Source organism: Dipodomys spectabilis, unplaced genomic scaffold, assembly GCF_019054845.1.
Source record: "Dipodomys spectabilis isolate Male_0828 unplaced genomic scaffold, ASM1905484v1 ptg000006l, whole genome shotgun sequence".
Lineage (NCBI taxonomy): Eukaryota > Metazoa > Chordata > Mammalia > Rodentia > Heteromyidae > Dipodomys > Dipodomys spectabilis.
Window position 1 is genome coordinate 1,694,665 of NW_024870683.1, and position 114,812 is coordinate 1,809,476.

General features: G+C 39.6%; 1 protein-coding gene across 2 annotated transcripts; it reads left to right on the forward strand.

The window, feature by feature from the left end:
* Positions 1-10,512: 10,512 nt before the first annotated feature.
* Positions 10,513-113,311, forward strand: Tek (TEK receptor tyrosine kinase). Of its 2 annotated transcripts, none has more exons than XM_042695452.1 (23): positions 10,513-10,900; positions 49,538-49,849; positions 59,243-59,353; positions 59,704-59,856; positions 61,867-61,998; positions 62,590-62,730; positions 69,154-69,282; positions 73,516-73,667; positions 75,605-75,749; positions 80,039-80,200; positions 81,834-81,968; positions 89,120-89,407; positions 93,688-93,987; positions 95,767-95,921; positions 97,584-97,794; positions 99,060-99,170; positions 103,882-104,072; positions 105,180-105,293; positions 107,674-107,744; positions 108,696-108,736; positions 109,558-109,654; positions 111,341-111,440; positions 112,307-113,311. In XM_042695452.1, exons 1-23 carry the CDS (start codon positions 10,849-10,851, stop codon positions 112,379-112,381), a joined length of 3,378 nt encoding a protein of 1,125 aa, XP_042551386.1. In that variant the 5' UTR covers positions 10,513-10,848; the 3' UTR covers positions 112,382-113,311. The 2 variants fall into 2 exon arrangements, with proteins under 2 accessions (XP_042551386.1, XP_042551392.1); XM_042695458.1 differs by having other exon boundaries at positions 95,767-95,918.
* The last annotated feature ends 1,501 nt before the right edge of the window (positions 113,312-114,812 follow it).

The window sequence follows — 114,812 nt, forward strand, 5'->3', positions numbered from 1 at the left end:
ATTACTCTCATCATGTCTGCCAGCTTGACTCCAAACCTTCCTCTTCTTTTGATCCAAACTCTGACTTTAAAAGTAGCTTCAAGTTAAGGAAAGGTCATTTTCCCATGGTTCAGTTCTCTGGAAGACTTCATCCACCACTGAAAGACATAGCTGGTAGTGAAACAATCATGTACTAGAACTTCAGATCCGATTGGAATATCATTGTGAACACTTGCATCAGTTGATCTTATTTAAAATACACAGTCCTAATAAAAAGGTGGCCTCCCTGTGCACAAACAGAATTTTCTAGGTATTGAACTGTTTTCTTTTTCTTTTTGCTAAAGGATGGTGTTCTATTACTTGAGCCACAGATCCACTTCTAGCTTTTTGTTGGTTAATTGGAGGTAGGAATTTCATGGACCTTTCTGCCCACACAGGCTTCAAACTGTGATCTTTACATCTTGGACTTCTGAATAGTTGGGATTACAGGCATGAGCGACCAGTGCCAACCTCACATATGGAATTCTTAAAAAGGAGAAGGCAAAGGCAGGGGCTGGGACTTGCTCACCAAAAATCAGCTTGATGAAAACAAATAATAGTGTATAATGAGCACTAGAATTCAATTTTCCAGATACTTTAAAGAGGAGGAGTGCCAGAGTTCAATTTCATTTTGAACACATTAGAGGAAAAAAAATTACTTTTTTGGAGGGGTTGGTCATGGGGCTTGAACTCTGGCCCTGGGCGCTGTCCCTCAGCTCGTCAGCTCAAGGTGAGCACTCTACCACTTGAGCCACACCATCACTTCCAGTTTTCTGGTGGTTTATTGGAGATAAGAGTCTCATGGAACCTATGTTTCTTTAGGTCTGGCTTACTTCACTTAATATAATTTTTTCCAAGTCTTTCCATTTCCTAACAAATGGGGCGATGTTATTCTTTCTGATGGAGGCATAGAATTCCATTGTGTACATATGCCACATTTTCTTGATCCATTCATCTACTGAGGGGCATCTGGGTTGGTTCCATATCTTAGCTATGGTAAATAATGCTGCAATTAACATTGTTGTGCTGGTAGCTTTAGTATGGTCTTGTTTGTGATCATTTGGATAAATGCCCAAAAATGGGATTGCTGGGTCACGGGGTAGCTCTATGTGGGGTTTTTCACTTTATTATTTATTTATTTATTTGCTGGTTGTGGGGCTTGAACTTTGTCCCTCAGCTCTTCAGCTAAAGGTGAAAGCTTTACCACTTGAGCTACAGCGCCACTTCCTTTTTTTTTTTTTGCCAGTCATGATGCCTGAACTCTGGGCCTGGGCGCTGTCCCTCAGCTCTTCAGCTCAAGGCTAGTGCTCTACCACTTGAGCCACAGTGCCACTTCCAGCTTTTTCTGCTTATGTGGTGCTGAGGAATCGAACCCAGGGCCTCAGAAGCATGCAAGGCAAGCGCTCTACCACTGAGCCATCTTCCCAGCCCCTCACCACTTCCTTTCTATGTGGAGTCTTTTGAGGAACCTCCATACTATTTTCCAAAGTGTTTGAACAAGTTTACACTCCCACCAACAATGCAGTAGGGTTCCCTTCTGTCCACATCCCCTCCAGCATCTGTTGTTGTTAGAGTTCTTGATGATAGCCATTCTAACTGGGGTAAGGTGGTATACCAGTGTTGTTTTGATTTGCATTTCTTTTATGGCTAGAGAGGTTGAGCATTTCTTTATGTGTCTATTAGCCATCCTTCTTTCCTCTTCAGAGAAGTTTCTCTGTAAGTCTTTAGCCCACTTATTTATTGGGCAGTTGTTTCTTTGAGGATTTGTTGTTGGGGGATTTAATTTTTTGAGTTCCAAGTATATTTTAGATATGAGACCCTTGTCTGTTATATGGCTAGTGAGTGAAGTAAGCCAGGCCCAAAAACATATAGTGTCTCTTATTTGCAATAACTAGTATACGTCTGAGACAAGCAGAAATGGTCAGATAAGATGATGCTAGGCAAAATGAACCCAAAGATAAGGACACAAGTGTTTTTTTCTTTCTTGCTATTGTTTCTAACATATTTATAAGGTGATTGTTTTGTTGCTTTGTATGTCTCTCCCCCACAGTATAACCCTTGTTTTCATGGTATTTGATATTGGTATAAGTTGGGGAGGAGAAGGGAAAAAATTGTTTAAATCGGGATACAGGCGGACCCATTGCAACAATGAGATGTACAAGATGTTATGTCAAAAAATGAACTTTACAACTTTGGCAGGTGGCAGGGGGAGGGGAAGGAGTGTAGTTGTGGAGATGGGAAGGGAGGGATGGTAGGGGAAAAACAAAGGAGGAGGCAACAATGCTTGATAAGAAATGTACTTATTAGCTTGCTCATGTAATTGTAACTCCTCTGTATGGTATTTTCACAATAAAAAAAACTTATTAAAATTTTTTTTAAAAAAGAAGAGTCTCATGGACTTTCCTGCCTGGGGTGGCTTTGAACATTGATTCGCAGATCTCAGCCTCCTGAGTAACTATGATCACAGGTGTGAGCCACTGGTGCCTGGCTAAGAAAATTATTTTTAAATATAAAAAAGGATGGAGGGAGAAGAAAAAAAAGAATACTTAAACCACTAAATGATCACCTCTCCCCCAGTGTTTCTAATAAAGATCCATCATTCCCAGTTCATTAGAAGTATGATTATCAGCAATTCTCTGACTTTTAAAGAGTGATCTGGGTAAACATTGCAATTCCCTGTCTTGGACAGGCTGATTTTTTGATGTGTTGTCATATTCACTTTGAATTGAATCTGACTGCTGTCCAATGACTTTGGCTTTAATGGTTTTTTTTTGTTTGTTTTTTGTTGTTGTTTGTCAGTTGTGGGGCTTGAACTCTGGGTCTGGGTGCTGTCCCTCAGCTCTTCAGCTCAAGGCCAGTGCCCTACCACTTGAGCCATAGCGCCACTTCCTGCTTATGTGGTGCTGAGGAATCAAACCCAGGGCCTCATTCCTGCGAGGCAAACACTCTACCACTGAGACACCTTCCCAGCCCAACCTTAATGTATTTTTCTTATTATCCCCTAAGTCCTCAGGTAAAGGTTTTGCCTCTTGGTTAGACATGGTAACAGTGGCTTTACCCAGAGATCTTTCCAGAATAATGGCCTTAGGTAGGTGGAACCTACCTCTCCCTCCCTTCCTCAGATGCAAGGACATTATAAGACACCGGATTTCAGAAAAGGTCAGATAAGTTGGTGTTAGGGGAATTAACCCCAAGATAAGTATTAAAATGTTTTTTTTCTTTCATGCAATTGTTTCTAACATATTTATAAGATGATTTCTATGTTGCTTTGTATGTCCCTCCTCCACGGTATAAGCCCTGTTTTCACTGTATTTGATGTCGGTATAATTTGTGGAGGGGAAGAAAAAACAAATTGTTTAAATAGGGATACAGGTGAACCCATTGTAACAATCAGATGTACAAGTCTTTATGTCGAAAAACGAACTTTACAACTTTGGTGGGGTGGGGGGAGGATCGGGTGGGGGGATGTGGGGGGAATATGGGAAGGAATGGGAAGGGAAACAATGAGGAGGCAACAATGCTTGATAAGAAATGTACTCGTTATCTTGCCCATGTAATTGCAACTCCTCTGTATGGTATTTTCACACACACACACAAAAAGACATTGAATTTCATTTGTTTGTTTGCTTGCTTAATTTACTGCAGTGTTAGAGATCACACCTAGGCCCTTGTGCATGCTCAGTAAGCACTCTACCAGGAAGTTACATCCCTTGCATCACCTCATCTACTTCAATATTTGTGTTTAAGAGTTAGAAAGTTGTTAACCGGGCATTGGTGGCTCATGCCTGCAGTACTACTACTATAGCAAAGTTACTCAGGAGGCTGAAATCTAAGGATTGTGGTTTGAAGCTAGCTCAGGCAGGCAAGTCCATGAGACTCATCTTCACCAAACTACCAAAAGAGCCAGAAGTGGAGCTGTGGCTCAAGTGGTAGAGAGCTAGCCTTGAGCAAAAAAAAAGCTCAGGGATGGAGTCTAGGCCCTGAGTTCAAGCCCTAGGACTGGCACACAACAAAACAAAACAAAACAACACCACCAAAAAATATATTACTAATATTTAGGGTAAGTGATTGAATTTACTAAGATGACAAATGTGAATTCTTAAATATGAATAAACCTAAGAAGTTGTTTTCATTTAAAAAAAATTAGTGTTATTGTAGAGTTGACATACAGAGGAGTTATAGTTATGTGAATCAGATAATGAGTAATGAGTACAATTCTTTTTTAATCATGTCTCCTCTTCCATTGCTCTCTCCTTGTTTTTCCCTCTCATCCCCTCCCATAAGATGTACAGCTCATTTTCCAGGTAGTGTCTAGTGAATAGCACTGTTATATTTATTCATCCTTGTTTCACTTTTTACGTGCCCTCTCTTCTCCTCCCAAATACAAACTGAAAAGCAAAACAAAAGGAAAAGAAAACAAAAACAGCAACAATGGCAACTAAAAAATGTCTCTTTTTTCCTTTTCTTGGATCTTATATGATCCCCTGTACATAGCTAGTGAACCTTTGTCTACCACTCGTATGCATATCCTCCTTTGGCCTCAATATATGAATGACTAGAGTCCTACAAAATTTATCATGTCCCCGTGTGGGTGCATACACACACACACACACACATACACACACACACACTTTTTTTGAAATCATTCAGTGTGTTTACTTGTAGATTTATAAGTACATTCTAGCTTCCACAAATGAGGGAAACCATGAAGCCTCGTTCTTTGACTCTGGCTAACTTCTCTCAATAGACACATGAAGAAGTGTTCAACATCTCTGGCCATAAAAGAAATGCAAGTCAAAACAACATTGACATTCTATCTCAATACAGTTAGAATGGCCATTATCAGGAAAACTAACAGTAACAAATACTGGTGGGGACGTAACCAAAAGGGAACACTACTACACTGTTGGTGGGAATGTAAACTAGTTCAACCACTCTGGAAAGTAGTAAGAAGGTGGTATCTTAAAAGACTAAACATAGAGCTTCCCTATGACCCAGCAATTTTACCCTTGAGCATTTATCCAATGGACCACAAACAAGGCTACACTAAAGCCACCAGCACAACCATGTTCATTGAAGCATTGTTTTATTCATTTTTGATTTTTGTTCTTTGTTTTTCTGTTTTTACCATAGCCAAGATATGGAATCAGCCTAGATGTCCCTCAGTGGTTGAATGGATCAGGAAAATATGGTGTATATACACAATGGAAGTCTACTTCCAGCAGAAAGAATGATATTGTGCCATTTACAAGGAAATAGAAAGACTTGGAAGAATTTTATTAAGAAGTTGTTTTCAGAATTGATTATTATAGGCCAATTGTGAGTATTTTGCTCCTCAGGAACTGATATAAAATTATAGAAGTCAGTAAGGATAAAAAGACAAAATTATGACTGAATTGAACATAATTGAAAATTGTAGAACATCCCACCCAATAATAGTAGAATTCACAAAGGCAAAAGGAACATTTACCAAGTTTGGTCACAGTTTGGGACATAAGGAAACTTCAACAAATTTAAAATAACTAAAATCATGCAAAACATGTTCTCTGATCCCAACAGTATTATACTAGAAATCATTTACAGAAAGAGACCTGGAAAATCCCCTAAATTTTTGAAAACGAAGTAACACAACATAAGTGACTCATGGGATAAAGGGAAACTACATGAAATTTTGAACTAAAAGAAAATAAAATTGCACACTAAAATTTATAGGGTGAAATGAATGTAATCCTTATAGGAAAATTTACAGTATTACATTAAAAAAAAGAAAAATCTCAAATTAATGGTAAAACTTTCTATAAAAACTAGGAAACAGAGAAAATTAAGTTCAGTATTTTCACAATAAAAAAAGAAAATTAAGTTCAAAGAATGCAAAAAGATTCAAGGGAAATAGAAAAAATAAATTTTGAAAAAGTAACAAATTCTATGAGGATGTAGATAAAAGGGAAAACCTTTTCAGATAGGAACCCACTGTTGGTGGAAATATGAATTAGTCTAGCCACTGTGGGAATCAGTGAGATAGCTTCTCAAAAACCTAAAAACAGAGCCCCAGTATGATGCAGCTAGAAATGAAGCTAGCACACAAATGACACTTGCATGTCCATGATTATGTTGTGGCACTTTTCAGTGTGGCTAAGATAATAAATCAATGTAGGTGCCTATCAACAGATGAATAAAGAAAAGTGGTGTAAACTGAGCACTGTAGCCCATGCCTGTAATCCTACCTTCTTTAGGCGATCTGAGAATCATGGTTTAAAGCCAGCTGGGGTAGACAAATCTGTGAAACTCTTATCTCAAATTGGCCAGGAAAAATTCAAAAGTAGAGAGAGCTGTGACTCCAGTAGTAGAGTGCTAGCTTCGAGGTAAAAAGCTGGCGTATTATTTAAGCTTTAAGTATAGCTTCAAGCCCCAATACTGGTACAAAAAAAAAAAAGAAGGAAGGAAGAAGAAACAGAAATAAAGTAGAAAGCTCCTTCCATAGGAGCTTCTAGGAGAATAAAAATTAGTATGAGAATTGGTGCTTCATGGCCTGAAGGGCGCCAACACAAAGAACTTGTAAACCTTTTACTGGCTGTTCACTCTTTGGTATTTGAGCACACAATGCTGGTTTTGTTAGTTAACTTTTCCTGTTTTGATGCATTGTTGCTGGGTTTGAGTAAATGTGAGCTTCAAAAGCAGAGACCACACTTTCTATTTTTGTGTCTTTTCCAAGGACTCAGGGAGCATGTGCCATTTCCATGCTTCAAAAGAAAAAGGAAGAAGAGGAAAAGTGAAAGAGAAAAGGAAAGGAGGAGTACAAAAATAGCTGGATGCATTTACAGTAAATGGGCTGGAGTGGGTCTGGTATTTTCCACCTCCAGACCCGAGTGGGTGTTGCCACTTTTAACCATGGTGTCCAGGCTGAAGGCCAAGACTTAGTTGTTAATGACCCTTCCTTTTCTCTTAGCCACAGAAAAGTTCATGGAAATGCTTAGAGGCCAGCTGTGATGATTGGAGGCTCAGAGGCACAGGGCGCCCAAGCAAGATGCCCAGGCTAAGGTACCTGCCTTGGTGAACATCTGGGCTGTTCGCTCAGATCCTGGAAGGGACTGTTTCCTCACATTTGATTTCTTTCTTTCTTTTTATTTTTTCCTTTGGCCTGTGAGTGTTTTAAAGTAAATCCTGCTGCCCTGGGTCAACTGTCAAGGATATACCCTCTATCTCTTTTGTTTAGATATGCTCATTATTTTAAATGATCTTGGAACTACAGTATAAAGAAGAAGGTATAAGGAAACTCATGGAAAGTACTAAGTGATGGGTGGGGGGGTTGTTAGGGGAATGGGGAAAGAATGAGTAATAAATGAGATTAACCTGACCAAACGATAATAGATGCGTGTGTGAATTATCATGGCAAAAACACAAAGTAGTATAAGACTAAAAATGATACCAGGCAACTATGGTACACATGTGCAATACTAGTTACTCTGGAGGCTGAAATCTGAGGATCCACGGTTCAAATCTAACCTGAGCAGGAAAATCCATGAGACTCTTATCTCTAATAAACTACTCAGAAAAAGCTGAATATAGTGCTTAAGTGGTAGAACGCTAGCCTTGAAAGAAAAAGCTCTGGGACAGTGATCAGGCACTGACTTCAAGCCCCAGGACTCACAGAAAAAAATTAAAATTATTTTAAATTTTAAGTAGTTGTACTAGGGAGTTTCAATTCAACAAGTCAGATTATGAATATATTGATTGGACTGTTTTTTTTTTTAAGTAGTTCAGTGGTGGTGTTGTGGTTGTGAGTTGACTAGGAACACATAAAATGTCTTTATTCAATATATATTTGTGCTATATCTCTGTCTATCTATATCCTCATCTATATATCTATATCTCATCTATATAAATGAGGATGCTGAATTAGCATCCTCATTTTTTTTTTCAAGTGCTGGCCTCATGATTTTTCTGCTTGTTTGGTAGAACTTGATGTTCTACCACTTGAGCAATGACTCCAACCAGGATTTTTGCTGTTATATTGGAGATGGAATCTTGCAGTCTTTTCTTCCCAGGGCCAAACCACAGTCCTCCAGATTGTTGCTTGGCTAATACCTCCCAATTTTATTAACTATGATAAAGGTAAGATTCAGAGATTTGAATTCAATTGTCTTGGTCATGCAGAGAGTAAATTACAAATACATCCCAAGTCTGCCTGACTTCAAAACTCTTTCCTTGACATAAGCATTAATTAGCTATCAATGGCAAATCTTATGAAAAATGGGGCAATCATGAAACTAAGCTGCTTTTCTGAATTACAGAGGAAGTCACCTCTGAAAAGGCAGCAGGTAGCACTTTCAGCCCACAATATCTAGTCAAAGGCAAGGCTGTAAGCATAGTTTCCTCATGGGACCATCAAGCATAAACAAAGGAAGTTTGTGCCTAGAAGGTAGGTACCCTTGAGTTTGTTCCAAGGCCTTGCATTAACATTTGTTTGGCTTGGGGCCAGTGTCCTCAAGTGTAGAATGAAGTATTTAGACTTGGTGTGAGTAATTTCTTTTCCGGTTCTATCATTAAGTCTAAAATGATGAAATAAACTGTCCTCCTCTTAGCATCCTCAAGTTGATTTCTCATCTTGGCATTGCAAAGATGATGGTGGCTTTGTGACTGTGCCACTATGAAAGTCTGGGAGAGCTGGAAATGTGCGCTGTTTTAATAACATGGCAGCTAGGCTTTGAAAGGACACAAGACTAGAGATGGAAAGTGACTTGCCTAAGGCCTCACAGGCAGATCACCGCAGAACAGGTACTAGAACTCCGAATGTCTGACCCTTAGGATGGCCCTTTATAATGTCAAACTTAAATCCATCACCCAGGACTAGAAATGGCTTTTATGCAGAAGCTCTTTAGACCTAAAGTAAAATCAGAATGGAAGGATGACAAGACATGAACTTGTTAACATCCACCAAAAGTCTTCAAGAAATTAAGCCACAGTGCCAAACATATTTCTCAATTTTATTTAATTCTGAGCTGGACATACATATATATGTATATGTGTGTGTGTGTGTATATGTGTGTGTGTGTGTGTGTGTGTGTGTGTGTGTGTGTGTGTGTATGTACCATTTTTGGTCAGTTGTGGGTCTTGAACTCTGGCCCTAGGAGCTGTCCCTGAGCTTTTCAGCTCGAGGCTAGCACTCTACCACGTAAGCCACAGCACCACTTCTGGTTTTCTGGTGGTTTATTGGAGATTAGAGGCTCATGGACTTTCCTACCCAGGTTGTGGCTTTAAACCACAATCCTCAGATCTCAGCTGTCTGAGTAGCTAGGATTACAGGTGTGAGCCACCAGCACCTGGCTTATGGAATCTTTTTTTTTTTTTTGTCAGTCATGGGGCTTGCTTATGGAATCTTAATATTTGAGAGACTGATGGCAAAGACCACATCAGCCTGGCCTACGTACTATGACCCTCTCATTAAAAATAAAATAAAACAAGCAAGAACCTATGAAAGAGGTATTATGATCATTTTAAATATATATGTTGTGGAGTCAGTATTTGACATTAAGTGTGCTTAAAAAGAGTGTCTGGAGTGAGAGGATCATCCCTTTCATGATAAACCCTGAACCAGAAATTAGTCTAGATCAAAAGCATCTGCCTCTTCCTGTGGGGTTGGGGAAAAGAGTGGACAATTTTTTCCTCCTCTGTGAAGGCCGGTGATGAAGAATACAGACTTTTCTGAAGTCAGTTCACACAATGAAGAAATAATCATGTGGATAGGTTTAAGGTTTTTGAGCTCATTGTACCTAACATCACTACAGTGGCCTTTGTTTCTTTTGGCCACAGACTCCCTGTATGTATGGTCACTCCTTTTTATTTCCACATAATCATCTTTGTTTGTTTCTTACACCATTTATTTTTAAGATTGTGAACCTAATTTGCTTCTGAAACACTGATGTAACCAATAACTATGAAATTCTTTCTATTACAAAATCTTCCTGTGCCAAGTTCTTCAAGAACTTAGATCACCCTCCGATGAAATGTTAATAAAAATTAAAGCTGTAGCCAGTAGCATGCGTGTGTTTAGGCTCATGGCCAATCAACCGGCCATGTGCGTGAGGGAAGCCAGGCTTGCAGTTTTGGATTGTAGTCCCTTGTGGCTATGTTGAGGGTTGAGCTAGCTGGTGTGCCCTGAAATGAATTGCTTTCCAGGTTGTGTTTTCCCATGACAGGAATCTTCTTTTCCCAATTCAACCCATGTGGGTTACATGAAAAAACAAACAAACAAAAAAATCAAAGCAATAACTGTCTCCCCATTCCCCAAAGCCCCTTCTATCGGGATCTCAAGTGGACCCCAGAGAATTGTTAGAGGTCTGAGAAGGGTTGGACCTCATTGCATACCACACATAGGTGGAGGGCTTGTTATTCACAGTTCCCCCGCCTAGAGAGGACACCCCTATTGTTTCTGAAAAATGCTGACCAGGACTATACTTCCAACAAAAATTCCTCTACCCCTCCAACAGCAGCGAAGGCAGGAGCAGAGGCAACAGATAAGTGTTTTGATGAATTGCAAGATGGATAGGATTTGCAGTGGCCTCAGCCCTGCTGATACCAAATGCCTTTAAGATGCAGCCTTTCCCATCCTAATCTACAAAGGAAACAGGAAAAAGGAACTTAAAACTCCCTGTGCTCAGTCAGAAATGAGACTGTTACAGCCTGCTTCTGTGCTGTTCTTTCTTGCCTCTAACTTGTAAACAAGAGCTAGGAGAACATGCAAGTGGAAAGTAACAAAGCTCTGGGCTTGTGAAAGGATCTTGAGGACCTCATGCACATCTGTGGCTGCTGGATGGGGAGATTTGGGGAAGCATGGACTCTTTAGCTGGCTTAATTCTCTATGGACTCAGCTTTCTCCTTTCTGGTAAGATTTGGCTTTATTTGTGAATTTCATAGTTTTAAAGAGTGTTTGTGACTATTAGGCTGTCTCAACCAAATCTTAGAGTTTCTTCTCCAGGGGTGACTGTAATGATATCGGCACTGTTTCTTGGTGACTCTCAGTTAGCAAATGCAAAGTCCCTGTGGTATGAATTTGATTTTTCTAGGGTTCTCTTCTTGGACCATTGCCTCCTGTGCTGTCTGTCACAGGTTCTCTGAGGGCTGGTTAATTCATCAGTCTGCTTGGTGATTTGAAGAAATCTCATTACTAGTGTGCATTATTTTCTTGTTCCTCTTGTTCTGGAGTGTTTTTTTTTTCTTATTAAGAATAGAAAAAAAACTGGAATTAAACCTGGTTTTACTTGCTTCAAAGAAAACCTCTGTAATTAAAAAAATAAAGTAAAATTCAGTTTATTATGCCACTTAAGACAATATATAGATTCTCATTGTTAAATGAGATCCAAAATACTTTTCTAGAAAGATTTCATTAACTGTCTAATCAAAGCAGTCATATTCTGGGTCTAATCAAAGCAGTCATATTCTGGGCTTTTTGTTTTATCTGATAGTTAGGATCAGAGACATTTAGGTTATATACTTTTCCTTTAAAGATGTTTGGCATACAGAAATTCAGTGTTTATTGACCCAAAGAAGCTAAAGCTTTGCCAGGTTACCCCAATTACTGGGCACAAATTATGAAAGGTAGAAGAGGCATTACTGGAGGAATGGTTGACCAGAAGAGCTGGGCTTGGTGTATATTACACAGAGTTTAGGCGGCTGTGGGTCCTAAAGACCAGGCAGTCTATGTGACCCAAGGTAAAAGTGGCTTTACAACCTGAGCTTCAAATCAAATTACATGGCTACCACTGATCTCTCTTCTTTGGTTTGAGAACAATCTAACAAGAATTGCAGTGATGATGTTGGAAAAGCATTTGGGAAAATGAGCTTAATTACAGGTTTCCTTATAATATATGACTGTAACTATAGTATAGTATAGTGTGCTATATATAGTTTAGTTACAGTATATTTTAAGGTTATCCTATAGTACCTGAAGTTGATCCAAATATATGTAAGTAACTGCTATATTATTTTTGTTTTTCTGGGCCTAACATGTTCTATTAAATGTTCAAAACTTAAATTAATCCGATAAGGCAATGCCATTTCATCTGATTCATTTGATAGGTTTTCAGTTTGCTCTCAACCACAAGTGTTTTAAGATTTTAAATAATATTCTTAAGGGGAAGAAGGCATTCATAAATTACTGGAAATGAGAGATTAGACTCAGAAGGGCTTCAATATTTGTGTAGAAGTTGTTTTGTAGCAATGAACAAATTATATTTCTCTAGTAATGCTCTTTTTTAAGTGTTCAGATTCTGTGTTTTGGTGTGCTTTCAAGTGCTCTATTTACCAATGACATGAAGTCTGGAACTGATTCTGCCTAGGGATTAGAGCAATGCAGAGCCCTGGGGTCTGCAGTTGCTCTATATTTCTTTTACATTAAATAATACACATGCTTTCACCCACATCACGATGTTTTACTTCAGTATTTCCTCTAAAATATTTATGTTAGGGCGCTTTACAATATAAGCTTAGAAAAGCTGTCATAAAATAAAACAAAAAGATTTTCTGGTCCAAACAATCCCTCTGGTTCGACTTTAGGTCTCTGAAACAAAACACGGCAAAGCAAAGCACAACAAAACAAAACAAGGCCAGTCCCAGGGCCGACTTGAGGAGAGAAAGGACAGGAGGGGAAGAATGCTTACGCTTTTGTTAGAAGTCAAGGGTGATGCTCACAGGGCTAGTGGTCGGGTGGGTAGGTAGTGTCAAATGGAAACTTTCACATTTCTAATCTAAACCCCTATGACCATGAATATTCCCAGAATGTGGCACACTGCAGCAGCATGAGTCCAGCTTGCTTAAGTCGCCACCATAGGAGCCCATTCTTCAAGCCCAACTCCTCTGATAGACTACAGTAATAAAAGAGGGGCTTGTGGCTTCTAGGTTGCTCCTCTAGTCCGATAGTCCCCCCCTTTTTTTTTCCTAAACAAGCAGAGTTAAAAAAAACAACAAACAAGCCACATTTGCCTTAATGAAGGTGCCTCTGGGTGGTAGAGCTACAGGCTTATAGGAGATTGGAAGAGGGAAGTAATTTTTAGGACTCCTGCTCCCCAGCCTCTCCTAGATTTGCCCCCTGATTGAGAATCATCCCCGTTTCAGCTTACGAACAAGTTCAAGTACACATATTACCCTTTCTCTGCTTCCTCACTCATCCTCACCAGACCAAAACGCTTGCCCTAAAGAGTTGTAAACACAAAGCTGACTTTCTGCATCACGATGGCGGGTCTGTTATGATCAGTGCTGATGCAATGAGAAGTCTCTCCCTGCGCTCCTTCCTATCACTTCCCTGTATCCTTTGACATCTTACACATCTAGATTTAGAGACAGCAAAAATCTCCCCTGAGATGTTAGAGGAGATGTTATTTGGTCAAGACAATGGTTTCAGATGGAATTTCTTCATTAGAATTGGGCTTGGAAGGTTAAAGTCAAGTCTGCGTAGTGTAGAAGCTGGGATCAGGGACAGCCTTGGAATTATTCTCAAACAGAAGAGCTTGGCTTCCTTTATGGGTGCTCCTTTCTCAACATTGTCTTTTTTGGGAGATCTTAGTACTTCCCCTTCTGTTCTGCTTGAGAGAGATTCTTGGAAGTCTATTTATTTATTTTATTTATTTTTTGTCGGTTGTGGGGCTTTAACTCAGGGCTTGGGCACTGTCCCTGAGCCTTTTTGTGCTCAAGGGTAGTGCTCTACCACTTGAGCCACAGCAACACTTCTGGCAGCTTTTGAGTGGTTAATTGGAGATGAGAGTCTAATGAGGATTTTTCTGTCCACGCTGGCTTTGACCCACCATCCTCAGATCTCAGCCTCCTGAGAAGCTAGGATTACAGGTATGAGCCACCAGTGCATGGCAAGTCTATTTCTTCTAAGCTATGTCCCCAGGAGGGAAAGTATCTTCCAAGTCCATCCAAGACACTGGTATATGCTCTGGGGGACTTACATGGGTGGGTTCTGAATTTCCCTTAAATGATCATTTATCTCCTGAGGCTCCATCCATCAGAAAACATGTGTGGGCCAGGCATCAATGGCTCACACCTATAATCCTAGCTACTCAGGAAGATGGGATCTGAGGATTGTGGTTCAAAACCAGCTGTGGTAGGAAAATTGTGAGACTCTTATCTCCTATTAACCACTAAAAAGCCAGAAGTGGAGTTATTCGATTTGTAGAGCAGTAGCCTTGAACAAATAGCTAAAGGACAATGTTCAGACTCAGAGTTCAAGTCCAGGACTGGCACCCTCCTCCCCCCAAAAAACAAGTGACATTATGACATCTGCTTATTCCCTCTCAGCTGATTGATCTCTGGTTAACATAAAGAATCAGGATCATGATTCTGGTAGATTTCTCTAGACAAGAAAGGCAGTCCAGACTCCAATCAGATAAATTTTAAGTTCTGTGTTTGGATTCACATGACAGATTATGTGTGTTAGTGTAGAAGAGAACTGGTGTACTGAAAAGTCTTGTGACTCACATCTAAGTGATACAGAAAAAAAATTGTGAGAGCCAGCATATGCTATGTTCGCTGAAAAGATAATGTACAACCTGGAATAATGTTGCATTAATAGAAATATAAGGTGCAAATCAGAAATAGTAATTAATTCAATCTGCTTAGAGCATAGCCACTAGACACTGAAGATCCTGAGAAATTTGACAGCAAACATAATAGACAAGCTAAAGGAGTTAAAGCATAAATAAGATAACCATTACAATTTACTAAACTTCTTGAAGCCTGTGTTTCCACACTTTTTCTGTATGAAATTCTCATTGCTCAAGATTGTATAATGATTGTTGATGTGCTTAGCAAGGAAGAACTCTCTTAATAAAAATGACAACAATGTAATTAAAGAAATATTGTTACTAGGACCACTGGGTTAATTTAACTGATCTAATCTTTTCTAGGAGGTAGGCAAGTCTTTTCTTACTCATAGACTGTCTCCTACAGGGCCTGAACATAATCCAGTCCCTCAATTTTTGTGTTATTTATCCCTCATCAATCGACATACCTCACCTAATATTCAGTACCTTCAATGATCCATTTGTCCCTGGTCAGGGCCTGTCTACTTCAACAAGATCCATCTCTGTGCTCAGCAGATTCACTCCTCATGCTATCCATCTATTTAGAAATGGCCTTTTTTTTTTTTTTTTTTTTGAGTCTCCATTTGACTAACGCCATTCAGCTCATCCTGCCTGAGCCAACATTTCCTCTTTATGTTCTTCTAATTCTGTGCAGGCCATGTGGACTGTGTCTTTGAGATTTGGGCATGTATATTTAACCCAATTAGCCTCTAAAATCTTGGACAACAGATCTTATTAAATGAAGTTTATTAAATGAAGTTTTAATAGTTGTCGTAACAAGTTGTTGATACTCCGCAGCTGACCAAAGGAAAAAGGAAATGTTGTAGGAAGAATTTTAGCCCTGTTGAAATAATAATATGAATTATACCACATCAACTTCATATTGCAAGTAATATTCACTCATAAAAGGGTAGTATGTGGTCAGTACTTCATGTAAAAAGTCAAAAGAAAATTTCTTTCTTACTTTCAGTGTGAAACATAAAGAATACCCTCATAAAAAGGTATTTAACCAGACCTTTATTTAAGAATAGGTATTGAACAATTGTTGGATATTACTAATAACAGGCATACCTTTTATTCAGTAGATATCTATCAGTCTTGTTTATTCCAGTCTTCATTCATTCATTTATTCATTCAGCTGTCTATTTTGTCAAAGGTGACTCACTGAGGGCTTACTTGAGGCCATGTTTTACTGTACAGCAACTCAGAATATAAACAAGGATAGCTAATTTCCTCTTTCAATTTGTGTGTGTGTGTGTGTGTGTGTGTGTGTGTGTGTGTGTGTTGGTCCTGGGTCTTAAACTCAGGGCCTGGGAGGTCCCTAAACTTTTTTGCACAAGGCCAGTGCTCTACCATTTTTGGCACAGCTCTACTTCTGGTTTATTGGTAGTTAATTGAAGATAAAAGTCTCACAGACTTTCCAGACCAATCTGGCTTCAAACTGTGATCCTGAGATCTCAGCCTCCTGAGAAGCTAGGATTACAGATGTGAACTATAGGGCCTGGCTTCTAAGCTTACATTTAGTGGAAATAAATGGGCAATGACAGGTGAGTTGTATAGTTTTATAATTAAATGATATAACAAGGTATTACACAAAATAGAAACAATTTAGAAAAATCTAAGCTTTTCAAAGACTACAAAAATCCTTATTAGATCTTGTGCTATAAAATACAACTGCAAATCTAAAAATTAGGTATGTGTGTATGTGTGTGTGTGTGTGTGTGTGTGTGTGTGTGTGTGTATCTATCTATCTATCTATCCATATATATATGTATACATATATACATTTTTTGCAGTGCTGGGAGTCGACCCTAGGGCATTATACATGCTAGGCAAATGCTGTCACAATTCTCTAGTTTTGTTTTGTTTTTTGGTAGTTTAGTGGAGATGAGTCTCATAGACTTTTCTGCCTAGACTGGCTTTGAATCATGATCCTCAGATCTCAGCCTCCTGAGAAGCAAGGATTGTAGGAATGAGCTACCAATGCCTGGCTAACAATTCTCTAATTCTTAAACACAGTATTTTAGGAGGAGTAGTGATGCATAGAATATGCATGCTCCCTGGCAGAGTGCTTATCTAGCATGTACATGGCCTTGGTTTGATCTCTGCAGTAAATAAATAAACTGCAATAAATAAATATTAATGTCATATAATGCCAATCTCCTTAATTGCTAAGTTTAATATAAATAAAATGAATTACATTTGAAAATTATTTTTAGTTCAGATTTTTCATTCTGTTCAGGAGCTCCTAAACAGTTGTGAATATTGCCAAAAATCACAGCCAATTATAGTCATGTGTTATATGTGATTTCAAAACCAAGATTAAAACAGAGAAACAAGAACTCACCTTAGATTAGGGAAGCAATTTAAAAAGGGGGTCGTAAAGTAGTAGGGCAGGCTGGAAGATTTGTTGAGTGAAGTTGGAATCTTAGGATGAAAGTGTTGAATTGATGTTGAGGTCAGATCAAGAAGCGCCTTGGGGCTCTTTAAATAGCGTGTACTCACTGTGTCTATGTTGAAAATTATCAGAGTGTATGTCTATCATATTTGTGTTGTGTGTTTGGAAAATTAATAGTGTGGAGGATAGATAACAGTGACAGAAATTGTTAACCAGGGCCAATTCAGCTTTTTCAACATTCCAGGCAAAAAGGATATGGGGTCGAACAGAGGACTTTCTCAGGAGCAATATAGTTTCTCCTCCTTGCTCAGGAGAAGAAAATGCAGTGTTCATTGTTTGTTGCATTCGGAGGTTAGTAGGGAGGAACATTCAGTTTGGATAATGGTAGCACCATTTCATGTGTCAAAAAAAAAAAGACAGAAGGAAATGGTCAGAGATGAGCTTGATATTGATTTTAATGTTACATGTAAAGAGATATTTAGTTAATTTGTTTCTCCAATAGGAAGATTAAAAGAAGGGAACTGAGTGAGTGGGATTAAGACATAGATATAAACCAAGAGCTAAATGAAGAGAAGAGAAAGAGGAGATGGCCAGAGGAGAAGCAAAACCAATCAGATTTCTGTCCTGGGAGTTAGAGATTTTGGTGTTATGGTACCCACAAGAAGAGAGAGGTTTTTTTTAAAAAAAAAATAATTGTATTATTATTATTGAGGGGCACAGAGGGGTTACTGTTTCAGAACTCAGGTAGTGAGCACATTTCTTTTTGGACAATGTCACTCTTTCCTCCACTTAACCCATCTGCCCTTCCTTTCATTGCCCACAAAGGAGGAGAGAGTTTGAAGGAGACAGTAGGATACAGGCATCAGGGTGCGAGCCTCCAGACCTGGCATGGAGGACCAGTTTACAGATATGTTATTTTAAGAGCCAGCTTCCCCTGGCGGCATTATGGAACCAGAACTGGGAGGGGTGTCAGCAGATCAGCTGGCGTCACTCCCAGCCTTCAGGAAAGGGAACGTCCACAGTTACCTCCCTTATTTCTGGAATATTTAAACTGATAACCCAATTCCCACCAGTCTGGCCAGACTCTTCCTTAACTCACATCACACGGGAAGAACACATTTTACATCTAGGACCCTTCCCGTGTTTCTCCCCCCTGTTCCTTCCCCAAAGCTATAGGAGCAGGTATGAAGACCAGAACCTGCCAGATGGGTAGAGTCCTGAGTCTTCAGCACATCTGTCAGCGATGGGGAATGCATTTCTATGGTCTGGCAGCTTCACCTCCTGCACGGTGTGAAGAATGACAAAACAGGGTAGGAATTTAAAGACCAGCTCACAGAGGCTAGTTAGGCATCTGAGTGAGGGTGTTGTGGGCCACTGTTCTTTGCCTGCTGCTTCTTACAAAACCCCTCATCCAGGACTTGACCAGTGAGGTGTGTGTGGTGGGCACACCCAGCCCAGCAGATCTGTCAGCTTTCCCGCTTTTGTTACAGGGTGATATCATGCTTCCTGGGGGGAGCGTTGGAAGACAATGCTTGCCACTTTCCTCCAGATACAATAGGCGGAGTCAGGAAGGCAATATTGACATTGCTGGGGCCAGGGAGGCACTCACTGCTCTGTGGCCGTCAGATGGTGAACCAGCTTAACCTTGGCACACCAGGGCCTGAGTTGTGCAAGGCGTCTGGCTACAGAGCCAAAGGAGACTCCACCCTAGGGACAAGAGTACTTGAGACATCTGGGAATCTGGGATGGGTTTCAAGTATTGATCCCTGTGCTTTAAACAGCCACAAAACAACAACAATGATGAAAACAACTACCATCAAGTGAATGGTGTTTCATATGAGCTTTAATCTGAGCATTCATATGTCACAACAGCCATGCCCATTAAGCATTATTACTCATTGTCTGAAAAGCTAAGATAATCAAGGCTCACAAAAGTTACATGACTTGCCCCACGTTAAAATGTAGTGGGAATCCATTGCTTGGAACTGTCTATCCTTCTTCCTTTTCCAAGCCTGCCATGTGATTCTGATATGACTGCCAGTCATAGATCATGGAGTGTCCCGTTCATCTAATGATAGCAATTGGTTCATGTAGAAAAGGTAAGAGGCTCCGGCCATTTAGACTCTTTCCTTGAGGATTCTTGAGGACTTCGAAAGCAACGTCTTCTCTTTCTCAGACACTGTCTGCCTGGAGCTACAGCTTCTCTAGCCACTTGAAGGAAGCTGGTGTTTGGTAGAAAACAATGAGTCCCAAACATAGAACAGAGCGATAACAAGCATTTTCATCATATTTGATCTTTGGGTGAACAGGTTGGAATCAGAGACCTATCCTCACCACTTCCAGTTATATGAGACAGTTTTTTTTCTCTACTTGGACTATTTTGTGTTGGTTTCTGCTTCTAGAAGGGGTATCAAGCGGAAAGACCACATACCTCAGTGGAATATGGTTTGACTTGAACCCAAATCTTGAGCACTCTGAAAAACATCACTGTGCTGTCTTCTAACTAGTGTTAGAACCCTCAAGCTAGGTCCTTAAAAAAAAAAAAGGCTAACAGCACTGATTCATATGGTTTGAGAAAAGATTTTAAAGGAGAAACTATTTTGTCTTTTTTTTTTTCAATTAGTCGTGAGGCTTGAACTCAGGGCCTGAGCATTGTCCCTGAGTCTTATCACTCAAGGCTAGAGCTCTACCACTTTGAGCCACAGTGCCACTTCCAATTTTCTTGGGGTTAATTGGAGATAAGAGCCTCATGGACTTTGCTGCCCAGGCTGGCTTTGAACTGTAATCCTCAGATCTCAGCCTCCTGAGTAGCTAGGATTATAGGTGTGAGCCACTGGCATCCAGCAGGAGAAAGTATTTTTAACATAGTTACTATGCTACAGCACTCATGCATAGTAAGCAGTCACTAAAAACCAGATGGTCTCAATTGTTTGCTTTATACACAAAGCTGGACCCTCTTGTCTTGTGCTAATCCTTTCAATGAATGTCTCTATTTCCAATGGCAAGAAACTCATCTAGGTAGAGGAGCCTCTGGATTTTTTTTAATCTTATAAAGTTGGGCTTTACAGCAGGAACAAGGACAGAGAATTGCAGAGATGTCAATTCTTGGGCTTCTGCTAAAAATCTGGATTGTCAGATAGGAGGAATTCCTTTGCATAGCTTAACCAGCTCCAATTTCATTTCTCTGGGTCTTGAATGACCGGGGCTCTGGGATTGTTTATTATCTGTAGGTCATCACCTCATTTATTCCAAACCTATTGCTTTCTAGTTATTGACAATTAATTGAATCTAAGTGGAATCTGCCTCATTTATGATTAAACTTCTTACTGGATTTTTGGATCCATCCTGGAAAGAGAGAGACTGTGTGGGTTTGGAGAGAGAGGGAACAAAGGAAAGAGGGAGAAAAAGGAGGGTGTCTCTGCTACCGTTTCAATACTTTTTTTCTTCTAATCCCTCCTTTTAGTTTGAATTCTTCTTTGTGTCCATAGCCCTTGCATCTGGAAATCACTCATCTTTTGGGGCTGATATAAATATCTATTATTTCACTCTTTGTGGCTCCCACTTTGGAATCAAAGAGAATGGTGGAGGTAGTTGATTGTCGTCAGCAGCTGTTCAGGAGCCAGTCTTTTCCTACTGACGATTGCACTGGGACCTTGTGACTCAGTTCCTTGTGCTACATTGGGAGGAATTCTAGTCATACTAAATATTTACTTTCAAACCTTTATGATTTTGCGTATGCCATCTTCTCTTCACTTGCCTGCAATATATTTTGGATGTTTAAGTCAGATATCATTTCTTCCAAGAAGGCATTCTTGACCTCCTTGTGTGGGTTAAAGGCAGGTGTGTGTCCTGAGGGCAAAGGCATGTGTGCAGATAGGTTCCCTGGGAAGTGACCCCAGAGCCTGAGTGTGATGCATTTGGAGAATGGACTTATAAAAGGATGCATGATCAAGGCTGTCAGAACTGTTATCCTGGAACCAGAGGAAAGGCAGGCATCCACTGCATGCCTTTGTTCAAGGGTTAATGGATATGAGATCTTGACAATTTCTGAGGTGAGGAGATGAAAAATCTTTGAGTGGCTCTAGGAGAGCTACTATGAGATTGCATGTGTTCGAAGCTCAGAACTGGCCTCTGCAGAAACAATTTCTGGGTTCACATTGGGGCCCCAGAGGTGTCAGTCATGGGCAACCTTGTGTTTGCTTTTGATGTACGACTTAGAACATTGAATTGCAATTCACACTTTATTTGTTGGATTTGCCCACTGGGCTCTGAGTGGTGTTTGGTATGTCACTATTCTTAGCACCAGGAATACCCAGTACCCCAATGCAAGCAGAGAAATGTTTTAATAAGTTCTCTGGTTAAATGAAATGTGCTTTTCTAGATGCATTATGTGGACTACTGCTGGCCTGAGAGATGAGATTATGGTGTTTAGAAGAATATTTTAGTTGTAGTATTTACCTGCATAAACTACACTAAATATCTACTAATTTATAGGTAGATTTATAGGTATATATGTAATATAGCTTCCATGTGAAGGCAATTTCTTTTTTTCTTTCTTTTTTTTTGGTCCAGTCTTGGGGCCTGAACTCTGGGCCTGGGAGCTGTCCCTCAGCTCTTCAGCTCAAGGCTAGTGCTCTACCACTTGAGCCACAGCACCACTTCTGGTTTTTTTCTTTTTGCTTATGTGGTGCTGAGGAATCGAACCCAGGGCCTCAGGCATGCAAGGCAAGCGCTCTACCACTGAGCCACCTTCCCAGCCCGTGAAGGTAATTTCTAAAGAGGCTAAGGAAAAAGTTTAGTTAACGAATAATAGGGCTGTTAGAATAAATTGTGTAGGTAGCATATTGGCTTAGGGTGCTATTGATGGACAAAGCAGAGATCTGTCCCCGATATTCTATTTTCTCTGGATATGGTCTCCAAAGTACCTGAATTAAGGAATTATTTTAGGTTCCTAAATACACTGTAATAGACTGGATATATTATATATGTATATATAATATATATGATACATATTATATATCATATATATATATATATACATATATATATATATATATATATATATTGACTGGGCCATATACTGTTACCTAGAACAGCAGAAGAGTAGGATACTCAACTTCAAAGATTATAATGTCTTCGAAGAATACCAATTCAAAGACAATCATAAATTCTTTTTGACATTTTTTATTACTTACTATTTTTTTTAAAGATAGGGTCTTCTTATGTTTCAGGCTGGTCCTAACCTCCTGTGCCAAGCGATCCTCCTTGAAGGATCCTCAGCCTCCTGAGCAGCTGTGATGATGGTGTGACCCCCCCCCCCAGAGAATCTTTTTCTTTTGAAATGAGGTGTCACATGGAACTGTTTCACATTAATGCCAAACCTGCTCCTTTCACAGATGCGGACAGTGAGAGTTCGGCACTTTGCTGAAATACATGCAGCTCCTGAAAGGCTAAGTGTCCTCACTATAATGGAATGTGGAAAGTAATGTAAAGCCGGTGTGTGCAGTCACAGTACCGGAGTTTGCAGCTTAGCCTCCTCATTCTTGCATTCGTTAGTTATCACTGTGAAACAAATGACTTCCAGAAATCAGTGCCTAAATCACTAGTAATGATTTATACACTCTGCATCATTCAAAGTCTGGGGCCAGTCATTATGGCGCAGATGTATGGATATCCTTCTAGCTTCACAAGCTGGGGTGGCCATGTTTCTTGCTTCAGGTTATGTGGGCTGTCTGGATGGCTTTGTTTTCACTTCCTCCTTGAATCAGTAGATTATTTTAGGCATTTGTTATCGTGGTGATGTTAGAAACACGAGAGGGCTAAGTGAACACAGGGAAATGAGTGAGGTTTGTTAAGGCCTAAGCTCAGAACGAACATACTGTTAAACCCAAACTCAAAGGCTAGAAAGTACACTTGGACCCAAAGAGGACAAAGCAAGTATGTGGATGCAAGGAGGGTTGATGGGAGGAGGGCAACATTTAGCCTACAGCAACACTACTGGCTTTTATGGTGAGACAAGCCATTTGGCTTCCTCATGAAATGTGGAGGGAAGAATAAGTTAATCCACTAAACCATTAGGAAAATGCTTAAATTTAGAAAACACTAAGTAGATCTTACTATTGTCACTGATTTAGCCATCTAACCATCACATACCCATGCATGAAGGAGGCTTCACTATCAGAGGAACTGAGAAAAGGATTGGCTTCACAAAGTGGCCTAGTATCTATACAATTTCCACCCACAGAAGGACTCCAAGGAGTGACCTCCTGCAGCATCCCAAGGCATTCAAATGTATAGATTCCTATCCTGTCTCTCTTAAGTGCTTCACTGCCAGAGACTCAAGCCTCTGGTGGCCTGAGCTTGCTGTATACTGCCTGGCCCCTCCCAGGCCTCTGTGGCCTGTGCATCTCACACCCAGCATCAGCACTGCTTCCACACAAACCACCTGCCAAGAGGTGTGGAACTGGAGCCAAAAACACACAACAGCTGCAGAAGCTTAGCCTCATTCAGAGGCCTGTAGTAATCTCCTACCAGGCCTGGACACAGCCCTGACCACTGAGTGACTCTAGAGAGCATAAGCCATCGGCAAAGTATGATTCCAACATGAGTAATGCATGAGTCCTGCCAGCTGCAGGCCTGGGATCAAACAAAAGGCAGTGTTGTTGCCAGCCAGGAGGAGACTCACCATTAAGTGCATCACTGATTTCCCACTGAGGCCAAGGAGAGCCAGTGACTTGGACTAGCTTCTATTAGAAGAGCCTTTTCCCTTTTCCTATAGATCACTTTCTCCTGAAACTCATGGATTATAAGTGTTACCAAGTACACCTTTGCACCTTCTGGCCAACTGGGTAAGAGGATAGATGCCATGGACAGATAATCTGGGCTGGAGCCCTGTTTGACAATGTGATATCTGTGTCATTTTGTGTTTATGAAGCATGGGGACAATGATGTTACTTGCTCTAAAGCATTGTGACAATTACTTTACATGAACTATGTTGAATGTTGAGCAAAACACAGGCTCCTAACAGTTGCTCAGTGAATATTAGCTGGAATTATTTCCCACGTCTTCCTGTGTGATGGGGGAAATTGGTCCCAAGGGAACTCTGTCTCCAAGACTCTGCATGTAGTAGTCCCCTCTTATCTGTCGCTTTGCTTTCCACAGTTTTACTTATCTCTAGTAAACCTCAGGCTAGAGATACTACATGGAGAAGTCCAGAAATAAATAATTCATAAGTTTTAAATTGCCCACAAATCTGACATTAAATCATCTGCTCTGCTCTTCTGTTTACCCAGGATGGGAATTATCCCTTTGGCACATCCAATATTATATATTCTACACGCCCATCATCAAGTTAAGTACTCATCTTGGGAGTCAGTTCGATGCCACAGCATAACAGTTCTTATGTTCAATGTCTGTCCCTGAATAATGGCCCTAAGTACTAGGGCAGTGGTACTGGCCATTTGGAGATGTCAGAAAGAAGTCATATGTGAAAAAAAAGTGTAAAATCTTGGCCTAATAAGGAGAGAAAAGTATGTACTAAGGTTACTAAGAATCTACAATAAGAATGAATTGTTAGGTGCTGGTGGCTCATTCCAATAATCCTAACTACTCAGAATCCTCAGATCTGATGATTCTGATTTGAAGCCAGACAGATAGGAGGGGCACTTATCTCCAGTAAACCAGAAGAAAATCTGGAAGGGGAGAGTGGTAGAGTGCCAGCCTTCAAGGAAAAAGCTAAGGGAGTAGAAGACCCTGAGTTCAAGCCCCAGTAAACACACACACACACACACACACACACACACACACACACACACACACACACACACACACACACACACACACACACACACACACAGAGTCCTGCCTGGGGCTTGAACTCAGGGCCTAGGCACTGTCCTTGAGCTTCTTTTGCTCAAGGCTAGCACTCTACCACTTGAACCACAGCCCCACATCCAGCCTTTTCTGTTTATGTGGTATTAAGAAATTGAACCCAAGGTTCATGCAAGTGGTAGCATGCTAGGCAAGCACGCTACCCTAAGCCACATTCCCAGCCCTAATTATGTTCTTTTTTTTTAAATTGTGCACAAGGAAAAAAATTCATGCTAGTTTGGCTCTTGTGTGTCCAATGGCAAAAATTATGTCCTTGAAATGTACTAAGGGGTAATTAAGATGGAAATGGCATTAAATTTGTGTACGCATAGGAAAGAAATAGCATATATATAGGGTCTGATACTGCATCCCTCATGGATAAAAGGACTGTTGTGAATGTCATTCCAGCTCCCCAGACCCTCTTTCAAAACATCTCATTGGTTCCCAACCCTTTCTAGTCTATTGTGCCTAACATTGGGTCATATTACTGTACACACGTACACACAAATAAAGCACAGTTTGCAGCTAAGGATGTTGCTGCTTAGATGTGATTTGCAGCTAGACATGTAGTCAATTCTGGCTATTCCTGTGAGTTATATTCTATACATCATAAGCACAAGGCCAGATTCCCGCAAGCCGCTGGTTATAACATTTCCACTAACAGGTAAATATATAACCTCTTCGTGTGTGTTTTGGTTTAAAGACCAATCATTTAATATATGTGGCTGAGTCATTAACACTGAATTCTTGGGTAGCACTGCTGCCTGGGCAAAGCTTATCTAACTCACATTTTTCTCCTACATTACCCAACAGGCATCTTGTGCTTTGGAATGCTAGATACCATTTTAGCATTACTCTTGGGGACCAATGAAAATGGTGAAATTGTCGTCAAAAAGCACAAAAATGCAAAAAAATGTGGCATCACACGTATCATAGAGAGGTTGCTCATTTATAGTATGAGAGATGAGCAGAAAGGTATTTGGTGCACCTCAGCTGATAACCTGTGTATCGGCAGATTCTGTATGTGTTCAGATGCCTGGGAAAAACTCACTGCCCATACGGATTTTGAAGTCACAAACAAATTTTACTGAGTGGGAAAATCCATAGATATAAGACTTGTGAATAATGAACATAGACTCTGTCTACAAACGACTAGGTGAGTCCAGACTACAGTCAAGTTTCCACCAAGGTCCAGAAAAAACAGTTCAAGGCTGCATAGGTAGGAGAGACATTGCCTCAGCCAGGGACAATCAGGTTCCACTAGCAGACACCAGCGTTTCTAGACCTAGAAAGGCATTTCTAGTAAGGGAGACACAAGTGATCGAAGCATGGGGCATGAAACTGTGTCAGGTGCAATCAGAAATCCAAGATTGGGTGAGGATGGTAGGGTTTCTTGCTTTGGTCACAGAAGTGAACCCATAGTACCGGTTTGACCAGAAACGTAGCTCTTCTTACTCACATCCATTCTAAACATGATCCAATACTTTATTTTTTTTCCAAGTTTTTAATTTTCTAAACTTCAAACGCTTGTACAAGGGGGTTAAAATTTAACATGCCCATAGCTTCTTAATCAAAAGAGTGGCAAGTTTTAAGCAGAACTGAGAGGCTGTATTATTTCTTTCATCCTCTTCATGAAGATAATAAAGCAATCAGAAATGATGATAAATCTCCTATTTATAAAAAAGAATATACTAGTGCTACTATTTGTTAATAACTTATTCATTCCTTTATTGATCTAGTAACTCATTTAATCTGCTCAATGGTTTTCTTTCTTTAAAATATCATTTCTATTGTCATTGTAAGGGTCATGTACAGAAGGGTTACAGTTATATGTCAGGTATTGAGTTCATTTTTTTAACAGTGTCACCTCTATCCTCATTTTCTCTGTTTTTCCCTCCCAAACCCCTTCCCCAACAAGTCATATAGTTCATTTTTAACATAGTGTCTAGTGAGTATCACTGCTGCATTTGTTCACCCTTTGTACCACCATTTATTTATTTAGTTAGTTAGTTATTTTTATTGTGAAAATACCATATAGAGGGGTTACAATTACATGGGCAAGAGAACTAGTACATTTCTCATCAAGCATTGTTGCCTCCTCCTTTGTTTCCCCTTCCCATCCCTTCCCATCTCTCCCCCGCTGCTTCTGTTTTTTTTTTGACATAACAACTTGTTCATCTCATTGTTGCAATGGGTCACCTGTATCCCTATTTAAACAATTTGTTTTTTCCCTTCCCCTCCACAAATTATACCAACATCAAGTACAGTGAAAGCAGGGGTTATATCGTGGGGGAGGGACATACAAAGCAATATAGAGATCATCTTATAAATACGTTAGAAACATGCATGAAAGGAAAAAAAAATTTGAATACTTATCTTGGGGTTCATTTCACCTAATATCAACTTATCTGACCTTTTCTGCTTGTCTCAGACATATACTAGTTATTGCAAATAAGGGAAACCATGGGACCTATGTTTCTTTGGGCCTGGCTTACTTCACTTAATATTTTTTTTTTCCAAGTCTTTCCATTTCCTAACAAATGAGGCAGTGTCATTCTTTCTGATGGAGGCATAGTATTCCATTGTGTATATATACCACATTTTCTTGATCCATTCATCTACTGAGGGGCATCTGGGTTGGTTCCATATCTTAGCTATGGTAAATAATGCTGCAATAATCATAGCTGTGTTGGTAGCTTTAGTATGGTCTTGTTTGTGATCATTTCGGTAAATGCTCAAAAGTGGGATTGCTGGGTCATAGGGGAGCTCTATGTGGAGTCTTTTGAGGAACCTCCATACTGCTTTCCAAAGTGGTTGAACGAGTTTACACTCCCACCAACAATGCAGTACCACCATTTCTGTGCTCCCCAAAACAGATAAACTTACATAGAAGACAAAATGTGCAGAATTTAAAAACAGCAACAAAGGAAAAAACAAACAAAGATAACAAAAAATCTCTTGTTTCTATTTCTTGGAGTTCATTCCAATAAACATCATTTTATATGATGGTCCAACACTTTAATTCAATGCAATCTGACTTCACAGAGTTGGTAGCATGGCGTTTTTGATTGGTCAGAGAGGAAGGTGACTGTGCAGGGCAGTGTGTGAAACAGTACGTTCACTATACCATATCTCTCCCTTCCACCCTGCTCCTTTGTCCTCTCTCTTCCACTGCCTCTGCTGTTCCAGGCAATGCCACTTTTACAGTCCCCACTGTCCACCCCCCCTCCCCGTTTATACACTCTCTGAAACCACAGCCAATATGAGCAGGACATTGTATTGTTAAACATGCAATACATGGCTTTCAGCTTTTGCTCCATTTTCAGCTCCAAGTGGCTCATCCAAAGATCCACCCCTGTAAAAGATTTTCTCCATAACTTAGGATAAGCAATGAAGAAGTGCAAGGTCCCAGAGGACTTGCCATTCCCTCCCTGCCTTGCCAGCGAGCCCTCCCAGCCCAAGTCTTTTCTCATCTTAGAAGCATGATCTCCGGATTCTGTAGTTTCTGATGTGCCTAGCCCTAGCTACACCAGAGATTCAACACATGATTGAATTTCCATGAAACTGATGACTTGGGGAAAAGAGACCTCTTTGTAATGCTTACTTTCACAAAACTGACATGCACTTTGGTTAGTATTTTCTTACCTATTTCCCAGCAAGGTTTGATCATTTTCATCCCATCTGTTCTAACCATTGCTTCCTAATACTTCTCACTGACCCCTCTCTGCCCCCTGGTATATCAGTTTTGAAACTTAACAGAATAATTATAAGTTCACTATCAAGAAATAAGGATGTCAGCAGTGGTATTCACAAGACACTATGTTGGAAATGAACTATAGAGATGCAAGCCTAACGTGGTCCAATCCAACACAGTCCAAGAAAGATAGGACTCATGGAGTAGAAACTGTCCCCAAAAGATGCCTTCAATGAACTTTACCTTACTTATCAAGCCAGTAACAGAGAGCTCTTTGATTCTTCTTTTGGTGTTTCAAAACACTAGTAAGTATAATTTGCTCAACAAAAATGATTCAGAACAACTGTAATTTTTCCACCTCCCCCCCCCCAGAAAAAGAAGATGAACTATATAACTTGTGAGTGAGGATTGGGGGAAACTGGGAGAGAGCGAAGGGAAGAGTGACATGTCCAAAAAGAAGTGTACTTATGAAATAGTAATCCCTCTGCATATCATCTCTATAAGAAGAACATATTAATATATAATATACTCATATATAATATATATTTAAAACAAAGCTGTAATCTTCAGCAGAAAATTCTGGAAAAGCCCAACAGTATATTAGGAATAGCTCTACAAGGTCTTAAGGCAAAATATAATGTTCTAATAAGAGTGGAGGGTAGGGGCTGGGAAGATGGCTCAGTGGTAGAGCACTTGCCTTGCATACATGAGGCCCTGGGTTTGATTCCTCAGCACCACATGAAACAGAAAAAGTTGGAAGTGGCGCTGTGGCTCAAGTGGTAGAGTGCTAGCCTTGAGCTGAAGAGCAGAGGGACAGCACCCAGGCCCAGAGTTCAAGCCCCACGACTGACAAAAAAAAAAGAGTGAGGGTAGCCCCAAGACTTTGTAAACACAAATCAACAGATAGGAAGGCCAGAAGCATACCTGATCTCACAGAACTCTCATTGAATATCTTATAAAGGACCCAAGTCATTGGAGAAAGGAATAGTAATTCTAGAAAAACTGGCCTTCTGTTTGGAAAAAGCATTGTTTAAAAAACAAAAAACACGAAGAGAAAAATACTTGTAAAAGATATGGCAGACAAGGATTAACGTAACATTAAAAATTTAAAAACGCAACAACATTGAGTTGAAGCTGAGCATTGGCAGCTTATGCCTATAATCCTAACTACTCAGAGGGCTGAGATCTGAAGATCATTGTTCCAAGCCAGCCCAGGTAGACTCTTATTTCCAATTCACCACTACAAAGCCAGAAGTGACATTATGGCACAAGTGGTAGAATGCTAGCCTTGAGCAAAAAGAAAAAGAAAGGCCCAGAGACAGAACCAGGTCCTTAGTTCAAGTCCCAGGACTGGCACAAGAAACACCACTACCACTACCAACAACAACAAAAACCTGGTTGAACTGATAGAAATAAAGGAGAAAAAGACTTGGGGCTGTAAAACACTTGCCTAGCCAGTGTGAGGCCCTTAGTTTAAAAGACTCTCTCTCTCTCTTTCTCTCTCTCTCTCTCTCTCTCTCTCTTTCTCTCTCTCTCTCTCACACACAGAGGGGGTGGGGAGGGAGAAAGAAAGAGAAAACAAAAGAAATAGGGACTAATTCACAAAAGGAGGAATACAAATTTCTAATAAGCAAATTAAAAGCTTGCTCTGTAAGAAAAAATTAAAATTTAATCAAAATGAGATAACTTTTTTTTAATGTCAGACCACAAAGATTAAAAACAAGTGAGAAAGCTCACTATTATGTGCCAGGGCTGGTGAGAGGTCACTCTCCTGCGCTATAGCTTTTTAGAGGAAAAACTTGGCAGACTAGAGCAAGAGCTTTTAAAATGTTACGATAAGATTAAGTAAGCATTCAGGATATGAAAATGTATTCTATTTCAACCTAGGAAAAACTAAATTGGGCTCTGTAGTTTCTCCCTTACATATATTCTGTGGAAAAATAATGAAAGTTCTGTATCAGAATGTTAAGTTCCTAAACTTCTCTTCTCTTTGTGTTTGGATAAAGCTGAAGTGATGTTTTACAATAAGGATAGATAGGTTTTTATATAATGTTTATTCAGAATGCTCTGAAATAGCATTAAATATTTTTGTGATTTTTAAAGATACCTTGATTATTTGTAATCATATTAATATCACCTAATAGTCTACAAATGATTTCACATTCATGAAGATTGTTCTTTATTTTGAGTCTATAAAACATTTATATCTATGTGATACTCATTAATGCAGTGTTACTATAGAAATAAACAGATTTCAGAGACAACCTCTCACTTGAACATTTTTACTGGGGTATTTAGATGGCCAACTGAAATAAAAAGAGGCAATGGGAAGTGTTTGTTTAGTTGGCTTAGAAGTTGAGAAAAAAACTGAAAATCAGAACTCTGGGTAATTATTTCAAACTATATAGCATCTGTGTGCTTTAGGTTCATAAAATAGGAATTTTTCTGTTACAAAATAATTCCTGTATGCAGAAAAACTTGGACATAGAAAAAAGCATTTAAGAAACTTAGCCAATAGAGTTTAACCAATGTATTCTGCCCCCCTCTCTCTACAACTGGTCCATGCATTTATTTAAATTTCTTTTTAATCTTTAAGTAGTTGTACAAATGAGTTTCCATTCACCCAAAGAGTTTATGAATATAATGAGTCACGATCAACATCATGCTTTCAACATTCTCACCCATCCCTCCCAGTCCAATCAATGTGTTTCTTAGTAATTTAAGAAAATATCTATATCTATTTGTAGAAAGAGGATGAAAGAATAGAAAATTACAGAGACAGATTCTGTTGTTTGGACTAAACATTTGTTATCTTTTATCTTTAAATAACCTGCAAACATACTTGTACATGCTGTTTTGTATAATAATACCTTAGAGAGAAAAAAAAAACGTAGTGGTGTTGATTTACCATGGAATTGTTGGCTCTAAACTGGAAGGACCCCCACGAAAAGCAAAATCACTGAGCTAATGCCTGGGGCTCATGCTATTGCAATGAAACTGAGTAAACACTGAAACAAAAGCTTTCCTCCTATTTCTGATCATCCTATCATCTCTTAGACTCTAACCTGAGGAAGAGTAATGGAGTGTGATGGTAAATTCTAGAAATGAGATTATAATGTCATATATATATTAATTTTTTAGGAAAAGTTGGACAAAACATGATTTGCCTTGAATGGCAACTCCTTTGTACAGTTACTTAAAGTTTAAAAAGAAATTTAAATAACTGCATCAACCAGTGTCAGAGAGAGAGAGACAGAGAGACAGAGAGACAGAGAGAGAGACAGAGAGAGAATACATTTGGTTAAACTCTATTGGCTGAATTTCTTAAATGCTTTTCTCCATGTCCAAGTTTTTCCACAGTCAGGAATTATTTTCTAAACAGAAAGATTCATGTTTTTATGAACCTAAAGCACACAGATGCTATATAATTTGAAATAATTGAAATAGCTGGAAATGTCCAAGAATTGCTAGCATCAAAGGAAGAACACCATGTTCTTGCTCTTTGCTTCTCTATCTGCCTTATAAGCTTAGAAGTCACAGTCAGTTGAGTTTGGGTTAGGTGAGGACTGTATATGGTCACTGTCCTTCACCATTTCCCACTGTACCACTTTGTCATTACAGTGGCCATGTGACACATCCAACATTGAAAGATAATGTCCTCATTTCATTGCTGCCTATTCATGATTAGACCCAAATCAATTACCAAAGCATGTTTCATCTTTCCACAACTCTTCCATTCTAAAGCCTTTCACACTGGCTTTAGAAAGCTCTAATAGCTCCAAGAACATACCTGAGGAGCTGGTGAGGGCAAGGTCTGTCCAGCTTGGAATCTGTCTTTCAGTGATCATGTTTCACTTCAATCAGAACTCACTGGGGAAATGCTGATTGCAGTTGGAAGATTTGTTTAGAAAAAGACTCCCCTCCTCCCCGCCCAGCCATCCCTCGAGCTGAAAGTTACAGATGGGTATTCTGCATGTGAGATTATTGCCAAGGCAATGATAGAATACAAGTTTGAAACTGAAATATGAACCATGGAAAGTAGATTTGCATCTTCCATTTGCTATAGGCTGGATGGAAACAAAGTAATCATGGCCTATGTGTAAAAGTGAGTAGTATAATGCCGTGATTGAAAGTTTGACTCTTTTAGAAGGAATGCATTCTAAATAATAGACCTCATGCCACTGATTTTTGTCAGTGGTGTTGTGAAGTATTCTTTCTATTAAACTGAGTTTAGGTGGATAAACTGGAAGTAAATTACTATCAATATGTGTACTCAGTATTAAGCATTATCATCATCTTGTTTACTCTGTGAGATTTGTTGGCCACAAGCTTGAAGTTTTTAAGGAGTTTGAGGACTTCAGTGCTTGAGCATTGTAATTTCCTTCTAAGTTGACATGTCAGCACTGCTCCCTTTAAACAGTAAAAAATTGAAATTAGCCACACAGACTTCAGCCAAGTTTAAATTTCAATCACTTGCAATAGAGCAAACTTTTGGCTTTCCTTGAACACATTCAGCATTACACAATCTAAGTACTAAAATCAACTTAAGCTGGTTTATAATACCTTGAGGGTCCAAATTGGGAGAATCACAAGGTGTATTTGAAACCTAGGGTTCTGGCTAATTAAATTGTGGAATCCAGAGATTTTTAGATTTCAGTTCCTACAGTAGATGGTAAATCATGTTTGCCAGTTGTAATCTGAGACTATTACAGATGTGTTCACCTTTGAGTCAACTAATCATCTTTAAATAGTCCTCCAAGCTTGTTTCTGGGATCTGTAACTAGAAAGTTAGGTCCAGTTAATAAAGAAATACATAAAGAGAATAGAAACTTGAGCTCAGCATGCCAAGACTTAGGAGGAACACAACTGAGTTTTCAGGAACAGTTATGATGACTGTGTCCCTATAATTTATATTGCTTCTTGCCCATGTTTATAGCATGCCTCTGCACTATTATTACATGAAAATAGGAATGAAATGAGTATAAAATAAAAATCTCAAAGAATTCTTGTTGTGGCATGCCATTATTAATCTGGGGAGAATTGATAATTGAGCTAGGCAGTATTTATTAGCTTGCTCTTTGGATCTCTTCTCTGTAGATTTTTTTTTTTAAATGCTGCCTCAAACATTAGCTTTTCCTGCAGGCAGACTGCCTCACCATGAGGATCTAGTTGTGGTTAATAAAAATAATTTTATTGTTATTATTAAGGGGTTGTACAGAGGGGTAGTTGTGGCTATTTTGCAGACTTCCCCCCTTTTCTCTTTAATGGCCTTCCAACTTTAGGGAATTATAAATCATCATTCCGGTTATCATCAGTCATGATCATAACCATGTATTTTTCTTAAAAAAGAACATGTATACATATAAGTACGTATATAAAATTGTACATACTTAGGGAGTATTTTGATGTTTTGATACATGAACTCATTGTATACTGTTCAAAATCAGGGTAAATCTCTCTCTTAATCATTTCTCATCTTTTATGATGAAAAGATTAAAATCCTTTTCTCTGCTTTCTTAAAGTCTCCAGTATATTATCAGTAGTCACCTCACTATGTCCAAGCGCTTGTTTCTCCTATCACTCAGTACTCATTTATCAACCTTTTCCCACCCCTCCCTCCCACTACTCTCCTTGCCCATCCTTCCCACACACTTCACGCAGCATTCATGAAATTTACTAAACCATTTTTGTAAGTATGTGTACATCTTTCCATCCTCAGGAAAATGCTTAAGAGGTAAACATTATCTCCATTTTACAGATAGCCTGAAGAACTTGTTTATGGCCTTGGGTTAAGCAATAGGTGGCAGGTATAGAATTCAATCTTAAGGATGCTGACCTTTGACCAGAGTGCACTGCTGTCAAGAACAGCCATGCTAGGCTTCCTGTGACCTATCCTGACGCATCTGGAGGCAGTGGAGACATCTTGAGGGCAGTTTCACAATGAAGGTGCTAACATAAATCTAAAGCTTAGTGTGCAGAATACCAAGTATCTTGCTTTCTAGCTGGGGAATTCAAATTTTAAAATGTTTATCTTTCAATTTTGTGTATACAATACCACCATCCAGATATAGCCACTGTTAACATTTTCCAGATAAGATTAAGTTTTATATCTCTAGCAGAGGAATTCAAATGCCTTCTGTGAAGTTTCCCTTGTGAATTTCCAGGGCACTTACATTCTCATGGAATCTCTGAAGTTGATCTCTGGCTTCAGTTTTTATTTAGTTTCACTCATATACTCTGTGCTCATGCTTACCTATACCTCTCAACTTGGTGATCAAGTTGGTGTAAATGCAGTATTAAATTACCATATTGAGTTGATTAAACAAAGATGTGGTTTATACTGAGGCAAGTTAGCTACTTCATAATCAGTATTAGATAGTGGCTGTATTTGTATGGTATATTACATTGTTTGGCTTTTCTCTTTTCTTCTTTTTTCCTTTCTCATGTTGTTGAATTTTAATTACTGTTATATTATGGTTATCATTAATTTAGAAAGAGTTCTTTTTCCTTTCCTTTTTCCTTTCCTTTGCTTTTTCCTTTCCTTTCTTTTTTGTTAATCATGGCAGTCCCTGAGCTTTTTTTGCTCAAGACTAGCACTTTACCACTTGGAGTCAAGTTCCACTTCCAATTTTCAGGTGATTAAATGGAGATGAGAATCTCACTACTCGGGACTGGCTTTGAAGCATGATCCTCAGATCTCAGCCCCCTGAGTAGCTAGGATTGCAGGCGTGAACCACCAGTGCCCAGCAAAAGAGTTTGTTTTTTATTTTCCAGCATTCTGCCTTTCTAGTTAAGAACACAAAACACTTTTTGTGTATTTAAATTTTACCTTTTGGTAAAACTTCATGGATTATTTCATATTGACCACATGTATTTCATATTTGGTTGTCATTTACAAATATAATTGCAATATGCTCCTGTATTCTTGCCTCTGGATAAATCCCTAGTATCTGTGGAAGACAACTCATTTACTCAGTTGCTGAACTTATTTGCCAATAATCAGGATTTTTGCTTTTTTTAAAAAAATAAGTGAAGTAAAGAGCAGTTTTTATTTTTCTAGCTATTCATTTGAAGGTAAGTAACAGGACCATTCTGGCTTAAAAGAATTTATACATTTCAGCCAGGCACCTGTAACTCACACCTGTAATCTAGCTTCTCAGCAGACTGAGATTTGAAGATTATAACTCAAAACCAGCCCAGACAGGAAGTCTATGAGACTTTTATCTCTGATTAACCACCCAAAAGCTGGAAGTAGAGCTGTGGCTCAAGTGTTAGAGCACTAGCCTTGAGCACAAAAGCTCAAGGATAGTGCCCTGAGTTCAAGCCCCAGAACACAAAATTTTTGATAAGATTACTACTTTTTAAGAATGGTGTCATATTATATAAATTCATTAGCAAAACTGAATTTAAGTAATACAATTTATACATTTTACATTTTTTGACTTTAGGAACATAATTCCTAATAAAAAAATTTAACATGTATTATAAATTTTATTAGCTGACATTTTTGCATAGGATTTTCATTTGATTGATTTTACTCCTTGTTTTTCTCTAAACATTAAAATAGATGTTAGCTGCTGGCTACTAGGAATTCTATCTTATAAATTAAGCCTATCTCATAATTTTTTTCCTTTATGTAGTTATATTTTTTCTCTGTCTCTTTTGAGTCTAAAGTTTTTTAAAAAATGGTTTTCTAGGAAGAGTTTTTTCTTCTCTTTTCTTTTTATTTTTTTATTGTGAAAATACTATACAGAGGGGTTACAATTACATGGGCAAGATAATGAGTACATTTCTTATCAAGCATTGTAGCCTCCTCCTTTGTTCCCACACCCCCCCACCCCCAACAAAGTTGTAAAGTTTGTTTTCAACATAATGACTTGTACATCTCATTGTTGCAATGGGTCCACCTGTATCCCTATTTAAACGATTTTTTCTCCTTCCCCTCCACAAATTATACTGACATCACATACAGTGAAAGCAGGTGTTATACCGTGGGGGAGGGACATACAAAGCAACAAAGAAATAATCTTATAAATGTGTTAGAAAAAATCAACTGAAAGAAAAAAAAATTGAATACATATCTTAGGGTTCATTTCCCTAACATCAACTAATCTGACCTTTTCTGCTTGACTCAGACATATGCTAGATATTGCAAGTAAGGGAAACCATGGGACCTATGTTTCTTTGGGCCTGGCTTACTTCACTTAATATAATTTTTTCCAAGTCTTTCCATTTCCTAACAAATGGGGCAATGTCATTCTTTCTGATGGAGGCATAGAATTCTATTGTGTATATATACCACATTTTCTTGATCTATTCATTTACTGAGGGGCATCTGGGTTGGTTCCATATCTTAGCTATAGTAAATAATGCTGCAACAAACATAGTTGTGCTGGTAGCTTTAGTGTGGTCTTGTTTGTGAACATTTGGGTAAATGCCCAAAAGTGGGATTTCTGGGTCATAGGGGAGCTCTATGTGGAGTCTTTTGAGGAACCTCCATACTACTTTCCAAAGTGGTTGAACAAGTTTACATTCCCACCAACAATGCAGTAAGGTTCCCTTCTGTCCACATCCCCTCTAGCATCTGTTGTTATTAGAGTTCTTGATTTTAGCTATTCTAACTGGGGTGAGTGGTATCTTAATGTTGTTTTGATTTGCATTTCTTTTATGGCTAGGGAGGTTGAGCATTTCTTCATGTGTCTATTGGCCATCCTTCTTTCCTCTTAGGAAGAGTTTTTTCATAATAATTAATAAAATATTAAAATGATAACTTTGTCTCTAGACTAGTTTAAATGAGAGAATGGGGTATAGAAAGGAGAAATGGGGGAGAAATAGCACAAAGCTAGAATGGATGTGCTGTGGAGACTTAATGCTAACTGTGAAGGAGAGTGAGAGAGAATTGCTGGGAATTCAATTTTCAACCACCTGTGACTGAATGGGGACTTTCAGAAAGGAGCAAGAGAAGGGAAGGTTAAAAGGAAAAAAACAGAGGCTGAGTTCACTCTGAGCATATGGTATTTAAGATGCCTATTCAGATATCCATTGGCTTTTTCATAACCTGTGTTTATAGTTGGGAAGAGTTTAGAATGAGAGATCCATATTTGTAATGCCTAGGTGATAACTGAGATTCTTGGAGTTGGTGAGTTTATTAAGAAAACAGAAATGAATTCGTCCACACTGGTTAGGCCATAATCTCTGGGCTAAGGCCATAGCCATTCACTGAGTTTTGGCATGGAGGGTGAATGGGAAATGAGATGCAAAGGAAAATCTGCTATTCTTTTAGAGCCATAGTCTCACACAAATGCATGGATTGCTTGTGTCCTACTGTGCTGATCAAAGAACAGAGGCAAATGGACACTCTATCAAACAATGCATATGGTGAACCCTCTGTGCCAAACTGTCAGGAAACAGGAAAGGCTGTGAATTCTGGACCTTTTAGATCTGACCTTTCATTTAGATGTCACTGCTCCTATTATGTCTAAGTGAGTTTCTTCATTGTATGAAGATAGAAAATCCAAATCACATTAACGGTTGTGAGACTTAGAAAAATAATACACCTAGGTTATTAAGTACTGTGGTCGGTACTTCATAACTTGTATTATGCTATTTGCAATAATTATAGTAATTGTTCCTGTGCAAGTGAAATACTGCTCTTGACAGTGATGATTTGTGAATGGTGTTCCTTAGGGAAATAGCAGAACTTGGGAAGGTGCCCAAGGGACTTCTTTAAGGTTGGATGCTAAGGGATAGGTACAAAACCATGTTCCTCCACGTCCCTGCCAATCCACTATTTTGTCTGTTACTGAGTGTTGCTTCAGAAAAGTATGGGCTTGGAGAACTGGGGCTTCTGCAGACTGCTCAGTGGAGAGGGAGTTAGAGGAACAGTTACACAGGCCACACTCTGTTTTACCTTACTCCTTGCATGAGCTACCCTTTGTCTAAAACCAGCAGGACACAGGCAGCCTCCACAGGCTCAGAGTAGATAGCAAAGGGTTAAGAATAATAGGTGGACCATTTTGTCATATCATTGCAAAATGACTCCATGTTCTTAACCATATATATGGTAGATATATGCACACAACAGAGGGAAGCTAGGAGGAGGAACAGAATAAATGGGAACAGCTCACACTAAGCAAAAGGAAAGAAATGTAAACATCACCTGTGTGGAAAAATAACTTGTATTGTCAAAGCTCATAGAATTCCAAGCTGTATAAACCATGGTAATGACAATTTGCCTTGTGAAGGTTAAAATGTGCTTGTGACTTTAACTAAGTTTCACTATTCCACAATACTGTGAAATTTATGTAATCACCTAATCTCAATTAAAGAAAAAAGTTAGAAAGGGATGGGTTAGGAGAGATGGGTGACAATGTTGTCAGACACTTTGTACTCATACACTGTTTTGTAGAATGGGAACATCTTTGCACAACTACTTAAAGATAATAAAAAATGATAGGATTAGTAAAGCAAAAAAAAAAAAAAGAATAATAGGTGGAGAAGGGAATACCTTGGTAAAATGAAGAGAAGAATCCAGGAGGAGCCTGGATTTTCAAATGAGACTGTTTACAATATGATGTTTAAGTCTGTGTACAAGCTGGGCATAAGTGGTTGCATACTTGTGTGACTGGCTCTCTAGGAGGCTAAAGGGGTGGTTGGTAAGGTGGAAATTGTTTGAGCTCAAGAGTTTAGGGCTAGCCTGAGCAACATTAAAATCTTGTCTAAAAAAAAAACCCCACAGAAATAAAACTAACAACCATAGCAACAACAACAAAATCCAGTAACCAAGTTGTGTATTCAATGTGACTGTAAAGTGGTTCCAGCCTATGGCTAGAATAGCTTAGTTATAACATATGATGAAATTGCCTGTCTGGCTTTTCATGTTTGTAGGCAGCTTTCCTTCAAGAGACTGCACAGATAGGCCCTGTCTCTTTGCTGCCAGAAAAATCTATACAGATCTTACATCATTTTCTTAAGGAGATAAGGAGGAGCTGGCCTCTAGAGACGTTAGCGTGATGAGATGCATGGCAGCTGCTAGGCTTAATTAAGATCATAAGCTGTCACACTGTTGGAACTAGTAGGTATCAAGTCTCTGCGGTTCATAAGACATGGCCTCTGCTCTGTGCTGTCTGTCTGTCTCCAGGATGTGTAGGCAAATGAATCATGTCTTGGGCAAGCAGTTGTGAGCCAGAGAGGAGAAATGTTAGAGGGCAGTGCAGGCAGCGCATATTAAAGGTTCTAGTTATGATCTCTAGAGCTTCCAGCCTCTTTGAAATGGTGGTGTTTGCTGTTGGAGTAAAAGTGGGCCTGGAGAAGGCCCAAGAGGATTACCCTAAATATAGTCACCCTTGATACTCAACTCATCTCTTAGTCTCTGGAGACATTTAGGCTTGTGTTTGATGGGAAAAAACTAACATCTAGTTCAATTTTCACCTGACTAAGGTGCCAGCTTTGGAAGTGCACAGACTTTTTTTTTTTTTAATGGAGACAAGCTTCTTCACCAATAGATAGCTCCTGATCACAGAAATAGCTTGTGTAAGGCTTAAAGGACAATAGATTCTTATAACAGGAATCTAGAAAGAAACTGTCTGCAAGACCTGAGGCTTCTGCAGATGACTCAGTGGGGAGGGAGTTGGAGGAACAGTCACACAGGCCACACAGAGCCAGATATTACGAATTCAGCGCTCCGCATCCTCTTCCACTATTTAACAAAGGTCATGATCTTCATGCTGAGCCAGAAGGTTTGATGATTCAGACGACTGTGCTAGTATCTTGTTCCCTAGGGAAGAGAAGCACAGTACACTCTGGGGAAGAGAAGGGAGGATACATTCAGTAATACTTGCAATGTACATTTTATCATTAGGTCTATATTTAACTAATGGAAGATTCTTTTGGTGGGGGGGGGAGGGGGAGGGGGGGGCAAGAATTAGGGCTTAAAAGAGCAGTAGGGTTTCTATTGTTACAAAATGGCAAGAAAGTTATTTATCTTTCCCCCAGGAAATGCTTTTGTGATAACAGACATTTTTCATGTAAAAGATCTGTTTAATCTTTTTTTTTTTTATCAGTCGTGGGACTCAGGGCTTAGGTACTGTCCCTGAGTTTTTTCCCTCAAGGCTAATGTGCTACCACTTTGAGCCACAGCTCCACTTCTAGTTTTCTGGTGGCTAATTAGAGATAAGAGTCTCACAGACTTTCCTGCCCAGCCTGGATTTGAAATAGGATTCTTAGATCTCAGCCTCCTGAGTAGCTAAGATTACAGGCACGAGCCACCGGTACCCAGCTGTTTATAACATTCTTACTAGAAAGATATTTTGACCACAATTTTAATGTTAAAATATGAATATAGAAGACTGGGGTCAGTAGGATTTTAAATTAAAAAGCATTCCACAGAACTCTTTACTGGATTCGAATATTAACTGTCCATCAATTTACTTTTCAAGACAAAGAAGAAAGCTGGATATGGAGGTATATATATGCCTGTAATCCCAGCAATTGTGAATCTGAGGCAAGAGGATAATAAATTCAAGGCTGGCCTGTGCCACATAGTGAGACTGTCTAAAAGAAAAAAACAAAACCAACAGGACAAATAAGACTATGAAAGGAAGGGTGCTCAAGCCCAGAGACCTATACCTTTGAGTTAGGTCACGTGGATGGGCTCTATGATATTCAGTTCAAAGTTCCATGGGAAAACCCAGGTTCATTGCTGGGAGCTTTCTTGCCCTGTCTCTCCAAGGCACCACTGTATGTGGTATTGCTTTTTAAGAATCACTTAAAATGATTGGTCTCCTATTAAGATCAGTCTTGGAAGAAGGGGACAGGAATCAAAAGGCTTGGGAGGAAACACAGGAGCTCATCTTCCTTATTTCCTTACTCTTGAGGGTTTAAAGTGTGAAGGAGGGTGAGGGAGGGTTAGGTACACACAGGACACAAAACCATTACTACCAGACTTTCTTCCTAAGGGTGTTTTAGCTTTGAACTTCAAGCAACAACATGGCTTTCTTTCTCATGGGGCTGATACAGCCCTTGATTCCATGCAGATTCACTTGGTTAAACTGGCTTTGTGACATGAGAATTAAATGGCCCCTTATTTAGAAAAATGATTTAGAAGCTGTTATCTTATTTTTGCAGATGAAGAAAACGAGGCAGAACTCCAATACCAAAGCTCTTAATAATTACTTTATAGTCCCAGGAGTAGTTGCTTGTGCTAGGCACAAAAGAGTCACCTGGATTTGAGATGAATTGCTTTCAAATGTTAAATTCTGTGAACAGCTGATGACATAGTTGGAACTGTACATATGTGCAGGCTTACGCGCATATCTGCAGTTTGGTCTACTGGACTCAAGTGGAATGATTCTTGTCTTCATGTGGTCCCTCGCTCTGCAGCGGGTTAGTATGAGCTCTCTTTAGGGTGGTCTGAGGCTTTCATAGAGCAACGAGAGAGTGCAAACCAGCTAACATCGTTTAAGGCTCAGCTTCAGTCACATTTTCTAATGCTTCATTGATCAAGTCCCACGACCAAGATTTGACTCTTGGGTTTGAGAAACAGACACTACATTTCCATGCACAGAAATGTAAAATATTTGACCACTTTTTCTAGCTTACTGTGATTGGCTACTTTTTTGTTCCTCTGTAGATGACCATTGTCTCAGTGATTTATAAATTTTCTTCATATATTACATATATTCAAACTAAGTTTTCAATATGAAATATTTTCCCATTTGATGATTTAGCCTCTTTTATGTAATACTCTAAAGTTGTAAAGAAGTTTTGGGTATTTTCTGTAATCAAATATGCCAGTGTTTTCTTTTGGGACCTTGAGCATATACATGCTTTTGAGTGAGCTGACTATACAGAAGCCTGATCGTGTTTAATTTTTATTTTCACTCACAGAATGCAGTAGAGAGCCCAGCACTTACTGTCTGCTGAATGAGCTAATCTACCAAAGAACGGCCTTACTTATTTTTAACCTTTTGTTACTGCATCAGTGTTGCACATAGCTATTATGTACTACGCATTGTGCTAATTGTTAGAGATGAGCAAAATAGAGTTCTCTGCTGGTGTTTAGAATGGAGCATAATTTTCATTAGTAGAACCAATTAGATCAGTTCAGATTTCATCTTTTTATTGTGCGAGAATATTCTAATGACCAGGTTCAATGTTTAGTGTTTTTAATTTTTTTGTAATTTGTTTTAGCCTAGAAAGCAGAATATAAATACCTTTCTTTGATACTTAAAGTACATAAGACAGCACTTATATAATAATAATAATAAAGTCAGCTTTTTCCTCCACATGCTGTAATTGTATACCTGCAGGGAAAGTTAGATTTCTTTTGTCAACCTCATTTTAGCAAATACCTCAGTCCTGAGTTTCTTTCATTGTAGGTTCAGTCTGTTGGTTTGTTCCTCTTATAGTTCTCAGAAGGTTATTACTTTGAGTGATTCTTGGTTATTTTCTTTTTTGTGCAAGCAAGTCAATCAAATTGCCTTCTCTATGGGACCTAGACTGATACTGGATAAGCATGGCTCAATTAGAGAGTATCCTGCATTAGTTCTATCATTGCTGAGAAGATGCCTGAGAAAACGCAGGGATAATAGGTATATTTTAGCTCATGATTTCAGAGTTGTTGTTTTTTTAAATCTCTAATCCCTGGCTCTATTGATTCTGGCTCTATGGTGAGGCAGAATATCATGGCATCAGGAGCATCTGGCAGAGGCTACTCACCTCCTGATGGACAGGACACAGAGAAAGTGGACAGGACCTGGGACCAGTTATAACCTTCAAAAGTGCTTCTTCTCTTCCCTGTGGCCTATTCCAGCATTGTCCGACTTCTTAAGGTCCCTCATGTTCTAGCTGAAGTCCAAGCACATACACATGGGCCTTTGGGCACATTTCTTACCCAAACCATTATACCTTCTCTTGGGAGAAAGTAGATGGGAGAGTTTATTAACCTCAGGTTTAGGGCTACCTATGAGATAGGCAGAACCCATTTCTGAGTAATTCTCCTTGTCTTGTATCCTTGCCCTAGTTTCTTCAAGGCTCCAGGATTCTCCAAGTGCCACCTCCCGGGTTTATAAATGTCCCAAATTCTTTCACAGTACATATTGGCCATTTATTTAACACCACTCTACAAGGAGATCAGAACTCATGTATTGGCTTTACCACTAAGCTTTGTGTGACTTCTGAGCAATGTCTTTTCTCTTAGCCTTTATAAAGTGACACTCATACTAGAAAACCTCTGAAGTCCCTTCCAATGTAGACAGTTCTTAATTGGATGGTATTCCTCCTCCTTTAAATTCAGCCCCTCCCAAAATGGGGTTTGAATGTAAATATATTCAATAAACTTTCACTGCATGGCTGCTCTGTCTAATTCTAGGTCACAACAACAACCAAGAATTCCCATCAGTTGGCCAAGCTTAATTCTAAGTAGAACGATTATTTAGTCTGAATGGAAATTTTCTGGCATTTGAAGATAGGGAGAAGATGTTATTCTCTTTAGTAGACAGACCAGGGCCCCCTCTGTCTGGGAAGTAAGGGTGAAGAAGTGAACAAGCCCTTGGGGGGAACTGGGCTGGCACAAGTCCTAGGTGAAAACAGCTTGTTCTTGGAGATGCAACTCAGTCACATCCAGAATGCCCTTTCCTAAGCTCTCACCTCCCAGCTATTCATCACAAAAGTTAATAATTTCCTTTGTTCTTCCAAGTTTTGTGTACTTTGCTATCTTCTTGTTAATTGGCCTGTACTTTCTTGTAATGAGCTTGGAGAATGAAGCTATTGTTCAGAGACTTAATTATATACCTTAAAGCACCATAGAGGACAATTTTTTTTTTTAAAAGATCAAAATGTTGGAAACAAGTCTGGGAACTAGATTTCTTCAAGGGAGACAAAAAAAAGCAGAAAAGAGACCAAAAATACTTTACCATAGGATTGGCAAAGAGAAACAATGCCAAGAGGTCTTAGGACTCCAAAATACAAATTAATGTCAACTCTAGGATGGATTTTTAAAAATTCCAGAAATGATTCCTAGTAAGTATTTATTCATTTTTTTAAAACTTGCACCCAAAAACCTATTCTTTCAGACAGGGTTCTATTGTAGCTTTCTTGCTTTGCCTCAGTAACTACAATAATCATTTTAGATTAAATATCCATAGACCTTCTTCCCACTACATTAGTAAAGTCTGATGGAATTTACATTCTTTATTCCATAGTGTCTTGTAGTTTTCTTTCATAGTACCTATCAGTTTTATTTATCAGTGTGATTGATTTCCCACTACTGTCTTTCATATTTGCTTATAAGCTATGGAAAGGTTGAATCACATCTGTTTTATTCATTTCTCTGTCTCTAGGGCCTATTGCTATATCTAGCACATGGAAGGTACTCAATAAATTTGTTTAGTAAATGGATGAATGGACATAAAAATGGCACAATGTTCTTCGGAGAAATTTCCTTTTCTAGGCAGCTGTTTCAAATAACTAAAGTAAAGGTCAAACCCACAAACTATGCTGCATAGCTTTTGGATTGTCTATATTTTTCTGGCTCATTGCCAGGGCCTTGATTCCACAAATGCTTTTGACGAGTACCCATTCAATTCATTGTTAGGACCCGGATTGCTAAAGTGCTTTCTTTTCTTCTCCTTTTTTAAAATACTTTTTTATTGTAAAAATAGAGGATAGAGGGGTTACAGTTACATGAGTAAGGTAATAAGTACATTTCCTATTGAGCATTGTTACCTCCTCCTTTTTTATCCCCTACCATCCCTTCCCTCCCAACCTCCCCAACTCCTTTCTCCCCTTCCCCCACAAGTTGTAAAGTTTATTTTCAACATAGTGTCTGTACATCTCATTGTTGCAGTGTGTTGACCTGTATCTTTGTTTCAGCATTTTGTTATTTCCCTTCCCCTCCCAGAATCAAATACAGTGAAAACAAGGGTTATACCATGGGGGAGGAACATACAAAGCAACAAAAAAAAATCACATGGTACATTATAAATTGTTAGAAACAATAGCAAGAAAGAAAAAAATATATGTATCCCTATCTTGGGGTTCATTTTGCTTAACATCATCTTATATGGTCATATGTACATAGCTTTTGGCCTAGACATATACTAGTTATTGCAAATAAGGGAAACCATGGCTTACTTCACTTAATATAATTTTTTCCAAGTCTTTCCATAAAGTGCTTTTTGTCAAGTAAAAACAAATTGCCATTCTAGATATTGAAAACTTTACGATATCTACTTCTGTCATCAGAATGAACACCTTCCAAAAATGTAAATGATTTCCCAAGCACCATGAACACAGTTATTCAAAAGATATGATGTATTACTGCAAACACATAATAGTGAAACTCCACCAAGTACAATTATGAGGTAACAAAAAGCACATGGGAATCGACTCACTATGTAATGTTTTAACCTGATTTTTCTTCCTGGCTTGCCAGTGTTTCAAGATCAGGGAGCTAGGTTAATTAGAACTTGAGTATCTGCAGCTGTGCTGAACTTGGATATGGAAAAAAGAGGATTAATTGGAACAAGCCAGTTGTGCTTCAGTGAATGTATTTTAATTGATATGCATGTTTAAACTTTCATTTTTTTATCTGCTAAAAAATGAGTAAAAATGGAAGATCTTTGAGGTTTTATAAGTTTTCAATTAAGCTAAATCTTTTTCTTTCTAAATGAATCTAATGTGGAGCTTAAACGTGTGTGTGTGTGTGTGTGTGTGTGTGTGTGTGTGTGTGTGTGTGTGTGTGTGTGTAAGAGAGAGAGAGAGAGAGAAAGAGAACCAAAAAGAAAGAAAGATGAAAGTTGAGTGACTCTGCAAGAGTATGTATGTATGTGAGTTAATCTCACCTCTTTTACTCTCAGAAACTTCTAGAATGCTGCTGTGGTTTAATGTTTCCCACAGACTCCTATGAGGACTTGGTCTCCAGCTGGTAGAGCCATTTTGGGAGGTTCTAGAAACCTTGTCCCTGGCCTCTTGCAGCTTCTCCCTGTGCTTCCTGCCTGCCATGAGGTGAAGAAGTGCTTTGGTCACACATCTCACCACTATAACGTTCTTACCAAGCACATTGGGCCAAGTAACTATGGACTGAACCCTCTGAAACTGTGTGCCAATAGGTCCTTCCTCTTTTAAGTTGTTTCTGTCATGTATTTGATCACAAAGTATGGCAAGCACAAATACCTTTTCAGAAAAATAAATAATAGTTTCTTGAAATGCAGTTTGAAAGACATGGCTCTGTGTTTAAGTTCTACTTCTCCTGGGTGGTAATTCTGGTCTCAAATCATTTCCATCGCTAAACTTTTAAAAATATTTTCATGTCCTCGTGAATCATCATTTTAAAAAGCAGTATTAAATCCCAAAAGTTCAAATGCAAAAACAAGAGTTAAATAATTCTGAATTCACTACAAAGATTTGCTGAGAAACATCACTGTGAAGAGTTCCATGTACAGTCTAGCACACAGAAAACTCAATGAGAGAGGCAACTGAGAGCATTGTTAATCAACAGTTATGATATAAAGTATCTGTTAGCCTGGCAGATGCTGTACCAAATAGACATATAAACAAGAATTAACCTCCTGTAAGATATGGTGAAGTACTTAAGAGATCTTTACTACAGAATAGTAGTATTAATCCCCAAATATATAGGATGCATGAAATTTAACATTCATCTTAGAAAACTTTTGCCCTTAATGATAGAAATGAAAATGAGACTAATTAGTGTATTTAGTCAAAGGTCCTTAGTCTATGAATATGCCAGGTGAGGAAGGTTCAGTAGTAGTCCCCAGTAGGATTTGGAGTATATAAGAAAAGGTGTTAGGTGCAGTAATGGATAATGGTATGAGCCTTTATGGGATATGATTTGACAATCATTCTCAGGAAAATGTTCCTTACACCAGAGTTTTTGAGTAGAAGTCAGTGGTGCCAAGAGTGAAGGAAAGCATTCCAGTAGAGTTTCTTTTGAGCATGGAGTATTTAAAGACCAGCGAACATTTGAATCCCACCTAGGCCTTTGATAGTAGATCAAACAATATACATCAAAAAAACCACTAAAGCTTTCAAGCTTCCATATATAAAATGGATACAATGGTGTATACAAAGAGAATGGTTGGGAGACTATACAGGGCATTAAATAACATGGCATTAGATTACTTGAATCATTTTACAAAGCTCTTTGAGACTCTTGGTTGGGCCTTCATCACCTAATGCATTTGATAGGTCTAGTCTTTAATCATTTTATACAGACTACAAACTCAACCATCACCACAGCTAAAACACATTTTCTATCCTTGATATTTCCATATTTAGAGAGGAGAGAATAGGCAAGTTCCATTTGCTTATGTTAAAAACTTAAGAAATCAGAAGAGAGAGACGGGGGAGGGAGAAGGGAAGGTATACAGAGGAGGTAAATGTGGTGTGTGGGGACGGGGAGAAGAAATACTGAGAAGATACAATAAGAGGATTTTCTTTTTCGTTTCCTTTTCTTTGATTTTTCTCTTGTGGTATTAGAGATTGAACCCAATGTCTCTTACATTGTAAGCAACTGTTCTACTACTGAGACATAACCTCAGCCTGGATTATTTTCTTTTTTTCTTCCTTCCTCCCTTCCTCCCTCCCTTAGTCCTTCCTACCCTTCTTTCCTTTCCTTTCTTTCCTTTCCTTTCCTTTCTCTTCTTTCTTCCTTCCTTCCTTCTTCCTCCTTTTTCTTTCCTCTTTCTTCCTTCTTTCCTTCCTTCCTTTCTTCTTCTTCCTTTCTTTCCCCTCTCTTTCCTTTCTTCCTTCCCTCTTTCTTTCATTCCCTTCTTTCTTTCTCTCTCCTTCCTCCTTTCTTTTCTTTCATCTTCTCTTTTCTTTTTCTTTTATAGCACTTAAAAATAGTCTACATAAGTTAGACAAAGGAGGATTTCAGTGTTACATTTCTGCATGTGTCTACAATACATTCTAGTCAATCTCACCCCATTGATCACTATCTATTTTCCCTATCCAAAATAATTTTAACAAGTTTCCTTGTTTTAACTTTAGGCTTGAAAAAAATCTGGATTTTCTTATTATAGTGTGCTTCGTCACTTATTAATAAATGCTAGACATCAGAAAAGATTTCTTTTAGTAGTTGGGGGTAAACTTTGGAGCTCTATCAGAAAACAGAATAATGAGAAATTGAATACAGTCATTGGTTATTTGTAGAACACAGTGCATGGCAAATTATATATTGCAGCTTATTTAATTTTACTGAAAGAAGGTCTTATGAAATATCATTACTAAATTATAATGTGATATTTATTATATTGTTACTTAAGTAATAATGCAATATTTATATTATTTATTATATACTATATATTAAATGCAATATTTATATTATTTATTATATACTATATATTAAATATTTTATGACAGTTAGGTCTTATTAGCATCATTTTTTAAAGATGAGGAAAATGAGACTCAGAGGAAAATGAAGACATTACTTAGTGACGATTTCTCTATTTTCTTTAGAAATTTGGTGCTGATCTGGGCAAATTATTCGACAGGGAAACTATAAATTTAGCAAAGTTGATATGCTTCTTTAGAATGCTTTATTTTGTCTGTGCAACATTGGTATCTGTTAAGTGAATAACTAATAATGATTATTATAATAACTAATGATAATGCCATTAACATTCAACTCAACAAACATTAACTGAGTACTTAACTATGACTCAGACAATATAGTGGGCAATAGATATGGCTGGTTTGGAGGTGAATAACAGGCAATCCCTGGTAAGCTAGGTACTTATTGGGGCAGGGGACGGATGAAGGGCTAGGTGATAGAGGGACTTAATACCTTGATGAGTTTTGGCTTTTGTTCATTGGAAGACAGGCCCATTGTCAGAATGTTTTTTAAAAGACTTTCCACAGAACTCTCTTTAGATAAGGTTTTTGACCAGATGTCCCACCCTATGAAACCAGATTAATCAGCTTCTTCATACATTTTTCTTCCTGTTTCCTTTCAGGGTTAGTGGAAGGTGCCATGGACCTGATCTTGATCAATTCCCTACCTCTTGTGTCTGATGCTGAAACATCCCTCACCTGCATTGCCTCTGGATGGCACCCCCATGAACCCATTACCATAGGGAGAGACTTTGAAGCCTTGATGAATCAGCACCAAGATCCACTGGAAGTTACTCAAGATGTGACCAGGGAATGGGCTAAAAAAGTTGTCTGGAAGAGAGAAAAGGCTAGTAAGATCAATGGTGCCTACTTCTGTGAAGGGCGAGTTCGAGGACAGTCCATAAAGATCCGGACCATGAAGATGCGTCAGCAAGGTAACACATCCCTAAGCTATGGGGAGATGTGTCCTATTGGGGCATACTCACACATTTTATTTTGGCATTTGTTCCCTTAGAGGCTACAGGAGATCCTGTGTATAGAGCTTGAAGACCTTGTCTATCTCTTCCTAAGTATTGCTGTATCTTCTACATAGACTAAAAAGACCATTCAGTCCAGCTCTCTCTCTAGAACCGACCATGCAGTCCAAATAGTCAAGTCACTAGGCATTGTGCCTAGTTCATAACATTAAATTAAATATATCACATGTTCTACTTTAGGACACTTATAAAAATATGGTTGTTTGCAAATAATTGGATATTTTGAAATTTGATATTTTTCATTTGATACTTTGTGTGGTTTGACATTAAATATATTAACAGAAGTTAATATATTCAAAAAATGAACAATACCTTAAAAATAACAATAAGCTGGGCTCTGGTGGCTCACACCTATAATCTTAGCTACTCAAGAGGCTGAGATCTGAGAATCCAGTTCAAAGCCAGCCTGGACAAGAAAGTTTGTGAGACTCTTATCTTGAATTAACCACCATTAAACTGGAAGTAGAGATGTGGCTCAGAGTGGTAGAGCACTAACCTTGAGCAGAAAAGCTCAGGGACAGTACTCAGGCCCTGAGTTCAGGCCCATGACCAATAATAATAATAATAATAATAACAGCCATAAAATATATTTATTAATTCAAAAGTGCAACATCTATCAGTAACTCAAGTTAAATGTTGGATTTTATCTTATTATTGTATTATTGTATCTTTATTATGACAGTATATCATCTGCTTCAGTTAATTAACAGCTAATTAATATATTATGTGATAGTTTTGTTTAACATAAGCAAAAACCACAGTGATATATGGTTTGAGAACATGAGATTTGTGGTTTGAAAGTCTATCATCTAACTCAACTAGATGTCTTGATTAGCCTTGCTGGTGTTGGTTAGCAATGGGTTTATCAGGTGGGCCTGAGCTGGGGCCACTTCACTCAATTCCATATGTCTGTTATCCTGATACAAGCTAACCTAGATATGTTCTCATGGAGATGGCAAAGCATAGAGGTCAAAAGCATAGAGATCATAAAATTGAGGCTTAGAATTGTACACGATTACTGTTGCCTCATAAATAGTTGATCTGAGAGTCAGAGTGAACAGATACTACAAATCTGAGAGTTTAGGACCTTATTTTTTATTATTTTTTTATTTTTGTCAGTCGTGGGGCTTGATCTCTGGGCCTGGGTGCTGTCCCTTAACTCTTCAGCTCAAGGCAAGCACTCTACCTGTTGAGCCACAGCGCTACTACCTTTTTAACAGGCTTATTTTGGTTAAGAAACCACGATTTAATTGTGGCAGTTGAGTACAAAAGTCTTACTCAGAAAAGAGTAGAATTATGAGACTCCTCTAAAAGATTACGTCTTGCTACCATACCACAAGGAAAGGATGTTACTGAGCTCTTCTCCTAAAATAAGAGGAGGTCGTGAGGTAAATCTTTTGGTCAGCTCTTTCATGTGATGGCAGGTGAAGGAGCTGGAATTGCAAATATTATTTAAGGATTGTGTGCTAAGGCTCCCAGACCCATATAGGCAGGTAGATTTCTGGATGCTGTCTTCTGGGAGGAAGGTACAGAATTCCAGCCATGATGGCCTCTTTTTTGTCCCACTGGAATGATATGGCCCCTCACCTATCACCCACTTTGGGTGACTTATGCCTAAGATAAAGGAAAGTAATCACAAAGGCTCAGAAATTATTGTGTCATGAAATGATATTGTGATCTCTTGAGGAATTTGATTTTTAATTATAAAGCTGATTCAGAGAAATGGTGCTATGGCTCAAAGTGGTAGAGCACTAGCTTTAAGCAAAAGAGCTGTGGGAGAGTGCCCAGGCCCTGAATCCAAGCACCATGATCAACAAAACAAAACTGATTTAGGTAAGTAGTACACCATTGCTCTAATTTGCAGTTTGTTTGCTCCTTCCTTTCTTCCTTCCTTCCTTCCTTCCTTCCTTCCTTCCTTCCTTCCTTCCTTCCTTCCTTCCTTCCTTCTTTCCTTCCTTCCTTCCTTTCTTTGTTGTGAACTCAGAGCCTGGGCCCTGTCTTTAGTTTTTCATTCAAGGCTCCCACTTTGCCACTAAAATCACAGCTTCATTTCTGGCTTTTGGGTGACTAATCGGAGATAAGAGTCTTATGGACTTTCTTGCCTGGACTGGTTTTGAACCATGATCTTTAGATCTCAGCCTCTTAAGTAATTCTCAAAGCAGAATATGTTTATAAACCTTGTCTATAAATCTTTGATTGGGTGAATTGTTGTCGGGGTGTGTCCTGAGACTCTATCAAAGTGTCACCTTGCCATACCATGGCGGATTTCACAGTTAGCTGCTATCTAAGATTCAGTAAAAAAAAAAAAAAAAAAAATCATTGAATTTGCTAGCAGTGTAAAAGATTTTAAGGCAACAAGCTCATTTTAAGGTCCAAAGTGATAAAATCATTTTTCACTACTTATAAAGGAAAGTATTTTCTTAGCAAAACTATAATGCTCACCTTTATATGACACCAGGACAAGTGGGAAAAGTGTACAACAGGCATTCCCGGGAATGCAGCTCTCCAGTGAGGGAAGGGAGGTTGAACAAAGGGATCTGAGGCGCCCAAAGCCATCATGCTGAAAGTCAGCTCTATTATTTTTCACGTGTCATTTTGGATTTGATTCGTATAAAGAGTAATGTCATTGCTGAGTTCCCACCTTCTAAAGGAAGATATGAGCATTATTCCCCAAGGGTTTCATGGGAATCAAATGTGAAGTGTCACCATGTCATTTTGGGGTGACCTAAAGATTATTCTTGACAAGGCATAAATGATAAAAATACAATCTTAGTGAACCAGAACATTGTATGTCAAAAAACAACCATAATGATTTCTCCTAACTGAGAGTCCAGATCATCACAGGTAAGAGGTATCTTCAATTCAATTCAATGAGGTGGACACATTTAGATAATGAACAATAGTGGAGGGAATATGCAGTGGACTTACACCCTTGACTTTGAACTTTTCCTTACTACACACCAGCTATATGGTTTTGTGTTTGTGTGTGTGTGCACACATGCACGTGCATACACATATACACATGTGTGTATACACATATACATTGGTCCTAGGGCTTGTACTCAGGGCCTGGTTCTGACCTTCATCATTTTTGCTCAATGCTATCACTCTACCACTTGAGCAACAACTCCACTTCTGGCTCTTTGCTTGTTGATTGCAGTTAAGAGTCTCATAGACTTTCCTGCCTGGGTTGGCTTCCAACCTTGATCCTCAAATCTCAGCCTCCTGATTGCAGGCATAAGCCACCAGTAACTGGCATGCTGTGTGACTTTAAGCAAGTTATTTAACTTTTATTGGTCTCATTTATCACTGTTTGTGAAATGGATGTAATAACAGCTACAGAATTCTGTTTAGATGGTAAGAAATTGTTGATTAGAAATATACACAGCTTCTATATGTGCACCGACTTACACAGTAATATGTTCTTAAATGCTTGTATACAAACACACTTCAAAAGAAGATGTAGAGTGATAAAAACAGTTTGCAATGGGTGGTAATGGCATGTGATAATCTGACTTCAGCACTTATCTTGATAATCATAACATTTCCTTTTACCTATAAGTCTTGCTGTTAACAATTCTTTCTCTGATTTGAGCACTGGATTTATAAAGTATAATCATTTCATTTGAAACCCTAAAAGGTAGCGTAGGACACAGAAAAAAGATGTGGGAGTAGAAACCAGCCAGAATGGGTTTGAGTATAGCTCTGTACTGAATAGTCCGATGCAGTGTAAGTTACTTAATTGAAGCCATTTTTCCTTCATGTGAACAGGATGGAGATACAGTTTTCTACCAATACATTTGAGAGTCAGTGAGGTACTTAAGGATTGCAGTGAATGTTTAGCAACCATCACTATGATAGTCCTTTGGAATAATAATTTAGTGGACCTATTCATTTTAAATATCATATATTTCTGAGGTTTATACAAATTAGGAAAATAACGAACACATTTTCCTCTGTATTTGAACAATAACAACATACTAGGTTAGAGAAATGGTTTGGATTTTCTTGTTGACCATCCCGCTGGGGAAACATAGCTTGAGGAGAAGGATTATCCATTATGGTGAACCAGAAAGACCTCCAAAACTATGTCTTCATGATGGCATTAATCGTGTAGTCAAACATCAGGGAATCTCAGAAATGCCTGCCCAGGACACAGCAGGATAGAACAAACATCACTCTATTCCTGCTTGTTGCTGACTCGTACTTCTGGGAAGGAAGTGGAAAATCCATTTGAGATGTGCCAAAGCGCAGCTGAAATTGGCTCACACACCTCAAATAACCAAACTGTTTTTTTTTTTTTTTATCAATGGCATCATCTAACACGATCAACAGCAATGTGTTCAAACCTCAATGGGAATTTCATTTGGGAGTAGTGAGTTATGAAGTTTGAAACATTCTCAGATCCAAAAATCTGTTTCAGAATGATTCATCAAAGACATGTAGGTTTTTATTTCTTCGTGGTTCACTAAGAAATAGCTTTACATTAGAATATGATATTGCCCAAATATGACTTGTTAGTCAAGAGGAGCCATCTGTAGGTACATAACACAGATGTTATGTAGCTATGTTCTATTTCTTCATGTTAAAAGCATGACGAAAAATAGGAAAAACTGAAACCAGAAGCATTTGTTTATCTTTTCCATCCTACAATTATTCTTGAATCTCTATTTGTAGACTGGAGATTCCAAGATGTTAACATTTCCTGAATACTTAGTATCTGACATCTCCCCTGGCAACTTTACATACACTGCTGTCTCTAATCAGTCTTTACTAAATGTGTATCAGGTGAGCATTCCTAAGACCCATCCATAGACGGGGCCTATCACTCTTGTAATAGTTGCTGTCACTCATAGTGAGTGTTAGACATGGGAGAATGAATTCACACCTGAATCCCACAGGCTAGGCTGTATCTACCAGCCTGTACTACCTTTAAAACAAGATGCAGTCCTATTCTCCTGGAATGATCTGTCTAGTAGAGGCAAACACCACTTGTAAGGGCATTTAGAGAGTAGCCATGAAGCCAGCTACCCTGTGTTCTAGGGGCTGTAGGGTCCACAGAGACCTCCTAGATGGAGACTGATAAAAGGCTAGGAGCTGGTGAGGCCTAGCGGAAAGAGAAGAGGAAACTCATGATTTGGATAGGAGAGCTAGGGATGTGGGCTTGGAAACTGGTCTGGAGAGAAGATGCTATGGAATGAATGTGGAGGTCTTCTGTTTGTGCTTCAACTTTCAGATGAACTCACTGTTAGGAGGCTTTAAGTAAGGCACTTTGTCACCTGTAACTCTATCCCCATTTCAGGAAACTGTGGATATGCTGTCTTGATGGGACTGTAGTGACAGCTACAAAATAGTGACATAAAAACACATTATTGCTGTGCGCCAGTGGCTCACGCCTCTAATCCTAGCTACTCAGGAGGCTGAGATCTGAGGATCATGGGCAGGAAAGTCCATGAAACTCTTATCTAATAAACCACTAGAAAACCACTAGTGGCACTGTAGCTCAAGTGGTAGCTGAGGGACAGTGCCCAGGCCCAGAGTTCAAGCCCCATGACCGACAACACACACACACACACACACACACACACACACACACACACACACACACACACACACACACACACACACACTATTACCCTGAGTATGTATCTGACATTAAATTCAAGGAGACAACAGAAATTTAGCACAATTGTTTTCATCCATGAAAAACATCTGTAAAATTTTAACTACTGTCTACTTTCTTCCTCTAGACCTTGAAGAAAAAGTGAATTCTGTTCTTCAGGCTCTTAATCCATCCCAATAAATTTAAGCAAGTCATATTCCAACCTAGGCTTTGACAATATGAATATAAAATGACATGGGTGGAAAATTAAAGCTCTGAGTGCTAATGTTAGGTAATCCATGAGACACCATTCCTTCTCACACCCAGCCAGGTTCCATGGTTCAAATCCTAACTCTTTCAGTGCTTGTGTGATCTTACTATTTGGATGAACTTAAGCATTTTGTACTTTTATTTTTTTACTTCACATTTGTAAAATTTGGCTAATGATAATACTTATAGAGATACTATGAAAATTAAATCTAAGTGAAGTGCTTGAAATACTGCTTAGTCCCTTAGTAGACACTACTATTTATGATCTAGTTAAGTCACTTGACATTACTACAAGTGCACCAAATACAAGCCCAGCTCAAGTGTCATCAGGAAGGCCAAGGTAGGATATGAAGTTAGAGCGTCTTCATTTAAAAGATCATCAGCAGAAGATGATCAACCTAGAGACATTAATGTAGGAGGTAATAGAGTAGGTAGCAGTTAAACTCTGCTGTGACCATGTCCCTAAAAAAACAGGGAGCTTACAAGGTTGTGAAGTCTGAAATAATAAAAGAGCCAGAGCATAGGGGAAAAAGCTACATTGGAATTGAGCCTGCTGAGGAATCTCAGTTCCTTTCCAGAATACAATGCTGAGTGAGAAGTCCCACGGTCAACTGAACAACCTTCACAACAAAGGGACCATAAAAATACAAACAAACCACATAGAAAGTAACAAGAGCAGAAATGATCAGAAACAAAAAAGTTCTCATAGGAGCCTAAGAGACAAGAACTTTACACACACACACACACACACACACACACACACACACAAGCACGCACACGCACACAGAGTGGCTGAATGAGGCATCTTGTCAGTGTGAGAAGGAACTCCATGTTGCCTTCTTGCTACACACACATACTTTGCCTAGCTTGCCGACCTTCCCTGCAAGGTTTATAGGACAGATATCAGCATAGCCATGTGGTCATTTATTTCTCTTTGGAAAGGATACTGCAAGTCCCTGGAGGGGGGCGGGTCAACGTTCATCACTTAATATTCCTAACAACTTAGATGGCAGATATTACTTCTAAATTACAACAAGGACACTGAAATTCCCAGAGATGAAATAACTCACTCAAAATGGTCCAGTGGGTGGCAGAGATTCAAGCCCTGTCTGTCTGATTCTGTTGCTCATACTCCCTCTGAATTTGCCCCATGCTATCTTTCTGTATTCACATACATGGCACACAAGGAGTCCTGACAGTGCACCATGCCCAAGTAAGCAGGCACAGCCTACAGAAAACAAGTCAACAGCCCAAAGCCCAGGTCCTTCCAAAGGTGGTTTAGAAGCATCTTCTGCCCTTCTAGGGTAGCTGTCTAAGCCAGAAGTACGCACAGCCCTTGATACATTTCTCTCAAGTCCCCTATGCAAAAGACACAGATAAAATAAGAACCTATGCACGGTGACCAGGTGAGTCATTCCAAGTGTTTCAGAAGGAGTGACTCAAAGCTCAGTCCTGGGCTGAAATTTTACAAGAATTCATATCGTAGGGTGCAGGGTAGTTTGCTATTAATTTCGAAGTTACAGCATTTATAGTCAGAGAATTTGTTTTTCATGGAGATGGATTCTGTGGCCTACTAGGGAGGCAATATACTTGAAAATAACATGTGCCATACAATTAGATGCAGGGCTCCATGAATAGTCAACAGATCTTTAGTGGTATTATTTAAACATTCTACAATTTTTCTTGGTAGCTTTCAGTCTGAGTGATCACTCTGTTTCTGAAATTTTCTGCTATGCTTATAGATTTTTTTCAGTTTCTTCCTTTACTCCTGGTAGTTTTTATTCCATGGGTTTTGAAGCTCTGTTGTACATGTACTTATTCAGGATTATTATCTCTTCCTGAACAAGAAATGTGAATAAAATATTCTAAAGAAAATTTTACTAGATGGTAGATACTTACTTCTTTTTATCATGTAATGATTATTTTTATCCCTAAAAGATTTTAGCTTTAGAAAATACAAAAAACAGTTTCTTTTAGTTTAGTGCCTTCATTTTCAAGTTGATGTGCCATTTTCTTTAATATGGTTACGATGTAGTCTTCAAAAACTGTTCATGGTTTCATTCACTTTGTGAGTCTATACCTGCACCCCTCCCCACCTTGACCTTTCCAGGAGAAACAAAGGTTTAGTAGGATGCCGTTCAGGGAAAATGACAGGCAGCCATTTCAATATATATTGCTCATGTCCTCTGTCCTCTTATTCTGCTTTTTCTGTACCTTGGTTTTCTTTAGACCTATTAGTTCTCATCTTCGTCATTTAAAAATTTTTGTTCTCTCCTGCCCTTCGTATTTAGGAAATTTGTATATATTGTTTCTGTCTGTCTGTCTGTCTCTCTCTCGTTCTCTCTCAATACTGGGGCCAAAAGCATGCTAAGCAAGTACTCTCCTACTTTATCCATGTCTCCAGGCCTTTACATTTTTGTTTATTTTTTAAATAGGGCCTTATGTTTTTCCCTGGGACTAACCTTGGTACCATATTTGACTTTGTTTCCTATTCTTTGAATGGTAATTCTTCCATGGTTAACAGTTAACTTAACTTTAAAAAGCACTAAGTAAATTTTTTTTATTCCACAGAGAGTGATGTTTTGCATATTATGACATAAATTAAATTAATTTAGAAACTGTTTCTGCTGGGAGAATGTTAAGAGAGTTTACTCATAAACCAAGGGACTCAGACAATGTTGCATTCCAGGCATGGCAGAGAGATAGAAGCTCTCAATCACTTGACTTCTGATTTTATAAGTCAGAGAATAACTCACTGTTTCTTCCTGGTATTTCCCAATTCCCATAACTATGTCAGCTTGTGCATTTTGAATGGTAGAAGATAAAATATTAGGTTCCTACATTGTCTTAATTCTTCAATTTTCCAACATTTATACTATCAGTAAGTCAAGCACTGTGCTCATTCCATTTGGGATATGCTTGGAACATTCTAAAACAATTAAAATTATTTTGAGCAACAAAAACTGTCACACAAAGGACCAAGGGAAAAGAGAGTTGACAGATGCTTTTTTCTTTTCTACTTAGAGGAAACTTTGTATCGAAGAAAGATGGAAGATTCATAGATACTATGGCTTGTAGTTAATATCAAGATCTAGTTTGATAATAGATGCTAATCAGCATAAAACCCCCATTTCCCCATACAATTGCATAGAAAATTGCATTAATATACAATGTATGCACATGCACCTTTTTATAGACGAAATGACCATTTTTTATCTGATTCTTAAGGAGTACATAACTTTAAGCTCTAAAAGCCACCATTGTTTTCCATAGTGTATAAACCAAATGACTTCTGGCAAATTCTGGTATTAAAACTCCTGGGAAATGCTGGCTCTCATCTTTTGAAGCCTCACATTAGTTGCTCCTTGGAACTACAAGTGACTTCATTTTTTTTTCTCTCTCTCTCTTTTTTTTTAAAGCTTCCTTCCTTCCAGCTACGTTAACTATGACTGTGGATAGGGGTGATAATGTGAATATATCTTTCAAAAAGGTGTTAATTAAAGAAGAAGATGCAGTGATTTACAAAAATGGTGAGTTTATGTTTTATTTTGTTCCATCACTCTGGTGTGAAGTATGTGTCAGGTCTTTGTCCTATTCAGGTTAATGGGCAGGTGTTTGAAGTAAAGCCGTTACCATGTAAGTCCATCGAGTTCTGTCTGTGACAGATAGTCTCTTAAGGCATGTGTTTGGTTATTTAGTAAAAATAAATTAAGATAGGGATTTAAATGTACACATGCCACACACATTGTACGTTCATAAATGTACATGGTGTATATATAGGCAATACATGCCCATCGTGGGAAGTTTTCTGATTGTGAGAACAAAGAAAGAAATGGGGTTCCAGTGCAACTTATGGTTCTGTACTTTTCCCTCCGACCAGGTTCCTTCATCCATTCAGTGCCCCGGCATGAAGTACCTGATATTTTAGAAGTGCACCTGCCTCATGCTCAGCCCCAGGACGCTGGAGTGTACTCAGCTCGGTACATAGGAGGAAACCTCTTCACCTCGGCTTTCACCAGGCTCATAGTCCGGAGTAAGTGACTGAGAGGCTGCCGTCTGTGGTGGTGTTGTTAGGCGTTTTAGTTGCAAGTAGCAGAAACTGACTTGAGATGCTTCAACAAAAACCAGGTTTTAGCTGGAAAGACACTAAGGACTCGGGAAATTGATGGAAAAACCAACAAGCAAGTTCCAGAAGAGACAGAATCCAGGGAAGAACTGAAGAAAGGGGTGACATTGTCTGAAAGGGGTAACATTGTCCAAGAGGCATTGCACTTATAACCTGACTTATGGAATCGTAACCCTTTCGTACATCTATTTAATAATAATAATCAAAAAGTAAATTAAAAATGCAAAAACCAAAAAAATTCAGCCCAGTTCTAAATACTTGAAGCTGTACTCTCATTCAACTGATGACTGATATCACTAATTCATGGTGGTAGCTTATTCCTTCTCATTCACTCAACAAAATGCATCCATCATAACTGTATGTTAAGCATAGAACTGGTGTTGAGAACAGACCCCTGAGCCATGGTGAATTCCAAGTCACAGCAGGTGTACATGTAATTGGGTGGACAAATGCTGCTCTAAGGCAAACAAGTTTGAACAAGTATGGTTTGTTTAATTTTGCCACGTTATATTGTCTGCTCTTTTTGTTGGCATTTGAACTCAGGACCTATATGCTCTTGCTGAGGTTTTCACTCACAACTGGGGCTTTATCACTTGAGCAACTCCTCTAGCTTCATGTCTGCCATCATTTTTTGGCCATGTTGCCTGAATCTCCCCAAATCCACTAATTTGTGCAGAGACTTTCTCCCTTTATATATTAAGGAACGTGAGTATTGGCTCCTTTTGGCACATTTTGTGGCTTTATCTATTACATGGAAGATTGATAGAAGTGGTCTGTGTTGACAGTCTTTCTGATTATTTTAGAGAAAATATTGATAACCAGGAGTTCTTGCCAATGAGATTGTAAGTGACATCAACAGTAGGCATAGGTCCAAGCTTAACACTGAGTGAAACCAATGTTCAGAGACAAAGAGCTCCAACCCCTTCAGACAGAGACAGGAAACTAAACTCCTGACCTCACCCACCCCCTCCCTGGATTTTATAAAGAAGGTATTCTTGGATATTGTTAACAATTAAAAAGATAACCAAGTATTAGAAGTAAATAGGAAAGGTGAATCTAAAAACATTGTGTCATTGGTTTTGTGTATCTTGTGTCACTGTTTCTTATACACTTTGCAACTGAATTATAGGGGGTACTCTTGGGTGTTCCTTTCTTTTTGGCTTTCTCCCTCCTTCCATCCATACCAAAGGTTCTCAAACTCTAGTTTGGTCATAGACTGTTAGGCCATGACCAGAGTTTCTTATTCATAGGTTGGGGGTTGGGAGTTAGAGCTCCAAGATATACATTTCTATCAGCTTTCTAGGTGATAAAGGGAACCACACTGGTCAGGGGCCACACAATGAAAACACTGCTCCAAGTCTCTACCATACTCCCCAAACTAGCCAGGTTTTCTTCCCTTGTCTTGTCTTCACCCTAGAGCACATTCTCTGGCCTTATTTTCTTTTCTGCTAAGGTGGTCTTGGACTCTGTGTGTGTGTGTGTGTGTGTGTGTGTGTGTGTGTGTGTGTGTGTGTGTGTGTGCACATGTATGCATGCACATGTGTGGAGTATTTCAGCTTGAACTCAGGATCTCACATGAAGCTCAAGTTTTATGCTCACGTCTGATTCTCTACCCCTTGAGCTATACCTTCACTTCCAGCTTTTTGCTGGTTCATTGGAGATAGTCTGCTATGGGCTTTTCTGCCCTGTCTGGCTCTGAACAGAGATCCTCAAATCTCACCCTCCTGAGTAGCTAGGATGATAGGTTTGGATCATGGGTGCGTGGCTAGGGACTATTTTATCTCCATTATCTATATTATATTCACCAGTATTCACTAAAGTACTAAATGATTCTTTCACAGTAGTTTCTCAGTAAGGTTTATTGCGTGAATGTGGTATACTCACTAGTTTTGTGTTTTTTCTTTTTCTTAACCGAAGGATGTGAAGCTCAGAAGTGGGGCCCCGAATGTAACTGGGACTGTACTACTTGTATGAACAATGGAGTCTGCCATGAAGATACTGGGGAATGCATTTGCCCTCCTGGGTTTATGGGGAAGACATGTGAGAAGGGTAAGTAAAGAGTACTGGATGGTCGCCTGTGAATGGATTGATATGTTCACTCATTTGTTTGCTCATCCATGGATGGACTTATTAACTCAGAGGCTCACTACAGAGCCCAACCTGGCCTCTCATTCTTGCTCTCCCTGCTTTACTCTCTCACGTTCTGGGATTACAGGAATATACCACCATGCCCAGCTCTAAGCTGTGGATTAAACAGTCACTGTTCCTGGATCTAGAAGTTTAAATTTGATCATCGTTGGAAAAAGATTGTTAAATGGTCTCTATTAGGTCACAGGGTACCTCTGTGTGAATTAGAAAAAATGTCCTCTTTCCTAAAGGTTCTCTTTTGCCAACCACTGGAAAGTTATAATAAACACACACATTGATAATGCCTGCAATGTGACAGTCTCTTCTTAGGTTTGGGCAGGGCCTCTGGATGAGGTGGTCTCATTTTCTGTGACTGGAGAACATTCCTCCTGTCCCAGCTGAGATCAGACTGCTTTCCTTGCTCACTACTCTAGGAGAGACTCTTACGGAAGAATTGTGAATTTCCAGGGGTTGCAACTTGGTTCTGAACAAGCTTTCCCTTTCCCCCCAAAGCCTGTGAACTGCACACATTTGGCAGAACTTGTAAAGAAAGATGCAGCGGACCAGAAGGATGCAAGTCTTACGTTTTCTGTCTCCCAGACCCCTATGGGTGTTCCTGTGCCACAGGCTGGCAGGGCCTGCAGTGTAATCAAGGTAGGCATCCATCCTACCCTTGAACCACACCCTCTGCGGGGAATCACAAAGTGGATACAGCAGGAAGCTCCCTCTGCTCAGTCTTATTGCTGGGTTACCAGGTTTCAAATCACAGATGCTTCCATCACAAAGAAGTTCTATTTTCCCAGGAGGAATCTGGTGCTCACAAAGTTTTTCTCATATGTATCACGTGAGGATCTTGTCAAAACACAGATTCTGATTTGCTGGCTCTATCCTGGGGCCTGAAATTCTGCATTTCTAACAAACTCCTAGATGGCTCCATTGCTGTTCACTTTCAGAATGCAGTTGGAATAGAAAGACCTTGGAAGATTTTGCAGTGGGCCGTACAAAATCAGAGTTTAAGGTTCCATCTAGGCAGATTTAAGGCTTGAAAATGATAAAGATCTTTTCAGCTGTGGGCCTCACCTTAAATGCTAAATAAATACCACTCTCAAGCTAACTACCCATTACCTTGTAGTCATCTTTTGTGTGTGTTTGTAGGGAGAACAAAATTTTCAAGGGCACTGTTACTACTGTTACTACTGCTTCTACTATTACAGTGTCTTGCAATGTAGCCCAGACTAGCCTTGTACTCTTGAGTGTCCTATCTCACCGTCTGGAGTGCTGGGATCACAGACATTTACAATTCCTGGCTTCACAATCTAGTGTTATTAACTATAGTTTCCATACCATGTATGTTCAGTACTTATTTAAACTACATAACCAACACCTTTCATACATTGACCAACATCTTTCTAGTTCCCTCTACCTCTGTGTCCTTGACAGCCATTATTTTCTGCTGCCATGAGTTGAACATTTTTCGTTTTTATATAGGAGATCAATTGTGCAGTATCTGGCCTAAGCTGGCTTATTTCACTTAGATGATGTCCTCAAGATTCATCTAGGTTGCCCCAAATTGGACATTTTCCTCTTTTTTAAGGATAATTGATGTCCACTATGTGTGTGTATGTGTGTGTCTGTGTGTGTGTGTGTGTGTGTTGTACATATGTATCTATTATCTTTTTTTTTTAATTTAATTTTATTTTATTTGAGAACATACTGTACAGAGGGGTTACAATTACATGGGCAGGATAATGCATACATTTCTTACCAAGCATTGCAGCCTCCTCCTTTGTTTACCCTTCACCTCCCTTCCCAGCCTCCCCCCTCCCCCCCACCCAATCCTCCCCTCTTCCCCCCCCCCCCCCACCGAAATTATAAAGCTCGTTTTTGACATGACATTTTGTACTTCTCATTGTTACAACAGGTCCACCTGAATCCTTAAACGACTTGTTTTTCCCCATCTCCTCCACAAGTTATACTGACATCAACTATAATGAAAGCGGGGGTTACACTGTGGGGGAGGGACATACAAAGCAACAAAGAAATAATCTTATAAATGCGTTAGAAACACAAGCATGAAAGAAAAAAAACATTAAAATACATATTTAAGGGTTCATTTTCCTAACATCACATTATCTGACCTTTTCCGCTTGACTCATACATATACTAGTAATTGCAAATAAGGGAAACCATGGGACCTATGTTTCTTTGGGCCTGGCTTACTTCACTTAATATAATTTTTTCCAAGCCTTTCCATTTCCTAACAAATGGGGAAATGTCATTCTTTCTGATGGAGACATAGAATTCCATTGTGTATATATACCACATTTTCTTTTTTTTTTTTAATTTAATTTTATTTTATTTGAGAACATACTGTACAGAGGGGTTACAATTACATGGGCAGGATAATGCATACATTTCTTACCAAGCATTGCAGCCTCCTCTTTTGTTTACCCTTCACCTCCCTTCCCAGCCTCCCCCCTCCCCCCCACCCAATCCTTCCCCCCCTCCCCCCCCGTATCTATTTATTTTTTAAATTTAATTTAATTTTATTTGTGAACATACTGTACAGAGGAGTTACAGTTACATGAGCAGGATAATGCGTACATTTCTTACCAAGCATTGCAGCCTCCTCCTTTGTTTACCCTTCACATCCCTTCCCAGCCTCCCCCCCCCCAATCCCAATCCTTCTCCTCCCCCCCCCCCCCCCCCCCCCCCGCACCAACGTTGTAAAGCTCGTTTTGGACATGACAACTTGTACTTCTCATTGTTGCAACAGGTCCACCTGTATCCTTAAACAACTGGTTTTTCCCCATCTCCTCCACAAGTTATACTGACATCAAATATAGTGAAAGCAGGGGTTATACTGTGGGGGAGGGACATACAAAGCAACAAAAAGATAATCTTATAAATGTGTTAGAAACACATGCATGAAAGAAAAAAACATTAAAATACACATCTAAGGGTTCATTTTCCTGACATCACATTATCTGACCTTTTCCGCTTGATCATACATATACTAGATATTACAAATAAGGGAAACCATGGGACCTACGTTTCTTTGGGCCTGGCTTACTTCACTTAATATAATTTTTTCCAAGTTTTTCCATTTCCTAACAAATGGGGCAATGTCATTCTTTCTGATGGAGGCATAGAATTCCATTGTGTATATATACCACATTTTCTTGATCCATTCATCTACTGAGGGACATCTGGGTTGGTTCCATATCTTAGCTATGGTAAATAATGCTGCAATAAACATAGTTGTGCTGGTAGCTTTAGTGTGGTCTTGTTTGTAAACATTAGGGTAAATGCCCAAAAGTGGGATTGCTGGGTCATAGGGGAGCTCTATGTGAAGTCTTTTGAGGAACCTCCATACTGCTTTCCAAAGTGGTTGAACAAGTTTACATTCCCACCAACAATGAAGTAAGGTTCCTTTCTGTCCACATCCCCTCCAGCATCTGTTGTTGTTAGAGTTCTTGATTTTTGCCATTCTAACTGTAGTGAGGTGATATCTCAATGTTGTTTTGATTTGCATTTCTTTTATGGCTAGGGATGTTGAACATTTCTTCATGTGTCTATTGGCCATCCTTCTTTCTTCTTCAGAGAAGTTTCTCTTTAAGTCTTTCGCCCACTTATTTATTGGGCAGTTGTTTCTTTGAGGATTTGTTGTTGGGGGGTTTAATTTTTTGAGTTCCAAGTATATTTTAGATATGAGACCCTTGTCCGTTGTATGGCTAGTAAAGATCTTCTCCCAATCCGTGGGCTTTCTATTGATCTTGCTAGCTATGTCATTTGCCCTGCAGAAGCTCTGCAACTTTATGCAATCCCATTTGTCCAACCTTTCTTTGATTTGTTGTGTTTCCGGGTCTCTATTCAGAAAATTTCGGCCAGAGCCAAGGAGACCTACGGTTTCTCCTATTCCATCCTGTAATGTTTTCAGAGTGTCTGCTTTGAGTTCAAGGTCTTTGATCCATTTGGAGTTGATTCTGGTGCAGGGTGATATATAAGCATCTAGCTTTAGTTTTCTACATGTAGTTAACCAATTTTGCCAGCACCATTTACTGAAGAGGCTGTCTTTCTTCCATTCTATTGTTTTAGCTCCCTTATCGAAGATTAGATGGCTATAGGTCTGTAGGTTCATTTCTGGGTTTTCAATTCTATTCCATTGGTCCTGAGGTCTGTTCTTATGCCAATACCAAGCTGTTTTGATTACTATGGCTTTATAGTAGAGTTTGAAGTTTGGTATTGATATTCCTCCAGCAGTGTTCTTTCCATTCAGGAGCGTTTTTGCTATTCGGGGTCTTTTATTGTTCCATATGAATTTTTGGATTGCCTCTTCTATTTCCTTGAAGAATGAGGTTGGAATTTGGATAGGTATTGCATTGAATTGTATCTATTTTCTTTACCTAAAGTAGGTAGGTAAGGTTGATTACCATAGTTGATTCCATATCTTGGCTGTTGGGAGTAATACTGCAATGAATATGGGAGGAGAGATGTCTGTGGAGATACAGATTTTATTCTTTTGTGTGGGATTCTATTGAAGTTCTGTTTTTATTTTTTTTAAGGAACCTCCACATTGGTTTCCATATTTATATTCTTCTCACCAATGTACAAGAGTTTCCTTTTCTCTAGGTTTTATCTGTCCTGTTTATAACAGCCATTCTAACAGGTATGAGATATCTCATTGGTGTTTTGATTTTTCCTTCTTTGTTGGTGAGCTGATACTAAACATAGTTACATATATATTCTGGCCTTTCATGCAACTTCTTTTGAGAAAGGTCTCTTCAAGTTCTTTGCCAATCTTTAAATCAGGAGGTTTGTTTTTCTAGAGTTGCGTTTTTATGAATTTTGGACACTAACCCATTCTCAGACATTCTCCCCTTCCATCATTGTCTCTTTGCTCTGTTGTACGTAATTTTTGCTGTGCAGAAGAAACTTTTTAATTTGATGCAATCCTATTTGTGTATTTTTGTTATTGTTTCTTGTGAGTTTGGGTCATACCCCAAGGATCTTTGCCCAGACTAAAAGATTTTCTCTGTTTTCTTTTAGTAGGTTTACAATTTTAGGTCTTATGTTTAAGTTTTGACTCAATTTTGGGTTGAGTTCTGTATATGATATGAAATGTCCCACTGGCTTCATTCTTCTGCTATGGTTGTCTAATTCCCTGTGCCGTGATTTACTCTTAACCAATTGGGTGTACTCAGTGCCTTTGTTGAGTCAACTGACAGTAATATATACATTTATTTCTGGGATCTCCATTTCATTAGTCTGTATATCTGTTTTCAATGTTACTGTCCTACTGTTTTGATTACCATGGCTTGGAAGACTATTTTGAAATCAGGTAGTGGAAAGCACATAGCTTTGATCTTCTTGCTCAATATTTCCTTGACAATTCTGGATCTTTCTTTGTTACAGATGAGTGTTAAATTTGCTTCTTCTGTTTGTCTAAAAAAAAAAACTCCCATGAAAATATTGATAGGGACTGCACTGAGCCTAGAGATATCTTAGTTGTGATTGATAGCTAAAATGAAGACTGCATTTGGTCTGGGTTATCCAACTACAGCAAAAAGCTTGCCTACTGGCAGGCTTTTTGCATCCATTTTGGTAATATTACAGTTGACAAAAATAAGGACAATTAGTCAACAGAATCCATTTGTTATCTACCAAATTGTAAGAATCATCCCAGGAAGTTCAGTGGACCTCAAAGATTAAAGAGTGGTTGTTCCTTCACCTTCCCAGGCATTTTTGTAGTTCAGAAGCCTGTTGAAATGCATTGCTAGGAAGTAAACATTAGAAACAAGTTTGCAAAGACTAACATTTTTGTTTTCAGCTGTGTGATCATGATGTGCCCTGGTGTCATTTCCTTTATATTAGTCCTACTTGGGGGTCTCCTGAACCGGAATTGTGCCAACTTCAACAAATTGAGGATATCCAAGCCACAATTTCTGCAAATCATTTTTTTTCCTTCCCTTTTCTCTCTGCTTTTTCTTGAACCTCCAATCCCAGGTGCGCTACACCTGATGATATTGTCTCATAGTTCCTTGAGGTTCTAAATCCCTTTTCCCTCTGTTCTCTAGGTGGTCTATCGATTGATCTAGCTGCAAGTTCAAACCTTTTTTTGTCACCTCCATTTTGTTGCCATGGCCACACAATGATAGCTGTAGTTTTCTGTGGTAGAACTTCTCTTTTATACTTTCCATTTCTCGGCTGAAATTTATATTTGTTTTGGTTGTTCTGAACATATTTGAGTTGCTTGAAGAGTATCTACTCTTTCTTATCTCTAGGTCTTCACATTTGGTTTCTATTTATTTCCAGTTCTCCTGAGAACAGACCGTAGTTCTCCATTGCATTGTATGTTGCATATCTTGGACATTGGGAATATTACACTGTGCGGATTCTGGAGTGTGGTATATTCCTTTGAAGAATGCTGATTTTGTTTTGTTTTAGTGTGTTTAGTAGGAGTCCAGCTTCAATTCTGGACACTTAGGCGTCAGGTCAAACTTTGTTCAGTTCTTTTATCTTCATCCGAGGCTCTGAGTGGGTGCTGATTTGTGGGTGCTTTGAGGGCTAAAGCCTTGAATCTGCCTTTTTCTGTTTCTGACGTTTCTCTCTTACTTTCAAGTGACTGCAGTTGCATCAATTCTTTCTTCTGATGTGACAGACAACTAAGACTACAGGATCTATGTGTCATTTTAACCTCCTCACACAGTGTCAATTGTACTGAATGATTTAAGGGAAAAGTTAAGGAAATGAGCCTTGGACCAGTCCTTTTTTCCACATTCCACTTCTCCAATAGAAGCTGCTTGCTCCCCTCTGCCCCACAATGCCCCATGCTTTCGGGTTATTGGTGTCTGAATACAGCTGTGTCTTGGGGAGGAATGAACTAGAAGGAAGTTATTTAACTCTTGGGAAACAGACACCTCCATCTTTTAACGTTTCTGACAAATCAACTAAATCACACACTTCCCTAAGTGAATGGGCAAAGTTGATAACATGGTGGGAAAATAAACCAGTTCTCAGCCTTCGTTTTTCTTTCTCTCTCTTTCTAATTAACACTGTTTTGATGTCTGTTGACAGGATGCCAACCTGGTTACTATGGGCCAGATTGTAAACTTAGGTGCAGTTGTTCCAAAGGGGAGATGTGTGATCGTTTCCAGGGATGCCTCTGCTCGCAAGGATGGCAAGGGCTCCGGTGTGAGAGAGAAGGTAAAGCCAGGTAACACTGTCGTGAGGTCCTGTTCACACCTCAGAGCAGGGCTTGCTTGCTGTATTCGGGCCCGGCATCAAGCTACTTTCGCTTTCCTCTGGAAAAATGTACCTGTTATCTTAAAAAAAAAAAGCAAAAGTCCCATTCGTCCCTATGGGCTCTCCTTTCAGCCTTTGATTCTCTTTGCACTACTAGAAAGAAACATGGGGTCCTTATAAATGACAGCTGACAAGCCAAGAGCTTCTCCTCCCTCTTGCTCTTCCCACGTTAGGACCAGCCTTTTCCTTGTACCACAGGAAAAGGGTTACTTTGGAGGAATCTGACAAAGATTATTTTCAAAAAGAGATGAAAGAATGAAACAAATAAGAGATTACAAATGTAATGATTGTCACTAGAAGTTGGACCCAAAGTTTTGTACTTGTTACAAATCTCGACATGGAGTTTTAATTCAATAATTCTGGCTTCAAATACACAGACCAGTATCCAATTCACTATTTTAGGATTAAAAAAACTTTCTTGAGATATATATATATTAGTAGTGGGGCTTGAACTCAGTACCCAGCCTCTGTCCTTGAGCTTTTTTGTTCAAAGCTAGCACTCTACCACTTGAACCACGGCTCCATTTCTGGGTTTTTGGTGGTTAATTGATTGGAGAGACGAGTCTCACAGACATTCTTGCTCAGGCTGGTTTTGAGCCACAATGCTCAGATCTCAACTTCCTAAGTAGCTAGGATTACAAGTGTGAGCCACTGGCACCTTGCTTTTGAGCTATAATTTTAATATCATAATGTTCATCCCATTGTAATGTGGAAGTCAAAGGTTTTTAGCATCTTTATGATCTTGTGAAATTATTGTCATAATCTAGTTTTAGATCATTGTCCTCACGCCCAAAAAACCTTGAATCCATAAGCAGCAACTCTCATCCTTCCCTCCTCCTGAGTCTGGAAATCATTAATTCACTTTCTGACTATCTATTTGCCTATATTTGACCTTTTATACACTGTAAGTGGGATCATATAACAGACAGTCTTTTGTGACTAGCTGCTTTCACTTACCATGCCTATATAAAGGTTTATCTTGGATGCAAGCATGGATTAGCATATTTTTTCTGTTGTCAACCATCTGTTATTATAGGGAAGATCTTACTGAAGCACAAGTACACTTAATCATGTACAATATACAGACAGTGGATGCTTTTGTGAAAACTGGCTTTGCAAAGCTGAAATATGTTTTCTTTACAGAAAAAGTTTACCAATTTGTATCCAAAAATACACTTTTAAAAATTAAAGCAGCACACTTTAATATATTTTCAAATTAAAAACATATTTGGGGCTGGGAAGATGGCTCAGTGGTAGATTGCTTGCCTCACAAGCATGAGGCCCTGGGTTTGATTCCTCAGCACCACATAAGCAGAAAAAGCCAAAAGTGGGACTATGGCTTAAGTGGTAGAGCACTAGCCTTAAGCTGAAGAGATGAGGGACAGCGCCCAGGCCCAGAGTTCAGACCCCATGACCGACAAAAAGACAAAACAAAAAAAATCATATTATTTCTAAAAATTATATAAATATAAAAGTTATGGAATAAAGTGGCTATATTCGTTTCTCTGCTTTTAATATCAGAACACATATGGCAAGACAATACCCACAGTTGTTATCTCAAAGGTTTTAGGATTTCTAACTTGTATGTCTTTTCTTCTTCTCCTAAGTCTGGAGTTTGCTCCAGAGCAGGAATTAAGGAGTGGTCAGTAAAGGAAGGACATACTAACTAGCAAATTTGAGGATTTTTTTTTTTTTTTTGATCAATCGTGGAGCTTGAACTCTGGGCCTGAGCGCTATTCCTCAGCTCTTCAGCTCAAGGCAAGTGCTCAACCACTTGAGTAACAGCACCACTTCCGGTTTTCTGGTGGTTTATTGGAGATAAGAGTCTCACGGAGTTTCCTGCCCAGGCTGGCTTTGAACCATGATTCTTGGATCTCAGCCTCCTGAGTAGCTAGGATTACAGGTGTGAGCCACTGGTGCCCAGCTAAGAATTTGTATTTTGTACCTTACTTCTTCCTTTTAGTTCTAAGCTGTTGATGTGAAAAGTATGTGCTCAGACAGTAGCTCCCTTTAAATTATTCTATTCTCCACCACACATCTATCTCCATTCAGAATATATAAGAGGACATCTACAGACATATCAAGGGATTACTTTGGAATTATACCTCCTTCTTTCCTGCTCCACACAATTTTACCCATTTCAGTTTAGGCCTGAGACATGGGATACCAGAATCAAACATCATTACGGATATATTTACCTTGACTCTATCTCTTCCTACGACCATGTATAGAAGCCCATAACTTATTGTTGCTCTCAGGGCACTTCTTGCTCTTATATACTTTACTAAGTATTGGATAACTTTGGTCTTGCATTAGTCTGTTTTCTGTTGTTCAGAAGAGATAACAATACTATAGGAAGCCAGAGAAACTCAGGATTTGCTATTTTTGATCAATTTACCCACTCTTGAAGGATTAATCTGGATCCCACAAGAGCTGCATTAATCCTGTCTGAGGAAATTCTCCATAATGACTTTATATTAGGTCCCACCCTCTCCTCTCTTCTCTTGTTTCTTTTTTCTTTCTTTTCCTTCCCTCCCCGTCCCTCCCTCCCTCCCTCCCTCTCTTCCTTCCTTCCTTCCTTCCTACCTTCCTTCCTTCCTTCCTTCCTTCCAATAAGGTGCTGGTCCCGGGGTCAGCTGGCAGGGCCTATGTGCTGTCCCTGAACTTTTGTGCTCAAAGCTAGCACTCTACTACTTGAGCTACAGCTCCATTTCAACTTTTTTTTTTTTCGGTCGTGGGGCTTGAACTCTGGGCTTGGGTGCTGTCCCTGCTCTCTTCAGCTCAAGGCGAGCGCTCTACTGCTTGAGCCACAGCACCACTTCCAGTTTTTGAGTGGTTTATTGGAGATAAGAGTCTCACAGACTTTCCTGTCAGGGCTGACTTTGAACCATGATCCTCAGATCTCAGCCTCTTGAGTAGATAGGATTACAGGTGTGAGCCACTGGTGCCCGGCCCATTTCAACTTTTTGAAGTTTAATTGGAAAATTCCAAACCTAAGTTGGCTTTGAATCATAATCCTCAGATCTCCACCTCTTGACTAGCTAGGATTTTAAGTGTGAGCCATCAGCACCCAGCTTAAATCCCATTTCTTAAAGCCCTACCACCTTCAACATGGTAACACTGAAGATAGATCTCCTTTGGGGGACACACTTGGATTGCATCCCAACCATTCTTAAATGTCTCTTAATTTCAAATAAGCTGAAGTTCTCTAATTGAGGTTCTCTATTTTGGGGTAATTCATTTTCTAGTATGAAGTTATTACCTTCACTCATACTGGAGAATTTTTTTCTTTATTTGATACTAGTAGCACCATTTTGAATTTGACTTTTGCATTAAAAATTGATTTAAAGGAATTGTATTTATCATCACTTCTTTGATTAAGTGTGAGTTTTCTAGATCAGCATGTTACCCTTACTTATTGGTCACTGGCAGGCTTCCCAGTCTCTGACATAGCCCTCATACACACAAACTAAAGCTAATACTGCTAGACAGCAACGTTGTGTGTCTGCGGAGTGGAAGAATGAGGTTTTTAAAAATATATTTTTATTATCTTTAAATAGTTGTAAAAGAAGAAGGGTTAACTAGTTTTCGCTTGTAATTATACTCTTTAAAAGAAAAATGGGAGCCAGGCACTAGTAGCTCTTTCCTGTAACCCTTGCTACTTAGGAGGCTGAGATGTGAGGATTGCACTTCAAAGCCAGCCCAGGCAGGAAAGTCTGTTACACTCTTATCTCTAACAAAAAGCCAGAAATAATAGTGTGGCTCGAGTGAGAGAATTCCTCCTTGAGCAAAAAATGCTGAGGATCCCCTGCAAAATAAAGGAAAGATCAAAACTGAACAGGAAGGCAGGGGAGTGGTGTGGCCTGATTTTTGTTTTAATACTGAGCATTTTAGGTCTGCTGAGTGAACTCAGAATTACAGTAAAGAATGTTGACTCTGGGCTCTGAACCTCACTTTCCTCATCTATAAAGAGGAGACAATAACATTCACTTCACAGGTTTATGATGTGAGGATAAAACAGAATATTTTCAAAGTTCTTGCGCTGTTCATAATGTGCTAAGGAATCTATTTTTTCTAGCATTGTTGTTACTATGCTGAAAAAGTAGATTTCATGGTAATATTTTCTTTATTCAGGCATGCCAAGGAGGACACCACAGATAGAAGATTTACCAGATCTCATAGAAGTCAACAGTGGTAAATTTAGCCCCATCTGCAAAGCCTCTGGCTGGCCACTTCCTGCCAATGAAGAAATGACACTGGTGAAGCCAGATGGGACAGTGCTCCATGTAAGAGCCATTCTTACTCTGTTCTCCTCAGACAGTAAGATGGTGTCAGTGCAGGCTTACATCCCCCCCTGACCAGTGTGTTGACGGCTTTGCTAAAATACTAGATTCTAGACGATATAGAAGATCCTCACTGCATCTTCTGCCTGGTCAGTGTTGTGGTACAAGGTTGAGAAAATGCTGTTACACTGGATTGATGCCACAGAGTGCCAAGATGGCCCTCATTCCACAGGACTGTCTAACTGTGGTGTGCTATGTTTACATGTCAGGCTGGGCAAGGATTTGGCTTTGTAGTATCTCCACATCTCTGATTCCTCCTAGGAGGAAAAGGAAGATGTCTTACTGGCCAGAGGGACATGGTGTCCATGGCTTGGAAGATCCTGTGCCATCAGCACACAGAGCTTCCTGAGTGTCTACTCCGATCATGCTATTCGCCAGTACTTAAGAGATTCTAGAAGAGGAGGGTTCAGCATGATCTGTTTGACTCTACATGGATAGATCTTGCATCTGTTCTTGACGTTTCTAATTCAGAAACTCTTACCTACAGAATCCTTTAGGCCTGAGTGTATTCTTTGGGTTTTCCTATACCTCTTCCCTTTGCTTACTCACTAAGGACAAGGGACACATCATGGTGATTCCTTCATGTTATTCAAGATATTCTTCCTTCTTCTGCCTCTCAGCTATTACAAATAGAACACAGCCAGGAGTTTGCCCCATATATTTCCATGTTATAAGTGATTCTCAAGAAGATCATTTTTTTTTTACCTACAGAATTTTAAATAATTATCTTTTTTTCCTCAAAAATGACAGAAAATCAACTTAATTAAAGACAAGCATGAGAGGTCTCTTGGAGATAGGAACTATATAAAAATGTTCCCCCTTCCATACAAACTATGCATTCAATGGAAGAAACAATGAGTTTCCAGACATCTTAGTGGCTTTTTCATGAGTTAGTGGAATCAATAACTACGAATGGTAAAAGATAGCTATGCTATGCAAAACTTCTTTCTTAGGTATTTACTTTCATTTTTAACTGTTTTTGCTGATATAAAGGTTATATATGAAAAATATGCAAATGGTGCCTATAGACTGCCATGTGATATTCCCATACATGTATACATTGCATAATGTTTAAATCAGATTAAATGCATCTACCACTTCAAAAATTTCTCCTTTCATTAGGATGAAAACACAACCTTTTTCCTACTTCTTCTTTCTTTTTGAGGCAATGTCTTATTGTGTAAGCTAAGCTGTTCTCAAACACCTATGTCTCTTCATTTTCCTACCCAGTGTGGGCACTGTGGCTTCCTTAGCTCTTGTGTTGGTAGTTTTGTATGTGCCTCGTTTTTCAAATTGACTCATGTGGTGAGAACATTTTTGGAGCATTATACTCGGCCATCATCTTGTTCCTTCATCTGTACTTCTCAGAATCACTTGCACCGCCCCCCTCCCATTTTTGAAAAAGGGGAAACTGGCTGAACAAGAATATGTAACTGAGGAACTGATTGAAAGTAGCAAGGGTCCATGTGTCCTCAGAGCTCTGGCTTTGCCCATTCTACTGACAGCCCCTGACAGTCCCTCCAATAGGAAGACCTATTGTCCTCTCACCCAACCATTTTTGTATCAGACCAGAAAAGAACAAATGCGATCTGGAAGCATTTATAAGAAATTAAACTCCTTGCTTGTAAGTGTTTACCCTGTACTCCCAAACACAAATACAACAGCAGGATCTGAGAGGGCATCAATCCAATGTAAACTTTTGGGGCTACTACAATAGCTTTGGAACTAGGCCAACAATTATAATGGCATTGCACTTAGCTTCTCAATCTTCTGGAAAACTTCTTATTATACAATGAAATGGGGTCAGTGTTATGGACCTTTATGTTTATGCCTCTCTAGAAGTTAAAAAATATTTTTTGTTTTGTTTTTGACTGTTCTAGCCAAATGACTTTAATCATACTGACCATGTCTCAGTAGCCATATTCACCATCCACCAAATCCTACCCCCAGACTCAGGAGTTTGGGTCTGCAGTGTGAACACAGTGGCTGGGATGGTGGAAAAGCCATTCAACATTTCTGTTAAAGGTAATGTAAGCTTCATTTCCCCAGGGAAAGCTTGTGTTCGTTATGTACGGGGTTCATGTATTGCTGGGAAACATTATTGGACTTCTAAAATACTTTTGAGGTACTTTCCAGGTTGTTGAAGTTTGTTGTTATTGTTGTTGTTTTTTTTTGCCTGTCAAAATCATATTCCTGAAAATAGAACGAAAGACAAGGAGTGCCATCTTTGGGAAGAAAGGAGTCACACAGCTCTGGGTTTCATTTTGTCTCTAACAGTGTGTCATCTTGTTGATGGCCTTGAGCAAATGACTCTCTCTCCTTGTCATTCTTTACTAGTGAATGAAGCTTATTTTGTCTGCTTTGTAAGGTATTGTGAGAATTTGTCAAATATATAAAATGCTTAATACTATGCCTCCAGTGTCACCAGTGAATGGTTGCAGATTCACCCAGATTCTTTGGATCTCCAACAAAAAATTGAAGGAAAGCTAAGTAGGGAGTTTAATAGAGAGAAAAAAAATACAGTGTTTAGGGAAACAGTGGTCTGGAGCTTGGTGACTCAAGAGCAAATATGTGGTTAAGGATTTCAGTTGTCTAGGATTTGGAGTGTATGGGAGTTGTTCATGGTAATGAGCCTAGGTTGATCTTCAGGAAAGGAGATCCTAGCCTGGTAAAATTTTGGAAGGGATCTATGTGTCTTTGAAGTAATATACATAGGAGATTATACATCAGAGATACAACCCATATGCCTATAGCTTTAAGTAGGAGTTGGTTGGGCAAAAGCTAGGCTAAAGACTCATACAGTTCCATTGCCCCAGGTGCCTCAGTTTGATCAGAAGTGGTCTGGTGTTTTTCTGTCCTCAGGGAGCAGTATTGACTTAAAACAGACCCCCTAATTACACCCTAGGAGGGTGGCTCTGGGAGGTAGTAGGGAGGAGATAGAACTCAGAGGCATCTCCTAGAGCATGACTAGGAGAGAGGCTTGGGCTTAGCTTCCCCCTCTCCCCTATAAATTAATCTGCCACAGTAGAACATGTCTGATAGTGGCTGTATTTCACTAAATGTTTAGTATCATCATTGTAACTTTCTACTCATTGTAAAGACTGATTTGGAGAAGCTTTATTTGGGGAATCACTCATATAATGTAAAACAATACTTTATGATTCATTTGAATGATTTTTTCACATTCAGGGTGGTGGCTATATTTACTACTATATTATGAACTAGTATTTCAAATTTTGAATTGACCCAAGGGGATGAGTAGTCATTTGTGGCTTGAAAAGAAGAAATAAACCAGAGTTAAAATAGAAGTTAACTGGGCTAGCGTATTCATTTAGACACAAGCAACTAGTTCTCTGGTCAATATTCTATAAAATACACTGAGCTAAATACATTACATACGCTTATCCTGTTGAATCTTTGTAGGTCCTTTGGATAACAGGTATTTTTACCTCCATTTTGCAGGTGAGGTAACTGAGACAGCAGGGTGCTTAGTTAACATGTAGAAGGTGCTTAGCCGATAGGTAGCAAGTCTTAATTTTGAACCTGACTCTTGACTCCATGGCCAACACCATCCCTGTTTTGCTTCTGAGTCCCTTGGTATTACAGATGAGGAAGCATATGGCCTATTTAATCACTAATTAATAACCTTTGGGGAGAGCCTGGAGGTAAATTCCATAGTTGAAATGGCTCTAAAACAAAGAATGTAGTCTTTTTTTTTTAAGGCCAAGAGCAGCTGTATCATACATGCAACCTCATAGAGTTGGATTCTCTACTCAGAATTTATGTAACTCATGTCAAATTCTTACTATGCTTTTGATAATAGGAAAAAAATCAGAAGTTTTATTCAGTAGAACAATCACATCATCAGAGTAATTTCTGACACCTTGTATGTCCTTGGAATATGTGCTTACAAGACAAATTATCTTATTTTTAACCTTCTTGGAATGTTTGCTGCTTATGGATAAGAAACAATAATTCCACAATAAGCCATGCTCCTATCATATAGAATAGATTCTGCTTTTAATGTGTATGTGTGTGTGTGTGTGTGTGTGTGTGTGTGTGTGTGTGTGTGTGTATACTTGTACTTGGGAGTTAATTCAGGGCCTTATGATTTTAGCTTTGTGCTCAAATATGACACTCTACAGTTGAACCATACCTCTGCTTCTTAAATTTTCTTTTGTAATGAATGACACAGAACACAAGATCAATGTACCAGAACATCTCCAGTCCTGAGGAGTCTTTGCTGTTGTATTGACTAGTAACCATGCAGTGGAAATAGGATTTAGAGAAATTGAGTCTTTTTACTACTGTTCAGAAATAGGACTTAGCTTTACAATTAAAGCACAAATTAGTTCAGTGATTTTGGAAAACTGACATTACAGACTAAAGCTAAACATAGCACCTGCCTCTGACCCAGCAATTCCACTTGTTGGCATAAGCTTGAAAGATAGGCATGAATTTTTTTCCAAAGACATCTTCTAGAATGTTCAGAGCAATCTAATTGCATAATGACCTCAAATTGAAATGAATGATGGACCCAAGTTTCCATTATAATATTATAACAGATAATAAACTGAATTGATACTAAAGAGTACACACACACACACACACACACACACACACACACACACATATGTTAGTTTGCCAAGACTGTTGTAACAGAGAACTTTTCTGGCTGGGATAGCTTAAACAGCAGAAATAAAGCTCATTGCAATTTTGGAGATCAAAGTTTAAGATCAAGATGTCAGCAGAACGGATTTCTTCTGAGACTTCTCTTTTTGGCTTGTATGTGGCCATCTTCATGTCCTCACAGGGTTTCCCCATACTCATATATTCTAATTTAATCTTATAAAGATACCAGCTATCTTGGAGTAGAAAACTGCCCTCGGGGCTTCATTTTTAATGTAGTTGTCTTTTAAAGACATTAACTCCAAATAACTTTACATTCTGAGGTCTTGGAGATCAGCCCTAAATGAATTCAGCTCATAAAGTCATACTTCGGAGTATTAAATTGCAATTAAAAAGAATTAACTCTTGCAATACTGTGGATGAATCTCATTCATGATGCCATGCAAAAGAAAGTAAATACTTTATCATTTCATTTATATCAAATGAAAGAACAAGTAATACTAATTTTTCAGTGACAGACATCAAGATATGTCTGGTAAGGAAAGAGCTTTAGGATACCTCCTGGGAGGAGATACACATTCTCAATCTTTATTATGGATACATAATACTCAGGCAAAATCACTGAGCTAAAAATACTTAAGATTTTTACATTTCACAATAGATAAGTTTCATTTCAATAAAAATGATTAAAAGACTCCCAACATTTAAGTGATTATAAAGAATCTTTTGAAAAAAATTAATTTGTTCTTATGAAAGCACTGATAGTTATAATGAAATATCTGGTGATATCATTTGAGGAAGCTCAGACTCATCAGAGAGAGATCATCAAGGAATAAGGGTCGGAGACCTGATAGTGCTGGCTTTGAAAAGATTAGGGAGAAACCTTGAGCCAAAGCATGTGCAGACGATCTCAATAGGCTGGGAAGAGCTTCTCAAGACCAACCTAGATTCTCCCCTAAAGTTCCTGGAAAGCAGCACGGCTTTGAGGCTAGTGTAGTTAGATACAAGTCTGATTTGAGATCTCGACAACTCTGAAATAATAAGTGTGTGTTGCTTCAAACACATGTATAGAGAATATGAAAATGAACATGAGTGAGAAAATGAATGAATGCATATATGGTCTAGTGAGAAGGCCAGAACCAAATAATCACACTAATTTACAAAGAAGAATGACTCAGAAAATTGCAATGAAGGGGAAATCAGTTCTCTGAAAGCCAAAGATGTACAATGAAAGGTCTAGGATCCTAAGGGCTTACTGAGAGGCTAATGGGAGGAGGAACATTGCTCATAGGAGAAAAAAATATATATAAAGAGAAGAACAGAAGATGGGAAGGAGCTTAATGCTGTGTTAACTAGATGAGTCAAAAAGGTAATGGGGACTAAGAAGATATTGGATGAGAGGAAGAAAAGGTTGGAGAACAGACAGGGAGCCAATGTACGAGACCTGGTAGGTCTCTTTTATCTACTGAAGAGTTGTGAGCACAGGAGACTTTTAAGGAAGCATTTTATGGATATAAAAGCAAGAGGAAAGTAGACTGCTCAGAGACAAGGTAATTACATTGAATCTGAGTGGAGAACTCTGGGAGAACTTTCTGGGAATGGAAAGCTCTCATCGTCTTTCCCTACTGAAGAACAACAAAACCGCCAAGCCTAAGTACTAACCTGGTTGTTAAAATTTGATTTAGTTCTTCCGAAGCCCTTGAATGCTCCAAATGTGATCGACACTGGACATAACTTTGCTGTCATCAACATCAGCTCTGAGCCTTACTTTGGGGATGGACCAATCAAATCCAAGAAACTTCTGTACAAACCCGTTAATCATTATGAGGCTTGGCGACACATTCAAGGTAAAGTTGGGACATAAGAGGCCCCAGCTAAGGATAGGACACTAGGAAAAAATATTCCCCTCTCTTCCAAATAGAGAAATTCTCCTTTTCCTACTTCAGCACTCTATACCATGGTGGTGGTTATAGGAGAAGATTGTAGAATGTTTGGGAGCAAGAGCTGAGGCCCTCTGAATTCTAGGGCTATCTTATGGAATTCCCTGTGTGCTGAGGTATACACTACCAGCTTGTTCCCTGGGTTACAATCCATGTCAGTATCTCCTTCTCAGACTATCTTTGGGATCCTTAATCCTGTCTCCAGTACTTGATCTTGCCTGGTCATGGTGAAAACTTTGTGTTTATACTGGGAATATGCTAACAGAATAGTTCAACATCTGTGGGAAAGGCCATGAGAGTTGATCCACCTAAATCCTATGGGTGATTGCATCTTCTATACAGAAAGTTATAAAAAAGAAAAGGAGTATTTTGGGCTTAATAATGCTACTTGTTGTATGCATTGAATGAAGTCATAGAATTATTGATTGATTACTGAGCTCTTCATACTGTCTCAACAAGACTATTCTCTGGCTGTAATCTGATTACAACAGCCTTCGACCAAAATGTAGTACATAAAGGATGTAAGGCTTGTTTGGGAGATTAGAGAGTGGGCTATTTTTGGTCATTTAGTGGTAATAATGAAGGGGGTTAAACTTTTTTTTTTGGTCAATTGTGGGGCTTGAACTCAGGGCCCAGGTGCTGTCCCTGCGCTCTTTTGCTCAAGTCTAGCCCTCTGGCACTTTGAGCCATAGCACTACTTTTGGTTTTCTGGTGGTTAATTGGAGATGAGTCTCATAGACTTTCCTGCCCATGCTATATGTTTGAACCCAAGCCTCAGCTCTCAGCCTCCCTCCTGAGTAGCCGGGATTACAGGCATGAGCCACTGGTGCCCAGCAGGGCTACCTTTACCACAATGGGTATCTACAATGTGGCCTTCTGAAAACTGCTAAACATAGCCAGTGAGTTTTTGTAACCTATTAGCAGTTTTTCATAGGTTATAGTGAACACTTACCTTTGTAATATCCATGGAGATCCAGAAGTTATCTAATGCAAATAGTTAAGGACAAAAAACATTCATCCTTTGAAGGAAATTATTTGCAAGCAATTCCAAAGCCCTTCATTACAATGATATGACTGTTAAAAATGAGTTGTGTGGTCTGGGTAACAAACCCCACCCCACCCCAGAGTCTTTCTCTTGGTAACATGATTGCAATCAGTGTATAAGCTTGAATACTGAAGAAACGAAATTGTTCAAATTCTTCTAATTGTTTGTTTCTCCAACTAAATCTGGTATTCTAGATAGTAAAGTTTTATTTACCAATGAGAAAAAAAACCACTAGCACAGAAAGTTTTTGTGTGTGTGTGTGTTACAAAGATATACAAATATTCATGTATACACTGTACCCTTGAACTTGCCTTTCAAAAACCTCATTTCCCTTGTAGTTACAATGGGCTTGAAGATGCACTTGCCTCTCTGTTTTACTAAGATTGGGTTTTTGAAATCCTGACTTCAGTTCATATTGCTGTAACGACAGTGAAACTAGTTTCAAGGTGGTAACAGAATACATATTGAAGTTTCCTGGCCTTTCTCTCTTCTTAGTGACAAACGAGATTGTTACACTCAGCTACTTGGAGCCTCGGACTGAATATGAGCTCTGTGTGCAGCTGGTGCGCCGTGGAGAGGGAGGAGAAGGGCATCCCGGACCAGTGAGACGCTTCACAACAGCTTCCATCGGTTAGCTGAAGCCAACAGGCATTATTCCTGAGCTAGGTGGGAGGGGGAGGAAGGGGAAAGAGGAAGGAAGACCAGGAAGGGTGGTGGTGGGTGAGTGGGTGGGTGGGGATGGAGGTGGAAGGGGTTTGCTTTTGAATGGGTGGGAAAGTGACAGGAAGGTTAGCAGCTTCAAGCCAAACAATTCCTTTATTTGGGCTGGACTCCTGGGGGGAGGGTTCTGGAGGCATCTAGAAGGACAGAAAAGGAAGCAGATGAGCTCTCAGGAAGGCAGGGTCATCCCTTAGGACTTGATATTTACTTAGCAACAACTGGGCTGAGACTTGGCTCCTGCATTTTACCCCCAACTTCCTGTTTCCATCTGAAGGGTCCAGGCGGGGCTTCTGCCACATCCAGTTTATTTACTTAAAAAATAATCATTTCTAACTTTTCAAAGTATTCATGCACACAGTTAGAACATCAAATAGAAGGAATGGCTTTTATCTAAAGAACAGCATTTCCCTACTCCATCCCTCTACTACTCAGTCTTGTTTCCTGTTGGCTGCCATTTTTATCTCCTCATGCTTTTTTTTTTTTGCTTGGTCTTGGGGCTTGAATGCAGGGCCTAGGCCCTATCCCTGAGCTCTTTTGCTCACGGCTATCTCTCTACCACTTTGAGCCACAGCTCCATTTCCAGTTTTTTTTTGGTGATTAATTGGAGATCAGAGTCTCATGGACTCTCCTGCCTGAGCTGGATTTGAACTTTGATCCTCAGATCTCAGCCTCCTGACTAGCTAGGATAAAGGCGTGAGCCACCAGCAGTGCCCAGTGTGTAGGTACTTTTTTAAAAATATAATTTTATTTTTATTATCAAGATGTCTACTGTAGAGGGGTTAGCATTTTGTAAGTCGAGTAATGAGTACAATTAGCGTCTGAAACGTTTCTTGATTTATCAGGGTGGTGCCATATCTGTTGACCTTCTACTTTGTCAATGGAGAAGCTTGTGTAGTCTTCTGGGTGCTAACCTGGGCTCCAGCTTTCTGCTACCACGTAGGAGTTCCTTTGTTCTATTCAGGTGGAAATCAGACAAGTAAGGACAAATCTCTCAGGGTTGATAACTTTGAGTTCCAGGGATTCACTACTGGGCTTTCAAACCCAGAGGTTTTTACCACTAAATCCTGACAACCATCAGCTTATAGCTGCAAGCTTTTAAACCTGGAGGCTTGTTGCACAGGGCTTAAAGCCCCAATACCTCATGGCTAGATTTGTGGCTTTTAGGCTTTGAGTGTCAGGACCCCAGTGGCTCTCTGGAGCTGTTCTAGGACTGGGGCCCGCGATGCTCATAGCTTTGGCTCCAGCTTTAACTCTTCACATTCGCTCCTATTCCATAGTTTCTACTTCTTTACCATCCCTTTCTCCCTCAGCACTCCCACCATCCTTAGCTTCTTGCAGATTTGGCCCTCTGTTACCCTTGGCTGCTCTCTAGAACTCTCCCACTGCTTCCTTGCTACCCTAGACTTGTTGGTGATTTTGTAAAATATTTTTGTTACTCTAAGGATGATGCACAGATAGGTCACAATTACAAACAACAGGTAAAGAGTACATTTCTTTTTGGACAATGTCACCACTTACTTTACTCTTTCCCTACTATCCCTAGAATCCCTTTTTATCCTTACTTGTAAGTCGTGTAGTTCATTTTCCACATAGTGTCTACTGAGTATCACGGCTGCATTTGTCCACTCTTTATCCCTTTATTTCTGTGCCCCCCTCACCCTCCCAAAGACAGATAAATGAACAAACAAGACAAAAAGAAAACAAAAACAACAACAAGGGGAATAAAGCTCTGATTCATTTCCTGGAGTTCATGTTGATAAATACTGCTTTTTATGACCAGAGGTACACAGGCCTTGCATCTTAGTGTTCCTCCCTTAAGAATATCCTCCTTTAAGCAGGTGCCAGTGGCTCACACCTGTAATCCTAGCTACTCAGGAGGCTGAGATCTGAGGATCATGGTTCAAAGCCAGCCTGTGCAGGAAAGTCTGTGAAACTCTTATCTCCAATAAACCACCAGAAAACTAGAAGTGGCACTGTGGCTCAAGTGGTAGAGCGCCCACCTTGAGCTGAAGAGCTCAGGGACAGTGCCCAGGCCCAGAGTTCAAAGTCCCATGACCAAAAAGAAAAGAAAAGAAAAGAATATCCTCCTTTGGTCTCATTGTACGTGAATGCCCAGAGTCCTATATAAGTTATTGTGTCCTGGTGCATTTTAGAACTAACTTCTGCATATCAGAGAAAAAATGCACTATTTGCCATTTGTCTTTCTGAGCTTGGCCTACCTTACATAACATGATCTCTTATAGGTCATCCCTTTCTCTACCAATGACATAGTATTATTCTACTAATAGTTGTGTAAAATTCCATTGTGCATAGGTACCACAGGTTTTTGGATCCACTCATCTATTGTTTTCTTTCATTGTGATATTTTCATATATGTATGTAACATACTTTGATCAAGTTTACCTGCTCTACCACTTTCTTATTTCTCAAACTTCTCCCCCGCTTTTTATTTTACAGTTTTTAGTTTTATTTTGTCAGTCATGGGGCTTGAACTCAGGGTCTGGGTGCTGCCCCCGAGCTCTTTTGCTCAAGGCTATTGCTCTACCACTATTGAGTCACAGCTCCAGTTCCAGTTTTCTGGAGAAGAGAGTGTCATGGACTTTCCTGCCTGGGCTGGCTTTGAACTATGATCCTCAGATCTCAGCCTGTTAAGTACCTAGGATTATAGGCATGAGCTACCAGTGCTCTGCTTTTAGTTTACTTCTTATTTAACCAGCCCATGATAGAGGCCACAAGTAGGCAAAAGACTATTTGGGAGAAATCTTTATTTATTATTTATTTATTGTAATATTGCATCACTGAGGGAGGAGGTGCCCAGCAGATTCCAACGAGGCTAACTGGAAGAGAGTGACAAACAACATATTTATTATATAGCTAGAAGAGGTCCATGGCATGCTTGTGAGTGAATTGTTAAGCTTCCTTATTCACACCATAGCTTTCCAGTTCCACCAGTTGTAAGCCATACTTAAGAGCCAATTATGAGCCTTGTATAAGCGCTGGCCTCTTATCCGTCTATTGCAATTTTCTTTTTGCTGACTCCCTAAAGGGAAGAGCTCTTCCCCATTCCCAGCTAATTGAGGACTTAACAGAAGGGTCTGTGCAGCCAGTGGGTGGATTTCTTTGGTCCACTTGTAGACAAGGTTATGTGGAAGTCACCAGGCTTGCCATGGCTGAAGCAAAGTGTTCTGTGACTTGTTTGACGTTTTCTGATGCTGGCACAAGCTGGAGAAGTTGTAACCAGAACAAGTCCTCCAGAAGCCAAAGTCACGGCTCTGTAGCCAGCCCCAAAAGTTGTAATGTTCCCTGCGGCTGAAATATAGTTTCCTAAAGTGTCTCTGAAGTATTTAAAGCTGCTGGATTGACGTAATAGTACCACCAGTCATTAAAATAGTGGCTGACATCTCGGCAGCTCAAGGCAGCTGTACAAAAAGGAAGAGTCTGATAGCTGTCAGTCAAAGGGGCCACTCAGCCTGGCCCTCAACAACTTAGCTTATTTGAAAGAAAGGTAAACATTAAAGGGCACTTATAGTAAAGATACCTCATTGACACTAATATTCCTAATAGTGCTGAACAGGGTTTAATTCTTGCCAAAAATCCTCAGGGAGAGTTGGGTTCCTCTGATCTGTCACAGTTGGAGATGTCATTAGGTTGTGGTGAAAAGGCAAAGGGTAGTTAATTCTCTCTCAGATCAGTGTTGATGAATCAAAAGAGGAAGGTCATCACCTGACTCAGAAAGATTTTGTGGGACAAAAATACAAAACTCTTCACTACCATGCTGTCTTCAATTCTTGAAGGGTCTCCTTTCCTCATTATTTGAATTTTGCTGATGCTTCTCTTCTTAACTCATCTGGCATTTGGACTATTTACATGTGTTGTTTGAGGTGGTGAAGGCCAGAGAGACCAGAAGAGGAGAAAAGAAAACTAAACATATTGTAGAATAAAGGGCAAACAGGAGCCAGGTGCCAGTAGCTTATGCTTGTAATCTTAGCTACTCAGGAGGCTGAGATCTGAGGATGACAGTTCAAAGCCAGTTGGGACAGGAAAGTCGATGAGACTCTCCTCTCCAGTTTAAACCCGAAAAGCTGGAAGTGAAGTTATGGCTCAAGTGATAAAGCACTAGGTTTGAGTAGAAAACTCAGGGGTAGAACTCAGACCCTGAGTTCAATCTCTAGGACCATTATATAAACACGCGTGTGCGTGCGTGTGCACACACACACACACACACACACACACACACACACAGATAAGGCTGGGTGAAAAAGAAAGAAAAAGGAAAAATGGCTATATAGAGAGTTTTACCTCTCTATGAAACGGAGGCTTATGAGGCTTGTAAGTGTTCTTCCAAACATCACCTCTCCCTACTATATTGTCATTGTAAACTTGAGTCTGGGTGGCTCATTTTGATGGTGTTGCTGTGTGGGTATGTGTGTGTTTGTATGTGTGTGGTATGTATACGTATGGGTGTGGGTATGTATATGCACGTATGTGTATGTGTGTATTGTGTAGTGCATGTATATGCGTATATGTGTGTATGTGTGTAGTGTGTATGTTAATGTGTGTATTGTGTGTATGTATGTATGGAGTAGATATATATGTGTGTATATATATATGTATGTGTGTGGGGGGTAGTGCTGGGGATTAAAACCAGAGCCTCTATAAGCTAGACAAATATTTGACACTGGGCTATATCCTCAATCTTCTGGTAGCTCCTTAAACTTTAAATTTTAGCAAAAGGAGTGGGCATCACTTCTCTCCATTTGCCTAGAATCTAAAGGAAGAATTGCAAGAAAATGTGTGCCTGGTTATTCTTTTTTGCTGTTGTTCGCACTGTTGGTGGAATTTCCTGTAGACAAGAACAGGTACTTATTCTCACCTCTACAACAGTGATTCGCAAACTCATTAATAAAAAGTCCACACCTTAAGGAATCTTAGTGCCCCCCCGCTTTTTTTTTTTTTTTTTTTTGGTTGTGGGTCTTGAACTCTGGACCTGGGCGCTGTCCCTCAGCTCTTCAGCAAAAGGTGAGCACTCTACCACTTGAGCCACAGAGCCACTTCCAGTTTTCTAGTGGTTTATTGGAGATAAGAGTCTCATGGACTTTCCTGCCTGGGCTGGCTTTGAACCATGATCCTCAGATCTCAGCCTCCTGTGTAGCTAGGATTACAGGCATGAGCCACCAGCGTACACCCTCCGCTTTTTTGATCTTCATAGACCTTACCCTTCCATGATACTTTTAAAGATACATTTTCTTATCTTTAAGTAGTTGTACAAAGCATTCAACAAAGCAGTTTACGAATACAATACTTCTTGATCAGTGTGAACCCTGCTGTCATTTCCCCCAGCTATGATATTTCAACACCACAAATACACTCTATTTGTGTATTATGTCCCTTTCAGTACTGGCAGAATCAAATTTGCCCTCTAGTGGTGATAATGAGAAAGCAGGAATGAGAGAAGGTGAGGAATTCCAGTTTTCATAAGACTTTCTATCTGGAATTGATAAATCACTATTATTAACTCCAATTACACAAGTTCCTTTGTTATTCATTGACACAGTATAAAAGAGAGAAGGAAGAAAGGTATGATGGAAGAACAGAGCCCCTAATAATCTTCCAAACTATTCCTATTCATCGTCTCATTTATTCATCCTGTATGGACTGAAGGTGAATATTTTTTCCTGTGAACTTAGAGAGGCTATAATTCTATCTATCTATCTATCTATCTATCTATCTATCTATCTATCTATCTATCTATCTATCTATCTATCTATCTATCTATCTATCTATCTATCTATCTATCTATTGTCAGTCATGGGTCTTGAACTCTGGGCTTGGACGCTGTCCCTGCACTCTTCAGCTCAAGGCGAGTGCTCTACCACTTGAGCCACAACGCCACTTCTGGTTTTCTAGTACTTTTGGAGATAAGAGTCTCATTGACTTTCTTCCCAGGCTGGTTTTGAACCCTGCTCCTCAAATCTCAGTCTCCTGAGTAGCTAAGATTACAGGCGTGAGACACCGGCACCCGGGGAGAGGCTATAGATTTTGCCATGGTTACAAAACTGAAGTAACATGTACCTCTCTGCGTCAGAAACCCATGTTGTTTCCTTTCAATTACATTTTCAGTAGCCCAGGTTCATATGAGTAACAGCAGGTTTGACAAGGTAGTAACTGGGAAATTACTTTAAAATGCAATTCTGAAATGATAACAGTAATGCTAAATACTCATGATCCTCCAAGCTTGGAAAATCCACTGGTTTTTTTAAAACTCATTTTCTCTTTTATGTTTTCCAAATTATAGACTTGTCTGTTATCAAGCTACAAAGTTTTTGCTCCTGCTATAAATATGTTTATTGGGCTTCCATCCTCTACTTAATGCTCTCTTTTAATCCATTGGATGGCTATATCCAACCCATTAAATCAATTCCCTATTTTGATTATTTAGATTTCTTCTGGTTGTTTGTTGTTATAAGAAATGTTATAACAGACATGTATATAGAATATCCTCTTTCTTTGGAACATTTCTTCAGGATAAATCCCTGTTCATCAAATAGTAGGACTAAAGTAGATGGTCAGTTTTAAGGCTCTTGATGTTTTCCAAAGAATTAAAATAACTCAAACTATACAATACAATTATTTTAAAGATTTAAAAAGTATCATATGGCTACTTGCTTGTGTTTGTTTGATAGCTTATAAAGTTGTATATGATGCTAAAAACTATGATTATTCTTTAAAGCTGTCTACTGGGACTGTGGTTAGTGGGTTTTTTTCTTTTCTTTTTGGGGCCAGTACTAGGGCTTGAACTCAGGGCCTGAGTGCTGTCCCTTAGCCTGCTAGTTCCCTCAAGTCTGGTGGGTCTATGATCTGAGCTACCATTCTACTTCCAGATTTTGAGTGGTTAATTGGATATAAGAATCTTTTAGACTTTCTTGCCTGGGCTGGCTGTAAATGGAGATGCTTAGATCTCAGTTTCCTCAGTAGCTGGGATTACTGGCAAGAACCACTGGCACTCAGCTGTCATGACTTTTATCTTCTGTGAAAATAATTGTCTTTCTGGTTTCTCCTAGGACTCCCTCCTCCAAGAGGTCTCAGTCTTCTTCCAAAAGATCAGACCACACTAAATTTGACCTGGCAACCAATATTTACAAACTCAGAAGATGAATTTTATGTTGAAGTTGAGAGGAGATCTGTACAAAAAAAAAGTGACCAGCAGAACATTAAAGTGCCAGGCAACCTGACTTCTGTGCTGCTAAACAACTTAAAGCCCAGAGAGCAGTACATAGTCCGGGCCAGAGTCAACACCAAGGCCCAGGGGGAATGGAGTGAGGATCTCACTGCTTGGACCCTCAGCAACAGTAAGTAACTTGTGCTACTTCAGCCTCATCCCACTGGGCAACTTGAACGTCGCTTCCATCATTTCAAGGTTAGTTTTAGGGATCATCAAAGATATTAATTATGAGTAGAAGCTAGCTAATGTCTGCTCACTTGCTTTGGAGCCCTTGGAAAGGTGAGGTGGCTCTTGGTCACCTTTACCCCTTAAGTCAGGATTATGTGGTCCTTGCCAATCCCAATGTCTGAGTCTATCTTCTGCAGCTGATGTGATAGAAAGCAAAGGGTTTCTTCAGCCACTCTTCCTTGTACAAGTGACTTGTGAAAGTATGAACTGTTCTGTCAGCATTTATAGATTCTTTGTTATATGGTATATGTATATGTGTGTATATATGTATGCACATATAAGTATATATAAGTTGTATATGAATATATGTGTATGTATACATACACAAGTATGCATATATTGTATATGTATTTAAGTGAGAATATAGTTTTAGTTTTGTGAAATTTTAAAGTTAGAGAGCCACGTAGAGAATAACACAAAACATATAGTCTTGCCACCCATGACTAACAACTATTCACTGTCATATTTGCTTTCAACATTTTTGTTCAAATTAGTAACAATTCAAATAGGTTAAATCCTTCCCTTCTTTTTTGTGCAGTCCTGGGGCTCAAACTCGGGACCTGGGTGCTGTCTCTGAGAGCTTGTTCTCATGGTTATTTCTTTTACCATTTCAGCTATCGCTCTAATTCTGACTTTTGGTAGTTAATTGGAAATAAGAGTCTCATGGACTTGCTTGACTGGGCTGGCTTTGAACCATGATACTCAGATCTCAGCCTCCTGAGTAGTTATGATTGTGTTAAATCTCCTTTGATCATTATTGTGACTCCATTTTTACTCCCTTCACTCAAGAGATGACCAGAAGTATGAGTTTATGTGTCTTTGCATTCATTGCTGTATAATTTTAGTATGGATCCATAAGCATACAATGGTTCCATTCTTTGCTGAATAAATAAGATTTGTGTGTGCGTGTGTGTGTGTGTGTGTGTGTGTGTGTGTGTGCATGTGCACACACGCACGTCATTCCTAGGGCTTGAACTTAGAGCCTTGGTGCTGTCCCTAAGCTTTTATGCTCAAGGTTACTGCTGTACTACTTGAGCCCACAGCTCTACTTCCAGCTTTTTGGTGGTGAATTGCAGATAAGAATCTCACAAACTTTCTGCCCAGGCTGGCTTTGAACCATGATCCTCAGATCCTAAGTAGCTAGGATAATAGGTATGAGCTAATAATATCTGGATAAATAAGATGTTTATCTGTTAGTTTGGTATAGCTATGACATATGTCCAAACTTTGTTATAGGCATATTTTATGATTATACCATGTCACTTATTCATTTCCTTTCAGATGGGCATTTGGATGTGTTTTATTTACTATTACATGGAATAATGCATTAACCATGTGCATGACTGGAGAGCTTTACTAGGGAACATGTCCAAGAGTGAAACTCATGGACAGTCTTACTCTAAAGTGGTGCTCAGTGTGCATTGCACAATGTGTGAGTGCTTGTATTTCCAAGCCCACCTCTATATCTCCATCCTTTCTCTGTGTTTTTGCACCCCCTATCCCTTTTTGTTGTTGCCAAGCTTAAAAGTGAAAAAAGATATATCACGACCTTTTCATAACCCATAGCTGAGTGTAGTGGTGTATGCCTGTCATCCTAGACTACAAAGCATGCTGAGGTTGGGAAATCACAGTTCTAGGCCAGCCTGGGCCCTTTCTCAAAGAGAGCTGGAGGCTGAAGCATGCACTGGTTATTCTAGCCAGGGCAGGAAGCCTAGGAGGAAGGGTAAGAGATGAATTGTTCCCAGGAACTTGTCTAGGCAGGAAGAAAGATCTTATCTTAATACAAACCAGGAAAAAAGGGGAGGAGGCTGGAGGTATATGGCGTAATGCTGAGTGCTGTCTACCAAGTACAAGGTCCAGAGTTCAAATACCCATACAAACAATTATTAATTTCAATTTTCATTGCTTCAGTAAGTAGGAAAGTTGAGACCTCTTACATTCATGGATTATTGGTTTTTAAAAATATACTTATTAATGTTATTTGTTTATTTTCTGTAGACTGTCTTTTATAAAAATAGACAAAAAGCTTTGTAGTAGATGTAAAGGAAGTTAAGATACATTGTTAATGAATTATTATGATTTGGGAGTAATTTACACCAATGCTAAATGTAGAAAGTAATCCATTTTGAAAACACCAAAATCTAGCATCTAATTCTTATAAGCTGCCATGGGTTACCTAAGGAATATGATAGAGGACTCGCTATGATGGAAAGAGGAAATTTAGAATCAAGAAGCATCTCTGAGAATTAGGATACAACGAAGATAACTTAAGACATGACTCAAAGTTTCCAGTTTGCTTCAGAGCAAATTTTATATGGAAATTCAATGGTATATACAGAGAACAACCCGAGTCTACTAATTGCTTGTTGGGTCATATGCAAGTCCTTTAAGTGATAGACACTATAGTTTTCTCATCTCTAAAATTTGTATAATAAAAGCATTAGCTCTGCTTATCTATCTGCCTGTGTAAGTAAAGGGTCTCTATGTAGAATTCCAGCACAAAATAGCCTGTTACCTTATAGCCTGAGTCCTTTGGGAAAGGCGTCCTAGAGAGATTGCAGGTATGGTTCTGGTTGTGTCATTTTTGTCCTCTGGAAACATCAGAGATCTCTTCCTCTCTCCCTTTCTCATGCTGCCTGTCTCCTGAAGGGGAAGGTGATCACTTCCCTCCACATCCCTGTAGGGCTTTATCTAGTAAGTGCTTTACATTTAGGGACACATTGGCCTTCCTACTGCACATATATGCATTTAGGGAAGACAGGCCAATCGGGATAGTGGCTAAGATGATAGTCTTTAAAGCCAGCCTGTCAGAGTCAAGTATTGTTTCTTCTACTTAACAACCATATGACTTTGCCTGGGTCACAATCCAGCTCTGTGTCAGTACTTACAGTAAGACTATCAGGAAGAGGAAATGAGTTATACACCTGGTATATTGTAAGCACGATGTAATGGTCAGCTCTCCTGATCCTTTTATTTCATCTGGTGTCTGGAACAGTATACGTAAGTTTGTGTAACAGGGGATTTCTGAGGTCTTCAAGAAGCACATTGCTGTTTCCCTGTCTGCTTATCTTTCAATTCTGCAAATGTTCTGGTACCACTACCAGTGGACTTCGAGTCAGGGAAAACCTATTTTCATCCATGGTATACAAGCTAACATGAATAATCTGAGATGGCAACATTTCTTTTTTTAAATATGTTTTTATTGGAAAAATACTGTACGAGGGGTTACAGTTACATGAGTAAGGTAATGAGTCCATTTCCTATCGAGCATTGTTATCTCCTCCTTTGTTTTTCCCCTACCAACCCTTCCCTGTCCACCTCTCCCCAACTCCTCCCTCCCCACCAAGTTGTAAAGTTCATTTTCAACAGTGTCTTGTACATCTCATTGTTACAGTGGGTCAACCTGGATCCTTATTTCAGCATTTTGTTATTTCCCTTCCCTTCCCCAAATTAGAAAAATGTATATAGAAAATGCAGGGCACTGACATCAAATACAGTGACAACAAGGGTTATACTGTGGGGAAAGAACATACAAAAGAAACAAAAAAATCACATAGTACATTTTAAATACATTAAAAACAATAGAAAGAAAGAAACAAAAACAGTTGTGTCCCTATCTTGGGGTTCATTTCACTAAACACATCTTAATATGGTCATATGTATGTAGCTTTTGACCTTTTCTGCTTGTCCTAGATTGCAAATAAGGGAAACAATGGGACTTATGTTTCTTTGGACCTGGCTTACTTCACTTAATATAATTTTTTTTCAAGTCTTTCCATTTCCTAACAAATGGGGCAATGTCATTCTTTCTGATGGAGGCATAGCATTCCAGTGTGTGTGTGTGTGTGTGTGTGTGTGTGTGTGTGTGTGTGTATGTTACATTTTCTTGATCCATTCATCTACTGAGGGGCATCTGGGTTGGTTCCATATCTTAGCTATGATAAATAATGGCAGCGTAGGGCTGGGAAGGTGGCTCAGTGGTAGAGCACTTGCCTTGTATAAGCAAAAAGAAAAAAGCCAGAAGTGGCGCTGTGACTCAAGTGGTAGAGCGCTAGCCTTGAGCTAAAGAGCTGAGCGACAGCGCCCAGGCCCAGAGTTCAGGCCCCACGACCGGACCCAAAAAAAAAAAATAATAATAATGGCAGCGTATCTTAAATGAATTCTTTTTTACCTTTCTAGTTATCCCTCCTCAACCAGAAAACATCAAGATCTCCAACATTACAGACACCTCAGCTGTGATTTCTTGGACAATATTGGATGGCCACTCTATTTCTTCCATTATCATCCGTTACAAGGTTCAGGGTGAGAATGAAGACCAGCACATCGATGTAAAGATCAAGAATGCCACCATCACTCAGTATCAGCTCAAGGGCCTCGAGCCTGAAACAGCTTACCAGGTAGACATTTTTGCTGAGAACAACATAGGATCAAGCAACCCGACTTTTTCTCACGAACTAATGACCCTCTCAGAATCTCAAGGTTGGTAGACTGGCCAGGTATTTATAAGAGTATTTTTAGACAACATAAGAAAATCCTCACTGTTTTGAGATATTTACTGCATGTGTGTGCCAAATATTCATCCTAGTAGGCCTTGCTCTCTCTACATAGGTCCTTGAAATCAAAATGCTCCCCTTAAGAATACTGTTGATCTGTTTTCTGGTATTAAGTTATAGGAAAAAAATAGCAATGTAAGAAAACTCTAGGGTGTGTGACTTTTGCTACTGTGGAGAAAAAAGCATATGGAACCTACTTATGGGAGGCAGGGTGGTGTAAAAGCTTCAGTGGGAGGCCCCAAAGCTGCCTTCCATTCTTCTCAACATGAAGTCTTTCTTTTCGTTTAATTGATGTTATGACAGTCTGAGTTTTCTTCTACTTTTCTATTCAGGTTGTTAGGCCTCCATCTCTACCTTCAACTCCACCTTGGAGAAAGGAGCCTCTTTTTTGGGGAGGTGGGGTCTGGTCATGTGGCCTGAACTCTGGGCTTGCGCACTGTCCTCAGCTCTTCAGCTCTACCACCTGAGCCACAGCGCCACTTCCAGCTTTTTTCTTTTTGATTTTGTGGTGTTAAGGAATCGAATCCAGGGCCTCATGCATGCAAGGCAAGCGCTCTACCACTGAGCCACCTTCCCAGCCCCAGAAAGGAGCCTCTTTGAGATAGATAAGAGATCTCTCCATAGTTCCTACTGTCATAAAAACTTGTTGATGGTAATTAAGGGAGGCAAGGCCCTGGTATGGCTGAAGCTGCACTGTGAAGGTCAACTTCATAGCCATGCAAATGATTCCTCCTGCAAATGATGCCCTGCAGTGTACTGTGTGTGCATGGGAATGGAGGCGCGGGGGTATGCTCAGGGTGTTCACAGATTTATTATTTTGACTCCAGTCTACTTTTCAGAAAATTATATAATACTAGAAATTTCTTGCTTCTCTTTGAGGGTTACTAACTAGTCAAGAAAAAGACAAGCTGTGTTTTTCATTGCTTATTCTGGAAACTTTTTTGAACTATCCAAGCAGCCATGCATTTATCAAATAATTTTAGCGATTTCTCCCTTTAAAACAAGGGAAATAAAACAGAACAAGGAAAATATCTTATGGACTCTTAAGCTCTTAGCATCAAAGAACATTAGAGCATTTCCGAAAAGTGAGGGATTAAGATAAGAAAAGGTTTAGTCTCTCAAAGTTATTATACATAATTAGTCATTGTTATTATTCAGTATGTTCATCTACTTGGGCTCATACTTAAAATTAAAGTTGAATAAATGATATCAACAAATGGTTAGCACATTGACATTTTAAAATCACAGTTGCACGTATTTTTCTTTAATTTTTGAAAATTTTATGTGCGGATTCTGGGGCTTGAACTTGGGGTCTGTGCACTGTCCCTGAAGTTTTGTGGTCACAGCCATTGAGCTGGCTTTTTGGCAGCTAGATTGCAGATAAGAGTTTCATGGACTTCTTGCCTGGGGTAGTTTTGAACTATGATCCTCAGATCTCAGCCTATTGAGGAGCTAAGTTACAGATATGAGCCATTGTCCTGCACACATTTTTTTAAAAGTTCCTATAATAGCTCTTTGAGCTCAACTCTTTCCCACTGAGTTTCAGAAGAACAAATGAGTAGCCCAAGGTGACTCAATAATTAAGCAGCAGGTCTAGGGCTACTGTCACATTCCCATTACTCTCTGTCTCTTCCTGCAGATGGTCTTTCTTTGCTCATCTGTACCTAAGCTAATGCAGCTGCTTTGCCTCTGTTCCCCTATACAGCCTCAGCAGACCTTGGAGGAGGGAAGATGCTGCTTATAGCCATCCTTGGCTCAGCGGGAATGACCTGCCTGACGGTGCTGTTGGCCTTTCTGATCATGTTGCAGTTGAAGAGAGCAAATGTCCAAAGGAGAATGGCTCAAGCCTTTCAAAACGTGGTAGTGTCTTATCCACTTATTAACTAAAATGAGCTAATCCACACAGAACTAGAGCCTTGATTTTAAACAGTGAATGCATTTGCAAGGCAAATAATGTCCATTATACAATGACAAAGAGCAGGACTATGTAATTTTTTATCCAAACAAGAACAAATTTAAGAGTGAAAAGAATATTATTGTGCTCAAAACTATTATTGTGCTCAAGGATGGTGCTCTTCCACTTGAGCCACAGCTCCACTTTTAGCTTTTTGGCTGGCTAATAGGAAATAAGAATCTTAAGGATTTTTCTGTCCGGGCTGGCTTCAAAATCATGATGTTGGGATCTCAAGGTAATCTCCTGAGTAACTAGAATTGCAGGCTTGATCCACCAACCCTTTGCTCAAAAGTACTCTTAATTATTGTGCAGATAACCAGGCCTAAAACAAAACAACCTCCTCCTTATTCCCAAGATGTGATCTATGCACATCCTAGTGATGAGTCACCTGAGAGAATAATCCTTCAATAGAGTGAATTGAACGTTTTCAGTAAGGAAGAGCAGGAAGGCAGCTGGACTTCAATGTCATAGATAAGATCTATTACACAGATATCCTTGTATTTCCTATTCTTCCCTCCCTGCCCCCACCACTTTCTATTTCTAAAAATCTCTCTTACTCCTCAGCTCTCATGAGGATGGGAGTTATATATTCTCGTGAGCCTCTTTGGAACAGCCTGCCATCAAACTTTGTAGCACTGTAGCTTCATTCTTTTATGTAGGAATTTTGACCAGCAACAAATGTCTACAAGATCACACATTGCCAACACCTAAGTCCTTTTGCTATACTAAAGCCTGTATGTTCTGTAGCTTATGCTTTCAAATTCCAGAATTATTTTATACCTAAGTTTGTCAATTCTGTATGTAAAAACACTGAGCACCATGGCCTGTTTCCAATGAGATGTTCCTTCATGCACCTGAGTACCCAAGGTTCCCTTTTATAAGGGAACTTCATTGTCTGGATTCAGGCAAGAGCTGGCTCAATTCAGTCTATCACTGGAGAGAAAGGGCTAACAAGGGAAATAGAAATTCTGGAGCTTATCGTTATATTAATGGCTTTTCAGGAGCTATTTGAAGTCAGGAAAACAAGACCTGGTGTGCTAGGTTTTGCTTGTAAACATGAGTCATCCTGATGCAGGGAAAGTTTAAGAGACTCTAAACTTTAGGATGGAAGAACTCGAAAGGGAGATTGAGAATGCCAGGAATGGAGGAGGACCACAATGCTAGCATGGCTGTTATTTAGACGCTGCATATGGCTGGTCCACATGGGTTCTCGAAGTTATGTTTCCAAAGCCAGAGCTGGCCACTTGTTCTTTGCACAGTTGAGTAGAAAACTCTACTATAACTAACTTGGGAATACAAACATGTACCACACATACTGCCATCTTTTCTCTTTCAGTCTTCCAGTCCTTGCAGGTAGATGGGCTTTCTCGCCAAGAACTAGGCTTAGATCTATGTGTTTTTTAGACATCAGGAGTGGGTTAGTCCATTTCCCTCACCGTCTCATAGTGTCCTCCACTATTTCTTCACCTGGTTTGGATACAACACCAGAATAGAATAATGATTCAAAAACAAACAAATAAATCCTGACACAAAAACAGTGAAAAAAAATAAAACAACTCTTTTTCCAGAGGGAAGAACCAGCTGTGCAGTTCAACTCGGGAACTCTGGCCCTGAACAGGAAAGCCAAAAACAACCCGGATCCCACTATCTATCCAGTGCTTGACTGGAATGACATCAAGTTTCAAGATGTGATTGGTGAGGGCAACTTTGGCCAGGTTCTCAAGGCACGCATCAAGAAGGATGGGTTACGGATGGATGCAGCCATCAAGAGGATGAAAGGTCAGTGCTGAGACAGAGAGCCAGCACATCCGTAGGGTGGGAAGAATAAGTGATTCCTGTTGAGATCTTTCCTCTGTGTCTTATGTTCTCTAAGCCAGAAGTCTGGCCTGGTGTCAGATGTGTCTGCTGTGTGTGTGCAGCTGAAGGTGATGCTTCCTTTTTGAGATGGAGCGTATTTAGCATCAGGATATAGATATGAAAGATGAAGGGGGGGGTTATTTGAACACCAGTGTCTTACTTCCTGGGGATTTGGGAATGTTGTTCCTCTTCCATATACTACTAACTTATGCGCAGCATTGTTTCTCAGAAGATAGTAGTTCTCAAAATCAACCTGTATCAATATGACCTAGAAGGTTGTTCCAAAACAGAGTACTGGGCCCATACTACTGTTTCTGAGCCAGGAAGTCTGAGCAGGGACACAGAATTTGCATCTCGGCTAACTCCCTAAGATTTAGGGATTTAGTCTGGAGACTATCACCACAGAGTTAGGTTATGTGCATCAAAATTTCTAGAGAAATTGTTAGACAGGGATGAAACAATAGAAGAAAATCCAACCCAGCTTCCTGACTAGACAACTTTTTATAAAATGTCATTAGAGTGTGACTAGTTTGCTACAAAGCAAGATAATAAATGGGCTTTGGAAGTGGGGAAAGAAAGATGAGGGAGAGTGACCGAGGTAGTGAGTCTGATCAGGATACATTGCATGCCTAGGTGATCATAAAACCCTCTCATACCACTAATTGATGTTAATAATATGTGAGTGGGGGGGGGGGAAGAAATGCAGAGAGAATAAATTAATATCATTAAGTAAAGCATTATTGATGACATTTTACCAAAATGTCATTTTGATTCTTCTCTTTATCTATCTGTCTCTAGATAACATGTTTAGCTGAGAGAGCTAGAGATTAAAAACGGGTGCAGCTTACCTCTACCAAGTCCTTTCCTGAGTCTGTTGAGAGTGAACAAAATGTTAAGAGCAGTGGTGCTCATTCTGGGGCAATTTTGCCCCCTAGGGATGTGTGGCAATGTCTGGATATAGACACAGGTTTGGTTGTGGTGCCGGAATCTAGTATGTGGAGATCGTGCCCTACACAATGCATAGAGCACCCCCAAATCACCAAGAACTGCCAGCACCAAGTCAGCAGTGCTGAGTTTAAGGAGCCCTCCTGTTTTGGGTATAGCTTCCCAGACTTGATGGTCATGGGGAGGATGAGAGGAAAGAAGGTGCAGTGAAGAGAGGTCGCAGTCCTTGTCTTCCTTCCTAGAATATGCTTCCAAAGATGACCACAGGGACTTCGCAGGAGAACTGGAAGTTCTTTGTAAACTTGGACACCATCCGAACATCATTAATCTCTTGGGAGCATGTGAACATCGAGGTAAGATGCTTTCTTATTCTTGTTTTCCTTTCCAGATTAAAACAGGCACATTCCACACTGAAAATAAGATAGTGATCTTAAGAATGCTACCTTTGTTTTTGAAGTCGTAGTTTCTTTTGGAATGTGTATTTCTTCCCATTTATGGATGTGCTAAGATTGGCCATCTTTTTGGAAGCAGGTGCTGAAACTGGATCATTTGGCCTTCGAGGTGGTTTAGCCATGGCCGTCCAAGGCTCTTACCCACCCTCATACTCAGTAATGTGGGGATTTCCTCAAGTACTGTTATTACAAGGGGAGTGGTGGGGAAATACTTACCAGTGGGTTCTTCTTTATTATCTGTCTTTTCATTGCTCCTTGAGGCTCCTTGTTAATGCCACAAATCCAAACAGTGTACGGTAATGTGCAAACACTGATGACATTTAAGTAAGTGTCTATATGGTAGATATTTATTTCCAGTGTACTATTATCTTGGAGCTACAACTGCTCTTTGTTACATATGCTTTTAAACAATATATGCAAATCGTTATTGAGCACTTACTACTGAAGTGTGTGTTAGGAGCTCTGAGTGAAATAGACACAGTAAAAATCTTTTATGAGGTTATAACTGCAGGCTATATGAGTTTGCAGTTTGGAATCTATGTTTAAGCTGCATTGCTCATGGAAAAATTTGCTCCCAAATGCACAAAAAAAAGCTCTGTGCAATAATTATTTATAATGTTGACAACCTTTTGTTGACTTGGCAGCAAAAACATCAACAATAGAAAAGAGATGACTTCCATTTCCTCAATTTATTAAACTAAAAATATGAATGCTTTTAAACAATATATCATTCTATGGTCCAATAAGGGTACAGCTCTGAAAGCTAGATCATGTCCTTTAGGCTAATTAATGAAAAAATGATATTTGTTTTTGAGTGATTTCTTGGAAACAGTCGTCAGTGTGGGAAAGTAGCAAATGAACTCTTTTGAAGTCCACCCACAACAGAAAAACTCACATCCTAAAATTTTGCTCTATTAAAACATTAACACATAATTGTTTGGTCTTTAAAATTTGTAACTCAGTAAAGATATGAAAAGTATCCTCCCACTGGAACTTAAACTTGTCTTTCCTTATAATTCAACACTAGAAGATCTGTTCTCAGACCCTGAATTTCGATTTCTTAAAATAGCTTCAAGTTCTGATTTATCTGCCATTTTACATGAAAGATTTTTCAAAAAGAATTTTCCTTTAAAAAAGCAGAAAAATAACTTTTCACTAGCTCAGAATACTTTTTTAAAAATCAGAATGACAAAGAGAAAAAAGAAATACTGCATGCTGTCTCATATTAGGAATGAAGATATTTTCACAATAAAAAAGAATGACAGGAATTGGAATTGGAAAGGGGTGTCAGGAGTGGGGAAGGGGAGTGAATATGATGAAAGTTTCTTTCTTCCATTTCCATGCATGTATATGGTATATGCATACATGGAAATGGAAGAAAGAAACCTGCTACATTTGTTTAAAAGTTGGGAGAGACAAAAAGGTAACAGAAGGAGTGATTTTGATCAAAATCCATTATATGCACATATGAAAATATCACAATGAACCCCCTTTGTACAATTGCTAATTTGTGTAATTTGTACAATTTATACAATTTATATAATTATTATCATGCAAAATGCTAATTTAAAAAGAGGAAAACTATTTGGAATTAGACAGTGGACCACAACTACTCTAGAAATAGTTTTTGTAGTTTTACTTCTTAAAATTTGTTTCCTTTTCTCTTTAAGTAAAGTGTCATTTTCGTACTTTTTTATTATAAAAATACTGTACAGAGGAGTTACAGTTACATGAGCAAGGTAATGAGTACATTTCCTTTTGAGCATTGCTGCCTCCTCCTTTGTTTTTCCCTTACCATTCCTTCCCTCCCACCTCTACAACTAATCCCCTCCCACGGCCAAAGTTGTAGTTTGTTTTCAACATAGTGTCTTGTACATCTCATTGCTACAATGGGTCAACCTGTATCCTTATTTAAGCATTTTGTTTTTCCCTTCCCCTCCCCAAATCAGAGAAGTGTATATACAAGATGCAGGGCACTGACATCAAATACAGTGAAAACAGGGTTTATACTGTGGAGGAGGAACATACAAAGAAACAAAAAAATCACATGGGTTAGAACGGCAAAAATCAAGAACTCTAATAACAACAGATGCTGGAGGGGATGTGGACAGAAGGGAACCTTACTTCATTGTTGGTGGGAGTGTAAACTTGTTCAACCACTTTGGAAAGTAGTATGGAGGTTCCTCAAAAGACTCCACATAGAGCTCCCCTATAACCCAGAAATCCCACTTTTGGGCATTTACCCAAATGTTTACAAACAAGTCCACACTAAAGCTACCAGCACAACTATGTTTATTGCAGCATTATTTACTATAGCTAAGATATGGAACCAACCCACATGCCCCTCAGTAGATGAATGGATCAAGGAAATGTGGTATATATACACAATGGAATTCTATGCCTCCATCAGAAAGAATGACATTGCCCCATTTGTTAGGAAATGGAAAGACTTGGAAAAAATTATATTAAGTGAAGTAAGCCAAGCCCAAAGAAACATAGGTCTCATGGTTTCCCTTATTTGCAATAACTAGTATATGTATGAGTCAAGCAGAAAAGGTCAGATAAGATGATGTCAGGGAAATGAATCCTAAGATATGTATTCAGATATTTTTTCTTTCATGCAATTGTTTCTAACGCATTTATAAGATTATTTCTTTGTTGCTTTGTATGTCCCTCCCCCACAGTATAACCCCTGCTTTCACTGTATTTGATGTCTGTATAATTTGTGGAGGGGAAGGGGAAAAACAAGTCATTTAAATAAGGATACAGGTGGACCTGTTGCAACAATGAGAAGTACAAGTTGTTATGTTGAAAATGAACTTTACAACTTTGGTGGGGGGGGGGGGCGGGGAGGATTGGGTGGGGAGGTGGGGAAAAGATGGGAAGGGATGGGAAGGGAAAACAAAGGAGAAGGCTACAATGCTTGATAAGAATTATCTTTCCCATGTAATTGTAACCCCTCTGTACAGTATTTTCACAATAAAAAATAAATAAAAATTTAAAAAAAATCACATGGTACATTATAAATATGTTAGAAACAGTAGCAAGAAAGAAAAGAAATATTTGTGTCCCTATCTTGGGGCTCATTTCACTTAACATCATCTTATATGGTCATATGTACGTAGCTTTTGACCTTTTCCGCTTGTCCTACACATGTACTAGCTATTGCAAATAAGGGAAACCATGGGACCTATGTTTCTTTGCACCTGGCTTACTTTACTTAATATAATTTTTTCCAAGTCTTTCCATTTCCTAACAAATGGGGCAATGTCATTCTTTCTGATGGAGGCATAGAATTCATACACACACACACACACACACACACACACCACGTTTTCCATTCATCTATTGAGAGGCATCTGGGTTGGTTCCATATCTTAGCTATGATGAATAATGCTGCAATAAACATAGTTGTGCTTGGAGCCTTAGTATGGTCTTTTTTGTGATCATCTGGGTAAATGCCTAAAAGTGGGATTGCTGGGTCATAGGGGAGCTCTATGTGGAGTCTTTTGAGGAACCTCCATACTACTTTCCAAAGTGGTTGAACAAGTACAAATCAAAGAAAGGTTGGACAAATGGGATTGCGTGAAGCTGCAGAACTTCTGCATGGCAAAGGACATAGCTAGCAAGATCAATAGAAAGCTCATGGATCGGGAGAAGATCTTCACTAGCCATACAATGGACAAGGGTCTCATATCTAAAATATACTTGGAACTCAAAAAATTAAATCCCCCAACAACAAATTCTCAAAGAAACAACTCCCCAATAGATAAGTGGGCTAAAGACTTAAAAGAGAAACTTCTTTGAAGAAGAAATAAGAATGGCCAATAGACACATGAAGAAATGTTCAACCTCTCTATCCATAAAAGAAATGCAAATCAAAACAACATTGAGATACCACCTCACTCCAGTTAGAATGTCTATAATCAAGAACTCTAATAACAACAGATGCTGGAGGGGATGTGGCCAGAAGGAAATCCTACTGCATTGGTGGGAATGTAAACTTCTTCAAAGTGTCATTTTTAAAGATAGACTCTGCTGGCCAGTGGTCTGATCAGCAATATGATGACTTACTGTGGTTTGGGGAAGGAGGAGAGAAAGTTGAGGAGAAATAAGAGAAAGTTGGAGAAAGGAGAGAAAGTTGGGTTGTAGGTCCTTCTACTATGGGTGCTAATCTTTGTTTCTGGTGATCTCAAGAAAAGCTAAGGGTAGACTAGAATAACATTCTTGGCCTATATTAAGTTGTTGAATGCTGGGTTAAAAAATATTTTTAAAGGAGAAGAAATCTTGATGTGGACAAGGATGCTTTGAGTTCATGCTAATGAGTATCATGAAGCAAATAAAAGAATTCTAGACGGTTGTTAGTACATGTCTGGTAGGAGCAGAGTAGGAGTTGGAAAGAAGGAGACTAGGAGCTCAAGCTTGGATGGTTACATAAGGATGTCACTCTCTCTGTCCTGTCCTGTCCTGTCCCCAGCATTACCACTGGATATGTATATGTATGTATGTATGTATATATATATAAAGCAATTTCCAACATCTACATAGAACATCTCAAGGATTCCACAGCCAGTTAGTCTCTGATAAGGCATGTTGTCTACTTTTCCTCCAGGCTACTTATATCTGGCCATTGAGTATGCCCCTCATGGAAACCTCCTGGACTTCCTGCGCAAGAGCCGAGTGCTGGAGACGGACCCTGCTTTCGCCATTGCCAACAGCACCGCATCCACACTTTCCTCACAACAGCTCCTGCACTTTGCTGCAGATGTGGCCCGGGGAATGGACTACCTAAGCCAGAAACAGGTGTGTTGGGATGACCTGTGGCCAGCTTTCCTGTGGAGCTCTCTCAAGAGACAGTTTCTTTCTTTCTTTCCTTTGAATCATTAAAAAAAAATGTCTTTAAGTACTTGTACAAAGGAGTTGCCATTTAACGACTGTTTATGAATATACTATATCTTGATCAATGTCACCCCTTTCAATATTCTCTCTCATCCCTCCTCTAAACCCTCTCCTTCGCTCCTCTTAATTTTGTAGGGCTCTTGTCTCCATTTTTCTTCTATTCTCTTCTTCATTAGTCTACCCCACTCCTTTCTACCCATAGTAGAAGGACCTACAGCCCAATCCCTGCCCCTTTTGAGTACCCACTTTCTGGTGTTTTATTTTTTCCACTCTGATTTTGGCTTTCTAAGGAATTACACTGTTTGAGATCTCCCTTGAATCTTTCCTATTCCATGTAATATATTTGTATATGCTTGCATACCTCCCAACATATTCACTTGCCCAGAGAGACTAAAGGTCCATGCTTTCCCTTATTTGTGAGAGGCAGTTTCTATGTGTTTGCATGTTTTCCCCCACCAACCTCTTTTCCTTAGTTCCTTCTTAGAATCTCTCTAGCTTTAACTTATCCCGTCTATTTATATGGAACTTAATGTTAGTGCAGACAGCATATTTAGCTAGTGAATTTTGTGGCTTGTATCCAGTGTGGTGCCTTAGCTTATTTGAGCATGGTGTGCCTCCAAATAACTCATGATGGCAGAAGAACTCCACTGCAAAAAAAAATTAATGACAGCTTTTTCTCCCTCCTGAAATGCTTCTCCTAGGATATACTGGGGCCATGTGGCAGAATCCACTCTCTCAGAGCTGTGGAGAGGTGCTTTCTGGGAGCCAGGGGCTAGTGACTTTTTTTTTGTCGGTCATGGGGCTTGAACTCAGGGCCCGGGTGCTGTCCTGAGCTCTTTTGCTCAAGGCTAGCAATCCACCACTTTGAGCCACAGTGCCACTTCTTGTCCCCCACCCCCACCGCATCCTGTACCCCACAACCTTCCCCATGCTAAGGTTTTCTGCTAACAAAATACAGTGAAAACATAAGTACTATGTTGGCAATACATGATTTTTTTTTTAAAATTTCAGTTTATCCACAGGGATCTGGCTGCCAGGAACATTTTAGTTGGGGAAAACTATGTAGCCAAAATAGCAGATTTTGGACTGTCCCGAGGTCAAGAAGTTTACGTGAAAAAGACAATGGTAAGTTCAGCCCACTAACACTGATAAGAGTATTTTCTGAGCCAGGAGTTGGTGCTGGTGGCTCACGCCTGTAATCCTAGCTACTCAGGAGGCTGAGATCTGAGGATCACGGTTCAAAGCCAGCCTGGGCACGAAAGTCCATGAGACTCTTATCTCCAATAAGCCACTAGAAATCTAGAAGTTGTGCTGTGGCTCAAGCAGTAGAGGGCTCTCCTTGAGCTGAAGAGAGCAGGAACAGTGCCCAAGCCCAGAGTTCAAGCCCCATGACTGACAACAAGAAAAAAAAAAAAAGAGTATTTTCCTAGGGACTTTCTCTTAGAGTCCCTTATGACAGCACTGTTCTGAGGGTCAAAGGCATCTCTCTGTATCCTGGCAGATATCAGCTAGGGCAATAAGTGTTCCTTTAGATTTGGTTTCCTAACATCATCCAGTCTTCATGTTTACAATGAAGGGGATGTGGTCACCCATGGCCACAAAATGGAATATTCAAGCATTGGTTAGGATGTCTGGTCTATATCCAATCTGGACCCTCATGTGTCTTGCTCAGAAACTTTTGACTAGCTCCCAATCCTTCCATACAAACAGCAAACTCAGGAATAAAATAAAAAACTTAGCCTCTGTCCCCTAGATCAAAGAAAGAAACAAATGGGTCCTTAAGTCACATAGGGCCCTATAAAAATGTAAAACTCTGAGAGACCCACATAATATTTCTTTCTTCATTAAACGTTCATCATTCACTTAGTTCAAAACCAAGCTTACATTTACCTAATGATTGCCACTCTCCCAAATAGCAATATTTTATCTTCAAATGCAAGGTTGGAGTAGGACCTAACCAGACAGTCTAAGAGGAAGAGGCAAACAAGTCCTCCTGCTTCTGTGGCCATGCTGGAATCATAAAGTCCATTTATGCTTGCTGACAACAAGCCACTACTCTGCCTTCCTAGGGAGGAACTGAACACAGAGCTTTGGGGAGGGGAGGTCATAATCCCTGTAGACTTCCCGTGTGGGCCACTCAGTGTACCTTCTCTGTGTTCCCATTCATAGTAGCTTTCCTCCCCCTGAGCACTTAATCATTATTGTAATCGATAATCATATTTACCTTTGAGCTCTTTGAAAGCAGAGACTGAGTCTGCTATATGCTACAGACTCAGCATACACCTGAAAGAATATAATAATCAATCAATCAACTAATTTCAATGATGAAGGATGGACTCCAAATCATTTAGTATATATTTGCAACAGTAATACCTAGGAGTTCTGAAGGGAAAACCAGAATACTGGATTAGCCATTCCTGACTATTGGAATCAGAGTATATAAATGGAAGAACTGAAGCATTCATATCTTTTTAAAGTTACCAGATGATGCCAAGGTACAATAAGATTGGAAACCTATGATTTAATAATTGGACCAGAAGAAACAGCCACTCTGCCCTCTAGTGGGGAGGCTTCATGGGCAGCAGTCTTTGAAAAGGCCTGCAGAAAAGGGCTAACAAAGATCTTATAGTCTTCCTGAGTCAGCCTCACCCATTGGCTCATGTAGAATGAAGTGTACTGCCTTTAAAAGTTTGGACAAATATCTGGGAGAGAGGAATTAGTCTCTCAAAGACAAACAATAGGATTCCTGAAGTGAGTAGATAGAAAGGAGCCCAAATCATTGAGGAATCTAGGATCTAGAAAGTCAGGCTTCACCCTGTACATTCCTCATTTTATCCATCGAAGACTATAAAGGGCTCTGGTGTGCTCTTTCAGCCTTGATGATAGATATGCACACTTTTCCTTGTGGTCTGCAATGCTTTCTTTCCCTGATGATGCTCCTTGACAAAAACACAGTTGTCTCTTCTTCTGGAAAAATATCTCTCTTACGCCAGATACATTTGGTCTCTCCAGCTCAAGGTGGCCCTGTTCCTTGCCTATACCGCAACTCAGTTCTTGGTTCCATTCCTGCCTTCCCCTTGAAGCCCTTGGGTGCCCCTGAGAACCATAGGTGACTCAGTGGCTGTCAAATGTGCACCCATGCACACATAAATAAATGCACAACAGGCATTGACAAATGCACATTTAGGTACTAGGGATTGAATTCAGGGCTTCTTGCTTGTTTGGCAAGCACTCGACCACTTGAGCTGTGGTATAATTTGTTATAGGGGCTCACAGAGGTAAGCCTTATAATATTAGCTTGTCCATGAAAACTTGCTCACTCATAGTCGAGCCATTCACAAAACAATGATCAGATCCCTGAGTCTGTTGTGCCTTATGTCTGGTGAATTCCAAACAAGGTTCCCTGTGGGTCTTAGGAATGGAGAACGCCCCAGCTTTAGGCACACAGAGAGCTGTGAAGAGTCCCTATACTGTCCTAACTAGCATCTCATCTTGGTCTCCCCAGGGCAGGCTCCCTGTGCGCTGGATGGCAATCGAGTCATTAAATTACAGTGTCTATACCACCAACAGTGATGTGTGAGTATGCTCCTTCTTGGTAAGGGAGTGCTTTTCCTTAGAAAATACACCTTTGACAGAGGTTTTAAAGAGAAGTAAGAATATCCTGTGTCTCTACAGAGGAAATAAATTTGTGGAGTAAATGAAGTCACAGAAGGAAGTTTGCAAATCACTGGTGGCAAGTTTTGGAGTTCCTTGGTTTGTCAGAGACAGACTGCAAGTGGTAGCCTCTTGATCTCTATACAGAGAAAGGGCATCCGGGCCTTCCCACAATTCTACATTTTAGAACTAGCTCAGAGGAAGCAGCCCAGAAGAGCTCTGTGCTCATAGATAGTGGGTTGAGACTAAGGCCAGACAATGGAGTTCACCTCTGCTTGTAGCCACAGTGACAAATCTCTGGCTGGCAGTGACAGGAAGGACTGAGATTGGATTTAGGCCATGTTGCTTTGTGCCCATTTTTAGAAAGAAAAATTGAGGCCATGAAGATTGTGGTTACTTGTTCTAAGAGATTTTTGGTTATGAAGGGAAGGAGAGGAGACTGGTAATGACTGTGTCCTCAGGGTGTACTAGGTTCTGTGGATGGATTATCTTTGTGTAAACTTGAGGTGAAGATTAATGTCCTCACTTTTGGAAAAGAACACTTAGAGGCCCCAAGATATTCAGGAATTTGTCCCAGGTTATACTTGTCTTGGGTGGGAAAGGTAGGATTTAACTCAGATTCTGTCTGGTTTAGGGTTTCACTTGTTTTCTATGGAGTCACCTTGAAGTGGGTTAAGCGCTTTGTCAAAGTAAGCCCTGTTTCCCTGTGGTCACCCTCCCACTATCTGGAGAAGAGCAGAGCCGATCCTATGTATGTGGCTCTGTAACAGATCCTTTCTGACTGAGGATCACTCACCCTGGCTTTGGGGGCAAGATATGGAGTGGTTGATCTGTTCAAGCTGATGATTGGTTGTATCCCTGTCCCTCCTGCAGATGGTCCTATGGTGTGTTGCTTTGGGAGATCGTCAGCTTAGGTGAGTATCTACATTTACCTTTCAGAAGACACTCTGGGCAAAGGACCCTCCAGTGCTCCCTCCTAAGGATGCTCCAGGGCATTTGTGGGTACTGCTGCCAGATGCAGCAAGCTCACAGACTTCCATGATGAGCACAGTTATCTCTACACTTCTCTTTCTGAAAGCTATATACATCACATCATATTTAATAATGACCTGGTGGCCATGAACATCATTAGAGATTGTTTGTTACTTCTTAAGTACAGATTTTATAAAGCTTTAGTAAGTTTATATCTCCAGTTTTGGAAACATGTTTAGCCAGTGCAAGTTGCATTTCTAAGGCAATTGAAGAACATAATAAAATGCATATGCCAAGAAAATTCCATGTATGGCTTTATATATATATATTTTAAATCAATGAGGTGCTACCCAGAAATGTGCTAAGAACTATTATGGGGTTTCCCTTCATTTACTATTGCTTTTGTATTACAAGTTTTAAACAATGAGTAGATATTACTTTCATCATTAAAACTGTACAATAACTAGTATTAATAAAATAGAAACTGCATAATTGGAAAAAGGAAAAAGAGAAAGGAAAAACCCCAGGGACAGGAGCTCTGCTTTGGGAAGAGTCTCAGCACTGCTGGAAATGAGGCCTGAGCTGGGTCTCTGTGGCAGTCTGTGGTGAAGTCCAGCCTGGTGGGCGATGGGATTGCTCGGAGGGAGTCACTGGATGTTTACCCCTCCATTCCCTCCCTCTTCCCATCTTGGCTTTGGAGCTTGGAGCTGGAGACCCAGGCTTCCATATCAAAGGGACTCAGGCCCCACTTCCTGTCTTCCAGGTGGTACCCCATACTGTGGGATGACGTGTGCAGAGCTCTATGAAAAGCTGCCCCAGGGCTACAGGCTGGAGAAGCCCCTGAACTGTGATGATGAGGTGTAAGTCAGGCCTTGTCCCCTGGCCCTCTCTTCACTTTTGTTTGTTTTTTGTATTACGTGGGTTTGAACTTATGGCCTTTCACTTGCTGGGGAGGTACTGAGTCACACTTCCAGCCCATCTCTAGGGCAATCTTATTTTAACCCTTTAATTGCTTGACTTTGATGGAGGAATCATCTGATACACATCCACTCAAATCCCAGACAGCTGAAAAAAAATGATGGGCACCTCTTTACTAAGACTGCCATGCAATAGGCAAGGAGCAGTCGATTTCCTGGCATAGAAATCTAGAAGGAATTGAAAGGAACCTTTCGGGGAAATTGAGACGAAGAGGGACAACAAATGCAGAACAATACAAACTAAAGTATGAAATAAGCCAATCAATTTGTCCACGAAGAAATAAATGTATGGGACCTTAGGGAGAAGGAAGTCAATGTCTGCTGAGATTTCTATTTGGGAATAAGAATTATTTAGAGAAAAAGAACATTTAGATCCCCTTACAGAACCAGTCTTGGTAGAAGCTGACTAAGGTCCTTGCAAGAGTGAAGGACTCTAGGTTATCAAGATGCTGCCACTTCTGAGAAAGACAGAGACGCAGACACAAAGACACACACACAGAGAATGTGTGTGTATTTTATTACTTTATCACTAATACCACTGAGGCTAGGCATGGTACACTTGGGAGCATTTTGGTTTAAGGCCAGCAATTCAAAATGTTAATGAGACCCCATTTTAACACATGAACATGGAAGTATACCACTGCCATTCCCGTTTTGTGGGAGACATACATAGGGGATCGTGGTCTGAGGCCAGCCGTGGTCAAACCTCAGACCCTATCTGAAAAACCAACTAAAGCTGGGGCTAAGTGGTCGAGCACCTGCCTAACAAGCACAGGGTCTAAGAACCCCAGTACTGTCAAGTAACTGATGATGATGATGATGATGTCACTGTTACACGATATCCTTGGATGATCACTAGACAAAAACCCCTCAAATTTCTCCTGGAATTCATTTCTTTTTTTTTTTGGGTCCGGTCATGGGGCCTAAACTCTGGGCCTGGGCGCTGTCCCTCAGCAATTCAGCTCAAGGCTAGCGCTCTACCACTTGAGCCACAGAGCCACTGCCGGCTTTTTTCTTTTTGCTTATGTGGTGCTGAGGAATCAAACTCAGGGCCTCAGGCATGCAAGGCAAGCGCTCTACCACTGAGCCACCTTCCCAGCCCCTGGAATTCATTTCTGAAGGAGATTTTCCATGACTAAGAAATGTTTGGTAGCATGTGTCATCTATGACACCTAGGCCAAACCCTGATGTCTTAGATAGACGTACTTCTTATACACAAGTACATAAGACTTGTCTGAGGCATCTGGTAAGCATATGAGTCTTAAGCCCACTCCAGACATCCTCTAGGTCTATGGAAGGTCCCAGGAATCTGTATTATCCCAATAACTAAGAATGAGTACTTCTGACCACATTGGTGGAAGTATGGCCACAGACCAGTGTGTTGACCTGATAAGAAACTAAGAAATGACACAGATGCAAAGGACACTTACTAGGTTCCATACTTCCATCTTTGGCTGCCAGAATTCATTCGTGTGCATCAAGCTGTTAAGTTTCTCCCCCTTTTCTTGCCTGCCACTAAGACTGACGCAGTCTTGGAGTTAACTCTGTTGTAACTCTTTCCTTTCAAAGGTATGACCTAATGAGACAGTGCTGGAGGGAGAAGCCTTATGAGAGGCCATCATTTGCCCAGATCTTGGTATCCTTAAACAGGATGTTAGAAGAACGAAAGGTAAGCATACATTTCGAGGAGGGAGTTCTGAACTGAAATGGAATCCCTGAGATGCCCATGGTGGTTCGTAACAAATCCTTGATAGAGTTCCACAAACATTTTTGGACATAACCTTAGGTATTACAAGGACATAAAGGATGTGTCCCCAACTTGAAGAAACTACAAGTTGGAGGAACTAAGATTTCTGTGCAAGATATAATCCAACATAGACCCCCCCTCCACATACACAAACATGCACGCACACACACAAACATGCAGAGTAAAACATACTTAGAACTCACCTAAGAGAGCTAGAAGGAATCTCAGTCATATACTCTGACCTTTTACTTTTAAAAATGCAACAAGCTCAGAGAGGTAAAAATGAGTTGCCCAAGGACACAGCAAGTAGACATACAACCTGCCAACAGGATGCTATGAAGAATCAGGGTTATTGAAGAATCAAAGGTAATTGGCTGTACCAATGTGGGGGTCAACAGAATAATTAATCTAGGTTAAGGAAATGGCATTTTAGTATCATCAAAACCCAACTGGTAATACAACCAGAGATGAGGGTGAGACCACATGGCACAGTGTAAGATTAGAGAGAAGGGAGTCCTAGGAAATCTAACATTGTCGGCAGGGACCAATGAGGGGTAATGAGAGAAAGGAAAGGATTGGTGGAGTATCAAAGTATTCCTTGCAGTAGCCAAGGGATGAATTTCAGGGGGAAAAAAAACCACAACTAACCAAATACGACAAAGTCCACTGTCCCCCAAGGACATAGTATGTGAATTGAGGCAAATTAAAATCCAGGGTATAGACATAACTGCTCACACAGAGGCAGACCCAAGACAATGCATACCTTTAAACCATTCTTGCTCTTCTAGACCTATGTGAACACGACGCTTTATGAGAAGTTTACCTACGCAGGAATTGACTGCTCTGCTGAGGAAGCGGCCTAGAACAGAGCACCTTCCGTATCCTCGACTTCTTTTTCCTGGCATGAGAGATCCTTGAGGGCTGCTAAGCAAATCAGCCAGCCTCTGCCGGATGTGATATAGAAGTGTACATACATGGCGCTACGTCAGGAGCCTTGAACACACCCCCACCCTCCCCACCCTGCCTCTGTGTGGATCTAGAGAATGCGCAGACTCTGAGGAGATTGTACATACTGTTTTGAGGAAGAATGTGCTGAAATCAGAATGCCTGTTTGTTGATCTCATATAATATATTTTTCTAAAAATGTGGACTTTGTAGGAAGGCATGAGAATACAGTTACTTAAGACGTAACTCATTTTTGTCCTAGATGTTTTTTATATTTACCTGTATACATGAATACTACAAAGTGTGTTGCAGTGCAGAACAATTAGCCTGTCAGTAGAGGTAAGAAAAGTGAGGGACAGGGATGAGTTTTAACAGGATGTGGACTAGTATTTAACAGGCTAACAATTCCAAATGATGTAGCAGAGATTCTCCTGTCTCTCTGTCCTGTCCCTCACCTGTAGCAATGGTTCCAACTTCATCTGGTCACATGACAACTTTGCCTTGAGTCTCTATAGCCTCCAAGTCAGTCCAGAAGGTTAACATCTAATACATTTCTTGGAAGCTTATAATGCTTTAGAGAAGTATAAATAATGCTAATAGATGTATTAGTGGTGTTTTCTTGTACTTCCTCAGGTAATATTGACTTGTGTAGTTTAAGAAATAATATAACTAGAAAGGCAGGAGTGACATTAGAGTAATGTGTGACATTTATTGAATTAACATCCCAAAGTGTATTGTACTGTGTACAAAGTTTTAGCTTTGATCAGTTGTGAGTTTTATCATTTATACTATAAGCAGATGTTGCACTGGGATCATGCTATAAGTGAATAAAATGTCTTACCTATCCACATTTTGTTCAGAAGTGTGTCTCATGGGCCTTGGAAACTATCTTTATTATACTTTATGAAGAATGTCTTAAATTACCAAACTCTCACTTGTCACTGTTAAGTCTGTAGAGCCGCTGAGGAGTAGACTCCATCAGACATGAGGTTGAAGCTCACAAGACTGGTAAATTCTCCAGCCCTGGGTACTACCTGTAAGGTGTATTAAATAGGTATATTAAATAGGTAGGTTTCATTAGGTAGCCGATGAAGAGAACACCTCGTGCTATTCAGGCAGGAGAAGAAGTTTATTTACCAAACTGCTGCCCCCGCCATGCATAGTGGAGAGGCATGGCTGGAAAAGAAAAAAGGGGGGCAGGGAACCCACCCCTGGGCCAGGACTTATCCAGGCCAGGGACAGGAAGAGGTGTGGCCAGGTAGGGGAAAGGTGTGGCCACACTGGATCTGGATGTGACCTCAGGGTCTGGGACCCTCCTAAGGTCAGATGGGAGGCATGTGACTAGAGGTGGCCCAGGATGTGACCTAGCAGGAGGGGAAGGTGACTGCTTCCAGGTCTGCTAGTTACCTAGGTAACAGATACTGGGCAGAAACTTAGCCAAGAGGTAGGAAGGTGTCCCTGTGCACACCTCTGTACCTAGTTCAGAGTGCCTGTACCTAGTTCATTTTCTTGCCCCAGGCTGGTGTTCCAGTGTGCATTCTGTTAAATGGTAATTTGTGGTGTATAAAGTCTTACATTTCTGCTTTCTTAAATTTTCCTGTCTTCTTATGTATTCAAACATGACTACACATCACATCTCAATTTATTCCAAACACTGCTGTCACACAGAAGCATATTCAAGAGGAGATCCACAGCCAGCCCAAGACTGGTGGAGTAGCATTTATTTATAAATAGAAACGCAAAGGCAGAGTTATTGAAATAGAGGTCCAGAGTGATACAATCTCAGTGGAGGGGTAGAAGATACCAGCCTTCATCTCACCACAACACACACACACATACACACACACACACACACACGCACGCACATACACACACACACACGCGCGCGCGCGCATGCACGCATGCACGCACGCACGCATGCACACACACAGAGCTAGTCACAAACCAGAAATGGGTCAGAGGGGGTTTAAGGGCCCATTAAGGAATGTGTCAATGTAGTAGAACAAAACCCCCCAAATAGCTACATGGAGGATGTTGCTGGTGCTAATGCTGGTGCTAACCGAGATGCCAGAAACAGCGATACAAAGAGAAAAGGCAGAACATATGGGTGTCAGCCAGTTATGCAATAGGAGCTACTTTGGCTCCCAGAAACTTTTTGTTTGAAGGAAACACTGAAGTAGCTTATGTTGAGATAATCAACAACATTTCCTATCTATTCATTTGTCACTTCTTTATGGCAAAAATATTTCACTTCCTTTCTACAATATATATCTATACAGTTCACTCTAAATACCAATGTGTGTGTGTCATATGTACCACCTTATAAATTTTACAGAATGGATTCTATAG

Bases quoted from the DNA above. Each gene is read 5' to 3' on its own strand.
- Tek (XM_042695452.1), top strand. From the start codon at position 10,849: ATGGACTCTTTAGCTGGCTTAATTCTCTATGGACTCAGCTTTCTCCTT. The intron at 80,201-81,833 runs GTAAAGTTGGGA...CTCTCTTCTTAG, and splicing joins GGCTTGGCGACACATTCAAG to TGACAAACGAGATTGTTACA. The intron at 105,294-107,673 runs GTAAGTTCAGCC...TGGTCTCCCCAG, and splicing joins TTTACGTGAAAAAGACAATG to GGCAGGCTCCCTGTGCGCTG.